Below are 109,897 nucleotides of genomic sequence, written 5' to 3' on the forward strand. Positions count from 1 at the left end.
TGTCGAAAGGGAATGTTCAGTTCCTTAGTAGGGAAGGCAACATCCATTGGAGGCCATCGAATCTTATGAACTTAGTTAAATGAAAGCTGTAAGTATCTTTATGCTCCATCCGCCCTTACCAATGATGCAAAGGTTTCCTTCTCTCTCTATGATCAGATTCTTTCTGAACTGTCAAAGACTTTTGCATCGTGTGCTAGATATATCGCATTACTCCTCTCTTTTTATGATGGGCTATTGTGATGTTGGGAGATTGAGCCGAGTCAATTCGACATGATGACTTGAGAGAACTTGTTTATCCACGATCAGTGTTCGAATCTGTAATCCACCTGATACTTTTGTTTTTTCTGGTAATTCAAGTTAGGAAGGAATCCGACCAAAAAAAAAAAGTAAGGAAGGAAATTGAGGGAAATGAAAAGAAAGGAAAATGGAGAGAGAAATGCGAACCGTAATTGTAATTCCCTTTATCTTGTTCGGGAGAAATTGCCCAAAAAGTCCTAAATTCGTTACACTTTTGTCAATTTAATACGAAACATTTTAATTTTATCAATTGAGTCATAAACCTTCACATTTTGCCAATCGAGTTCATTCAATCAATTTTGATAAAAAAAATCATTGACGTGGACGCCGACCTTCCTAAGTGGCACGGTCAACGCCGACATAGACAACCTTTAATAATACTATAATATTTTTAAAAAAATTTTTTATTAATTTTTTCCTTTTATTTTATTTTCTTTGTCTTCTTCTACAATTTTGGTGGGCAAGGGTCCTCGGGCCCTAGCTTAGTGGCCGGCTATGGTCAGTTGATGACCTCACCGGCCAGAGCTCTAGGGAAAAAAAGAAAAAGAAAATAAAATACTAAAAAATATATAAAAATACTTTTAAAAATTGTCTACATGTAGAATGACTAGCATTTACGTCGGTAATTTTCAGTTAAAATTAAACGATGGATTCGATTGACATAATGTAAAAAGACTTAGGATTCAACTAGCAAAATTAAAAAGTTCATGATTAAATTAGTAAAATTACAATACGTTCAGGACTATTTTTATCTTGTTCGGGTGTAGTAGAGATGATATGGGGAGAAATGAAGTGGCTAATTAACAAGAGCTGCTTTCGCACACGTGCCAGTGCCACCACCATGCATTCATTGCCATGAATCCCGCAGCGCGACAGGATTCAAGGCAACGGTCGAAATGGAGGGCATTCCCGTCAATTCACAGGGCGCGGCGCAAACGACACGCCGTTTAAACTCCCCCGACTCCTCTGTTTCTCATCAATCATCAGCGTCTCCACGAAGTGCCAGTGCTCCTCTCTTTTCCTCTAACGTGGACACGGAAAGTTTCCAGCTGCAGGCACACAGACAAGGCCCTTTTCCACACTCAAGCTCGCACTTTTTGCTTTTCTTTTTTTTTTTGTGTACTTTTTCTCTGTTCTTTCTTCTTTTTTCCCGAAACTTTTGTACATCGAAAGCTTTCACCTTTGGCCTTTATATTCTCTTCCTCCTCTCGCTTCTCTGCCCACGCGTCGTGTTGTGTTTGTGTGTGTGTGTGTGTGTTGTGTTCTTGGCATTGGCAAAGAACTCTGAGAAAGAAGCTCTTTTTCAACCATGGAGGTTCCGCGCTTCCCCACCCTCCTGCTCTTCGTCGTCCTCTCGCGGACGTCTTGCTTCGCGAGTAAGTTTCGTGATCCCAATTCAATCCTGCAACGCAACGCCTGGTAATTTTGCCAAGTTCTTGTCTTGAGATCCGATAAGTCCCAAGTCCCACTCGGTTATTGCAGGATCATAGTATTTGCTTTTGGAGTTCCTGCTTTTTCAGACAAGATTTTTGAGATGCTGCAAAACCACTTTTTTTTTTCTTTTATTCTGTTAACAGATGCCCAGGCACATGTAAAGTGTCAAGATAAGGCCTGCATTGAAAATGAAAATCTCTCTTCATTTAGCCCCGTCAAGGAGTGCTCGTTAATAAGATCCTTTTATTTGTTTTTTAACATCAAGTCGTCAAGTCATGCCGGGTATGTTAAGACTGGTCCAGAAGATCATTATACCGAGTGATGGAGCAGCAGCACCTTGTGCGCTCAATTAGTCTGTCGTGTCATTTAGTCTGCGTATGATGGAGTATTATAGTGAGTTTTCCCGGTCTACCTTAGCTTTCCTTAGGGAATAACATGTGCAGTGAAGAAGGATTAGTCAACAACTCGGTGTGTAATTGAGAAGCTAAAAGGAGGAGAATCACAAGAGTTTTGAGTGATTGTGTTTAATCCGTGATTAGCTAACATGCCATTTGCAACGCAGATTCGCAGTCATTCATTGGAGTCAACTATGGCCAGGTTGCGGATAACCTCCCGCAGCCGTCTGCCACCGCAAAGCTGCTTCAGTCAACGTCCATCGAGAAGGTCCGGTTATATGGAACGGACCCCGCCATAATTAGGGCTCTAGCAAACACAGGTATTGGAATTGTCATCGGCGCGGCAAATGGCGACATTCCTGCTCTGGCAAATGATCCTAACTTTGCAAAGAATTGGGTCAACGCGAACGTGGCTCCCTTCTATCCCTCGAGCAAAATCATCCTCATCACCGTGGGCAATGAGGTAATGACCTCCGGAGACCATAATTTGATGACTCAGCTGTTGCCGGCGATGCAGAACATGCAGAATGCGCTTAATGCCATGTCCCTGGGAGGGAAAATCAAGGTGTCCTCGGTGCATTCCATGGCCGTGCTTAAGTCATCCGAGCCACCATCTTCCGGTAGTTTTGACCCCAGCTTCAGTGATGTGATGAAGGGAATCTTAGGGTTCAACGATGCAACTGGTTCGCCATTCGCTATCAATCCGTATCCCTATTTCGCGTACAGGAGTGATCCTAGGCCTGAGACATTGGCTTTCTGCTTGTTCCAACCAAATGCTGGGAGGCTCGATACCAACACCAAGATTAAGTACACCAATATGTTTGATGCTCAGGTGAGTCGGTAACTCATGCAGACTTCTCATTTATAGTTGTTTGCTTTCAGTTGCTAATTTGAATTGTAGCTGAAGGATGCTTGCCCTCTGCTTGTACTAGAATGGCTATGTTTCCCCAATTGAGTGGATTATGCTGGTGAAACCTAGTTCCAGATAACAAGAACTTCATCTTCAGTTGATGACAGATGAGTACTTGAAATCAGTAGAGTTTCGGCAAGTCGATTTTGGTAGCTAGAAGTCAGCCACTGTTTTTCTATTAACCTATTCAAGTTTCTTCAACGCCATAGTCCATTGAATCTCTGCACTTCCTTAGAAAAACAAGAACAAAGAATGCCGCATCCAACTATGCAAAGATGCAGATTTGATTCCCAGCATGAATTCGCGACGACTTAAGACTTGTTTTTTCATTTGAGTGTGTGATCTTAGAACAATGATATGTGTGACGTGAAGTAGATTAATTCCCACAATCTCCTTGATTTTGTGGTAAGGACAAAAGTTAAATCCTTTAGACCTTGATGCAAAAAAATGGTTGTCTCAGTACAATGAGTCATTCATTACACTTCAAAGATCAAACCAGATACAGGCACTGCGGCTTGTTGATCTTTTAACACTGGATCCGAGTTATATTCCCCTATCTTCTTTAATTATTGATTTTTAGCAATATTCTTGATCTTTGCAGGTGGATGCTGTTCGCTCTGCATTAAACTCGTTTGGGTTCAAAAATGTGGAGATTGTAGTGGCTGAGACCGGTTGGCCATACAAGGGAGACAGCAACGAGGTTGGCCCTAGCATGGAGAATGCGAAGGCCTATAATGGTAATTTGATAGCTCACCTCCGCTCGATGGTTGGAACTCCCTTGATGCCTGGGAAATCAGTAGATACGTATCTGTTTGCCCTGTACGATGAGGATTTGAAGCCTGGACCAGCTTCTGAGCGTGCATTTGGTCTTTTCAAGTCAGATCTTTCCATGAACTACGACGTCGGCCTTTCCAAGAGTAGCCAGGTGAGAATCGATTTGTCCATCTTTGGAACTGTAGTCTCCATGGTTTCCCCTTGATACTGACTTGTGACTAATATTAACGACTTTGGCGACACTGCTTGTTCTTGAGCATCAATTTTTGGGTGGTTTACTGACATACGATCCCCTTGATGAAGACTCCTGCAGCGCCAAAGACACCTGTTGGTCCATCGCCAAAGACACCTGTCGGTCCATCGCCAAAGCCCGAGAAAGCAACTTGGTGCATACCCAAGACTGGGGTGTCGGATGCCCAGTTGCAGGCGAACTTGGATTACGCTTGTGGCCATGGAATTAATTGCCAGCCGATCCAACCTGGCGGGGCTTGCTTTGAGCCAAACACCGTGGCATCACATGCTGCATATGCCATGAATCTTTACTACCAGAACTCTGACCACAGTCCTGGGAACTGCGACTTCTCGCAGACGGCCACATTATCACCCAACAACCCAAGTGAGTACTATCACTTCTAGACAGTTTCTGTTCGTTTGCCTTCCAACTAAAATGGCCCGAAAAGACACTCTTTTTCCTTTCTGTTCTCTGTAATCCTCTATACTTGAAGAAGATCCCATGCGGAAGCAGCATATTCCTCCTAACTGTATATAACTATATACGGGGTTTGATGCTTCACTACATTGTTGGTAGTTATTCACTCATTTCTCCTTCTACTCCTTACTTAGTAATGAAACGGAGTTTTTCATTCACCTTCACCGGCTTTCAAATCATCGGTGATCTCACTTTCACGACCGATCGATCCCTTTCTTACTAGGTTACAATGGCTGTGTCTACCCATGTGGAGCACGCTGAAGGCGGAGGAGGATCATTATTCTTGCAAGTAAAACCAAGAAGAAGTGAACTTGTGGCGGATGCATTAGGGTACTTATCCTATTTGTGCTGTACTTTTACTGCGGTGGCAAAATCCGACAGAAATTCGATCCTACATGGTGTGTCGGACTGTAGCAATTACTCAAGCTCCGATGGCTTATGTTACATGTATAGGAATTCTATTGCGCCAATCAAGTGATCTGTCAAAGTGATCTTTAATGTTTAACTGCAGATATGTTCATTTCTCATAGTCACGGATCGGCTTGTGAGCGAATGTACCGGCCGAAACACTTGCTGATCTCCAGATACACCGGTCTTTTAAGTATTTTATCTGAGAACTTGTACGCCATAACTAACTATAGGGGTGGGTTCTCGCATTAAGTGGCATATGCCCGCCCTATATCAGCAGAACTTTGGACTTCCATCAAAGAGAGATATTGAAGCCGGGATCCGAACGATTGATCTGCCCAACGCAATGGTAATCAGATGATTGCGGCTTCGCACTAGATTTCTTCGGCCCTGCAGTTGCAGCAATCTTTTATGTTCCCCAACACAAGCTGCGATTCACCTGTTTGGAATCAGATTCCTACGGATGAGGAGTTGAGTTAGCTTCTAAAATTCAGCTGCGGTTTCCGAACGAGGAGTTAGCTCCCATATCAGAATTGAACAGAAATTTAACAGGCACATCGGCATTTTCATTTACATTTTTAAATAGAAGGGCAAAAAAAAAAAAAAGGGGGATTAATGCCACGAAAAACCTGAAACCGGTACACCCGTGAAAAATTTACCAAAAACTATTTTTTTTTACTAAACTGGTATATCCGTGACAAATTTACCCTATGTTAGTTTCTGTGAAATTGAGTTAATACCACGAAAAATCCAAAATTGATACACATGTGATTAACAGAGGTTTAAAACCCCCAAACATGTACATTCGGTAACTGCCACATGTCATTCAACTCAGCAATTTAACGATAAAATTTATCGAAAACTAGCGGAGGGCAAATTTATCATAATTATACCAGTTTGGGGTGAATTTGTCGAAGGTGTACCGGTTTAGTGTTTTTGTGGTTAAAAAAATAATTTTTAATAAATTTATTACAGCTATATCAGTTTAGGATTTTTCGTGGTATTAACCAAAAAAAAAATACAAGGACTATTATCGCAGGAAACGAAATTACTTGTTTTAAATAAATAATATCGTTTTATTTTATTAATGATAATGGGCCTAGCGTAGCGAGGCCCGTTTTGAGGTGATTGGTCCGGACTGAGATTAACAGTTATAAGGGACCCGCGCACATCCCTAACTAACTCCAACTGCATACGAATTCCATGAAGTCGAAACAAATCTGAGTTCGAGCACGAAGAAACGCAGAACGATGACGACGAGAGAGAGGGATAGGGATCGCGACCTGCTGATTCCCGTCTCCGCCCTCCCCGAGAATGGCGGCTCCAAGTCCTCCTCCCCGTCGTCCTCGCCTCCCACTGCTGTGCCGCCCCCGCATCATCACTCCGGTCGAGAGGTCCTCTCTCTCTCTCTCTCTCTCTGACATCATCACCACCATAATCATCCTCATCATCATCATCATCGCTGCTCTGTTCTATCTGTTTAGATCGCTAGTGTATGGGTGATTCCTGCGATCTGTTTCCTCTAGTTTTAAGCTGCTCTTTCAATGGGCTCGATGGAGAAAATGTGTGGTTCGTTGGTTCCTTGATTCAGTTTAGCTGACCTCTCTTTGGGGCGCTGGCAATCTTTGGATGAACTCTGATCACAATTTTGATAAGGATTAGGAAGGCTTATGATTACTATCATTATGCAGATTGATGCATTAGGAAAACAAATTTAATTTACATGAGCTGGCCTTTGTGGTATGGAGTTTCAGCTGGTAAGAAAGAGAAAGATGTCGGCTGAAAAATGAAGGCAGATGATTAGATGCAAGACTTGAGACTCTCTCGATTATCTTAAAAATCCACTGCTAGAGTCGGGTTGCTCAGGAAATGCTGTGGCAATACTGATCGTGCGCACATGAAACTTGGGCAAACAAAAATTGATTACCTCCTGTTCAGCTTCTTGGAAAATCTGGTTAAATTTGAGATAATCTGAGGTTTTCTGACATTCTCCAGCGCAGAGGTGGGATGGATATCTGTCAGCGCAATTAACGTGAATATCTGTGAGACGAAAACTATAACTAGAATGAACCATTATACATCATAGCATTCCTCCATCTTATGTGGTTTAGTCTCTATAAGTGGATAATAACTGTGTTTCTGCTTTTTCATAGGCCATTTCCAAAGTTGTCCAGAGCTGGGCTTCCAAAAAGTTTATGACAGGGTGGTATGCCATCTTCCTCCTTTTTCTCCCAATGATACATTGGGAAATTCTCGTCTTCATCCTATTAGATTTGTTGAATCATTTTGTCAAGTTACTAGTGCCTTTCTAAGTTTCTACTACACTTGAAGGTGCATAGTTGTTATATACGATTTTTGAGTCTCTAGCGTGATTATTTGACTAATTTTTACGGAAGTGAGATAGTTCGTCATTGTTTGCAGTGTCATTCTTCTTCCGATGGCCATTACATTTTATGTCACGTGGGGTTTCATTCATTTCGTGGATGGGTTCTTCTCTCCAATCTATAACCATCTAGGGATTAACATCTTTGGTGAGTATAGTTTGAGTGTTTGTCACAGCAATTGCTCTTAAGGTTTAATGCAATTTGTTAGCAGCTGCAGCAAATATGGTTCTATTCTCAAGCTTGAATGTGAAACTGGTATCGTTCTAAATTGTATTTGACCCCTCATAATGCTCTTTATGGCGCATAATTAGGAAGCTACTGTGTAGTGCTCTTCCTGGCAGATTCTCATATTTCTAAGTACTAATATGTCATGCATATTGGATGACTACAGATTGTTACCCTGACAATGGTGAGAGGAGCCTACTTTTGACATTTTTGCATCCTCATTCTAGCAACAATTTCGCATAGGCAATATCTTGCATGTTAAGTGCTTGAAAGGCAAATAGGCCCAATCAATGAGCATTAGAGATAGGTCTGATGCGTTTCATCTGTTCAATACAAAATGGCATTCCTCTTTTTTTCCCTCAATTGTGTGTGAGAACTCATGAAACTTTGCAATAGAGGTAAATCTGCTGGCTCTGACTAGACTAAGCAAATTGGGTTCATGTGTTCCTTTCTACCGTGGCATTTGTATGTCCTAAATTACCCTTTCCTGAATAAGGGCATCTTGTTTAGCTGAAACTTATGAGTCATTACAAGTAAACAACACAAAAGAGGTCTATGTTCTAGGCCTACTAATGCAAGTCTCGAGGCAACATACTGTCAATTTATGCTTAGCATCGCTATTTTGCATGACCTGAATTCAACAGACGGATTTTGAATGCGTTATTAATTCCACCTACTTTACGGGACCATCTGGTCATCTACAGGTCTTGGATTTGTCACCTCCATGACTTTCATTTTCTTGGTTGGGATTTTCATGTCGTCATGGTTAGGAGCCTCTGTTCTCACCCTCGGCGAATGGTTCATTAAGAAAATGCCACTCGTGAGCTATATTTATTCTGCATCAAAGCAAATAAGTGCAGCAATATCACCAGGTATATCTCTGGATATATTGTGCCGACTTAGCTCCTGAGTTCTAAAATGTGTTTCATTGCATCGTCTTACAGATCAAACCTCCAATGCATTCAAAGAAGTGGCTCTAATAAGGCATCCACGTATTGGCGAGTATGCATTTGGTTTTATTACGTCTTCCGTTATTCTCCAAAGAAATGTGGGCGAAGAAGAATTGACCTGCGTTTATGTGCCTTCTAACCACCTCTATATTGGGGATCTCTTTCTAATTAGTTCAAATGATATCATAAGGCCTAACTTATCCGTTCGGGAAGGGATCGGTATGGTCTTCAAACTCAAAGCCAGTGATCCTTGTTAACCAAAATCTAGAATGGTTGCTTGTGTTCTAATCTCCTCGCGTGATGCAGAAATTGTCATCTCTGGAGGCATGTCAATTCCTCAGATATTGACAACGGTGGATGCACAGGTCACTCCGGCAGCAAGAATTGGTCATTTGGCAGCATTGAAAGTATGAAGCAAGTTTAATGGACCACGATGATTTGGCCAGAATAAGCACTGCATTGGTTCTCATTTGCCTTAATGTAAATATGCATCCATTTCCCATTTCCTGGCCGGATGAATTCAACAAACTTATGCGGAGACTACGATTCAGCTTTAATTGGCAACAACCTTACTGCAGGGTAGATCTTAAGTTCTAGCTGTCAGTTTGTGAGGATGAGACTGACCGTGAGAACAGGAATCCTGCAAGTGAAGAAAACTAACTAGCTAAGACCATTTTTGCTCGAACAGCACATTGTAACTTATGGCCAATTGTAAAAAGTACTTTGGTCCTGAAAAGTGATGACTGCTCTGAACCTCTTTTAACAAAGCTCTGGCAAAACATTAAAAAAAAACGGTAATCTGGTTTCGTAATGCATTTAGTTGCAATAAGTTTGACATAAGTTGATTGGTGATGGCGACACCTTTCGTTGATGTTTTCGTTGATGTAATCTGGAAAACAGGAATAAAGCTTAGTTTCCTTTCTGTCTTTCTTTATCTTTTCATGCTTTCATCTTTCTGGATTCCATGGGAGAGGTAGACTCGTCAACCATCATCTGCCGCACATTGGGAGAAATGCTTAATATACAACCGAGGAGGTAAAGAATGGCAGATCCTTGTTTTGAATCTTTTCTGCATACCAATGCTACAGCCGTCCTGTTCATAAAACTGTGCTGTGAGAATGAAGAATGTTCAAAGTGCAGAGGTCCAAAATTTAAGTTGCAAATATTTGAATATTGTCTCATATGGCTCGATAAGCTATTTATATTCATGTTGGATCTCTCTACCCAATAACTTAAACTTTTAAAATGGTTGATAGTGATCTCATCTCCTGTGATAACGGAACAGAAGGTCCGAGTTCAAATCTCCATGTTCGTGTTTATTCTCCTAACACCCAAAACTCGATGGACTTATTTCCCCAAAAACCTGGTGGTGCTTTCATCCTTTTCTTTTAACAGTATCGCCTTTCTAAATCGAAAGACCACAACGTTCCATAATGTTACTGAAGTAGGGCTGAAGAATGTGGGAGGATCTGATTTACGAGTTATCAGGGGATCATCCTGAGCCCAGTTGACTCCAAATCAACGGTTCATCTCGATTATCAGAAGCTGAACTACAAGGGTAGTCAAGATTTAGAAAGGTGATGCTGTTAATTGTCGCATACCATGTTGTTTTAATTGTGCGTGAAGATTGTGAGAAACTAATTCTAAATTTAATCGATCGGTGAAGCTCGCGAAATAGTTGGGTCAAATATGACGGAGTTCGAACTCAGACTAGACCAATTCGCTGGTTAAGCTCATTTAACAAAACAAAGAATTGAATCCAATTCTAGCGCTGCACGAGTTGAATATGATTTCGAGTAAGATCGATCACATAAATATCCCAAATGTTTTTTTTTCTTGTGTGTTACCAGATATCGTAAGACGCCAACACCACAACTTTTTTTTTGTCACCAAAACTCCAAAATTTGTGTTACACCGATATTGGCAAAAGTTTTGTCTATCGGTGGCTCGACAAAATAATAATAATAATAATAATAATTTGGGATATTGGTGTTACGTAAAGAATTTGGACAAAGCATAAAAAAAAGTCCTAAACATATTACATTAATGCCAATTCAGTCTTAGATCCTTTATTAGCACCAATCCACTCTTAAACATTTTGCATTCGTATCAATTGAGTCAATCCGATCAATTTTGATCGAAAATCACCGACGTGAAAGTCGGTTGTCCTACCCGACACCGCTTGTGTCGACGTGAATATTTTTAATGTTATTTTAATAATATTTGATGGTTTAAATATAATTTTAGTATTTTTTTTTCTTTTTTTTTCCCTTCTTTTTTCTTGCATTTCTTTTTTTTTATTGGGGCCGGCAAGGGCCTCGAGCCCTCACCCGGATCCGGCGAGGGCCATGATGCCCTCGCATGGGGCCGATAAGGGACGGCCCGCGACCCCCGCCAGCCGCCAATCAAAAGAAAAAAGAAAGTGCAAGAAAAAGAAGAAAAAAAGAAAAGACAAAAAAAACACATTAAAAAATATTCACGTCCGCGCTAGCCGTGCCACGTAGGACAACCGACATCTACGTCGTTGTCTTTCGATTAAAATTGGCATAAATGCAAAAGATTTAGGACCGAATTAACATCAATGTAATAAGTTTAGAACTTTTTCGACACTTTTCTCGAAAAATATTTAGGATTTTATTATAGTAAATGAAAGGTATTTTTAGCGTGCGGAAACAAATACGAAGTTTTGATGATATGAAAAAAGTTAAACTTTCACACCAGCAACTCTAGATATGTAAATCCTATTTTTTTTTTCTTCATATGGCAGAGGCACCAACATCTTATCTTGTTATATGTCCAATTTATGAATAGTATCTTCAATCGGGATACATCATCGATAAGTCGATTAAAGATATTATGCAAAGCACAATTGATGACACAGGAGCCGAAACTTAGATAATTTACCCCAAACGTGAAATGCTGCTGTATGACTCTACTCAACGATAGCGAGCCAAAGCTAACTTGAAATCTCTCTTCTTCACCGTTTATCCCTTTTTATCAATATATCTTTTTCTTTCCTATTAGCAGGCACTACCCTAGGTATGTTTGACCTTTACGTCCGAGGGATCCTGATGTCCGAATGAAGCGCGCGAGATCAAGCAGTTGAAGGACTTGCTCAGCTTACAACAGACATATATGTGTGTGTGTGTGTGTGTGAGTCAATTTCTGGCTAACGGAAAATTCTTCAATCTGCGAGCGCAGGGAGAGTCTGGTTGGAGGTTGAAACATCTCGTGACCCGCATCTAATGCTCGAGAGATGCCACACGTGTGAAGCCGCACGCCGGTGCCACGTCACGACGCGACGTCCTGCGCAGCGCAGCTTTTCTTTTGCGAAGCTTCCCACTTCTCTCTCTTTCTCTCTTAGTCGGCCTCCACTTTTGCATCTGATTCCTCTTCTCATCCTCGTCGTCGTCGTTCAAATTCATCTTCCAGGTATCAGCGATTCTCCTCTCGCCGCCGTGTTGTTCATCTCATCTCTGTGATGACCGCTCCTCTGTATTTCGCGGATGCATTTTCCGTTCTTGTGCCGCCTCGTTCAATGCGGTTATTGTATTATCTGTCTTGTTCCACCGGACGATCATGTTCTTTTAGTTCACTGAAGATTACTTAATATTATAATGGCTAATCTAGCCCCTCTCTCTTTTTTTGTTTTTTGGGTTTCTTTTGTAATTGAGCCGTCGAATTTCACTGGTACGCTCTCAGATGGTTTTGAGCAGTTTAGATCTTAACGGTTTATGACTGTAACCTCCGCCGATGGTTTCTGGTGCAGCGATTTGGTTTCGAGCGGTACAGTACGTTCGTAATGGCTTCGCCTGCTCTGATCAGCGAAACCCAGCCGTGGAAGGACTTGAAGGTCGCTAGCTTGCTTTCTTAAGTGTTCTGAAGGTGTTTGTTGATATGACGGAACTGTATTTGATGCGTTGTGGACATGTGGTGTCGTGCAGGGCCATGTTGAGGAAGTTAAGAGGACTCATTTGCGAGAATTGATGAGCGACACCGAACGGTGCCGGTCTATGACGGTGTATGCACCTTTGTCGAACCTTTTCTCAGATCGTTATTTGATATTCCTTGAGATGCTGTCCCACTATCATGGGATTAAGTAGCGTGAACCCAGTGTGAGACAATACTATTTTTAAGTAATCGAAGCTTTTCTACAGTGAGTTTGATGATATGCTGTTGGACTACTCACGGCAGCGTGCTACCCCTGACACGATTGACAAGCTCTTCGCATTAGCAGAGGTTCGTAGCTGTTGGGGTGATGGGTATATTCCAAATTAAGTGGGGACTATATGTTCCTGAAACTAAGATATTTATAATATTGTCACTCGAACATGTTTGATTTCTGCAGGCCGCATCTCTCAAGCAGAAGATTGACCGCATGTACAATGGAGAGCATGTAAGTCTTGGCAATTCACTTTCTAGTTAAATGAGATGCTACTACTATGGACAACTAAATTTAAATGCTTTAATTCATTATCATATAATTTTTTAGTTGATTGGTGGAACTGCATTTGAGAGCTTTGGGTTTAATTTTCTTTTGGGGAACTCATTTAAATGAGTCGATATGATTCTCTAGGAGATGGCCTGCTTGGCATTTAGTATTCACTTGTTTAGTCAACAATGAATTTCGTTAGAGTAATTGGCATTTAATTATCAGTTTTCACATGTACTAGGGAGAACAAAATAAATTATAACACAACTATTAGATCATTTTGTTTGTGGTGAATAACATTAAAATAAGTAATTCATGGAGTTGCTGACTTTTTTTTTTTCTTTCTTGACCATTGCAGATCAACAGTACAGAAAATAGATCAGTACTGCATGTAGCTCTGAGAGCTCCACGGGATGCAGTTATATGCAGTGATGGCAAAAATGTTGTCCCTGATGTTTGGAATGTTTTGGACAAGATCAAAGAATTTTCAGAAAGGGTTCGCAGTGGTTCTTGGGTAATGTACAGCTCTGGGTTTTGATTTTTCTTTAGCATTGTTAGATCTTAAGCTAAATGACACTGTATGGTAGGTTGGCGCCACTGGTAAAGTTTTGAAAGATGTAATATCTGTTGGTATTGGTGGAAGCTTCCTTGGTCCTTTGTTTGTGCATACAGCTCTCCAAACAGGTTGGTTGCAATACGGATTATGGATAATGACAGTAGGAGTCCTAAAACTTGTCCCGAGTCGGCCCTTGAGTCTTAAAATTTGTAAGCAAAGTGCATTTCAGTACTTTGGTGACCTCCGTTGTACTTGGACAGACAATCACATGGCGATTCTCATTAATTGTTCTTCTTTCCCACGGATTTGGCACCACATCAGGAAAGAGAAGAAGAAAACCACATAGAGAAAAGAATGGGAGAGAGAAGGGAAAGAGGGGGAGGGGGGGGAGAATGGGTTTGCTTTGCCCAGAGGCCTGCGAGCGTCAACCCCTCCTTCAATGGTCAGGGCTGGCGACCCTCGCTGGGGTGTCTGCAAGGGCTGCTGTTCCTTGCCTGACCGGAGGCGAAGAAAATAGAAAGAGTGAAGACAGAGGGAAATAAAAGGGGTTTACAGAAGGGTGGGCCTTGTACTTTGGCAAGGGGCGGCCACCCTTCCTGACACTGACCCGTGCTGAGGTGTTGGAGAGAAGACCAGCCAAAGGTGAGGTTTGGCTGCCCTTGCTGAAAGCAAGCAACCCTGACCGATACCCCAGTGAGGGGCTTGGCCCTTGCCGATGAAGGAGGGGATGGTGCATATCTCCTCTTCACTTCCCCCTGCAATGATTGATCTCTTAGAAAAAGTTTTGAGTTCTTCTAATATGTTTATTTTGGGTCTTTTCAATGAACAATTCCTGATGCAGCGCTAAGAAAAGATGCCATTTTGTGACTAACATCCACGTAAGATTGAAAAAATTATGAGCCACGTAGGATTTTTGATCCACAAAAAACAGATGGATTTAATGGAAGTCCTGAAATGCATGTTGTGTGCAAAGTTTTAGAATTTAGATGCACGGAAAAGAATGCTTTAGGAATTAAGTGTCTGATCTACGCAAGGTTTAGGACTGTTATTGTCATTATCCCTATTGGTTACTATGAGTTTCTGGTTGTTGTTTGACAATATTAACCATTCTATGACACCAGCCAAAGATTATGCTGATGCTACATTGTAATAATCCGCAGAACCTGAGGCCAGTGAGCATGCAAGAGGTCGCCAGCTGCGCTTGTAAGTATTCATGTTGTGTGCATGCAGATTCACGCATAGTGTTGCACATTCATGGTGTTCTAGAACTTGGGAGTGCATGAATCATGCAGCTGATTGTGAATCTTCTTTTCACTGTTTGCACTTTAAATGCACCTTCAGGTGTAATACAAAAATGTATACATTCAAATACCGATCACTTACATGCGAAAATAAAATGGTGTCTCTTGCAGGCAATCATTGTTTCATTGTAGAATTTGTTCCTGATATCATTGGTTTGTGGCCATATTTCCTCCACATTCAGCTTCGACATTGGAGGATTATTGTTGTAATATAAATGGAATTCATATTACACCAGCCATTCCCTTGAAAATGCTTGGTTTATGGTGATGATGTAAGATGTGCCATATATCAGCTTTGACACATTAAAGCACTCTCATGATCAGCGCAACACAATGGTGTTAGCCAAATGTACCGCTATACGAATGTGCACATATGCTGAGCAAGTGTGGCTTCTACTCCGATGCCATTTTACCTGCTGTATAGATTTTATTGTACTCTCTTTCTGGATAGAATTTTACCATAGTTACAGCATATCGGACCTAATATGTGTTGGAAATTTGATGTAATTATCTTTTCTGGGCAGTCTTGCCAATGTTGACCCTATTGATGCAGCAAGAAACATCTCGGGTTTAGATCCAGAAACTACACTTGGTAATAAAAAATCTATGTATATGCATTTCACTATGGTTTTCTATCCGTTAGGATAACTTGTTCATTAAGAATTTTTCTTTTGATGGTAGTTGTTGTGGTTTCGAAGACCTTTACCACAGCAGAAACCATGCTAAATGCTCGGACTTTGAGAGAGTGGATTTCCGCTGCTTTAGGGTAAGCTCCATATACTACTATTACTCATTCCTAAGGAAGCAATTTCAGGAGAAGTTCTGCCACTCTTGAAGTTTCTTGGCAATGGGTATTTCCTGTTCAGGAATCGAAGCAAAAGAGATACTGTTTCTTCTTTGAAGAACTAAGTTCTTTTGGAACTCTTCTAGGTTGTCATCTGGTTGAATAATTTTCTGTTCTGATAGTCTTCAGTAAAGAGAAACTCTCCCATTTCTTTTTGAAGAACTAAGTTCTTTTGGAACTCTTCTAGGTTGATCTGATTGAATAATTTTCTGTTCTGCTAGTCTTCCGGTTTTTACTGATGAAAAAAACTACTGTAAATAAAAAAACTCTCTCTCTCTCTCTCTCTCAGTATTTACTCAATTAGATTTGCTGTCACAGGCCTTCTGCAGTTGCGAAGCATATGGTGGCCGTCAGTACGAATCTCCCGGTATCAATTCTCTACCATCCCATGCATATAGGTGACATATAGTTTGCCTTCTCTAACTGGCAAATTGTTTTCTCTCTCTGCTCTTTGTATTCACTTTTCCATAAGGTTCATCTGTATGCTTTCCTAACCGAGCTTCTCTTCTTTTCCCATTATTCACATATTCCATCTCTGTGTGAGCATTTCCGTTATGCTTATTTTCCCAGCCGAACACGTGGTGATTTTTCTTTTGTTGTTTCTAAAGTAGCTACCTGCTTTAGTGGACCCCATGGTTCTCTTGGTCTGAGAGCTTCACATGATCTAAAAACTTCACATTGCCAAAACTTGTTACTGTGTTACACCCTTTACTTTCCACAAGTGTTAGGGTTGTTTCCTGCATTTTGAGGGTGACTTCACTTTTGCCTTCATTATGTTCGATGGATTACCTTGACCTCTTTTTCTAGATCAAGACGAATTAATGAGACCTGGAGCATGTTTAAATCATTTCCTCTCTTTCAAGTCTATCTCCAAATACCATTTCATATAAATTCTATACATACTAGAAAATGGTTTTCAATGGCAGTTCTAACAAATACATTGTTAATTGTGGTGGTCACCAAATGACAAGCATTTCATGAATGTCTAATATGCAGCTTGTTGAAAAGTTTGGCATTGATCCTAACAATGCTTTTGCATTCTGGGACTGGGTTGGTGGTCGTTACAGTGGTAAGTATTATTGCCTTTTATATGCTGCATTAGCTACTGCTAGAATTGCTCATGTTTACTGATATTTGACATCTCTCTGTAGTTTGCAGTGCTGTTGGAGTATTGCCCTTATCGCTGCAATATGGCTTCCCGATTGTTGAGAAGTATGACGAGTACTATTATTATGTAGAGTTCTGTAGTGAGTCAGTGATGATTTCTGTTCATGTTCTAATTATTTTGGGCCATCAGGTGTTCTATCAGTAACGAGTGTCTGGATCCCCACACCCAAATATCACCCTAGCATCTTATGATATGTTGAAATATAGGTTGTAGATACGATGACCTTACTCCCTCCTTCCCCAAAATATCATCCCCAAGAAGAGTTAAGAAGCATCAATGCTATCATTCAATAAGGTTAATTTTGTTGAGTATGACTTTTGCGTATTTTAATCTGTGGGCAATTGCAGCAAATTTTTCTGGTTGGTTGAGTTGGTCTTGAATTCTTGCAGTTCTTTCTCTTCTTTATCCAATATTCAGTTTTGATCTATCGCAGATCTCTCTTTGTTGAATTTTCCTACAGCAAGTAGTATCACTTCTCCAATCTTAGCTTGGTGGATCACCTAAATTTAGAAGTTTTAACTTGAGGTTTGAAAGTATCAAGTATCGTCATCGAGTTTGACAGCAGATCAGTCTATCGTTGGACTGTTCTCCTGTCAACTATTTCAGTAATGCTTATTGCTTAAAATATTTCTAATTTGATGATTCGACTTCAAAAATCTGTTCAAGTACTGACATCTCTGTATGTCTCCTTTGAAAATGTGGTTAACGTACTGCCAATGCTTTAAGGTTCTTGAAGGGAGCTCAAAGCATTGATCAGCATTTCTATTCAGCACCATTCGACAAGAACATACCTGTGAGTTCGCTGGCAACATAGACTTCATTTTTCCAATAGAACTTCTTATGGTGTTACAATTGTCAATTGCCTAACTTTATATCCATAATCTAGTGGCCTTCTTCCAAGGTCAACATTGATACTCTCTTACAGACATTTTGACTTGAAATCTGGTGACTTTCTGTTCTTCAGGTGCTTTTAGGTTTGTTGAGCGTATGGAATGTTTCATTTCTAGGATATCCAGCAAGAGTGGGTGTCCTTTCCTCTGCCTAGGATCTTAACTGTTTTCTGGTCGGATGTATAACCATTTCACAGAGTTTCTGATTTTCTGTGCAGGCCATCTTACCATACTCTCAAGCCTTGGAGAAGTTTGCCCCGCACATACAACAGGCATATTTATAAGCCCTTTGCTCATTTATATTTCCCTTGGAGATTGACCTCTGGTAATTTAGATGCCATGTTTCTGTCATAATGTAGGTTAGCATGGAGAGTAATGGCAAGGGGGTGTCAATCGAAGGTGTGCCACTTCCATTTGAGGCCGGTGAAATAGACTTTGGTGAACCAGGAACAAATGGGCAGCATAGTTTTTACCAACTAATTCACCAGGTAACTGATGGTTGATATTATCTCATTGGCATAAGCAATACTGCACTGTAATTAGACTGATATCTGCATTGTGTTTAAAGGAACTCACACTTTTGTCTTTAGTTAATTTTGGTTATGGGCCATATTATCCTCCATTCCATGCCTCTAATTGAGGGTTACAAGTTATGGACATCACGAACATGTAAAGTTCGATATAATGAAATGTGGGCGATGTTCATATTCGTAATCTACCAATCGAAAGATCGGTTATGGGAAGTTTCTTCCCATTGTAATCTCGATGCTTATTTTTTGCTCCGTTTGGTTGGCGGAAAATAAACGATTCAGAAAATATTTTCCTAAAAATGATTGCTTATATCACGTACAAAAATGAATAAACAATAGATATGTTCATCATCCATGAAAATATTTAGTCATGAATTGTTGTAAATAATGAAAAAGTATTTTCAATTGACTAATTATTTCAAGCAATATAAGCAATCATTTTTTAAGAAAATATTTTCCGAATCATTCATTTTCTGCGAAACAAACAGTCTTAAACTGGAAAAGTTTTTCCTCCTTATTAGTCCACTTTTTACTCATTGCAAAACCATTCTTTCTGTAAATTTTTGTCATGGACAGAGTTGATTAGAGCTTCCCTTTTTGGAGCTTGTGAAGGGGGTACCCCTTTTCTCTTGTATCAGTTACCTTACTGGAAAAGTGGAATATGGAATCTTATGTTTGACATTCTGTACGACAATATATTTGACTTTCAGGGTCGTGTTATTCCCTGTGATTTTATTGGAGTCATGAAGAGTCAGCAACCTGTCTACCTGAAAGGTAATAGTGACGATGTTATATGAAGCAACCTGTCTATCCATGTTTGTTTGCACTAACTGGAATGCTCGATTGTTTAGGTGAGGTGGTGAATAACCATGATGAGCTCATGTCCAACTTCTTTGCACAACCAGATGCCCTAGCATATGGGAAGGTGTGTTGTCTCTAGAGTTTTTTGAACATTTTCTGGAGTCATTGTCTCTGCTAGTGGAAGTGAAGTCTAACCACATCTTGGTATGGCGTAGACCCCAGAACAGTTACAAAGGGAGAATGTTCCTCCTCATCTTATCCCTCATAAGGTAAGTTTGTAGAATCTTGTTTTTGAAATCCAGGGTTTGTCTCGATTGTTGTTTCTTCAAATTTTTTTCCTGCAGACTTTCACAGGTGATAGGCCCTCTCTGAGTCTTCTGCTCCCATCCTTGACTGCCTATAGCATCGGACAGGTTTGTACTGCCCTTCTTTTGGGACGTCATTGGCTGGATTGTCTATTGAAGCTTTGTTTGAGCAATGGTTAACACTTCCAGTAACACGAACTAATCCCTCTCTCTCTCACTCTCTCTCTCTCTCTCTCAAATGTACGCCCTCATGTAACTAGCATTAACATTACATATTCCGCAATCCGTTACAGATGAAAGATTCCAATATTTGCATTCTATATGGAATACCATTTTGTTGACTTCTATGACATATGGTTGTTGCCAAGCCAACCTAGAGCCTTTCTATCTGTGACCTGCACTTACATGGCAGTCTCGGATATCTGGTTGCTGTGATCCCTCTAAGGACTCCAGATTTAGAAATAGAATAATTTTTGGCGAAAATATTCTGTTCTACGGTATAAAGTTCAATACTTCTCAGTACTGAGTACCCAAGTTGTTTCCACTTCCTTTGCCAGTTTGTTAAAAAAGAAGAGAAGTCCTTCATACATTTACTTGCGTGCTGACATTTCTTTGAATTGCTTGAAATTTTACTCTATCTTCTCGTAGTTAAGGTAATAACTCAGCACTTCTTTTTTTCTTATTGACGAGAAAGCACACCTTATGTAGGTAGATCTCGGGCCCATGGAATTAATCTACTAACCTCAAAAGATGTGTCTATAGCACTAGCTCTAGACGCTACCGATTATTAGCAAAGTCCCCTAAAAGCAAGTAAAAGATTGTGTGGGATCAACCGACCCTTGTCCTGTCCATGACATAATAGTTTCACAAGACAGAAACGTGCTTTGCTTTGCTAGTTCTCATTTGTATGGACATTTCTGCTATGGAAGTTCTGCGTCTTTCCATTCTTTGCAAATATGTGATTTTACCCGATTTTTCTCATGCATTCCATTCCCTGGTTGTGCTCTTATCCTTACTGAATTGTGGACACCTAATTATCCTGTGGCTAACCTTTAACAAAATGATGGTCTTCCTCAGTTACTGGCGATCTATGAACACAGAGTAGCTGTGCAAGGTTTCGTATGGGGCATCAATTCCTTTGACCAGTGGGGAGTTGAGTTAGGAAAGGTATAGACCAACTAGAGAATATTGCCCTTGTTATTCCTTACTGTCAAAGATGAACTGCTAGAGCCTTCTTTCATTGTCTTTGCAGTCCCTGGCAACTCAAGTGAGGAAGCAACTTAACGCATCCCGTGTGAAAGGAGAACCAGTTGAAGGGTTCAATTACAGTACTACAACAATGCTGACAAGATATCTGGAGGTATAATGAAGCATCAATTGATCTAATTCATACGTCTCCCGTGCTGAATCCGAGCAAATGATGTTGCATTTTGAGAAGTTAGAGGCTGATATACGCTCACCGCACTAACAGTCACTGTTTGTTGCAGGCAACTTCAGATGTACCCTCCGATCCCCCTACCCTGTTGCCACGGATATGACAGCAACCCATCAAAGTCAAATGAGATTTCCGAATGATCTCATCCTCTGGACTTGAGGATCGTGTGTTCACTTGTTATAGACCGACCCTCGTACTTGGAACATTTTTGCTTTCAAGTCATTTTGCCTGTCATAGCGAATAATTTATGACATCTCTAATGACACAATATCATCCATCAGACAGATTGACCGAAATAATCAGGCAAGCAACAGATTTCTGTGTTTTAAGATGGGAGTGCAGCGATCAGTTCTGTTGTGGTCTGTGAACAAGAACATGCACGTTGGAATGGTACTTCCTGAACTGGATCTTGCGCCAGCAATTGACAGAATCCCAATAAAAGATAACCCAATTTCCAAGTTCACAATCCACGTTGACAAGAGTAATTGGCACGAACCAGATCAATGTGCAAGCACAATCGTAGTCACAGCTGCGATGATGCAAGTTCAGTCCATTAGACAGTGTAATGCGATCGTGACCGCTCATCTTTCCTAAGAACGAGAATTGCAGTAAAATGATGAAAAGGTTCACCGCATTATCATCTCCACCACAGTTATTCAGTCACCTGCTTTAAAAAACGTGGCTGAGCACGGAAGCAATTAGCAGATATTTTTTTTGTTTTTTTTTGGTCCAATCAATTCGCAGATATTTACATGCCAACTGTTCGACGAAATTTTCTCAACCAAGATAACGCCCCTACCAGACCTGCGTGCATCCTAGACAGACACAACCTAAAACCCATTGACAATACACATATGGAGAACAAATTTAAAATCCGAAACCAAGCCCACGGCCTCACACCCCAGTCGAACCCAAAACCTCCCTCGCCCCTCAAAGTGGAGTCCAAGTCCTCGACCTCGACAACATCGGCCTCACACCCCAGTCGACCCAAACCCTCCCTCGCCCCTCAAAGTGGAGTCCAAGTCCTCGACCTCGACAACATCAGGAGTCATGATCTTCTCGATGACCAGCTGCGCGATCCTGTCGCCCACATTCACTTCGAAATCCATGTCGGAGTGGTTGAACAGGATCACCCCAACCGGACCTCTGTAGTCCGCATCGATCACGCCAGCACCAACGTCGATTGAATGCTTCCATGCCAAACCAGATCTCGGTGCTGAAGCCCAAAATGTACAACGAATTCGATTCTGCCCTCGTCAATAACCCAAACAAGGTATACCAGAGCATGTTTTAAGGTAAGAAGTTAATGCACGTCACCTATTCGAGCATATGTTCCTTCCGGTATTGCAATGCTCAGATCGGTAGGGACGAGCGCTTTCCCTCTCGCCGGCACTTTCGTCTCAGTCGCGCTGTTTTTCATCCACAGAGGAAGAAACCCACATTCAGGAACTATCGCGATTTCTCAACAAGGACCGAACTCGGAGCTCTAAGGAAATCAAAGATTTTGGGATCACGTTTTCTACCTTGAAAGATCGTAGCCCGCGGAGAGAGGAGACGCTCTCGAAGGCAAGACAGCCTTCTCGGAAAGCTTCTTCACTCTGAGCAGAGAGATCGGCTCCTTGACGGTTCCAACGACGCCACTCTCGTGGAGCTTCGGGATCTTGGGGCATGGCTCTTCAATCTCGGGCATGTTTTCAACCATTTTCAGTCGCTGAACAAGGCAGCGATGGGCACGAAAGGAATTACGCAGTGAAGAGCTTAGGAACGCTGCTGAAGAGGCAGAGACAAACGCTGGGCTTAAATAGAGGCGACGCTCTCCAAGAAGAGATGGCGGGAAAGCTCCCGCGCAAAGTTTCGTGCCGAGCATGGCGCGACCACCACCTGATGCAGGCCCCGACTCGGCCGCATCTATATGTCGTCGTGGGAAGGAGTGAAAACATCTCTAACGAGAATAGTTTTGGGCCTAAAATATGTTCCGATTCAGTCCATGTACGTTTCTCAAAGCTTCCATCGACCAACAACGTACGAACCCGAAGCCCAACCTGAAAAGGCTCGAACACTAAGCCCAGCCCACCACACCTTCTCTAATGTCTCTGACACCACAAAATCCAAAACTTCCATTCATGTGAACCCATCTTCTCGTTCTTCTTCCTCTCCGCAGAGAGCACCTCCCATCTCTGCACTATGCTCTCTGCAACTTTGCGGAGGTACTACCCAACTAGATTGTCGCAATTCGTATACGAAGTTACGATGAGCCATCCAGTTCTCGCATAATCGAGATCGAGCCTCTGCTCGTTCATTTGAGCTTCGCCTCATCGACTTTCGCCCCCCAAGAAATGGCGCTGAAATTCGCTCTTCCGTTTCCCATGTTCGCGCCGCCGTCGCTCAACCCCAACTCTGCTCCCAATTCGAATGCGGCCTCGCACCGGCCGCCGACGGACATCCGCTTCTCTCGGTGGAACAACGCCAACGCCGAGCGGTTCAACGAGCGACGCAGGGCCCAGGAAGAGATCGAGGACGATATCCGCCGCGAGCGCCGCTTCAACTCCGCCACCAGAATTGCCCAGGTTGACGGCCCAGCCACTGGCGGTGACGCTGCCACAACCATTTCCAGCTCCCCGGACATATTCCACTCCAGAGGCACGCCGTCTTCTCCATCGAGCCCTTCGATTCCGGGTAAGAAATCTAAGTACTCCAAGGATCAACACCCGGCTTTTAGGCGGATTTCGCATACCCGAAGAACCCAAGAGAAGAAAACTGACGTTCCTGAGGACCCAATTGATAGGAAAGCCAACGTTGTGTTGAGTGGGGATGGGTTGTCTTATGTTATAGACGGGGCTCCGTTTGAGTTTAAGTATAGTTACACGGAGACGCCGAAGGTGAAGCCATTGAAGCTACGAGAAGCGCCTTATGCGCCTTTCGGGCCCACTACCATGTCGAGGCCATGGACAGGGCGCGCCCCGCTGCCACCGAGCAAAAAGAAGGTGAAGGAATTCGATTCTTTTCGGTTGCCACCACCTGGAAAGAAAGGGGTGAAGCCAGTTCAGTCACCCGGCCCGTTCTTACCAGGCAGGGGGCCGAGGTATGTGAGGACGAGGGAGGAGATATTGGGGGAGCCATTGACGGAGGAAGAGGTGAGGGATTTGGTTAATGGGTGTATTAAGTCCCAGAGGCAGCTGAATATGGGTACGCTTTGCTATATGATTTGCTCTTTGGTCTTTCGCTTGTGTGGTGCTTTTTCAATCTTGTTGAAGATATTCGTTGGTTTAACAGTTATATTTGATTGCAATCTCGCTTGTGCTTCTGGCAGTAGCTCATATTTGCTGGTCTTTCGGTCATATAATGGGCTTGTGCTCAGTGCCCGATGGTGCTTTCATATTGCCTATTCCTTTCTTGCAAACTTTATGTAGTGTTTTAGGTTGTGATCATCAATATACTTAAGATCATGGTTCTTCTTTCCGTGTTTCTCAAGTAACCTTCTGTCCTTAAGGTAGAGAAATGTTCTGGTCTTCTGTCCTTTGAAGGAGGACCTCGTAAATGCTAAATGATCGTATGCATATCATAGATTAGAACCTGGTGTTGTGAGCTTTAGGGTTTGTGGACTAGAAAAGGCAACTCCAAGTGCGACACTTGAGAATTATGTCTGTGACAAACCTTGTTAGATGCTATGTTTTCTTTGAAGGTGTAGCTATTTATGGATGTGTTTGCCCTTTAATGTGTGTCTAGGTAGGGATGGTTTGACTCACAATATGCTGGATAACATTCATGCTCACTGGAAGCGGCGCCGAGTGTGCAAGATAAAATGCAAAGGAGTTTGTACAGTAGACATGGACAATGTGAAACAACAGCTGGAGGTCGCTTCTTCTCTCACTATCACATGTGATCTCGGTCCTCGCTCATTTGTTTTCTTGCATGTTTTTGCTTTTGGAGTTTACTTGTAAATGTTTAAGCAGAGCAGTTAGTCAGTGTGATAGCTGAAGTTTTGTTTCCCCATTAAGAAGTTTTTGGTGATCAGATATACCTTTATTTTGGGAGTCATTCCACTTGCTTTTCTCAATTCTCTGCTATTTATCTTTATCATAGGGGAATACATCTCACTGACGACTCATGGGTCAGAATTGTATGACATGAGGTCCTTAGTGCACTTGTCTGATGTGCACTCTGACATATCTTTCATCAATTTCATGAATGGGCAGGAGCGAACTGGAGGGAAGATCATTTACAGCAAAGGAGGGGTATTATACCTTTTCAGGGGCAGAAACTATAACTACAAAACTCGTCCTCGCTTTCCACTGATGCTGTGGAAACCTGTTACTCCTGTGTATCCAAGGTTGATTAAGAGGGTTCCAGAAGGTCTAACACTGGAAGAAGCTACGGAGATGCGCAGGAAGGGACGGATGTTGATACCAATATGCAAACTTGGTACGCATATTTTATAGCCGTTCTTCTGATAGATCAAAGAAAAAGGTCTCTATTTGCAATACAAGGGCTAGGGCAAGACTTTGATTGAACCTTGTTGGGATTGGTGGGGGAAGAATTTCCTTTGAAAACCATCGGGCTGTTGTTGGCCCTCGTTACAAAAGACTGAATAGAATTTTTTTATGCTCCAGCAAACTAACTATTCAGTTGATACATATGTTTTACAGGTAAAAATGGTGTCTACTATGACCTGGTACGGAATGTTAGAGAGGCATTTGAAGAGTGTGAATTGGTCAGAATAAATTGCCAAGGGATGAATGGCAGTGATTATAGGAAAATTGGTGCGAAACTCAAGGTCTGTGTTATCTCTAGTAGGATATATTCAGTAAATTTATGTATCACTGTGTTGATTTTTAAGATGTGTTGTTCAATATTCCTCACTTCCAGGATCTAGTCCCATGTGTGTTAATCTCATTTGAATATGAGCACATACTTATGTGGAGAGGAAGAGAGTGGAAGTCTTCCTTTCCAACTCCTGAAGGTCATTCCAAGGATAATGCATCTAGTGCTGATCGTGCATGTGAAAAATCTCCTCTTCCAGTAATCTCAAAACAGGATGAAAAACAGGAGGTTCTGGTGAAAACCAGTCCTCTTTTTGTTCAAGAAAATGAGGTATGCGGAGTTGCTGATGCAGATTCAATTTCGAGGGAGTTTGATGGAAATAAAATCACTGTAGGCAGCGAAAGCAGTGAAGCAGATGAATCAGAAGATGCAAAGAGCATCAATGCAGCTGCTGCCAGGCCTGATGTTGTTGCGGAAGAATCTGAAACCACGGTGGAAACTGAGAAACTGCACAATGTTTCAGAAGCTTTGCCTGATCAAATCCAACCAACAAGATCAATGTCACCTTGCACGGAGCAAGTGCTTTTGCTGTTAAAGCAGGCAGTTGAGACCGGCAGTGCACTTATCTTGGATACTAACTCATTGGATGCTGACATTGCTTACCAAAGGGCGGTTGCTCTTGCAAAGACTGCTCCACCTGGCCCCATTTTTAGGCACCGACCTAAGAGAGCTATGTCCAAGAAGATTGTGAAGGAAGAAGGTAGAAATGAACATGCCGAAAGCGTACCTTCGTCTACACTTACAGGGAGGGGAAACAAGCATAGGGATCCAAAAATTCGAAGGAAAAAAGATTTGGATGAACTCTACTTGAATGTACAACCGCATGGAAGCTTGAGGGTTGATGAACTTGCCAAGTTGTTGGCATGAGTTTTGATGATTGTTGACATTTCACGGGGATGCATGCATCAGCTAAAAATTTTGTCAGTATGATTGATGTTAATCTCTGCTGATTCTTTACGCCATTCTCTCATTCCTAAAAAAAAAATTTCCTTTGCTCTTTTCCGTTTCCATTTTTGCTATGTGGATTGAAATGAAACCTACTTTTCCTTCCGTGAGCCCGTAAAAGTGCACATGGTAACACTTCTAAAAGTAAATTTTTGCTTGAGAAATGTTTCTGGAGTAGAAATTCATTTGGTAAAATTTTTTTACTTTTGATTCACTTCTAAAGTTGTTTTTCTCTCAATTTGAGAAGTTAAAAAAAATTACTGCTCAACTCAAGAAGTGTTTCTTGGAATAAAAAAAAAAAAAATCAAGAAGCATTTCTCGCATTACTCTCTTTTCATTACGTTCTCATCATCTTTTCGATCGTGCCTACTTCCACCAACCTTCGCCATTGCCCACTGCTCACCACCGCCGGCCGTCACCCATCGACGACCTCCATTGAGCATTGCCCATTGCCGTCCACGCCCATTGCCAATCTTCGTCGGCCGCAACCACCGTCCCTCACCACCAACTGTCAACCACCACGCCGGCCGCCGCCGTCGAGTCACCATCTTCGATCTTTGAAGTGAAAAATAAATAATAATCTTTTACTTTAAAAAAGTAAATATTATTTTTAATAATAAAAATTATGTTTTAAATAAATTTGGAAAGTTTAAAAATGAAATAGAAGTTTTTGGGCCGTCGACAATAATTTTTCATAAAAAATTATGTTAATAATATTCCAAAAGTAAAAATTTTCAACTATTACCAAATATATTTCTCTGATAAAAAATCAACTTCTGCAATAGAAGTAAGAAAATTAATTTTTAGTCTTCTCTCAAGCAGAAGTATTGTCATGCACGGCCGACTTTCTTGCGTAATTATGTTCACACTCTCAATCATCAAGGAGTTTGGAGGACAGTGCGGCTTAAGAGGAAGAGATTACTCGTTGCTTTGCCAGTGGCGATGGCAATGCATGAAGCAAAAGTGGCAACTCATGAGCATTGACGCCCAATCCTGATTCTCAAAATTTCCTCTTTTTTCTAGTCATAAGGATTAGCTTTACGAGGAGAATATGCGGATCGAAGCATTCCAGTCTGTAGTCGGTATATAAAGAACGAATTCTCATGATTCCAGTGATCTTTGCATGGAACTTTAAGTTGCTTTTAGAACGGAGAGGGAAAGACAACTCAATGCCCTCGGCAAAAACAAAACCATGCACGCAAACCTTCATTACGCTCTGAAGATTGATCTGCTTTTTACTCCGATGGACTAAACATAAGTATCTATTGCATCTGATCTCCGGACGAAACTCATAAGAGAATCGCTCGTACATACATGTAATGTAAACTCAAACCCATATCTTCATGGGCTTTTTAGCAACAGCATAAGCTCATACAAAGCTCGATGTAATTGCCTACCAACTTGAAGAACAGAAGTACAGCACAAGAACACGGGATTCCGATATAGGAGTAGGGTATTCCACGTGGATTATTTGCCTACAAATGACGGATTTTATGTGTGTAATCATCTCCGTCTTCAGTAAAAACCAGAAGCAGCTAACTGGCATTCCAGTGAGGTGCATCGTGCAGAAGAGAGATTCTAACTATAGTATCCTTGCAACATGAGTGCCCTGGCCAGCTTTGAGTATTATCGCAGAAGCCTCTCTTTGGTTGTCGTCATTCTGCACGAGACAAGATGATGGAGAATCAGCTCACTCAGTTTATGAATCAAATTGTAGCAGAAGCAAAAACATCAGGAACATGCATCTTCTTGGAACTGTCCTTCAACTTTTAAGAATAATAAGGCGTTGTTTCAACATTTATCGAGTAACTGTAAATATAATCAGTATAATCGATTAACTTCGTTGTCTAAGAAAGAATAACAAGAAAACATTTTCTGCCTTCCAAAGGGAAAAAAAAAGGACATATGCAGCCAAGGTCAGATTCTTCAGTTTAAGGCCCTAAATCTCGATAATAATCACTACATCTGCACCATAGCATCTCCAAGAAAAAGTACTTGATCCGAAAAATGATACAAACAATGAAAAAGACATGGACATCACATTGACCATTTAGTAGGCCGTATATTATGGACATATACTGATCTTATACTAACAGCAGCTGAGCCAAAGTTCCCAGCATCAAACCAAAACAAAAATTTGCTTGATCTTTTATCAAGGTCCAGATGTGAGGAAGATCTTGCTTCACAGGTAACTCATGCATCAAGTCCTCTTGCTTCTAAGTTCACAAACAAATAGCTGGCAGTCTTACATTTTAAAACTTCAATTATAACAAAAAAAATTGGAGTTACACTTCCAGTAGATGATAAAGGACAACAAGATCATCCAGTTTACTTAGTGTTTTACTCTATTACACTCTTGGGATGATACAAAATACAAAAGCCAAAGAATAAGCCAAAACAGAAAGCCCATTTAAAAGCGTAACCTGTACGCATCAACTAGATCAGATTGGGACGTAAATTTTGCATATTCAGGAGAATGTCAAAGGACAGTGGACTAGTATGAATAGGAAAAAGGATGAGACAGTTGGCATTTCAAAGGTATAACAATTAAAATGCCTGCAAAAACATGAATGTACTGCATTTAGAATGAGCTTCACCCACCTGCAGAGACAAAAAAGTTAGAATTGGTAATTCTAATACGCTCCTGGATCACCTAATGAAGATCATTAGATCTACCGTGCGCTTCTTAATATTCAGGTTTCCATTAAACGCAGACGAGACACGGCTACTATTTGTTTGAAGTTAGAGAAATAACTGCTGAATTCGGACAGAATCATCCAAATTCAAGCATCGATACATCTCAGTTTCCAAACTGTTTGCCAGGTGATGAAAACAGCGGGATCACAGCTTGACGCTTAAGTCATCATAAATCTTTATCAATCAAAACGAGCCCTCAATTCATGTGTCCAGAGAGGGCTCGATGACAAGAACCAAGACCTCGTAAACTCATGACTTCCATCCAATCTCTAAAAGGGTAAGTCAGCGACCAAACTCCCAGAATTACACGAAAGCTGTCCAATTTCTCAGCACTAAAAGTTCTCCAAGCAAAGGAAGCTAGCGACGAAAGCATTACAAAAAAGCTGAGAAGGAGGAGGGTTTTTGAAGGGGGAGGATGAGTTACCACAGAATGAGAATGAGCAGCGAGAGGGTCGGAGGAAGTGAATGAGCGAAGGGACATCTTCGCGATCTCAGAAACGGCGACGTCGCGAACGCCCGGCACATCACTCGTCAAGAACTCATAACCAGCCTGAAAGGCCTCCTGCCAGAACTTGGGCAATCTACTGCTCTTGCTCTGCGTGTACACATCCCACATGTGCCGCACTACCTTCTCTCTCTGCTCCACTTCCTATCGAACCCAAACGAGAATGAAAAACATCAACTTTCCCGACAACACCACACCCCAGAAAACAAGAAATGGAAGGGGAGTGGGGGAGAGAGAGAGAGTACCAAGATGTCGAGATCTTCGTAGGAAGGCGAATCGAGCAAGTCGGAGGAGAATCTGGCGAGGTTGCCGGCCGACCACTTGAGAGTGACGGAGCCGGTGAGCATCGACCAGAACGCGAGCAGGAGGATGGCAGCTAAGACCCAGAACTTGTAGGTACTCTTGCCAAACAACCTGCTCTCTGTGGGTCTCTCCCTCTTCGGCCCTGTCGAGCTCGCGGTCATCACCGCCGTCGTAGTCGTCGTGGGCGAGTGATGTTCGTCGGTGGCCATTGCAGAAGCAGCGAAAGATGGGTCGAGTCAGTCTTTGTGAACCGGAAGAAGCTCAAGAATCAGAGAGAGGGAGAGATAGAAAGAGGTTCTGCTTCTGAGCACCGTAAAAGGGGCCATATAAATGGGGTGGGGGGGAGTGTGGGTGGGTGGCCTGACAATTATTGTGCACAGGTAGAGAGAGAGAGAGAGAGAGAGAGAGATGAGTCTTGTGAAGCGAAAACTTTGACATGCTGTTTTCCTCTTTGCGAACTTGAAGTTGCCAAATTCGTTTGCTTGGGATTTGTTAAAATGCGAGGTTTTTGCGCGAAATCATTAGGTTGGGCCTTCGTAGAAATTAAGGATCATAACATTCGGTGTTTCGGGATTGGTCGGACGCCCGCTCATGCGGTGGTCCGACACCTTACGTTACTTCTTCCCCAAATCGAGGTAAAAAAAAAGCTAAATACTATTGTGGCATTATTTATATGTTTTGAAACAACAGTTTCCTTGATATTTTGAAATTTTGAAGTACGAATTTGAGAAAGCTAAACTTACTTCAAATGTCACCCCCTCACTTAAAATAAATCAATTAACTACTTCTTCGGGGACGTCGGCGGCTCTTATGGGCAGGCAGGCAGGCAGGTAAGGGTTGTCCTGTCTTGTCATATTTAACAACCGCCAAAAGCGGAGGTTGCGCAAATCAAACCACTTAAAATCAATTAAGTGATTCTTTACCGTGAAAGAACACGGACGGTGGTGGGTCCCGCTCGAAATCCGACGTTCCGGGGGATACGATTCGACCCGACACGGGGAGTTAACGTCGACTGAGGTTGACTGTGGACTTTGGTCGCGTCGGTGATTGCGGAGATAAGACCTTGGATTAATAAATTAATAATCCAATGCAGGTGTCTTGTCTTGTCTTCAGATGTGTGTCCCGTGATTTCATTTACGCGTCCCGTTCCAATCCTGAAGACAGTCAACGGTCAACGCGGTTTCTTTAAAAGATCAACGGACCTTCGCATATCACGTATTGCAGCTGTTCCCGCTAAAGAACAATACATACCTGAGGTAATCTCTCTTTACATAACTTTCTATTCCATCTACATTCATTTGCTATGAGAAGAATTCGATCAAAATATAATATTAACAAAAATGATTGAACGTAAAATAGTATATAGGAAATGACATAAATAATTTAAACTAAACAAAGTAGGATAAGAACGGCATGGATTCCGATCCTTGAGGGATGCCAAACAAATTACTCTTAGTATGAACAACCTTCGAAATCATGATGGTTGAATAGTCATAAGCCTACATAGAGAGAGAGAGAGAGAGGAGTCGAGTGAGTTGAGCGGCCAAATTGCATTGGTCGAGGAGGCCGCTTGTACTATCCTTGTTGCCCGAGGCGACACTAATTTATCAAGCTAACGCAAATGAGGGTGATTGGGGTTATAAAATTTTTATTACGTTTTTTTTTTTTGGGCGAGAGAGGTTTAATCGCTAGTTAACTATCAGATGCAAAAAAAAAATAATTTTTGTCTCAAATGTTAAAACGTTGTGCTTTTATGAATAAACGAAAGAAAGCAAAAAAAAAAAAAAAAGGAAATATAAGAATGGGGGTGTTTCTGTATTGATAAAGGATTAAATGGACTCAGAAAGTGGACTACCCGATGCAATCCATTTTCAAAGTTGAAGTAGGTAAGATGGGAAACCGGCCATTTATGAATTTCTACGTCTAACCAAATGCCGATGGATGCATTCTTATGGTAGAGGCGGCTTTTACAGGGGGAAAAGGACACTTTTAATATCAAAAGTTGTGTATGCAGATCACTTTGGTATCAAAAGTTTCAATCGAATTATTTTAATGCCAAGTCGTAGACAAAATGATCACTTTGGTGTCTCCGACGAGAGTTTTTCGGCCAAAATTGCCACGTATCATTAATAATTATTTTTTTAATAAAAATGACATTTAAAAATAATAATAAGTCCACGCAGGTTGCCATGTGGACTTTACACTTTAAAATAAATAAAAAAATCAAAATCAAAATTAAAAATTACCTAAAATTAATTTCTTTTAGAATACAAATTTTATTTAAAATAAAATTAAAAATAGGCTTAAAATTTAACAAAAAACATTAAATTTTTAAAAAAAGGCTACTGGTTTACCAAGCGACGAGGGCTTTCACAAGCCCTCGCCGCTATTGCCCCCACCAACGTCGGCAATGGCCGACAATGGTGAGACATGGGCCGACGAGGGCTTCAACGACCCCCGCTAGCCCCACCCCACCCTTGCCATCTGGTTTTGCAGGTAACCTCCCCCCCCCTCCTTTTTTAAGCTAGATTTTCAATTTATTTTAAATAAATTAATATTTTAATTTTTCCCAATTTTTAGTTTTTTTAAACTAATTAAGTTTGTATTTTTATTTTAAATATTTTATTTCAACTTTTACCTTTTTTTATTGCTAAATGGATCTCACCGAAGTCACGTCAGCTTTACTTATTAATAAAATAAAACCACGTCAAAATTCTGACGGACCAAATCGGACTTGACACTAAAACGATCTTTTTTTTTTTAACTTAACACTTAAGTAATCCGAATAAAATTTTTGAAATTAAAGTGATCTCCGTATACAACTTTTGGCACCAAAAATATCCTTTTTCGCTTGTCTGGCTCTATCTCTTCAACACACAAATGAGTGAAGGGGAGAAAATGATGAAATATAACAGGCTTAGCTTAGTTTAGCTTATGTCTTATGGTACCGGTACAGCCAACACAGAGGAGCAACAAATATGCAAGAAAAGAACACCAGAAAAAGGAAGTGCAGTTAATCATCATGCGAAATTAGATGATATTAAGGGCGATCCATTTCCAAGTGAGTCGATTGCCACCGGAGAGATGAAAGCAGCCAAGCACTTGAAGACTAGAGAGTGAAGTTGAAGCCCTAAATTCTACATTAGGGAAGCAGGTTCCGGGTATGGTTCCAAATTTTGAGAACCGAGTATCGTCTAAAACCAGCCAGTCAAGGTTCCCGAGTTGGACAGGACCAATACTCACCCCTAGCTGGAGAGAATATCAGTCATACAAATTTAGGACGAATCATGCACAATTCTATACGAGATAGTATTTTGCTGTTGAATTGAAATGCAACAGAACTCAACCGTCAAATGGATTTCCATCCGCAAGATTGTTATTTTTTGTTTTTCAATTAACAGTAAAAAGCCCAGGAGGCATGTTTCCTCCTGAAGACCATAGCCTCCACAGATAACTTTTTACTGAGTGAACTTGGATTTGCCATTTTAACGAGACAAACAAAAAATCAAAACGTGTTGTAACTAAAAAGTAACATCTTTCATCCATACGAACTCAACAAAACCTGGGGACACCGCCGAGGACAAGAGTCAAGACTATTGTGCTCAACGAGTCGAGCGAGACATGTGAAACACTCCAGCACGATTGGTTTCAGCCTGCCATGGCCATCATAGAGAAGCAGCAATAGCACCCTGCCAGTCTCTGCACGAGTGTCAATATGTTTGTGCCACGGGTTTGGCAACATATCCTTCAACAGATGAGCATTGACACCACTCGCGTGAACTCAAGGGTATCTGGCCTTCTGCATTTCATGCTTACCCCAATATCCAGAAGCCCCATTCTTGAGCCCACATGGCAAGGAAAGACTTTTGTTTGTTTGCTACTGCTCGAGCATCCTCTGCCATCACCACCAGTTTTAGGGCCTTATATAAATGGTCAATGATCGCCCAACAGAAACTCAATTTCTGTCACTACTACCGAAAAAAGCTGTTTGCAACACTCTTCGGGTTGTTACAAACGCTTCCCTGCTTCTCGCACCATCATCACCACTCCAAGATGTGAATGTGAATAGCCAGCGGTCGCCCAATAGAGATACACATGTTCTGTCACTATCTGTTCTGTCACTTTCCTCAATCAAAGGTTATCACAGGGCTCATTGTCCATTGTTAATATTTTTTCCTTGCATCCAGCACCATCACCAGGGCCTTATGTGAAGGGCCACTGCTCACCCAACATAAGATCACCTTCTCTTCGACTAATCAAAGCTTCTTGCGAATCTTCGGTCACTTTGTGCTTCCCTGGGCCAGTGTGGCAACCCAAGTCAACTAATCTTACCACAACCCCATTTAGCTTAGGTTTCTATTGCCTCGAGCGACACATAGATCACTTCAACATCACAACAAATTTCAACCTGCCATGTTCATTATCAGGAGAGTGGGCAACTAGTTTGTGCACAAGTGACTAAGCCCACTGTCAGTGATCACTTCGAAATTAAGCCTCACACCCTAGACTCCAAGCATGAACATTACTAGACCACTCCCGATGTATCTTCCCTTCAATATCCCTCACAGTTCACCCCAATACTCTAAAGCCCTGATATTGAGTCCACGTAGCTAAAAAAAACCTTATTCCTTCTTGCATCCCCTGTCTCTCTAACCCATGAAACACGACTGCCACAATTTGTCAGAAATCATCTTTCGAGAAACCTCAAACTTAATGATGAGAGACCTGAATTAACAAGTGGACTTCTTCATAACTCCACGGGCAAGCACGCAGGATGAGGAACATTTAAGGAGTGACATTCTTCTGCTCAGAGAGATGCATATCAAATCACGGACAATCATATGTCCAGACATAATTAAAGCAACTTCATCATAGCAAGAAGAAACGATAATGAATCGCTTATGTTGTGTTGTGTCGTGTCTGATTAAATTCACTGATACTTTTTCAGAAAAAAGATTCCATGGGATTGTATATGCATAAAGATCATAAGATTCTGGAGCTCCCAATGAAATTGAGACACAGGAACGGGAAACAAAGAAACTGAATTAATGCTGGAAGGAAGTTCGAAATTATATTCCAAAACCTCAGATATGTTCCACAAGTGGAAGCTGCAGACAATCAACACGGCATCAGTTCAGTCCGCCCGTCTGCTTTTTGTCATCCTCGGTACTATGTGAAAGTCCACATATTTACATGTGTTTTTCCATTTGACAATATTAAGCAGATTGTAAAAATCTAGGAAAGGCCAAAAGACAAAGACTTAGTATGCAATTTTATATTAAACAAATAGTTGAAATTATAAGACAATGAAAACAGGTCTGCCTGACAAAAGATCACATTTCCGCTCGTAAATTTCTCTACTAGTTTTTGATTGCTCTGAAAACTTGGACCAGATGGGAAAAAAACAAAAAGCTTATAAAGAAAGGAAAAATTTTACCACCTGCACAACCAAAGCTAATGAAACAGGGACCAAATAGCAAAATTGAGAAAGGATAGGCATCAGACAATAAGCGAAATAGTAAGCCACATGAAATTTCAGTGCGTATTGTAACTTTTTATCCATCATTTGCCTTCCCATCAATGATATCGGGAAAAGAGAAAGATCACATGAACACCAATGGATGCACAAGCACATTGCTTTCGAATTAAATTAGCCCGGAGTATATAATAGCTCCCTCCCTCTGACCAAACAGAAACAAAAACTCCGACACTGATGACCAAATAGTTGTCTGGTAGATAGCATGGCACGACAAAAGAAAAAGAAAAAATCCACCCTACAACGACACTCATCGCATGAGAACAGACGAGGGACAGCAAGAAAGAGCGAACACCGGTGTCTCAGGTATGTCACGAGGCATCAGACAATAAGCAGAGTAATATAGTCAGCACTGCGCATCAGTGTGTAGGATAAGATTCACGAAAAATCATCACTTGCCACCATGACAGTACATACGACAGAGCACTAAGCAGGCCAAAAACAAAAAAGAAGTAAAACGAATCCTCAAAACCCGAGAGGCTCATGGCACCTAATCTTTGGAGAAGCAACGATCGGAAAAAAAAAAGAGAGAGAGAGTAGAAATCGAGCTTGGATCAAACGAAGCAGAAAGGAGAGAACGAGAGAGTGTCGGTCGGTCCATTTGACACCAAGGCAAAGCCCAAGAAGAAAGCATGCGATGGGCTGGTAAGCCGACCGAACTCGCTCTGCGCAACTCCGTTTTATCCCCTCTTGCCAATTTTTTTTTTTTTTTTTTTAGCGAGAGATCGCCGCAAGAGGAGAGGGTAAAAGGGTTGCAGCTCTGCGTTCGGACGAGACGCAAGCTAATGGAGATTGATGAGGTGATGAGAGTTGAGGCGACCACGTCGGCAACGGCAAACACAGAGAGGACGAAGAAGATATCGGAGAGAGAGAGAGAGAGGGAGGGAGGACGAATGAATCGCGAAGGAGGCGGCGCAGACGGTGAAGAGCGAAACGTTTAGGGAGAGATCGATTGATTTTATAGATGGGGCCGGGGGGAATGGGGGAGTTAGGGTTTTTCCCAAGGGGTTTTCGGCATTTGAGGTTTTTTTTTTTTTTTTCCCAAGTCGGGTCAGAAAATGTGTTGATCCGAGATGTTCAAGTCCGAACCGTTTGCGCGATTATCAAAACTGATCCATTGACACCTCTACATAAAAGGCAATTATGTTTTAAGCATATTGAATTTTCTTTAGAGTTAACATCACGAAAAAATTCAAACCGATACACTTATGACAAATTTACCTCAAACTAAATTTTTTATCACAAAAAAATCCAAATTGATACACATACGATAAATTTTTCCGGAACTAATTTTTGACAGCAAAAAATCTCAAATCGGTACATTTATAACAATTTTACCTTTTGTTAGTTTCCGTTAAATTAAATTAATATCACAAAAAATCTCAAACTAACACACCTATGACAAACGAATGATAAAAACCTCAAATTGGTACACTCATCAATGGCCACGTGTCATCAAACTCATCAATTTGATCAAAAATTTAATGAAAACTAACATAGAGTAAATTTGTCATAAGTTTATCAGCTTGAATTTTTTTGTAGTCAAAAAATTAATTCGAGACAAATTTATTGCATATATATCAATTTGAAAATTTTCATGATATTAACATTCTCTTACAAAAATTATAGGATCTAATTATTGACTACTAGCCTAAAAGAAGCCCGTCATTATCACACGGCAATATATTAAAAATGTGTTCTTTGCTCTCATCTGCATTCCACATGAGAGTAGATGGTCCTCACATCAACAATTATGTCTGTGCTACAGAGGATTGTCTTTGCAAGAGGCACGAGTTTCCGACAATTCATCGAGTAGAGATGAGCTTAAGAAAATGATAATTTTAGATATTAATGGATTCAGATAAAGTTTCTCCCCTTGTTTTTCCAGAGTCTTTTACACACACTTAAACATCTGGGTATCGACCAGGAGAAAAAAAAAAACAGAAAAAAAACTTAAGCATCAGGGCCATTCCGGGTCAAGTACCTGGACGCCCTTAATCCGTCTCATTGGCGTGGATCCATCTCGAGATGGGAGTTTGGACAAATTTCTCAAGACTGTACATTTGCAATTACAATAAATCTGCACTCTCAAATTCTGCAACCTCTTCGACCAAAAAAAAAATTCTGCAACCTCCCAACTTTATTAGTCCCATCAACGGCCTGATCTTTTTAAATGTACAGTTATAATAAATGTTGCTTCACCAGAAATCAGAACTTAGTAGAAGCAATGAAAGCAACGAAACGATATCAAAACTCACTAGTCGTTAAAGCGCGTCATGCCTCCAAAACACCTTATAGCATGATCTATTGTTTGCACAATCTCGTCGAATTAACAGACAGAGGAGGAGAAAATAGTACAAACAGGGGAGCATTCCCATGCGAGGAGTTACAGCAAAAATCAGGGTATGTACAGCTTGGACAAGATCTACTCAACCCTATGAGCATTGTCCAAGTGCACCTCTCTAATCTCTATCCTCTTCGCGAGAATGAGTTGAGGCAACTCGGGCTCTACACCTAGAGGATCCAATTCCTCAAGAAGCACCAGTAAACGTTCTCCTACCGCCCCTGAATTGCAGATGAAGGTAAAGAAGAGAAAAACCAATTACTCCACCGTCGCTTCCTCTTTTTCATTATCTGATGCCAGGAGGGAAGCCATGCTGTCCTCAATGTACTTGACATGACATAGCTCGCCACCAGCTTCGTCAGCAAATGTAATCTTCTTTCTTTCCTTGTGAACCCTATGTTCCATCATAGGATTACAATCCTCAGTTGATCTCTGGAATTTACAATGATATTGTCAACAAATGCAAAAGTGCCATCTATATCCAGCATTTTCCAGCCATAAAAGAAAAGGACAGAATCAAACCATTATTTTGCAAAAACGGTTGCAATCCCTCGACATCATGGAAAGCCACTTCCGTGCGGTTTCTTTCACTTTACTGGCATTTTCAATGGCAGTCTTTACCTGCCAGAGAGACCGGAGTTAATAAATTTTTATGCTAGCAAATTCTCTTTTCTTGAACAAGTCAGATGAGAAATGAATGAAGAAAGAACAATGGGCTCCCAAACAATGCTTCCGTACAAATACTAGAGTGACTAATGTCTTCCTAAGTAGTGGAGAGAGAGAAGTCCATTTAGACTGCAAAATCATGAAGGTCGCTGTAAGGACGAAGCAAACGAACCAAAGGGTAAACCATCATCAAATTGAACTTTAAAAATAGGGTAACCAATGTCATATCAACTCTCAAGCCAACTGAATCGCAGTTTCTCATCTGCAGCTAGGAAGATCAGTAACGGATAAGTGCACAGACTCAGATATAACGGACCATAAAAGTAATTTTGTAGATAGAAAAACATATATGGTAGCCTTCACACAGCATAACAGGTAACTCAAGACAAGCCTCAGAGAACAAATGCATGAACATAATTCTGCTCAATAGATATTCCCAAAACAAAACCTAATCCACATGTTAATAAAAAAATAGAGCAAAAGAATATCCTAAGAGTGCTATAAAGGTACTAAAACTGTAATCTTGATCTGCTCATCAGCATACCTCATATGTTGTATATTTTGTAGTTCCTGTAAGACAGCTATCAGCACACGAGTTCCCTTCCACAATATCTGTCATAACATTCAACTCGGTCATGAGTTTTGTAGCAAGATTGTCAATGTCTTGCATCTGCCGTTGAGAGAATGCAATCGCATTCTGAGAACAGCTCTGAGTGGAGTTTATACGCGGTACGGTGCCAGATAGATTAAAATCTTTGTGACTGCCTTTAGGTGGTGATCCTTTTTTATTGCCTTTTAGTTTCTTATGTTTGGGGTTTGGAGGTAGTTCAGCCCTTCTGACCAGTTTGAACCTTTCAACTCCCACAGACGACCTCTCCATCTGTTTCTGTGAGTACAGTTTTCCCTTATATCCTGCAAATACCATAAGAAATACTAAGTGACAGAGTAAAGAACAGTGAAATGCTACAGCTACCGGGTAATGAAAGCAATTATCACAGCCATGTGTGACAAGGAGCTCAATAAAAGGAAACAAATTCCAAGCTTGGAACTTATGTTCCCATTTAAAGAGTCTAATGAACATGGACCAGCATTTGAAATGGACAACCAGATAAAAAAAAAAAAAAAAGAACCATGCTGAAAATTGTTATTTGTGGGATGAAGGCATTCAGTCATGATAGAACTACAAGATTTATCATAGGATTTCTCATGATGACTGTGGTTACCTTGTGAACAGTCCTGTTTCAAAGATGGCCTAGATAGACCATGAACAGTACTTTTTTTAGAGATCCATATGAGAAACCCTACATTACCCCACATACCATAACAATCATCATTTGACTCTGTTGCACCCATCAATTTACGCAGTCTTTCCTGAGAAGTTGGAGATATGACCTGACAAAACAAGCACTATTTAGAGAAGGAATCAGGACAGATTCACTCTAGTCGCATGACAATATCAGACAAGTACCTTTCTTGCAGAAAACAACCCCCCGCGTGCACAATGTAACTCCAACTGACTAAACTTTTCAAACATTTGCAAGGTTGTAGGATAATCAGCAACATCACAAGGAGGGTCTGCGGTGCAGCTGATTTCTGCATCATCATCACCAGTACATATATGAGATTGTTTCTCCACATCGATAGGAGAATCCGAGCAGACAGCACAACTTGGATTCAGATTTGCATTGCAAGCTGAGTTACAATCACAGACAATGCTTTTCTTAGAAATTCTCTCATGATCATAAAGCATATTCTCTCCAGCATCATCCTGAGACATGCCTACGTCATCTCCACAGGGTTGTTTTGTGGGCTGACTGCTGCGAGAGGACCCATCTGGATCTGGACTGGAACTGCTTAGGTGTAATGTCATAGTGTGTGTCGACAAATAATCTTCGCAGCTGTTGGGATTACAGCAAAAGCCATTCACAGAACTTTGAGAAGGGGCTTCAAGGCTGAGGAAATTTGTATGACATGCTTTGTCTCGTGCCTCTGATTTATGTATATCTGATTCATGATAATTCAACCTCGGTACTTCCAAGTAGCTGACCACTGAAATTGCCACATCAAGGTTGGACGACTCAGATGCCAACGTGGCACGATCCACGTCTTCATATGGCACTTTATTGAGACCACAAATCTCGGATTCTTCGGCGACAGAAATCAAATTATCCTGATAAGACTCATTAGCCAGGTTAGGCACTTCACCGGAAACTGCAACGGAGGAGCTGGATTGTCCACCATTGACAGCTGCTAAGGAATCTCTGGGAGCACCAACTCCAGCTTGTGAGTTTAAATCATAGTCATGGGCCTCATCCTCAACTTTTACAGATATAGGCATTAGTAAATTCCCGTCAGATTGCAGGGTTGGTTGAGGAGATGGGATCTGTTCTGCTCTGACAACTACTTTGGCTCTTTGACATGATGAATCTCTGCACTTTTTAGGGGAAACCTTCTTGCCTTTGAAGTTCTTAATTTTGGCTATCCATTTAATCAAAGGCTCCTCGAGGTCAAGTTCAGCTTCCTCAGAAAGAGAGTGAGAATGAGCCTCCCTTTTAGGAGTGCGAGAATCATCATCAATTGCACTGGAATCTTCACACAAGAATCGTTTCCGTTTCTGCATTTTACATCTCTCTTTAATTTGATTCAACGTCATATTCCGCAGGCAAAAATCATCTAGAAGGCTATTCTTTTCATCAACACGACTGAACTTTGAACAATTTAAGTTGGATTGAGTTGTTTTTCTTCCCACCATGTCAGGATATAATCCTCCTCTGACATCATCATCGTCATCAAAATCTGAGACATCAAGCTCATCTTTTGGCTCAAACTTTCGGAAGTTAATGTGCTCTTTGACATCTCTTGAGCCACATAAATCAGCAACTTTCTTGAATGAAAGTGCTGGTCTTCCATGTGTTACATTTAGGACTTTGGTCACATGGCCATTTTTAATTGCCTGGATAGAATGCAAGTGGATGCAACTTCTCAACTCCATGCCTTGAAAATGACTTAATCCTTTTTCGAGATTCTAGAAAGCTTTCAAGGTCCTGGATTCATGCCAAGCAGCAGTTAGGAACTCAACTGATCATTAAAAGACACATCAATCCTACGGCTGCTAAACATTACTCTTAACATAACAACCAGAAGAGGAAAAGAATTGAAATTGCATTAATGAAATGAAATGCAATCAAAGTTAGAACTGGATCACATGACAATGTCTGCAGAAAAGCATACTCGAGCAACTCCATATTTAAATCACTTTGAATAGCAAAAAAAAAAAAAAAAACCACTTAACCAGACAGAGATAAAGGTAAAGAGGAGATGTGGAAGGACGAATTAGTTAGGAGATCTCTATCCGTACAATTCTTCATGATCTAGGTCCAGTCCAAAACATAATTTAAATTATGTCAGATCAAACTTCTACCTCGCTGTAGTCTGTTGGAATCTGCACTGGTGTCAATTATATTTATTGTAATTCATTGAGCTGGCTGGGCAGGTACAATCAACCCATCAGCCCGTCCGGTGCAAGGATGTTAAGGGTGCTTCTGTTGACCTTAATTCAGTTTTGGTGATTACAAAACTCACCCAAATATGTTGTTGATTATTTGGAATAATATCTGCACTGTTTAAAGTATTCTAGGATTTCGAACAGGTACAAAGACTATCTCAACTCTGAAGAGAAGGGCCGGGTTTCAGGCCAAGTATCGGAAGTTTTATACTCAGACACTTGGCTGCTGAGTTCAAAGTTAATTATTGTCTGCCCAATCCAGTGGGTGTCCGGGCCTTTTTTGGCCATACAAGCGGAAGCCTCGACAATTGAATTACTACCCGTTTAAAATGTGCTAACGTCTATTTGAGCTTGTTTCTATAAATAGGGTTGCACATTGCCTTAAGCATGTAGAGAACACTACATATACTAGCTAAAAACTCTTGCACATACTTTGCAATCAAAACTGTTGAGAAATTAAACCGTATGAGAAATATTTTGTAAAAGAGTTAACCCTATTTGTAATGGAGAGTTGGCTCCACTGTAAATCAACCCTTGTACGAGATTTCAAGTTTAGTGGATTGGACATGACTCCTAAACGATATCGGGGAATGGAGTGGACAACGATTTGGAACAAAAACCACTATAAATCGGTTAAGCGTTTCTCTGTCCCTACTCTGATTCCTAATGAACCCATAGATTCTTCTACCACTAGACCAGATCTTCCACATTTTATTAAAATTATCTGATCTTGAGCAAATGATTTCGGATTTTAGTGCTTGCGTGGCAGATGGAGTCAAAAAGACACAAAAATCCTAACTCTGAAAAGTAAATCTATGACAACTTCCGTCTGTAGAAAGTTCTAATAAACAACTCATCTCAGGTCTATAATTACTTGTCGAGGGACTCCAATTTGTAATCGACAAGCCATTTTGTTATCATTCCAATCCCAGCCTTTTGTACATGTAAGGATGACGATCCATTCCTCCATAACCTTCCATGATGTCTAAAAGATGCAACTTTAACAAGCAGTCTGACATTCTATCAGCAATTTTTAACATTCCATACAAGAGAGTGCAGCCTAGTTCCTATCTGACGAAATTGATGTTTAAATCTCTGTGAAAACAATAATTTCACTGGAGCTACTCAGCTATTTTCACCAGGATTCTCATTTCCTCGAGTCTGATAATCTAAATTCTAAATCAAAGTTCATGAAAGATCTTAAATCCTACAAATTTCCCATGAGATATTAATGTTCTCCACAAAGTGGACAGTAGACACCTAAAAGCGCATAACAAACGATCCCGAGAGAAATCATCATTGTTGACCTGACGACTCAGACATCAAGCGACCGGAGGATCTAATGACACTTTAAAGATAAAAAGAAAAGTGCGCTAATTCATGAGTTCCGGCTCTCGAGACAACAGAGCAGCGAACTCTCAAAATCAATCGTTAATTGAGAGCAAAGCCAAAGTTACAGAGATTTAATACTCGACGGCAACAATGAAGGACCGAGACAACGACAGGACAATGACTCCGCTATTTAACACTGACCGGAGTAGAAGAACGACACGCGGATTCGGAGATCTACCGGGTGGAGAGTCGGGTCCGGGTCTGGAGATGAGACCGTGCCTGATTCGATGCAATCAACGATCAGAATCGAGCATCGCAGATCCGAGCGTGACACGGCTTCCGCCGGAGCGTAGAGAGTAAACGAGGCCGACCCCGAGTCAAAACGGTGAGGAATGGTGCGTCGGAGAGAGCCCGATGGAGAACTTCAGCTTGAGCTCGCTCCTCAAGGATTGGAGAGAGAGGGAGGGAGGGAGGGAGGGGCTGTATGAAGCAAGAAGGCGCCAATTTTGCAGTGGCGGGAGCTGGAGGCTTATTTATCTTTGTGAGGGATGGTGTGGGCTGGGCTTGGGCCTCATGTGTCGGGGATGGGCATGATCCTCGTTCAAGATTTCTTTGAATCTTAGGGGCGCATGACAACACTCCTGCTCCATAAATTATACTCTAATTTTTTTTAATTCCACTTCTGAGTAGAAACTAATTTTTCTACTTCTGAAAAAAATTAATTTTATAGCAGTAGGTGGGAACTCTTCTTAAAGAAGAGACGATCCGGTCTCAATAAAAAAGAAAAGAGCACTTTTACTTCTTTAAGTGGCTCCAAAACCCTCCAAAATGATAAAAATGAAGTTGCGTAATCAAACGAATTTCTGCTCTATAAGTTGTGTTATCAAACGGATTTTTACTCCAGAAGTATTGTGATGCACGTTCTTAATTAATCATCACTTTTCATTAGCTCCAATGCTCGTGGTTTTGTCGTATTTGCCAAGTGAAGGAAGTAGGAGTGACCATGATTCCATGGTAAAATTAGAAACCTAGAATTGAGTGAGCAATTGATCTGCTTATAAATTTTAAGGTATGCATGATAGGCTGCACGTTCTAAAAATTGAGTAACGTGCTCCAACAAGTAAGTTCCAAGTAGGTGGAACCTAAAATATGGAACTTGCAACAAGTTTTTATTTTTTTCTTAGTATATATCTTCACGCTAGATGTCCGATAATAAGTGTGTAATCTTGAATCACCAGTGTGAGCCTCCATTTCCAACGATAACTATGATCGAGACTTTTTTATTGTTAATGTTTCATATTTACTTGCGTGTCCAACTATGAATTGTGATAAGTTGATTGTAGCAATAAATATTCGTCATTAAAAGTAATGATTCTCTTATCCTTCGCCCAATGCTAGTGAGGTCCGACTTTTGTCCGAGTGCAACGATCTTCGTTAATGGCCCGAGGAGGGACGATGGAAAAAAGAAAAAAAATGAAAAAATTTAAATGATGAGAATGTTCTTGATTAGACCTGTATTTAAAATAATGAAGGCAATTTAAATTTTTATTCGAAATAAATTTATTTAAAAAAATATATGTATTTTAGGTCTTCATTTAGAATTTTTCCTAAATTGACCCGTGACGAATTTTCGGCATGCTTTGCTAGTGCTTCCGAAGAGGGTGGCTCGTGGCGCATGGGCGGAGCAGCAAGTGTCACGCGCCGGATGCCTTCCGTGACGTTCACGTCGCGCCCTGCCAATGTCGCCCCCCGCCCACAAAATTAAGCCAAGCCGAGCCGAGCGACCCTCGCACGAGCTTGAAGGGGGCAAATCAATCGCGAAACGCAAACGGAGCGCACCAATCAAGCTGTTCTCGATCATCCATCCCCGTTTTGTCTTCCTCCTCCTCCTCCTCCTCCTCCATAATCGCCCATCGATCGCCCATCGCATACCTTCCTTGCTCAGTTGAGCGGTTGATCTCTCCGATTCCAGGTCCTTCACGCTCGCAGCACCGTGGTTCGACGCCGCGAGAACATGGAGAACTCCGGTGAGTGTCGGCGGTTCGCTTAGTGTTGATTGAGTGGAGCTCTTAGTTCTACGGCTGCGCCGAACCGTTCTGTTTTTCTTTTTTTTAAGTTCTGTTTCCCGTTTTCTCGTTTACGTTGCTCGCGAGCTGTCTGTTATTTTCTCGCCGAGGAATTTTGGAATCAGTGACGAGGAGGTATCTCGAGCTCCAATTGTTTTGATCTCCTTTCCGCTGAGCTGGACAGTTGAGCCGGAATTTCATCGTGGCGGTAAACTGCGTGTTTGAATAACTCCATGTAACTGAACAGGCTGATCGAGGGAAGCGATTTTGTTATCCAACACTGTACAAACTTTGGACAGCCAATTAAAGTGTTTTAGAAAACCATGCTTTCAGTGTCGTCCCAGTTTTCATTGTGCTTACTTGGATTTCGACGTAGATGTTCGAACGAAAAATTGTGGCGTAGGAAGAGTTCATCATTGTTGAGGGCTAGAAATCTTGGGCTCGAAAATGCTAGTTAAGCTGACGCTAGTGTGCCCTTTCCATACCAAATCTGCTAGTCATGCAAACTCAAATATTTCAAGAATGTACTCTGCCTGTGCAAAAAAATGTTGATTTTCTTGGATGCAATTCATGGATCTCGAAGGCTTATGGCAAATAGGATGATATATTCCTTTAACTACAACTCACCACTTTGTGCGGTAAACAATCAACAGGAACAAATTCTGAAGACATTATTGTGCCTCCAGTTGAAGGTGTTGCTGGAGGAGGAACTGCTTATGGATGGAATGATGGTGGCTTTCACGGTTCAAATCTGCTTAAGGAATCAATTAACCCCAGTGAGGTTCCTACAGCAGATTTATTGCATATCTGGTGCATGCCAAGCACAGCAAATGTTGGGCATCAGGAAATGCCTCGACCATTGGAGCCGGTATGCACTACACCGATATCATAATCAGTTGTTTATGAACACACATGCTTTTTATTCTTTAGACTTTTACGTACATTCCTGCGCATTGTGGTTCTTTGACATGCAATCTGGAGCGATGAGATGTTGATGCGGGGCCGCCTGTGTAACTAGTACACAACTAGTGGCATTAGTGTCACATAGGAAATTGGATATTCTATTGCTGCATAAAACATGAAGATATAGGCGTATGCACGCCATAGATGAGAATTTTGCTCTAGCATTAGAGGTCATGGTCTTTGGCGTGCATGGCCAAGACAAAGAGGGACTTTTTTCATCTATTTTGTATGGTATCATACATTTTGGCGGCATGGCTGAGCGGTAAGGCGGGGGACTGCAAATCCTTTTCCCCCCCTTTAATTGTACAAGAATATGTGGAGCTCAGCATGTCTGGAAGCACAGGAGAACTACACAAAGCAAGAAAGAGCAGTCTATCTTCACAGAGAAAGAGAAGGATCTTCGGCAAGGGGTTCCCGCCTTCGCGAGACCTTTTCGTACATAAATAACACCTCCATGCAGGACCTGCGTTCTTATGCTTGTCTTAACATTCCATACTGGGTGTCCTTTTCATTTTGTGAATTTGGGTGCACATGATAAACGTAGAGAGTCCCTGTTAACGTTTGCTAGGTTTTCGTTGCTGTATAATCAATTTCTATGAATTTGTGATGCAATTGCTTTATAATTTGGGCATAAATCAATTCATGATACTGGAATCAGTTATGATTGTCACTGTAGCAGAACTAGTTCTAGAAGGAGTTGAAGGTGTGATGACAATCATGCGGGTTAGTCTTTTTCCTTAATCCGAGGGGATATTTATCCTTAAAGAAATTCAGTGTAAGTTTCCTTCAGGTAGTGGGGTGGAAGGGTCCCTATAAGCTGTTTTTCATCAGCAAAAGTCTACCTTTTCCACGATATGAGATGTATGACAATCTTCTGCCAATGATGTCAAGTTTCTGTGAATTAGTATTGGAAATGGAAGAGCGTCTGTACCCTCCAAACTTGTGAATTTTGGCCTTGGTCTCCTTGGTTCATTCACTAAAAGGAGTTTTGAGAAGCTTCTACCCTTCATCCAAGTTTTACTTGAAATTCATTTGCAGTCTTGACATAGCAAAGTTCACATATATCAATGCGAACAAGGAGCAGAGATTTTTATTTTCATTCAAGTTACAAATACGTTCTAACTTCATAAATGCTCTTTATTTTGCAGTTTAATCTGTTGGCAGCAAGAAATGAGAGAGAAAGTGTTCAAATTGCCATGCGCCCAAAACTTACTTGGGGTGGCTCTGGCATGGCAGGGGTAGTGCAAGTTCAGGGTTGTGACTTATGCTCCAAATCCGGTGATCGGTTAGTTTAGTGATACCATAAGGTTTTTATGCATTTCATGACAGTCTTCCACTCATGTTTGCTGATATTCCATTGACAGGATGGCTCTTGGAAAGTCAGTAACGCTGCGGCGGGTGGTGCCTATATTAGGTGTCCCAGACGCTCTCGTTCCAATTGATCTTCCAACAAGTCAAGTGAGCTTATTTCCGGGGTACTCTCCACATTGAGGTTCCCTAGTACTATGATGTGAAGAATACTGACTCCACACGTCGAAACTGAGATTGATTTACTCTTGTGGCAGTGAAACTACAGCAATTTGGGTATCAATAGATGTTCCGAGCGAACAACCTCCTGGGCAATATGAGGGGGAGATCACAATTACTGCGACAAAGCTAGATAAAGAGTAATAACATACTCCTTTCCCTGTCATTTTTGGTTTATTGCTTTGTGGCATGCTTTAGAAGCTTGTGGTAGGAGATCCTCTTGGTCCTTGTTAAGCTTAATTGATGATGATGGACATCTTAATATTAGTTGAACTAATGGTTGTAGGTATAGTTCCAGATCAGCAGGTCAAGGCTTAACCAGACTGGAGAAGAATCAACTGTACAGGGAACTTAGAAGCTGTCTAGATTCTGTGGAGCAAATAGATGAAAAACCGCTGGAAGAAGTGGTGATTAGTCATAGCCATACATCATCTCTGATTTCAAAAATTATTGGGTTATATTTGGCTGTTGTGACTTTTCATGCATGTATTGTTTTAGGTACAAAGAGTGAAATCAGCAAGTACATCTTTAAGAAGAATTTTATTATCTCCGTCGTTTTGTGAAGATGCATTAGACGATATGATGGATGAAGATGCTGTTTCAAACCTTCCTGTGCGTGTGAAGTTAAATTTGACTGTGTGGGACTTCATTCTTCCTGCAACTCCCTCACTACCTGCAGTTTTTGGTGTATCCTTTGCGTTCGTGGAAGTAATTTTCAAGTTAAAGTACAAATTATAGCAGAGAATTATAGATAAATCAAGAGTAGGACTCTGGCTGCATGAGAATCTAGTTGTGTACTCAGAGGAACCCATGCCAAATGGCAGTCATCACTTTTGGCTGAACAATTTGGATTTTCTTAGAAGTGCAGCAAATTGGCCCTTTGCATTTTGAAGTTTGTTGAAGATTTTCAGTCATCGGTGAAAAATAAATTAATTGAGACTGAAAAGGTAGTAAAAAATTTGGAGAATGTGTTGAGGTGCTGAATTGTGAGTGTTAGCATGCAATTATGTTTTCCAGGCTCTATTAACCTGTCAGTGCTGTCTTAACTCATTTAGGTTAAGAGTTTCTTGTTGAAGAACAAGGAAAAATCACCTATCAAATTTTATTTACTTGGAGATTGATTCGATTAGCTTTCCCTTAACTATGTTGAAGATATCTGATACCGTAATTGAGGATCGGTTTGGTGTCCAACATGGAACAGATGAGTGGTATAATGCGTTGGATCGCCATTTCAAGTGGCTCCTTCAATACAAAATTAGTCCATATTTTTGCAGATGGGGGGATAGCATGCGTGTTTTGACATACACCAGTCCTTGGCCTGGTATATTCATTTAGTGAGCTGAAATTTCGATATAATTTCGCAACTAGTCATTTATCAGCTGGTGTCTACAAGGTTCTAATTTGAATTAATGTGTGCACAATGTATGGTTTATGTTCCTTTGCAGCTGACCATCCAAAATCCGATGAATACTTCTCAGACCCACGATTAGCAGCATATGCTATACCATACTGTCATGCAGTCTCTCGGTATCCTATTATTTACTTGACATGTTCACTGCGATCATGTATATTTGCTTCGACATTATATGCTTACACCACCTTTTTAACATGCAACAGGGGCACTGTATCAGAGGACTATTTGCAGAAGGAAATTGAGATCTTGAGGACAAAGCCCCACTGGAAGAAAGCCTACTTTTACCTATGGGATGAGGTAAGGATGTTTGGAAGTTAGAAGAAATGAGATTGAGTTGGCAATAATACCCATGCAAAGAATGATCAAAGAGAATGGAACTAAATGTCAGTCATGATAACTGACGTTTCATATTATGTAATTCGGTTGCAGCCACTGAATTCAGAACAATATGATTCCATTCGCAGAATGGCCAGTGAAATTCATGCTCAGGCTCCTGATGCTCGTGTATTAACTACTTACTATTGTGGTAAGTGTTTTTCCTCTCTCTTAACGACCATTATAATCATTTTTCTTCTTGCTTTTGTTCTTTCTATGTTTTTCAATATGCTGGCAATTGGTGGTCAAGTCACTTAATAATCTCATGTTGTTACTGACATAAAAAATTGGTTTAAATTTTCTTAGTTTGTATGTGATGCATTATGACATGCAAACACCATCTAATAGGCTGGACATCGATAAAAGACTGGTTGGATAACTTGATTTGTGATTTTAATTATAAAGCATGAGGAAGCTCTCATAATTTAGTTTGAGGACGAGCTAGAAGCATAAGTTGCCTCTTGATTTTTGGCAAACTACTTTGCTGTCATAGTTCACTAGATTGAAACAAACTCTAACAAGGGCTCTAATATCATATTGTAGTCGAAGAAGTAAAAGATAGGAAAATGAACAAATAGGGGTAGAATTGAGTTGAATTGAAGCTGGAACAGAGAAAAACGTTCTAGGGTGTAAAGAACCAATATTGTTTATTGAATGAAGAAATGCTACTGAAAAATGATATAAATGCCTCTTTATACAATAGTTACATACGTTAGACAAAATCAACCCTTGTTCTAACATAATGACTTCTAATCTCGATCATTGAAGCTCATTAAAAGTCACATGGCTGGCACATGGCTGGTTAGTAACCTCATAACAGTATAAAAACATGCTTCTGTATCATTCTCCCTAGGTTTGAGAGAATCAAGCTCGAATGTGAAGACTTCTTTAGTATGGTCTCTGATTCTCTGTATTAATCTTCTTCATCCACCGTTTCACTGAGAACTTTCTAGCATATCATTGTTCCTGGTTAGCATCATTCTTCTCCCATTGGAGAACACTCGACCTCGAGTTTTGAAGTGTTGAATAATGAGATGGAGTGAGTTCCTTCCAATCATCATTAGTATTTGAATCACATCATCGAAAGAATTGAGGATTTTTTCCTTTTCAATTGAACCCTAAAATTATTCTGGAATAACAAAACCTACTTTCCACATGAAGAGTACTCTCTTCAACTTTAAATTGGCTAGCATCTCCTCCACATGCTTGCCCATCCTCTTTTGTGACGTTTGTTGATGCCTCCTGAAGAAACTCTTCAAGACTATAATTTTCATTTTTCGCATTAGTCTTCAATCAATTGCAATTTATCACCCTCTTCAAGGTAAGACATTTCAAATTCTTCTTGATCATTAAAGTCATCCCAAACCACTATTTGCATGACTTCCTCCTCCTACCACTTAAACTGACTCTCTCTCTTCAAATTCAAAATCTTTATGAGAAGGATTGATCTCTTCTTACTTCATAAAACTTCAATGCCTAGAAAATACCTAATAGCTCCCAAGCCTTTAATCTGAAACTGCTGCTGAAGAAAAGACTTTGACTTCAGAAATACCGGTCACGTCACTACCAGGCACAATTATGTCATCCACATATACGACAAGAATGAGCATCCCCGACTCCTTGCAACCAAAAACAGAATGATCAGAATAACACTGGTGGAAAGCACACCTAGACATCACTAAACTGAATTTTTTTGGTCATGCTTTGGAGACTGTTTCAACCCATAAATAGACTTATGCAATCGACATACTTTACTACGATTCTTCCCTTGAGCAACATACCCAGGAGGTTGGTCCATATATACTTCCTTAGACAAATCACCTTAAAAAAAAGCATTCTTCACATCCAATTGATATAATAGCCAATCAAAATCACAATAAGCGAAATGATAACACGAACATAATTGAGACGTGCTATAGGAGAAAATATCTACATTCAAATCTTAGCTTGGTAATGACGGGATATTGTTCCCTGTTTTGAATACCAGTACCATGCCAACTCATGCTCCTTTAGCATTGGAGGCTCCAAAAAAGTACGTAAAAAGGCTAGGATACCATCTGCAATCATCTTATTTTATGGCAAATAGTATTCCCTCATCCGGAACTTTGTATTTCTTGGTGGATACTCATCCAGAGATTGATCAACTAGGCTATCTACTTTAATTTAATCACTAAATTGATATAATGGCCAATCAAAATTCACAACAAGGGAAATAATAACAAGAACAAAATTGAGATGTGCCACAGGAGAAAATGTCTCAAAATAGTCCACCCAATAAGTTGAGTAAAACCTATAGCAATAAGCCGGACCTTAAGATGTCTCGGCGAGCCATCCGGGTCGTACTTAATAGTTTACACCCGGCGACACTTCACCATATCTTTCCCGAGAGAAGGATCAACCAAAGATCACGATTGGTGGGACACCAAGCTTTCATTTCCACATCCATAGCTCTCTTCCACTCAAGGCAAGAAAAGGCCTCTGTGGCAGAAGTAGGATTTGTGTATGTAATAATAGAGCAAAATCATGTAATGGGAAGGAAGATGTGAGAGAGAAACATAACGCTCAATATGATAAGCAAAAGAGGATTTTTGTGTACAAGAACGAGTACCTTTGCGAAGGGCAACGGGAAGATCGTCTGACCGGGAGACGAGGGAGATTGGACAGAGGGCATAGAAGAGCTGGAGACTAGTGGTGCTGTAGACTGCTTTCATTGCTAATACACCTGCAAGGCGCATGTGAGATTTTGTGGGACGTTCTAAAAGCGGAAGCTATTAAATGAAGGCGTTGTTTAATATTTAATTATGAAGACTTTCCCTCATGATTAGTTTGGTCTTTTTGCCTAGTACTAAGTGTGGACATATTTAATTGAGAGACAAATGGGGCCCGAAAAGATTTGAATTCAGGATTTCCTGCTACGATACCATGTCACAAAGTTAATTAGAGAATTTGCAGTAAAAAGCCGAGAGAGAAGAAGCAAGAGAGGAGAAATGGAGAGGAGAAGAAGAGAGGGAGAAACAGATCGTAAAATTTCAACTAGGAGTTCTCTGCTTCTATATTATTGAAACCCTACACCTATCGTTATATTGACTATAAATTATCCTTGACCATAATACCCTATGTATGTTAAAAGAAATAAAACCTAGAAAATAAACCCGTAACAGAAGCGTTACAGATGTTGGCCAATCTCAACCCTTGATCTGACATAATAACTTCTAATCTCGACTACTGGAGCTCATTAATAGTCACATGACTGGCACATGACTGTTTATTAACCCAACCACTGAAAAAGGAGAAGACATAATTAAACTAGAATTATGCTCCTGCATCACTTCAGCAATAATTTTTTATTTTATAGTTGCCTTTATAACTAATAATGTGTATTGTTATTGTCTTTCCCCATACTTCTTAGGGCCAAGCGACACGCCTCTTGCTCCTAATGCCTTTGAGGCTTTTCTGAAGGTTCCGAAGTATCTTCGCCCTCACACTCAAATATATTGTACTAGGTATGTTTTGGTGGATTGTCTAAATGTCACTGTGTAGGAGAGAATAGATGGCTTGTTGATTATAAGTTGTAGTCCTGCTATTCTGGGGCCATCTTATCTTGTGTTCTGTTTCCTGTGACGGTTCTGCCTGGAGAGCTATTTCAGGAACAGTATTGGGAAAATGATATTGAATTTTAATAGGAGCTTTGAAGCTTTAGTGACATTGTCTAGACTTGATGTTTTAGTGATATGATGCTTTTTTACCTTGATATTAATCTGTTTTCAGAGTATCTTGTTTGAAAATTTTGGTATTATACCTGTCCACACAAAGTGAGAGTTACTGCATCTAAGATGGAAGGCTGGCTATATCAAATGCTTCTTTGTGTTCATTAAGTTTTGTGAGCGATTGTTAATGTGTGCACATCATGTCACTTGGAGTAAAACACATCATGCCTATGGAGTTAGATTCCATAGTGCCTTTTGAGTCCCTGGCAATCACTTGAATCTCACCACTAGGCCTGTTTTGGCATTGACTATCATGGCTGGCATTTTGTCAGATTATCTCAGGTGTCAATTTTGCTCATTCTCAAATTAAAATCCATCTTGTCTTTTCTTTCTCATCTCCAAATCTCGAATTTTTACACCGGCCTTGCTTGTCATGGATGTGATGTGATTTTCAGGTGGAATATTGTTCCTTTCTGCTGATAGTGCATGAATGAAAAGTTCTTTGCTTGACATGCTATCCTCTCATATAAACAATATCTTGTTATGCGACAGCTAACAAGAATTTCTTTTATATGCAGTGAGTGGGTGCTGGGCAATCGGGAGGATTTAGCCAAGGATATCATTGCTGAGCTGGAGCCTGAGCACGGTGAGGTAATTGTCTCGACTTCTTACGTGGATGTTGCTTTTTCAATCATATGATTGTGACATTTGATGTCTTTATTATCACATTTAAATTTTACAGAATATATTATTTTTTATGACGTTGAACTTGGACAAGGTGGATTTCACTTGATATCTGTTATTGCTTGAGGTTTAAGTACCTTTACTAAAACCTATGAAGGGTTGGCGATTTTATCCTTTTTTACCTCTTTCTTCCCAAAAACTTTAATCTGTGTGTTCATTATGTTATCACTCTTTGTGAATTCTTACCCTCATATTCCTTGATCTTTCTTAGGGGTCATTGCCATTCGCAAGTTTTCTGTCTCTTTATCCAACTCAAATGATTTGGCAATTCTCTGGAAGCTATGTCTTGATAATCTGTCTTTTATTTGGCGAAGATATTTGAAAACCTTTGTCCTCTGACTACTTTGGTAACTGGTACTGAAGTCTGTCCAGCCTTTTTATATGCTGTTCGTTTAGTTTAAGGGGAGTAGTAGAACACCGGAAGAGAATTTAAAACTTATCATTTCCTTGACTAAATGTTAATAAACAGATAGAAATTGGCATAATTGTTCCTTAGGCATCATATATAGACTGCCACTCTGAAGATGCCTGCAGTTCAGTTTGTTAAGTGTGTAGGAAGTAGAATTTAAGACCTTGATTTATATTTTCCGAGCTTATCATTTTCTAACTAATATGTTATCTAACATATAGCAATTGACATAATTGTTCCTTAGGCATACAGGCAGTGTACTGTTAAGAGCCTTGTGGTTTTACGTACAAGCTATGGCTTGGTTATTTTCTGGAGCATGTCTCAAGTGACTTTTTGGTGAGAAGTCGGTTGGATGATCCTGCCAAGGTAGGATAGGGCTTATTCGCCATGAAATATATGGTGCTTTGACATTATCATGTGAACACTAGGATTCATTACACTTATTCAACGGATTATATTTTGGTTTAATCCCTCGGAGCTCAATTAGGATATTGAGTCGTTGGTGAAAATAACAGAGTCATACTCCTCCCAGATGATGGAAGAAAATGAAATAAAAAGAGAAAGTCAACATTAGTTAATTTGGAGATACACTAACATGGAATAGTAGTTGATAATTCCTAATGCTCCATGTGTTTTGCATAAATTAATTGATGTGGAAAATAATTTTGCTTAAGATGATCGCTTGTATCTCTTACAAACGAAAAATATTTTCATCGTCCACAAAAATATTTACACATAAATTGTTGTTGATGGTGAAAATATTTTTCATTGACTAATTATGTCAAGCGATATATGCGATCAATTTTAGGAAAATGTTTTCCAAATCATTCATTTTCTGTTAAACAAGCACCCTAAATTGCTACTTGTTATTTGCCACGTTTGAATTTCCCTCTCCATTTGGCTTTACCACGGTAAGACGTCAACGATGCTATAAAATTGGAGTTCATGGGCTATGTGAGTGATATTTACACTAGTTTTCTCGTCAATCTAGCTTGGAGGGTCTATCACAATTAATGCAAATTATCAGTGAATGGTGATGCTCTTACTTGCTACTCATCAAGTTTTATCACTTTAGAACACTCATTCATCATAATTGCTAGTGGGGGAACACAATACTTAAAATATGAATAATGTCAAAATGCGTGGAATGGGAGCCATTTCGAGATGTAAATCTTTTCACAGGAATTCCTTGAAGTTTTAAATTTGAATTTCAAGGGTTAGTGTTTTTTTCCCCACTGCTGTAATCAATGGTTCTGCTTATTTGTCGTAGGCTTATTATGGTAATTTGAATGGAAGATCATGGGCATACTGCATCAATAATTTGGTGGACTGGTGAATTTTTTAACAAAGTATAATCCAACTGGGGTCAACTTTCTGACAGTGGCCTCAATTTGGAGTTTTGGACTTTAATAATACAGGGAACAAAATTCTGCATGCACAATTGTTGGAGATGCTCTCTGGTTATTTGATAGTTTGCAAGCCATGGTGTTTTATAGGCCTAATTTCTGTGGATTGATAGTATTAGAGATGTGATACCTTGTAATTTTGAAAAATGGAAGGAAAACTCTGCCTGTCATGTGAACAATATGACTAATTCAACATTTTAATTTCATCTAGTTGGTTTTTTCATTGACTTTTAGTATGATGATGTGCAATTAGGCGTGTTTCATTTCTAGGGAAACTAATTATGAGAAGTCTGAAGAAAAATAGTGAAGTACAAAAATTGATAAATTAGTTTTCTCTCTCCTCTCTTACTTTATTTATTAATTTTTTGTTTCCTCTCTTCCTTTGGATTGTTCTAACGGAATATAGATGGCACTGCTCTTGTTTATTAGCAGAGATGTACTGTTAAAGTTTAACTTTGTGATAATCATCATATTAATTGCTAAAAAAGGTTTTTCCCTTTTTTGTAGGAGTGGTGGACATATGTGTGTATGGGACCATCTGATCCTCATCCCAACTGGCACCTCGGGATGCGGGGGACACAACATCGTGCTGTTATGTGGCGAGTATGGAAGGAAGGTGGTACAGGATTTCTTTATTGGGGTGCCAATTGCTATGAAAAGGCGACAGTTCCCAGTGCTGAGGTAGTTGCTTCATCCGTGGATAATTTGTCGTTCAACTTCAAAATGCCAGCAATATGTTTTCCATGCATAAGTGGACTATTTTGTCATTGAGCAGATAAGATTTAGGCGTGGTCTTCCACCTGGTGATGGTGTTTTATACTACCCCGGCGAAGTTTTTTCATCTTCCCAGGAGCCAGTTGCTTCAATTAGACTTGAGCGCATCCTCAGTGGGTTGCAGGTGAGGCAAAAATACAAGTTCTTAGAGGTGCCATTGGTTTGACCCGCCGCTTGATGGAAAGCACTTTTTCACGTTTTCACCTGTTCTGGTGAAAATTTACATCTTTTCCATTCCTTTGGGCATTTGTGTTGTGTTTGCTATGGTTGTAGTGTTGCTATGGTTGTAGTGTGTGACTGAGGTTGTAGCATGATCCAGAAAGATGCGTGCCATATTTTAGCATGAAACTTGGATCTTTGGTAGGCATGGTGTTGAACTACTTAATATGATGTGTAACTGCATATTCTAAAAGACATCTCTCTGTGCTTTTTAGGACTATGAGTACTTGAAGCTCTATAGTTTGAAATATGGCAGAGATGAAGGGCTGGCTCTCTTGGAGAAGACGGGTCTTTATTTAGGTCCAGAGCGTTACACTCTGGAACACATGCCCATAGACATGATGCGAGGCGAGATCTTCAACACCTGCCGTTCGTGATTGGTTTTGCCTGGTCAAATTTTGTGCTATTTGTGTTTATTCTCTCTCACTGTAAATCTTGGATAATCGAGTGTAAAGGCCCAATGTGCTTATGGCAAAACTCAGTAGGTCACTGGGGCAATCCAGTTTATCTGAGGCATGATAGGGGTACATAGTGATCACTTATAAGACTTGCTTATGGCCGGGTCCACATATAGGTGATATTAGCTGTATTTATGCCCTGGTGCTGAGGCATCATATGTATTTGGATGAAAAGACTGTATAGTTCTTTTAATGCTTGTGGAGACTGCATTTGGGATTGGATGCATCATGTATAACCGGATGCATTAGATGGGCGTCTGGCGGATGCGTTATAGCTCGAGACATCTCCCGGAATCGCTCGGGCAAAACGAATAAGTTATGGAGAAAATGATACTCTTGTTGAAAATCATCTGTTGCTGTTGGTACTAGACATATGCATTTGTTTGAGCTTTTAATTTGGGATCCCGACATTGTATTACAACATGACTGGCAGTTATCGATTACTGAAAACTTGTTATGCTTGATGGCAAGCCGATTGATTCATGTTCTCCTTTTGGCCATCACAGGACTTCTCACTTTTCAGTAGCTCGAAAGTTCCAATGAGCTTCTGAATGTTAATGTGGCCAAGTAGGATAGACAAAGTTAGGGAATGCTCTCGGTTGATGTCGTGCATGTGACCGCAATCTTCACACACCAATGAAGAGGATTGACATGGGATTCACCTGATCTAAAGGTCATGTGGAGAGAACGCAAGATTTGTAAAATCACACATAAAAGAGATGATCATCCTTGTAGTTTTTGCTGGACCTACCCCTAACCTCCTCTTATAAACAAGGCATTGTCATGCTAGCGGTCTCTGTTGTCTTTCGGAACGACGGAGACCGGTTGGCCACGAATTCCTTTCACAAGTTCATTTGCTACCTGTTAGACTTGCGGAGGAATCTAACTGTCTCTTCCATAAGATTTGCTATACCTCAACTAATTCAATAAGAAACAATGCATGATCCACGTGATCTCTCCTGTTGGACTTGTGGTGGAATCTTAATGTCTATTCTATGTAATTTGCTTTACCTTAATTAATTCAATAAGAACAATGCATGATCCACGTGATCTCTCCAAGATAACTTCTTGTTTTGGTGATGCAATTTATGTCAATTCACATTATGTTAATCAATTTATATGTTAATTTAAATTGCGGTTGCTCATCTAGATTTATCAAAAGTTAAAATTAACTCTTTAACTTTCTCGTCAAGTCTAAAGCTTTATTTAAATATTAAAAGATTCTAAAAAGTTATATCTCAATACTCATCCGTATTTATGTATGTAACAAACCGAAATACAAGCCAATTTTTGATTTTCCCCTTTCATTTTCTTTTGTTTAGACCTTACTTGATTGGCCCAATTGTATCATTTGAACCTAACAAGATATGCTAATCGTATCAATCACGTCTCATGAAAAAGATATCCGTGTACTTTTCATGGATAAAAGGATGGGAATGGGGATTAGCACAAATACTCTATATCGTGACTACCATAAAAGTTTCCTACATCAGTCAATTTGAGTCATAAATTTTAACACACAATTGCGAAGGACTAATTCGCAATCTGAACATAAAAAAAAAAAAAACTGCATAAAAGGTAAAACTTATTAAGGTTGCATGCTGAGATAAAGCTTGTAATAAAGATGTTTAAGCTATTACTTTCACACTAATTTAAAGACAATCATGGTACTAGGACATGGAATCCTAGGATGGCACAAAAAATAAAATATTTGGTATTTCTTTTTGTATATTATATGGATAATCCGATCTGCAAGGATCATGATTGGAAATTATTTATATTAAATAATAATACTATTAACTAGTATATTGATGATGTTTCTGATATACTTCTTTTTTATTTAATTTAAAAGAACCAACATGGTGCGTTGATTCACAATTTTCTCGAGAATTTGCTCGATTTCCTTGAGAAAATTTGTGATATTTGTCTTCAAAGAGTAATGGTGCTGTTACTCTCTCATTTTCCTTTTAGGCGTAAACCCCAAAAAACCTTCTCTCATTAAAATTTGTTCTTTTTTTCCATGTCAGTATCATCAGTAGGCCAACCATTTCAATTTTTGTCTTACTACCTCTTTTGTTATTACTCCACTCAACCATCTCAATTTCCTACTCTGCTGCCATGAAATTATCATGCGTAGGTAACACTCACTTCAGCCTAGCATGCACTCAATCCTCTTTCATGGGCAAAACGAGGTTCAAGACTTCAACTCCGAAAGATAAAAGATCTTGAAAACCATTTCCATTTTTTGTCTCGCAAACTCTTTCTGTCATCAATCTGTCGACACAAAAAATAGTTCGCCCGTCGACACATGTGCCCGAGGCACGAGGGAAAGAGTACGGCACATGGGGACTATCATGTAGTAACTAATATACTAGAGGATGTTCGCGTGCTCATCGACGATCGCGTGTATTAATGCCCCGTGTCCAGTCGTCAAAGTACAGCGGTGGAATTGAAATAGTTGCTGATTCCAGCGCCAGCAACAGATTATGCTGCTTGAAATTTGAAATAATCAGGGCCAGATGCACGCCAAAAGTGCAGGATAATCATCGTTTGAACATCCGGCAGTAGAATAATTATTCGACTGTTATGTAAGACCCTATACAACCGCCTGAGGGCCTGATCATGGGATCGTAATTAACAAGAAACGTGGGCATGATCGATAAGGGCAAAAATGAGAAGATTCGTGTTGCTGCAAGCTGTTAGAGGCCCATCGACAGCTATATGACCTTTTATTTTTATATATGGCAGAAATAACCACCCAAGAACATGGTCAAGCAGTTCATGAAGAATGGCAAACATGGAAGCAGTCGATGAAGGCCATTTGAAAATTGCAATCGTCAAGGGCCGATTGAGCAATCCACCATTATAAGTAGTGTTAATACCACGAAAATTTCCAAACTGGTACACCCGTGACAAATTTACTTCAAACTTTTTTTTAATCACGAAAAATCACGAACCGGTACACCCGTGACAAATTTACCCAAAACTATTATTTGATGATCATAAAAAAATCCTAAACTGGTATACATATGACAATTTTACTACAAACTGTTTCTTTTTTATCATAAAAAACCCCAAACTGGTATACCTGGACAAATTTACCTTCCGTTAGTTTCGATTAAATTAGATTAATATCATGAAAAATCCCAAATTGATACACTTGCGACAAATAAAGAGTGAAAGTCCTAAATTGATGCACATTGTGTCATCCAACTTAACAATTTGACGATAAAATTTAAATAAAAACTAACAAAGGTGAATTCATCACAAGTGTACTAGTTTAGGGTAATTTTGTCTGGGATTTTTCGTGAGAAAAAAAATGGTTTGGGATATATTTGTCAAATGTGTATCGGTTTGGAATTTTTCATGATATTAACCCTTAAAAGTATCACCAGGCACCCACTAGAAAAAAAACCTCAACAAGCTAAACAAATTTATTTTTATCTTTACTTCCTGCGTCGTACTTTAATTTTCTTAACTGTAACTTTCAGATTCTCGTCGTCGAGTTAAACTCTGGTAAATATCTTTAGCTTAGACACTTTTCCGTCGAGTCCAACTTCGATAGAGTATCGAAACATTTTCAGGTTTCATCATTGAGTGAAACTCCGTCGAAGTTTGTTCACATTGGTTCACTTGTAATAATTGTACTTTCCAAACCTTTCTGTTGAGTCAAACTTCGGCTTGGTTCATGCTTGTATAATTTTATTGAAGTTTTATCCGTTGATTTCCTAATTTTTGGATCACTTCTATCCAGAATCACTAGAGAATCCTTTCCCTACATTTAAAAGAATTGGAGAACTATTTTGGGTGAAAGATATTTCGTTGAGGGGAGAAATTCCGGCGAAAACTCACATTCACCCATATTATCATAATATAGATTCCAACTAGGGGTGTAATCGACTCGAATCAAGTCGATACAATGCCAAGTATGAGCTCAACTTGATTCACAAAACGATGCTCGAATGTCAACTCAACTTGAGCTCGATCAGGCATTAAACTTTCGTCTTGAACATGACTCACATAGAAGTTGCAAATACTCTCGTTCTACTCGATTATAATAGACTGATATGTAAACTCAAGCTCCAGCTCAAGCTCGAGCTTATCAAACTCAATTAATTGACTTCGCAACATAGGGACACCATGTAATTTAAAGGACTTCCCAGTCTTTTTTTTTTTTTTTTTATAGTAATTATGAAGTAATTCCGGCAGTTAAAAATAGTAACTTGATCAGGATTTATTAGTTTAGGAAGGCTGTTAAGCTTCACGTTAGCAAGCTCGAGTACGACTCGAAATTAGGCGATTCTGTCTTGAGTACATACTGAGATGAGTCCGAGCTATTTGTGAATAACTTAAATTGTTTACACCGTTATCTCCAATTGATCACGCATAAAACAAGCAAGACAATGTATTAAAAACCACAAGCTCTTGTTAGAGGAGTGTTTAACAAGTATTGCATTAAACAACCTTTGTCATTTACAAAACACCATCTTTCTCTTTCTATGAACAATCAATACATTGTAAATGCTAACATTTCTTCATTAAATATGACTAAAAAGTGCCCTGAGAGCACTCATTAACAAGACCGCGATACATTATGTATTTTTTCTCACAAAACCCCGAAATTATTCGGAAAAAGCATAACACCACAGTTTGACCCGACATCTATTTAAGTGTGCTTAGCTTGCTTTACTCCTCCAGACCACGGTTTGCCAAAGTATAATTGTCTTACTCCATTCTTCTAACTTCTTGTAAACTTCTCATTCTCCACTCCCTCCCCCCCGCCAACCATGCTGTGGCTTCTTTTTCCAGTCCTCTTGCTAATCCTCATCCTTCTCTCAAAATTCACCTACTCCAATCTATGGATCCCGCTAAAGCTACAGCGCCACTTCGCAAAGCAAGGCGTCCGGGGCCCTGGGTACCGTCCGGTCCTCGGCAACACAGCGGAGATCAATCGCCTAGCCATGGAGGCTCAGTCGAAGTCCTTGCGCTTTGACCACAGGATCCTCCACAGGGTGGCCCCTTTTTACTACCACTGGTCCCTCAAGTATGGGAAGACTTTCGTCTATTGGTTCGGGTCGAGGCCCAGGTTGGGCATCTCAGATCCGGACATGATTAAGGAGGTCCTGATGAACACGGGCAGGTCATACGACCACATCGGGTTCAACCCGCAGGCCCGATTGCTGTTCGGGCAAGGCCTTATTGGGCTGGTAGGTAAGAAGTGGGCCGTTCACCGACGAATCGCTAACCAGGCCTTCACTATGGAGAGAGTCAGGGTAAGCACTGGAGGTAGCATAATGTCAAATTTTCATAGCAAAATACAATGTCCTTGTGATTTATGAACATGACATCTTAGTGCTGCACAACTCAACGCACTGCACAGTAATACATATTTAGAAAAAATAAACAACTAAATTAAAAAATAGAACATAGCAAGGAAATAAATCAGATTTCGGATTTACCTTGATTGATTGGTGAGACCTAAACCACAGAGAGAGACCACATTCTGCTTGATCGAATGACACAATATAGATTACAACCACACTCAAACCATTCAAACAATCTCAGTATTTCCCAGCTTCCAATCATACATAATAACCACAAAATAGGAAACCCTCATAATTTCCGGTAAAACAATAGTTCAATCTCATAAAAGAATTTACAAATCTCACCACATGATTTATTGGCTTGAACACCAAAAGCTCCTCTTGGATGCAATTCACGAAGAAACCCACTTCTTATGTAGAAAAGTTTGGGATCCCACGTATGAAGTACTTTTTTTTTTAGGAATTCTACTCAAATTAAGAAATCACTCAAAGTAGAAAAACATTTCACTAGAAAACCTACTGAAATTTGGAATCTTACTTGAATTGAATTTCCTTCACAAGTTGAAACTCAAGAAATATTTTCAACAATCTCCACGTTGGTTCAACTTAAGTCAAGTAACAATTGCTTCGTTGGAATCCGAACTTCGTCTCTACTCTTTCCACAACTCGTGATAGGCTTAACTACCATAAAGCCAAGTCATGCTTGAAATTCGCTATGACCGTGGAGCTCATCGGGATACCAACTTTACTTGCACCTTTAACTGCTCCATATGAATTTGCACATGTACCATAGATCAAGCATATGATTTATTCATCACGTAGGTAGTCACAGTAAGTGCATTCCCTTGGGACATTCCTAATCATGCCAGCATTAGAGAGCAATTTGTGGGCTGTCTCTAGTAATATTTTGCTCATCAACTCCACAACTTGTTGTTCATTGGCACTATCGCAATGCATCATTATGTATTCTTTCATGCATACTTCATTTAATAGCTCTTAGCAGAACTCCGTGTCGTCGTTAGTCTACACAAGGTTGATAGCCTTCCCTATTTTATCAAATCACTCAACTACCCGATCTTAGCAACAACATCAAACTTATGCCTTAGCACAAACACCCCAGTCTTCCGTGAGTAATCATTTATAGTTTTTAGCATAAATCTAACACTCTTCTTCAAAGGAACCGTAAAAACTTATGAACATCCAAGTGAATTAACCCTAAAATCTCCATGGTTTTTTGGCAGTCATACTAAATTGCATTTTTTGCCATTTGCTTAAGTCACAACCCGTGCATATGGTAGACATCAAACTCTTTAGGCTTCGCTAGCCAATGTACCTCAAACACATATGGTAGATATCAGACTCTAGAACAGATGCATTCGACTCTACTCGGAGAAATCCGCCCATTTCGCCTTGAAGCTCATGCAGACTACTATACTTAATTCTGCTCATTATCGCCAATGTATCTCGAACGACCTTTATTACTCCACATTCTAAAGTATATCGACACCCAGCTGAATTTTTGACAAAGACATGAAGTTCTTTTGAAATTCTGGAACATAACTCACTTTAGTTTTACGTTCTTTAAATTGCCGTATAGTCCTTGGTATTTTGGCGAAGATCAACTGTTCTTCAATTTGCCAAAGCGCATCCATAATGCAAGGGCAGTGCATTCTAACAATAACCAATTTTGTTAACAAGCAATCTGCAACTCTCTGGTTCCCATAAAAAGGGAAAAAGCACTGATACTCATTCAAAATCTCTGAACTATGAGTGGTTTGCTTCACCATGTTAATTGCTGAACAGACCTTTCATTCTGAGTAGGGGTGGATCCCGGAGATCCTGGCGAGCACCGCCAAGATGCTGGACACATGGGAGGATATACGAGGAGGAAGAGAGGAATTCGAGGTGGAGGTGCTGAAGGAGCTCCATGGACTCTCGGCCGACATCATATCGAGGACTGCTTTTGGAAGCAGCTTCGAAGAGGGCAAGCACATATTCGCCTTGCAGGAGCAGCAGATGCACCTGTACACTCAATCCACCAATAACATTTACATTCCTGGCTTCAGGTCTAATTAAACTTGCTCCATTTCAATCAATAACTAAAATTACTGTACTCATATTCTTATAGTATCTAAGGAATGGAACATATGTTGCATCGTTTCTATTTGTTTGTAGACTTTGCATCAGTAATCTTGATTCTATTTCTAGGAAAAGACACCATCCAATGATGTGTCTTTTCTCTAGCTCTCCATGGAAGATTAGACGATTCGCATGTTTCCATTCAATACACAGGTTCCTACCGACTCAGAAGAATAGGGAGATATGGAGAATAGAGAAGGAAATCCGCCAGTCGGTCCGGAAGCTGATCGAGAGCAACCTGAAATCGAGAGAGAATCTGTCCAATTTTCTGGCTCTCCTAACATCATCCCACGAAGAAGAAAGGCTAGGAGTGGAGGAAGTCATAGACGAATGCAAGACATTTTACTTTGTGGGAAAAGAAACCACCGGCACGCTCCTCGCTTGGGTGCTTCTCCTTCTGGCGAAGCACCAAGAATGGCAGGACAAGGCCCGGGAAGAAGTGATCCGCGTCTGTGGGAAAACAGGGCTTCCGGCTGTGGAAAATCTGAACGAGCTCAAGATTGTAAGTTAGTCACTTTTCCTCACTGCTCAGATTACTACAGATAGAGACCCATTTAGTTTTCTTCATTGGTTGTTTACTGTCTAACAAAGAAAAATCATCGTTTGTCTGATGTGTGTGATGAAGAACTTCTGTGCACATACAAGTAAGAAGTTTGAATTGTCTCACTTACCTATTCAGACGAAATTGTACATGACATGGAAATTATCTTCCAATGTTTGTGCCCTCAAGGTGTATTATACATGGGAGAGTTGGTCCCGATTAGTTATGTAGGTATGCCTTGCGTTGCGGGCTAATTAATTAATCTGGGTCGATTTAATATTCTAAGTTCACCATTTGAACATGCTCATTGCTATCAACTGGCATTTTTCACCACTCCATTCGCCTAATTTTTGAAAGTTTAGTCTGATTGAATAATTAACATCCTTTTTTTTTTTTTTTTTGAGAAAATTTAAACAGGTAACAATGGTATTGAATGAAACACTCAGACTATACCCTCCTGCTGTGATGGCGACGAGGAAAGCCTATAAAGATGTGCAGCTGGGGGACCTTCAGATTCCAGCGGAAACACAGCTCTACTTGGCCTTGGCTACTGTGCATCACGATCCCGAGATATGGGGCGAAGACGCAGAAGAGTTCAACCCAGCGAGATTCGCAAAGCCTCGAAAGCACCTGGCCTCGTTCCTCGGGTTCGGGCTCGGCCCTAGAATCTGTGTTGGCCAGAACCTGGCCATGGTCGAGGCCAAGGTTGTTTTGGCCATGCTGGTCAGGCGATTTGCTTTCAAGGTGTCGCCATCTTATGTTCATGCTCCCAAGGTTTTTGTGGCCTTGCAGCCTCAGCATGGAGCGCAAATCATCTTCAGGAGGACTCATATTTGATTATGTTTCATATTTGTTTTTGGACTTCTCTTTGTAACATGGTCGCATGGTTTGAGGGAAGACAATTTCGTGGTTTTTGGATAAAAGAAAGTTTATTTTGCGTCTGTATCTTGCAAATGATGTGCTGAAATCTGGTAGAGTTGTTCTAAGTCAAGCCCGTTTTTTCAAGTGTGTCTAAATTGTGCACTTATGTGTTGTCTTGTCTTATACCCTCCTCAAGCTTTATGGGATTTTTTTTTAAAGGATATATGTGTGAGTAAGTTGTGTTAGAGAAATCCCACTTTGGAGAAATGATATGGTGTAGAGCAGTTAATATCTTTTAATTGGCTTATAATTCATTAGTTGAAGGATTTGAGTGAAGTGAATTCAATCGAATATGTTGATAGGCTGGTAGATCCGATTAGATATTTTGATAGACTCAAACTTAAGCTCAATACTTGGCTCTCTCTTGTTATAAATATTGTCATGTTTTGCTTAGAAAAGTTAGTCAATAGAAACCATTTTAATTTTCAAATTTTTTTCAGTGAAATAAACGCACCCTCCATGTCAGCTATGACATGCAATGCAAACATCATCTAATAGGTTGGACATCGGTGGAAGGTTGGTTGGATCATTCGACTCGTGGCTTGGATTCTAAAGCATTAGAGGGATATCATAATTTAGTTTACGGACGCGCTAGAAGCATAAGTTGTCCCCTGATTTCTGGCAAATTACTTTGCTGTCATAGTTCATTTGACTGAAACCTTCGTCATTTAGTTAAAACTCAGGAAAATGGAAAAATTGTCAAAAAAATATTAAACCTTTAAAGTTTGTCGATTTAGTTTTAAACTTTTTTACCTTTTATCGATTCAATCCTTTTTTCCCGAAATTGCTAACATAGATGCCGACCATCTTATGTGGTACCGTCGGTACTGATGTTGATAATATTTAGTAATTTTTTTTATTTTTAAATTTTTTTTATTCTTTTTTCTTTTTGGGTTCAGAGGATGGCAAGGGCCGCCGCCTCCTAGGCAAGGGCCACTACTCCCTCGCCCAGCTGGCTTCTGAAGCGAGGAAGAAAAATAAAGGAAAAACATTCGAATTTTTGTTAAGATTGTTACAGGATTATTAAAAATTGTCCACGTTAACGTTGGATGGATTCCACGGTCCATGAAGTAATTGCTAGTCTAGAGGCAAGCATAAGCAGCCAAGAGTCAATCTGAACGAGGTAACCAAGCCAGGCTCCCAACTTCCCGCAAGCTAATTAAACTCTAACCAATGTTGTGTCATCGTAATCTATAACTTTCGAAACAATTTCCAAAGCAAATGTGTTGACATAAAGCACAGCACCTGCATAGAAGTAAGCTAAAAAAACAGCAGTGGTAAACTAATCAGAGCTTGTCGCTGATTCAAGCTAAAGATCTCCTTCGAGCGAAATTTTGGAGTCGCCCCCTCAGTCGACATGAACCAAGTCAAAAACCACACAGCAGAAACCAACTGCCTTAAATGATTAGGGAACCAACCCACGACAGCTCCCACCAGTAGTTTTAACCTAAAGAAAACAGCCTCCAAATTTGAATACGATCCAACAAAAAAAAAATGAAAAAGTAAGTTTGAATATGACGACTACGTAACAACAAGATCCAATGCTCTAATATACATGTGATCAACTTCCACCTACCAGCTTAAACTTTCCTAAACTCTTTATATTCATAGATATCTCTATTCCATTAACTTAACATTTTGAATTGGATTTTCTAACCGTTTTAATGGAGATCCAAATTTAAAGTGAATTTTCCCAGGACACGTCCATTTAATTAAATTGTGGATGGGTTGCGAATGTAGAATGTGACAAAACAGGATAGACTAAGTTTACCTAGTAGAAGATGCTCTTTGTTGCTCTTGTGTGTGTCAGCAAAGAAACCTTCTCTTTTTACAGAAAAAGCAAAAAAAAAAAAAAAAAACTTTACTCTGTTCTCATGTCATTATCATGCGTAGGTCAATCCTTTTTTCATCGATAATGCGAGACTCCAGACTTTAATTCCGGAACATAAGACTTCCTATATATAGAAATGTCCTTTTTTTGGCCAGCAATATAAGATCTTGTTTCGACCAAAAAAATAATAATATAAGATCTTGTTAAAAGAGGTTTCAATTTTTAGGGGTGTAATTGACTTGGCTCGGGTCGTTACATGCTAAACTCGACTCATATTTTGATAACCGAAATTCGAGTTGAGCTCGATCAAATGTCACAACTTAAACTTAAACTTGACTCAAATAAAAATTCAAAAAATACTTGAATTTGACTGGACTATAATAAAGTTGAGCTTAATATTGGCGAACTCAAGCTCGACTCCGTAAGACACTTGAGTAATTTGAGCTCCAATAGAAAATCCGAAAATAGGTGAGTTGATTTCGAGTAATCATGTAGCCAATTGATTATACATAATATGAGCTAGCAATTTGCATTGAAAATCACGGACTTTATTTGAAATTGAGTGTTTAACAAGTGACTAAACAAAGAAATGTTGTCATTTACAAAGCATATATATATCTGTTGTAATGCACAATCAATGTAGATGCAGATATTTTTTTTTATTAGGCTTAAAAAGTGGCCTGCAGGACCCAATATATTATCTATTTTTCGGCTCAAAACCATTAAACTATTTGGCCTCCAAGTTTAACCTTTCCTCTGTTTGAAGATGCACAACTAATCATTATCTTACTCCAATCTATGGATCCCACTAAAGCTACAGCGCCACTTCTCTGAGCAAGGCATCCGGGGCTCCTGCTACCGTCCGATCCTCGGCAACACGGCCAGTATCAAGCGCCTGTTTGCGGAGGCTCAGTCAAAGTCCTTGCCCTTTGACCACAGGATCCTCCGCAGGGCGGCTCCTTTCTCCTACCACTGGTCCCTCAAGTATGGGAAGACTTGTGTTTATTGGTTCGGGCTGAGGCCCAGGTTGGGCATCTCGGATCCATAAATGATCAAGGAGGTCCTGATGAACACGGCAGGTCGTACGAACAGGTCAGGATCAACCCCGCAGGCCAGGTTGTGCTCGGGCAAGGCCTTATTGCGCTGGTGGGCGAGAAGTGGGCCGTTCACAGGCGGATCGTCAACTAGGCCTTCACTATGGAGAGAGTCAAAGTGAGTATAGGAGGCGGTGTGAACTGTTGAATAGTCGTGGCACTACATCCCATGTCATCATTAGACGCGATTGATGAACATAACATCTTAGTCCTGCACAACCTAACACACTGCACAGTAATATGAAAAAAATGAAAGCTTTACAACTAACATACTAACTTTGATGGTTGAAGGTTTTGAAGTAATCAACTATGCCTCTTGTGGTAAAAGAGGTAATGATGCAAATGCAATCTAAAAAGTATATGGTAAATGGCCGTAAGTAAGCAAAGCAGATGCTCTGACTAAAAAAAAAAAAATTAGCAGAAGCTACTTGGATGTTCTTCAAATTGTCGTCCCTTTCTTGGGAATTGGGCGAAGATCAACTGTTCTTTAAATTGCCTAGGAGAGCATCCACACCGTAAGGACCCACGCATTAGTAGCCGCTTGTATTGTAAAAGAATCCCGTGACACTTGCTGGTTCCTGTAAAAAAGAAAAAGCATGAATTTGTATCGAGAATTGCCGCACTGTGAGCGGTATCGTTCACCACGTCAATTGCTGAATAGACTTCACACAATGCATTATCTTTCATTCTGAGTAGGGATGGATTGTTGGAAAATATAATTAAATGGGATAAACAACATAATCAGACTTTGATGCGTGCTAACACTCTCTTTTAAGGGTTTATTTGCTCCACTACATTGCTAATGATTTTTGACAAATATCCTTCAAGATATAACAAAGTCTTAGTAAGAATAACAGATAACAATTTTGATAATTCTTCAGGATCTCTCTAGAGAAACAATTGGACACAATGGCTTTGTATCTTTTGAGAAAATGAAATTAGAAGTTCAAATTCTAAGAATAAATAAAATCTCTTAATATATAATAGTTGAAGGAAGATAGCTTTTCATGTCTTAAAACTGCAATTTAGACACAACTCTTCGTGTCCGAAGAATAGTTTATTCAGACGCACCTCTTCGTGACACACCTATTTATGTACGTAGAACAATTGATTAGAATGCACCTCTTCGTGTATAAAGAACAGTTAATTTCGGACACAACTTATCATCGTCCGAAAACTATCTCGTCTGAAAAATTGCAACTCTTGGATGTAAAATAATTAATTAAAATTCGAGAATAAATTTAATAAAATAACCGCAACTCGTACGTGAACAGTTACAATGTTTCGTTAGGAATTAACAGTTTATTTTTTTATGATAATTTTGAAAAATAAAAAATAAAATGATTAATGATAAGCGGCAATAATTATCTACGATTGTGCAAGCGTGCAAATTGCTAAGTGCGCCTAATAATTGTGCACTCACATGCGGGTATAGTGGGGTCTAGCCCACTTGCTCATTTCTCTATTTTAAAAAACTGTAATAGCCTTCTAACTAATAAAGTAACTTGCACTTTTTTTTCCATCCTATATGGGATTAGAAAAAGGCATTTTCCTCGTTTGTTTTGCAAACAAACTTCAACATCCCAAAGATCGTGGCGAGTATGGTCAAGATGCTGGAGACGTGGGTAGAGGTACAAGGAGGGAGAGGGGAATTCGAGGTTGAGGTGCTGCAAGAGCTCCATAGACTCTTGGCCGACATCATCTCGAGGACTTCTTTTGAGAGTAGCTTTGAAGAGGGCAAGCGCATATTCGCCTTGCGGGAGCAGCAAATTCACCTCTTCTCTCAAGCCACACAAAGCATCTGTAGAACAGAAGGAAAAAAAATGTTCCTTTTGAGGAATTCGGAAGGAGTTTATGTAGAACATAAGGAGATTTATGAGGAATTCAAAGGAAATCAGAAGGAAAAATTTTTCCTGACCTTTTTCTTCCTTTTATATTTATTCAATGACGGTACACAATATATATACACAAAGATGGTATATTCTAATCTATACCCAATATTGAATTCCCTACAAATTAGGGATTACACGGAATAAAATATTAGACTTCCTAAAGTCACAACCTTCTTGTTTAGCTTATCCTACAACTCACGCCAACACTCCCCCTCAAGTTGGTGCATATATGTCTTTAATGCCCAACTTGTCAAGTGAATTGTGGAAGATCCTAGCGGAGACCGCCTAGTATGCATATCGGCTAGTTGTGCTTCAGATTTGACAAACGGGAATCGAACTACCTTGGTATCAAGATTTTGTTTTATGAAGTGTCGATTTACCTCAATGTGCTTAGTACGATCATACTAAACTGGATTATGAGAAATGTCAATAGTTGCTTTATTATCGCAAAACAGATTCATTTCAAACTTCGGAGTAAAGACAATTTCTGTCATCAATCTCCTAATCCAAAGGAGCTCACAGAGCCCTTTACACATTCCCCTGAACTTGGCCTTAGCACTCGATAAAGATACAACTTTCTATTTCTTGCTCCTCCATGTAACTAGATTCCCTCCTACACAAGTAAAGTAGCCTGAAGTTGATTTCCTGTCAGCAACGCTCCCAGCCCAATGTGCATCTGTATAGCTTTCAATATTAAGATAATTATTCTTTGAGAACAAGAGTCATTTTCCCCGAGCAAACTTTAGATAACGAAGAATACGGACTACAACATCCATATGATCTTCACTAGGTGAATGCATAAATTGATTGACTATGCTTATAGCATAATCGGGCCGAGTATGAGATAGATAAAATTAATTTACCCACCAACCTTTGATATCTCTCCTTATCGGTTGGTGCCCGATTTGGGTATCCTCCAAGCTTGTTATTCTGAATAATTGGTATATTCGCCGGTTTACATTCTAGCATCCCCACTTCTGACAATAAATCTAATGCATATTTCCTTTGAGAAAGAAATATACTTTCTTTTGATCTAGCCACTTCAATACCCGGAACATATGTGAGTCCCCCAAGATTTTTCATCTCAAATTCAACTGCTAATCTCTCTTGGAGTTTAGATATCTCTTCTATGACATCCCCTATTATAATCATGTCATCTACATAAATTATTAAAGCTGTTACCTTTCCTTGATGTCATTTTAAGAAAAATGTATGGTTTGTGTCACGTTGAGTGTAGCCATATTTCTTCATAGCTAGGCTAAACCGACCGAACCAAGCGCAAGGTGACTATTTTAATCCATACAATGGGTGTTGTAGTTTACATACAACACTTGGTTGTGAGGGAACATTATATCCAGGAGGAACATCCATATAAATTTCTTCTTTAAGATCACCATGAAGAAATGCATTTTTGATATCAAATTGGTGCAACAACCATTCTAAATTTGTGGCAAGAGATAACAGAACTAGAATCTATTCGGCTTTGCGACCGGAGAGAAAGTTTGCTGACAATCTATTCCATACGTCTGGGTATACCTTTTTGCCACAAGTCTTGCTTTGTATCTCTCAATTGAGCCATCCACCATGTGTTTAATGGAGAAGACCCATTTACACCCAACTACCTTTTTTCCTTTAGGCAATGCCACAAGTTTCCAAGTTTCATTCTTCCGTAGTGCCTCCATTTCCTCTTTCATCGTCCGAGTCCACTTTGGGTCGTCTAAGGCCTCTTGTACTCCACTAGGAATATGGATTGAAGACACATAGTATACAAAAGTCTTAAGAGGTCCAGATAATCTTCGAGTTGATACATAATTTGCAATAGGATGTCTGGATTTCCTTTCCTCCATATCTGGTGAGTATCGATTTGGGGCTTCCCATGATTATGTCCGAAAAGTAGCTCATATCTAATAGAGACAGGTGAATCATCAAGAGAAGAGGGTAGGGCAGGAGAACTTACCTAGAGGATATTATTAGGAGATAGGTCGTGTAATGGAGAGAGAGAGAGGGAGGATTAAACACATGATTTATCTTCCTGTTTATGTACGATTATACCTGAACCTATTCTGATCCTAGTTTAGCTTTTGTCACTTCCTTCCCAATCTGCCTAAGTTGTACGACTTGTCCACTCTCCGTTTTGGTATTTTCAATACCGTCATTAGTTTGCACTAGGATGCTACTCCCCCAATCCCACTAATTCTACCTCTGGACCTATCTTTCCCCCTGAAAGGAAGAATTGGGTGTTGGGTAAAAACTGTCCGACTCCACGAATGTCACATCCATGGTAACATAGGTATGCCTAGTAGCAGGATTATAATATCAATATCCCTTTTGTTGTGTTTCATACCCCAAAAATGTACAACAAACCGTACAGTTATCAAGCTTGGTATGTTGATTTTTATGGAGATGTACAAAGACGACACATCCAAATAATCCCAAGGGAATTACCAAAATTGAGGGTAGAGAAACATGTCGCAAAAGAACCCGTAATGGAGTTTGAAAATTCAACACTTTTGAAGGCATCATATTTAGAAGATGAATTGCTATGGCCATAGCACTATCTCGGTATCTACTCGGGACATTATTACCAATTAATAACGCATGAGCAGTTTTCAAAATATGTCTATTCTTCCGCTCGGCTACCCCATTCTGCTGTGATATCCGTGTAAACGAAGTCTCATGAAGAAGACATTGCTACTCGAAGAAACCTTAAACTTTTGATTAACATATTCCCTACCATTATCAGAGTGCAACATTCAAACCTTAGTTGCAAATTGTGTTTGAACCATAGTAGGGAAATTACAAAACACATTCAACATTTCATCTTTATGTTTCATTACGTATAGCCAAGTCATTCGAGTACAATCATCAACAAAAATCACAAACCAACGAATTCCATAGACAACGGTAATTGGGGAGGGCCCCCAAACATCTGAATGAATCAATGCAAAAGGAAATTCACTTTTATGTAGGCTTATTGGAAAAGAAACACGATGACTTTTAGCCAAAATGCAACTTTCACATTGAAAAACTAAATCCGAATTATTCGGATGACTGAATAATTCAAGAAATAAATGCTTCAAATGATGTTACAACCAAATATGTCTTTTCTTCTTGCTAGATGAGCGCCAAATATGGTTCATCCGACCGATATTGAAGTCGTCCATGTAGTGTAACCCCCCTCTCTTAGTACCACGCCCAATGATTTCCTTTGTTAGAATATCCTAAAAGAGGCAAAAATTAGGGTATATTAGAGCAACACAATTAAGCTCCTTAGTAGCTTGGCATACAGACATCAATTTATTTGATAAAGATGGTACTAGCAAAGTATTAGACAGAGAGAGTGTGGATGAAAGAGCAACGATACCAGCTCCTGTCACAAGATAAGTTTGTCCATTGGCATTGGCAACACTATGTCATCTTGATTGTGAAATTTCAATGAAGTCATTTGGATTGAATGTCATATGATTAGTTGCCCCTGAATAATAATTCAGTCACTGTATTCATCTTGATTATAGCTAAGTAATGCAAAACCATGATTACCTTCATTACTGAGAGTAGTTGAATCACTAGGGGAATTCTACTTGGGAAACCAAAAATAAGTGACGTTCTGTGTTTACCAAGAAAGCTTTCCCTTTTCCGCTACTCTCTTCGGCTTCAACTTGTTTCCGTGCCTTGAGTTCCTTCCACCAATCCGGATACCCATGTAGCTTAAAACACGTTTCACGGGTATGCTTTGAATTTCCACAATGCATATAGCCACTACCTGGCTGTGATTTAACCCTTGAGGTAGTATTGTTCTTTCCATCTCCTGTGGAAAAAGAGGATCTAGTTACCTGGAGCATTGGCATTTGTTGAGGTTCGGTCTTGACTCCTTTGGACGTCATGGCAGCAATATGTACTGTATCTTTGCCCGACATCATCATTGCTTGGCGAACATCTTCCCTATGAACCCTTGCGTAGGCTTGTTCAATCGTGGGAAATGGTGGCATCTAGAGCATATCGGCCCATACATTATCCAGACGATCATCCAACCTATCAAGGAAAAGGTAAACTCTGTCTTCCCGTATAACAGAATTGTACCTTTCTATATCGTTCGAGCGGATCATTGGGGGACGATGGAAATCAATCTCTCTCCACAAGGCTTGAAGACCATTGTAATAAGTAATGGTCCTCCATCTTGTCTCTTTCTAGTAATACGTCTCTTTAAATCATACACTTGAGAAGTATCCATTTCATCAAAAAAAGGTTGTAGTAACCAAATCCCACACCATTTTTGCGGTTGGAAAACGAATAAAATTACCTATCAAGGCGGGATCCATGGAGTTAATCGACCATCCCTTCACTGTTGAGTCCTCGGTTTTCCACTTTCTAAAGGTTGGATCTGTTGATTGGGTTTGAGGAATGTCCTCACCGATGTATCCCAATTTGTCTCTGCCCGAGATGTACATCTCGACAACTTGGGACCAAAGGCCATAGTTGGTGTCATCCACTTAATGGCATTACGGGCTGCAGGAGTTTGAATTTGCGTCTGATTCTGATTCAAAATCTACTACATCTTACTCGCTAAGTCCTCGAGGATAGATGCTGGAGGGGAGCTTTCGCTCTATTTACGGTGGGTCCCCAAATCAATTTCATCTACTATGATTTAGGACAGTATTAGGATCACCGCACCGATACCATGTAGGGCGGAAGGAAAAAATGTTCCTTTTGAGGAATTCATAAGGAACTTTCGGAAGGAGTTTATGTAGAACGGAAGGAGATTTTTGAGGAATTCTGAGGTATTCGGAAGGAAAAATTGTTCCTCTCCTTTTTCTTCCTTTTATATTTATTCAATGACGGTACATGATACATGCAATCACATTCTTAGCTCTTATATGTTTGCATATAGTACTACACATGGAACCTATGTCACATCATTTCTACTAGTTTTGTGGTCTTTGCTGTGAAACAAGCATCTCCTCTCGTGGTTGATAGGTAGTCGACTAGTAATTCGTGATTTTATCTCCGGAAAATGACACGTTCTAATGATTTGTTGAGTTTTGACTTTCAAATTAGAGATAAGGTTCATGTTAGAAATAAGGTTCAAATTAGAGATAATGTTATTTTGGACCATACACTTTATCTTAGATTTTTAGATAGGGCTATAAAAAGGATATGTTGTATATTAGATTGTAACGCTTGCTTTCACTTATGCTTTTTTACTTCTTTCTTCAATTCTTCTTGTGAGATCTTTAGATCTGTGAATTGTTCTCTAGTACTTGATTTTTGAGTTTTGGGGTTTTCACATCGTGTCTCGTGCGTTTTTTTATTGTATTGAGTTTAACTTTGCGATAATCATCATGTTAATTGCTGAAACAAAATGTTTCTCCCTTTTCTCGGGGAGGGGTGGACATATGTGTATATGGGACCATCCGATCCTCATCCCAACCGGCTCCTCGGGATGCGGGGACACAAAATCGCATTGTTATGTGGCGAGTATGGAGGGAAGATGGTACAGAATTTCTTTATTGGGGTGACAATCGGTATGAAAAGTGACAGTTCCTAGTGCTGAGGTAGTAGCTTCATCTATGGATAATATGTCGTTCAACTTCAAAATGCCAGCAATATGTTTTCCATGCGTGAGTGCACTATTTTGCCATTGAGCAGATAAGATTTAGGCGCGGTCTTCCACCTAGTGATGGTGTTTTTGTTGGAGCTGTGTCCCGTTGCTACTGTTGTTTTTCTTGTCGTTTTGGTCTTTTCTATTTTGCAGTCAAGTTTGATTTGTTAGGTAGTTAGTTTGTTAGCTATTTTTTAGGAAGTGGAACAAGTCGGTTTTTTTGCACGTTTGTGTGCGGTTCAAAACAGGTTCCTATTAAGCTTGTACTTGATTGTTTTCAAAAAAGGTTTTTTGGTCTTCTATTCCATCTCTCTCTGTGCAATCAGAAAATTGTTATAGCTGATTATTTATTAGCTTTAACGGTGGTATCAGAGCATTTCGTGGGATCTTAAGGGACTGTGAAGTGAGGGTAAACGTGCCCGCAAACCGTGAAGTGAGGGTAAGCGAGTCCGCAAAGACAAAGGCGATAGAGGCAAGGTCAAGTGGATTCTCCGCAATGGCTACTCCGGTCTTTACTGGGGAAAATTATCAAGCTTGGGCTGTCAAGATGACAGCATTCTTGGAGGGTCATGATCTATGGGAGGCTGTGGAGAATGATTATGAGATTGCTCCACTTCCAAACAATCCGACCTTGAATCAGATAAAGTTCCATAAAGAGAGAACCACAAGGAAGGCCAAGGCAAAGTCTTACCTGTATGCTGCTGTCTCACCCCCTATCTTCACAAGGATCATGAGATGTGATTACGCAAAAGCAATATGGGATTGCTTGAAGGATGAATACGAGGGAGATGAGAAGATAAGAAGCATGAAGGCGCTGAATCTCTTAAGGGAGTTTGAGAGACAGCAGATGAAGGATTCAGAGTCAATGAAGGAATACTACGATAGGCTGATTGAGATAGTTGAAAAGATCAGAGTTTTAGGGACTGACTTGAAGGATGAAAGGTTGGTTCGGAAGATCCTGGTGTCTCTTCCAGAGAAGTTTGAAGCCACCATAGCTTCTCCGGAAAATACAAGAGATTTAGCTAACATAAAGCTTGCAGAATTGTTAAGTGCCTTGCAGGCACGGGAGCAAAGAAGACCGATGAGAAAAGAAGAGCCCTTAGAGGGTGCACTGCAAGCTAAAGTGAAGTTCAATGATGGAGGCAAAGGGAAGAAATGGAATCGGTCCAAAGGAAATGCGGGTGACTCCAAGTTTGCATCGAAAGAAGGAAGTTCTAGTGGGTTTGGCAAATGGAAGAAGAACAAGAAGCCTTGTCAACAACTTGTGGTGGAACTACTCATCGATCCTTTAGATCTTGGAGGAGGCCCGATGCTAAGTGCAGAAGATGTCACAAGATGGGTCACATGGAAGCAATCTGCAAAGAGAACAATCATCAGCAAGCGGGAGAAGCACAGATAGCGGTGAATGAGACCGAGGAAGAACACTTGTGGCTTCCTATTCTGGTTCTCCTGTTGAGAATGATGCATGGCTGGTGGATAGTGGCCGTAGCAATCATATGACCGGCAATTTGAAGCTGTTTAGGAGTATAGACATGTTAGTCGGGTCCAAAGTCAGAATTGGCAATGGACAGTATATCAAAGTGCAAAGGAAGGGTACAATGGCTATTGAAGGAAATCGGGAGGTGAAGGCGATTAGTGATGTTCTCTTTGTGCCAAAAATTGATCGGAATCTGTTGAGTGTTGGCCAATTAGTTGAGAGGGGCTATAAGGTGAAGTTTGAAGGAAAGGAATGTCTTATTGATAATGCAGATAGCAAGGAAGTGCTGAGAATGCCAATGAAGGACAAGTGCTTCCTGTTTAAGCCACAGGAAATGCAACAAATGGCTTTGAAGTGCAAAGAAGAAAATTCAGAGCTATGGCATAAAAGGCTTGGACATGTTCACTGGAAGAACATGTTGTTTATGCAGAGGAATAGCTTGGTAGATGACTTGCCAAGTTTAGAGGAGGAATTTCCACAATGCGGAACTTGTCTTCTTGGCAAGCAAGCCAGATTTCCTTTCAAAGGAGGAGGTTGGAGAGCATGTGAGAAGCTACAATTAGTCTACACGGACTTATGTGGACTTATGTCCGAGTCATCTCTCAATGGTAGCAGGTATTTCATTACTTTCACGGATGACATGACTAGGATGAGTTGGATTTACTTTTTGCAAGCCAAGTCTGAAGTTGTTGATGTGTTTGTGAAGTTCAAAGCCTTAGTTGAGAATCAGAGTGGGAAGAAAATCCAAATGCTCTGGTCTGATAATGGTTTCGAGTATCTTGCTCACAAGTTTTAGTTAAACCGTGAGGAAGCGGGCATTATACAGCGGTTCACTGCCCCCTATTCACCTCAACAGAATGGGGTCGGTGAGAGGAAAAACTGAAGCATTATGGAAATGGCCGGATGTATGATGTAGAAGAAGATGTTACCTAAGAAGTTACGGGCTGAGGCGGCTAATACTGTAGTGTTCTTGTTGAACAGATTACCCACAAAGGCCTTAGAGAGGTCAACACCTTTTGAAGCCTGGTATGGTGCTAAACCTTATGTAAATAATTTAAAATTTTTTGGGTGTTTGTATTATACGCATGTTCCTCGGGTCAAGAGGGACAAACTGGATCAAAGGGCTGAGCCTGGAGTCTTCATTGGATACAGTCTACAATCAAAGGCTTATAGGATTTTTCAGCCTATGACGGGGAAGGTGACTGTGAGTAGAGATGTTGTTTTTCTAGAGGAAGATGAGTGGAATTGGATGGAAGAAAAGAATGCGGGACGGAAGAAACCAGTAGAAAAACAACCCGCAACACTTGTATAGGTTGATGAAGTTGTGAATGGATTGGAAGATACTATGGATGATATGCCAGTAAGAGGCACAAGGTCACTTGCTGAAGTTTATGAAAGAAGCAATGTGGCAATGCTTGAACCAACTAACTTTGTGGAAGCTAAGGAGGATCAGAAGTGGATTCCAGCAATGCGGGAGGAGTTGACAATGATTCGGAAAAACCACACATGGGAGCTTGTTGACGGATCATCCGACAAGAATGTGATTGGGGTTAAGTGGGTGTTCAGAACAAAACTTAATCCTAATGGTTCTGTCAATAAACACAAAGCTAGACTATTTGTGAAAGGTTATGCTCAGATATGGGGAGTAGATTATTCTGAAACTTTTGTGCCTGTTGCAAGACTTGATACAATCAGGCTACTATTAGTCATTGCGGCAGAGAATGGGTGGCCTATATTTCAGCTAGATGTTAAGTCTGCATTTTCGAATGGAGAGCTCGAAGAGGAGATTTTTGTTGAACAACCTGAAGGCTTCGGTGCCAAAGGGCAAGAAGAGAAGGTATACTGATTGAGGAAAACTCTGTATGGACTGCAGCAAGCTCCAAGAGCTTGGAATGGAAAGATAGACAGATATATGCGGGATTTTGGCTTTGTAAGAAGCTTGAGTGAGTTCACTCTTTATGTCAAGAAGGTGAATCACAGCGTTGTAATTCTATCACTCTATGTAGATGATTTGTTGGTGACAAGGAATGATGTGGAACCGATAGAGAGGGTGAAGTAAGGTCTGTTTGAAGCTTTTGAGATGTCGGACTTGGGAAAGATGACTTATTTCCTAGGTCTGGAAATCAAACAAACTTCACATGAGATTTTCATATGCCAAAAGAAATACATGAAGGAAATTTTGAAGAAGTATCGGATGGAAGATTGTAAAATTGTCAGCACTCTTATGGCTGCTAAGGAGAAGCTGCAAAAGAATGATGGAACAGAAGCAGTAGATGCTTCAATGTATAGAAGTTTGATTGGATGTCTCATGTATCTCACAGCAACTAGACCAGATATTCTATTTGCTGTGAGTGTTTTATCCAGGTTCATGAGTGGTCCTAGTCGGTTACATTTGGTCGCTGCAAAAAGGGTCTTGAGATACATCAAAGGAACATTGTTCTTTGGTGTGAAGTTTAGGAAAGGCCAGAAGTTTAAGTTGCGGGGTTTTTCTGATAGTGATTGGGCCGACTTAGTAGATGACATGAAGAGTACATCCGGGTACTGCTTCACTCTTGGTTCCGCTTGTTTCTCCTGGTGTTCCAAAAAGCGGGAGATTGTAGCTCAATCCACTGCAGAGGCTGAGTTTATAGCAGCTACTGTAGCTGCAAATCAAGTTTTGTGGCTGAAGAAGATAATGAAGGATCTGTGGTTGAGTTTTGGTGATTGCATTGAAGTTTATGTGGACAATTAGGCTGCTTCAGCAATATCACAGAATCCAGTTTTCCATGGCAAAACCAAGCATTTTAAGATCAAATTCTTCTTTCTACGTGAAGTGCAACAAAGTGGTGAAGTTAAGTTGGTTTATTGCAGATTAGAAGATCAACTTGCAGACATGTTCACAAAGCCACTTCAGGTTGAAAGATTTGAGCTGTTAAGGGAGAAAATTGGAGTTTGCAGCAGCAACCGATCCAAGGAGGAGTTTGTTGGAGCTGTGTCCCAATGCTGCTGTTGTTTTTCTTGTCGTTTTAGTCTTTTCTATTTTGCAATCAAGTTTGATTTGTTAGGTAGTTAGTTTGTTTGCACATTTGTGTGCAGTTCAAAACAGGTTCCTATTAAGCTTGTACTTGACTGTTTTCAAAAAAGGTTTTTTGGTCTTCTATTCCATCTCTCTCTGTGCAATCAGAAAATTGTTATAGCTGATTATTTATTAGCTTTAACAGTTTTATGCTACCCCGGCGAAGTCTCTTCATCTTCCCAGGAACCAGTTGCTTCAATTAGATTGAGCGCATCCTCAGTGGGTTGCAGGTGAGGCAAAAATACTAGTTCTTAGAGGTGCCATTGGTTTGACCCGTCGCTTGATGGAAAGCACTTTTTCACCTCTTCACATGCTCTGGTGGAAATTTACATCTTTTCCATCCCTTTAGGCATTTTTTATGTGTTTGCTATGGTCGTAGCGTGTGACTGAGGCTGTAGTATGATACAGAAAGATGCGTGCCATATTTTAGCATGAAACTTGGATCTTTGGTAGGCGTGGTCTTGAACTTCTTAATATGATGCGTAACTGCATATTCTAAAAGACATGTCTCTGTGCTTTTTAGGACTGAGTACTTGAAGCTCTATAGTTTGAAATATGGCAGAGATGAAGGGCTGGCTCTCTTGGAGAAAACGGGTCTTTATTTAGGTCCAGAGCGTTACACTCTGGAACACATGCCCATAGACATGATGCGAGGCGAGATCTTCAACACCTGTCGTTCGTGATTGGTTTTGCCTGGTCAAATTTTGTGCTATTTGTGCTTATTCTCTCTAACTGTAATCTTTGATAATCTAGTGTAAAGGCCCAATTTGCTTATGGCAAAACTCAGTAGGTCACTGGGGCAATCTAGTTTATCTGAGGGATGCTGGGGGTACACAGTGATCACTTATAAGACTTGCTTATGGCCGGGTCCACATATAGGTGATATTAGCTGTATTTATGCCCTGGTGCTGAGGCATCATATGTACTTGGATGAAAAGACTGTGTAGTTCTTTTGATGCTTGTGGAGACTGCATTTGGGATTGGACGCATCATGTATTACCGGCTGCATTAGATGGACGTCTGGCAGATGCATTATGGAGAACAAAACAGCTCGAGACATCTCCCGGAGCCGCTCAGGCAAAACGAATACGTTATAGAGCAAATGATAATCTTGTTGAAAATCATCTGTTGCCCTGCCGTCAGTATTAGACATATGCGTTTTTTTGAGCTTGTGATTTGCCATTCCGACATTGTATTACAACATGACTGATAGTTATCGCTTACTGAAAACTTGTTATGCTTGATGGCAAGCCGATTGGTTCATGTTCTCCTTTTGGCCATCCCAGGACTTGTCTCACTTTTCGGTAGCTCGAAAGTTTCAGTGAGCTTCTGAATGTTAATGTGGCCAAGCAGGATAAACAAAGTTAGGGAATGCTCTCGGTTGCTATTGTGCATGAGAGGGTTCACGTGGGATCAACCTAATCTAAAGATCACTGGAGAGGATGCAAGACTTACAAAATCTCACACAGAAGAGATGATCATCCTTGTAGTTTTTCGGAACGAGGGAGACCGGTTGGCCACAAATTTCTTTCACAAGTCCATTTGCAACCTGTTGGACTTGTCGAGGAATCTAAATGTCTATTCTATAAGATTTGCTATACCTTAATTAATTCAATAAGAAACGATACATGATCCACGTGATCTGTCCTGTTGGACTTGTGGAAGAATCTTAATGTCTATTCGATAAGATTTGCTTTACCGTAATTAATTCAATAAGAAACAATGCATGATCCACGTGATCTCTCCAGGATAACTTCTTGTTTTGAACTTGTAAGTGCTCACTATGGGTGTCTTTGATTTGGTGATGAGATTTATGTCAATTCACATTATGTTAATCGATTTATATGTTAATTTAAATTACGGTTGTTCATCTAGATTTATCAAAAGTCAAAACTAACTTTTTAACTTTCTCCTCAAGTCTAAAGCTTTATTTGAATATTAAAATATTCTAAAAAGTTATATCTCAATATTCATATCCATATTTATGTATGTAACAAACCAAAATACAAGCCAATTTTTTTATTTCCCCCTTTCATTTTCTTTTGTTTAGACCTTACATGATTGACCCAATTGGGGATAAGTATGACATAACTGTCATAACTTTCGTATGACACTCACTTGAGTGTCTTAACTTTTTTTTTATAACTTAAGTGACATAACTTCTAAAAAAATGTTCATTTGAGTGTTATAACTTTCAATCGATCACTTAAGTGTCAATTTTTTTAAAAAGATTCACTTAAGTGTAATAAATCCAACATGGCATAGCACTTGTGGTGAATGTATTTAAAAAGTTATGGCATTGAAATGATCAATTGAAAAATTGTATAGCACTCAAATGATCGAAAAAATAGTTATGACACTTAAGTGTGCTCCGTAAATAAGTTATGACACTCAAGTGATCGAAAAAAAAGCTATGGCCCTCAAGTGAGCGACATGCGAAAGTTATGGCACTCATGGAGTCCTTATCCGACCCAATTGTATCATTTGAACATAACAAGACACGCTCATCGTATAAAACGTGTTTCATGGAAAAGATATCTGTGTACTTTTCATGGATAAGACGATGGGAATGGGGATTAGCACAAATACTCCATATCGCGACTACCATAAAAGTTTCCTACATCAGTCGATTTGAGTCATAAATTTTAACCCACGATTGCGAAGGATTAATTCGCAATCTAAACGTAAAAAAAGAAAAAAACTGAATAAAAGGTAAAACTTATTAAGGTTGCATACTGAGATAAAGCTTGTAATAAAGATGTTTAAGCTATTCCTTTCACACTAATTTAAAGACAGTCATGGTACTAGGGCATAGAATCCTAGGTTGGCGCAAAATATCAAATATTTGGAATTTCTTTTTGTATATTATATGAATAATCCAATCTACAAGGATCATGATTGGGAATTATTTATATCAAATAATAATACTATTAACTAATATATTGATAATGTTTCTAATATACGTCTTTTTTATTTGATTTTTTTATATTTAATTTAAAAGAATCCACCTGGTGTGTGGATTCACAATTTTCTCGGAAATTTGCCAGATTTTCTTGAGAAAATTTGTGGTATGTGTCTCCAAAGAATAATGGTGGTGTCACTCTCCCATTTTCCTTTTAGGCGCAAACCCTAAGAAACCTTCTCTTTTTAAAATTTGTTCTTTTTTTCCATGTCTGTATCATGGGTAGGTGAACCACTTCAATTTTGTCTTACTGCCTCTTTTGTTATTACTCCACTCAGCCATTTCAATGTCCTACTCTGCTCCCATGTAATTGTCATGTGTTGGTAACACTCGCTTTCAGCCTAGCATGCACTCAATCCTGTTTCATTGGCAATATGAGGTTCAAGACCTCAATTCCGAAAGACCAAAGATCTTGCAAACCATTTCGATTTTTGTCTCACAACCTCTTTTTGTCATCAATCTGTTGACACAAAAAATAGTTCGCCCGTCGACATACGTAGCGGAGGCACGAGGGAAAGAGTACAGCACCTGGGGACTATCATGTAGTAACTAATATACTGGAGGATGTTCGCGTGCTCATCGATGATCGCGTGTGTTAATGCCACAAGTCTAGTCGTCAAATTACAGCGATAGAATTGAAATAGTTGCTGATTCCGGCGCCAACAACACGTTATGCTGCCAGAAATTTGAAATAATCAGGGGCAGATGCGCGCTAGAAGCGCAGGATAATCATCGTTTGAACATCCAGCAGTAGAATAATTATTCGACAGTTATGTAAGACCCTATACAACAGCCTGAGGGCCTAATCGTGGGATTGTAATTAATAAGGAACGTGGGCATGATCAATAAGGGCAAAAATGAGAAGATTCGGGTTGCTGCAAGCCATTAGAGGGCCATCGACAGTTATATGATCTTTTATTTTTATATATGGCAGAAATAACCACCCAAGAACATGTTCGAGCAATTCATGAAGCATAGCAAACATGGAAGCAGTCAACGAAGACCATTTGAAAATTACAATCGTCAAGGGGCAGTTGAGCAATCCACCATTATAGATACCACCAAGCACCCGCTGGAAAAAGAAAACCCCAACAAGCTAAACAAATTTATCTTTATCTTTACTTCCCACGTTGTACTTTAATTTCCTTAGCTGTAACTTTTATATTTTTGTTGTCGAGTCAAACTCTGGTAAGTAACTTTATCTTAGACACTTTTCCCTCAAGTCAAACTTCGATATAGTGTGGAAGCGTTTTCAAATTTCGTCATTGAGTCAAACTCCATAGAAGTTTGTTCACGTTGGTTCGCTTGTAAAAATTGTACTTTTTGAACCTTTCTGTTGTGTCAAACTCCGGCTTGGTTCACTCTTGTATAATTTTATTGAATTTTTCATCCGTTGATTTTCTAATTTTTGGATCACTCGTATCCGGAATCACCAGAAAATCCTTTTCCTACATTTAAAAAAATCGAAGAACTACTTTGGGTGAAGGTAATTCGTCACGGGAGAAATTTCAGGGAAAACACACTCTCACTCATATTATCATAATATAGATTTCAACTAGGGGTGTAATTGACTCGAATCAAGTCAATACAATGCCAAGTGTGAGCTCAACTTGATTCGAACTGTGCTCGAGCCTCGACCCAACTCGTGCTTAAACGGGCATTAAACTTTCATATCAAACTTGACTCAAATAGAAGTTGAAAATACTCTCGTTCTACTCGATTATACTAGAGTGATATGTAAACTCGAGTTCATATTATCATAATATAGATTCCAACTAGGGGTGTAATTGACTTGAATTAAGTCGATACAATGCCAAGTATGAGCTCAACTCGATTCGCAAAATTGTGCTCGAGCCTCAACCCAACTCATGCTTAAACGGGCATTAAACTTTCATATCAAACTTGACTCAAATAGAAGTTGAAAATACTCTTGTTCTACTCGATTATACTAGAGTGATATGTAAACTCGAGCTCCAGCTCAAGCTCGAGCTTATCAAGCTCAATCAGTTAACTTCGCAACATTGGTACACCATGTAATTTAAAGGACTTCCCAGTCCTTTTTTTTTATATAGTAATTATGGAGTAATTCCGAAAGTTAACTTGATCAGGATTTATTAGTTTAGGAAGGCTGTCAAGCTTCATGTTAGCGAGCTCGAGCACGACTCAGAATTAGGCGAGTCGATCTTGAGTACTTGTTGAGTTGAGTCTGAGCTGATTGCAAATAAGTTGACTTGGTTACACCCTTATCTCCAATTGATCATTCATAAAACAAGCAAGACAATGTATTAAAAACCACAAGCTCTTGTTATAGGAGTGTTTAACAAGTACCGCATTAAACAACCTTTGTCATTTACAAAACACCATCTTTCTCTTTCTGTGAACAATCAATACATTGTAAATGCTAACATTTCTTCATTAAATATGACTAAAAAGTACCCTGAAAGCTCTCGTTAATAAGACCGCGGTATATTATGTATTTTTTCTCGCAAAACCCCGAAAATATTTGGAAAAAGCATAACACCACAGTTTGATCCAACATCTATTTAAGTGTGCCTAGCTTGCTTTACTCCTCCAGACCACGGTTGCCAAAGTATAATTACCTTACTCCATTCTTCTAACTTTTGAACTTCTCATTCTCCACTCCCTCCCCCCTGCAACCATGCTATGGCTTCTTGTTCCAGTCCTCTTGCTAATCCTCATCCTCACAAAATTCACCTACTCCAATCTATGGATCCCGCTAAAGCTACAGCGCCACTTTGCGAAGCAAGGCGTCTGGGGCCCTGGCTACCGTTCGATCCTCGGCAACACGGCGGAGATCAATCGCCTAGCCATGGAGGCTCAGTCGAAGTCCATGCCCTTTGACCACAGGATCCTCCACAAGGTGGCCCCTTTCTACTACCACTGGTCCCTCAAGTATGGGAAGACTTTTGTTTATTGGTTCGGATCGAGGCCCAGGTTGGGCATCTCGGATCCGGACATGATTAAGGAGGTCCTAATGAACACGGGCAGGTCATACAAACAGATCGGGTTCAACCCGCAGGCCCAATTGCTCTTTGGGCAAGGCCTTCCTGGGGTGGAAGGTGAGGAGTGGGCCGTTCACCGGCGGATCGCTAACCAGGCCTTCACTATGGAGAGAGCCAAGGTGAGTACTGGAGGTAGCATAATTTATCAAATTTTCATAGCAACATACAATGTCCTTGTGATTTATGAACATGACATCTTAGTCATGCACAATTCAAGACACTGCACAGTAATACACATTTCAAAAAAACAAACAACTGAACTATAAAGTAGAACATAGCAAGGGAATAAATCGGATTTCGGATTTACCGTGTTTGATTGGCGAGACCTAATCCACAAAGAGAGGACCACATTCCACAATAGATCGAATGACACAATAGAGATTGCAACCACACTCAAACCATTCAAACAATCTCCATATTTCCCAGCTTCCAATCACACTTAATAACCACACAATAGGTAACCCTCATAATTTCTGACAAAACAATTGTTCAATCTCATAAAAGAATTTACAAATCTCATCACATGATTTATTGGCTTGAATACCAAAAGCTCCTCTTGGATGCAAGTCATGAAGAAACCCACTTCTTATGTAGAAAAGTTTGTGATCCCACGTATGAAGTTTTTTCTAAGAAGTCTACTCAAATTAAGAAACAACTAAAACTAGAAAAGCATTTCACTAGGAAGCCTACTCAAATTTGGAATCTTACTTGAATTGAATTTCCTTCACGAGTTCAAACTCAAGAAATATTCTCAACAATCTCCGCGTTGACTCGACTTGAGTCAAGTAACAATCGCGTCGTTGGGATCTGAACTTCACCGCTACTCTTTCCACAACTTGTGATAGGTTTAACCGCCACAAAGCCAAGCCATGCTTGAAATTCTCCATGACTGTGGAGCCCATCAGGATACCAACTTTACTTTCACCTTTAACCGCTCCATATGAATTTGCACAAGTACCATAGATCAAGCAACATCCTCATTGTATCCATATCCGTGACGTGATCGAACACACATCTTGTTAAATTCAGCAACTACATGGTGTGTTTCTCCGACAATCATACTAAATTGCATTGTGTGCCATTTGCTTAAGTCACAACTCGTGCATATGGTAGATATCAGACTCTAGGACATATGCATTTGACTCTACTCGGCGAAATCTACCACCGATTCCCGTTGAAGTTCATGCAGACCACCATACTTAATTCCTCTCATTATCACCAAGGTGTCTCGAACGACCTTTATTACTCCACATTCTGAAGTATGTCGACACCCAGCTGAATTTATGGCACACAAAGAAATCAAGTTCTTTTGAAATTCTGGAACATACCACACTTTAGTTTTATGTTCTTTAAATTGCCGTATAGTTCTTGGTATTTTGGCGAAGATCAACTGTTCTTCAAATTGCCAAAGCGCATCCAAAATGTAAGGGCAGTGCGTTCTAACTGTAACCAGTTTTGTTAACAAGCAACCTGTAAGACTCGCTGGTTCCCACAAAAAAGGAAAAAGCACAGATACTCATTCAAAATATCTGAACTGTGACTGGTTTGCTTCACCACTTTTATCGCTGAACAGATCTTTCATTCTAAGTAGGGGTGGATCTTGGAGATCGTGGCGAGCACCACCAAGATGCTGGACACATGGGAGGACATACGAGGAGGAAGAGAGGAATTCGAGGTGGAGGTGCTGAAGGAGCTCCATGGGCTCTCGGCCGACATCATATCGAGGACAGCTTTCGGAAGCAGCTTTGAAGAGGGCAAGCACATATTCGCCTTGCAGGAGCAGCAGTTGCAACTCTACCTTCAAGCCTTCAAGAACATTTACATTCCTGGCTTCAGGTATGATTAAACTTGGTCCATTTCAATCAATAAACTAAAATTACCGTAATCATATTCTTATCGTATCTAAGGAATGGAACATGAGTTGCATCGTTTCTATTTGTTTGTAGACTTTACATCAGTAATTCTTGATTCTATATATTTCTAGGAAGTGTCTTTTCTCTTGCACTCCATGGAAGATTAGACGATTCGCGTGTTTTCATTCAATACACAGGTTTCTACCAACTCAGAAAAATAGGGAGAGATGGAGAATAGAGAAGGAAATCCGCCACTTGGTCCGGAAGCTGATCAAGAATAACCTGAAATCGAGAGAGAATCTGTCCAATTTTCTCGCTCTCCTAACATCATCCCACGGAGGAGAAAGGCTAGGAGTGGAGGAAGTCATAGACGAATGCAAGACATTTTACTTTGCGGGAAAAGAAACCACTGGCGCGCTCCTCACTTGGGCACTTCTCCTTTTGGCGAAGCACCAGGAATGGCAGGACAAGGCCCGGGAAGAAGTGATCCGCGTCTGTGGGAAAACAGGGCTTCCGGCTGCAGAAAATCTGAACGAGCTCAAGATTGTAAGTTAATCACTTTCCCTCACTGCTCAGATTACTACAGATAGAGACCCGTTTAGTTTTCTTCATTGTTTGTTTACCGTCTAATAAATAAAAATCATCGTTTGTCTGATGTGTGTGATGAAGAACTTCTATGTACATACAAGTAAGAAGTTTGAATTGTCTCACTTACCTATTAAGACGAAATTGTGCAAGACATGGAGACTATCTTCCAATGTTTGTGCCCTCAGGGTTAATTATACATGGGAGGCTCGGTCCCAGTTAGTTATAGAGTATACCTTGCGCTGCGGGCTAATTATTTAATCGGGGTCGATCTAATGTTCTAAGTTCACTATTTGAACGGGCTTATTGCTATCAACTGGCATTTTTCACCACTCCAATTACCTAATTTTTGAAAGTTTAGTCTGATTGAAAAATTAATATCCTTTTTTTTGAGAAAATTTAAACAGGTAACGATGGTATTGAATGAAACAATTAGATTGTACCCTCCTGCTGCGTCGGTGACGAGGAAAACCTGTAAAGATGTGCAGCTAGGGGACCTTCAGATTCCAGCGGAAACACAGATCTACTTGGCCTTCAGTGCCGTGCATCACGACCCTGAGATATGGGGCGAAGACGCAGAAGAGTTCAACCCGATGAGGTTCGCAAAGCCCCGAAAACACCTGGCCTCGTTCCTCGGTTTTGGGCTCGGCCCCAGAATCTGTGTTGGCCAGAACTTGGCCATGGTTGAGGTAAAGGTTGTTCTGGCCATGCTGGTCAGGCGATTTGCTTTCGAGGTGTCGCCATCTTATGTTCATGCTCCTATAGTTTTTGTGGCCTTGGAGCCTCAGTATGGAGCGCAACTCATCTTCAGGAGGACTCATATTTGATTCTGTTTCATATTTGTTTTTGGACTTCTCTTTGTGACATGGTCGCATGGTATGAGGGAAGACAATTTCGTGGTTTTTGGATAAAAGAAAGTTTATTTTGTGTCTCTGTAAATGATGTGCTGAAATCTGGTAGAGTCGTTCTAAGTCAAGCATGTATTTTCAAGTGTGTCTAAGTTGTGCACTTATATGGTGTCTTGTCTTATCCCCTCCTCAAGCTCTATGGGATCTTTTTCATTTTTTCTGTATAGATGCACGTGTGAGTGAGTTGTGTTAGAAAAATTTCACTTCATAAAACACAATATGATGGAGAGTAGTTAATATATCCTAATTGGCTTATAATTCATTAGTTGAAGTTTTTGAGTGAAGGTGAATCCAATTGGATATGTTGATAGGCTGGTAGGTCCAATTAGATATCTTGATAGACTCAGACTTAAAGCTCAATACTTAGCTCCCTCTTGTCGTAAATGTTGTCATGTTCTGCTTGGAAAAGTTAGTCAACAGAAACTGCTTTAATTTTTAGAACCAAACGCACCCTCCATGTCAGTTATAAACGGTTACAGCCCACTGAATTCAGGACAATATGATTCCAATCGCAGAATGGCAGGTGAAATTCATGCTCAGGTTCCTGAAGCTCGTGGGTTAGGCACTTACTGTTGCAGCAAGTGTTTTTTCTTTCTCTTAACACTCATTATAATGCACTTTGCTTCTTGCTTTCATTTATTTTTGTCTTTTGTTTTTCTCGATGCATGCAGTTGGAGGTGAAATCACTTAATAATCTCATGTTCTTACTGACATCGATAATCAGTTTGGATTTTCTTAGTTTGCATATGCTGCATTTATGACATGCAGTGCAAACATCATCTAATAGGTTGGACATCGGTGGAAGGTTGGTTGGATCATTCGACTCGTGGTTTGGATTCTAAAGCATTAGAGGGATATCATAATTTAGTTTAAGGAGGCGCTAGAAGCATAAGTTGCCTCTTGATTTATGGCAATTACTTTGCCGTCATAGTTCATTTGATTGAAACCTTCATCATTGTCACTAGGGGGGTCAACGGTGCGGTTCGGTTCGGTTTTTTGAAACAACCGAACCGAACCGAACAATTATGGTGAACGGATAAACTGAACCGAATTGCAACCCGAACCAAATAGGCATTGAACCGAACCGAACCGACTTTTCAGTTCGGTATGGTTCTGTTTTTCGATTTTCTTAATAAACGGCAATGAAAAATATGTTTTTCTTTTATACATATGCTCATGCAAAGCGCGTGCCATGTGAGTGGAGCTCCGAAGCCGGCATCACCGGCCTACCACGGAGCCGCCGCCACAAGCTCTCTGCGATGCCGACCCTCTTCCTCCCAAGGCGCTGCGTGCACCTCACGAGCCCGAACTAGATCCCTCCCCCTTGCTCTTCCGGACGCCGCACCCCTTCAAGCTCAACGCAATGTCGCTGCACAAAGCCATTTCCATTCCCTCTCCGCAAAAAACCAAACCGGAGTCAGTCAAACTCACAAGACACCCATGAATGGAAACCACCATCCGAGGACGAATTTGTCGTGAGGTTGAAGGAGCAAAGCAAAGACGAACTTGGTCGGATTCAACATTCCTAACTCGATCAATTCGAGTAAGATCAATTCCTTCAAGTGTAGGTAAAAAACAGAGCGTATTGAGCGGAGGTCCGAGAACGCCCGCGAGGCCGGACCGGAGGTGCAAGCAGAGGACGCGGAGTCAATTTACGGGGACCCAGAGAGGGCCGTCGGGTTGAGCCCATGTTGTAGGGCTACGGCAAGCGGGTGGCGATGGTGATGCTGTTGCCATGTCCGCATTTTCATGTGTAGTGGGTTCTGGTGTTCGCTCGAGGTAGAAGCACCTCATACTTGGTATTACCGAGTTTGGTTAACCGAATACCAAGCCAAACCGAGCCGAAGTATCCCGAACCGAAAAAAAGAATTATTTTTGTTTCATTATGTGAACCAGAAAATTGAACCGAACCAAAATGCATGTAATTTTCGGTTCGGTTCGATTCGATTAATGGTTTAGTTCGATTTTTCGGTTCGATTTTAACACCCCTAATTGTCACGACCTATCCCTTCCCCTCCCTAGGATCATTTAGGTTTAGAGATATTACCTATCGGTTTAGGCTCAGATTCTCCCAAATCTTATATGATGCCCTAGAAATTCACCGTTTGTAAAGTACTTGAATTCGATAAAAGGATGAATATTGGATTTCAATTGGTGTAATATTTTGGATCGTAAGGACGTAAGTGATAATTTTTGGACGTTTCTCGGAAAACCAATCAGATTAGATTAGGTTCCGATAATCTTAGTCGCCGCGAATTAGGATCAAAATCCTTGCAATTGAGCCTAATCCCGACCTAGCCTAGTCGTGAAAAGACCAAAACTACTCTCTGTCAGTCAAACCAAAAATTCGTTTAGTCTCGAATTATTGAATTCCCTCCTTGTCCTTCAATAATTCACTAAGAGACAAGAAAAATTCAAAAGTGACATGACCCTTCACTATTCATAATGTCACATCTCCACCCACCAATCGCCATCATCTTCTCTCTCCGCTCCCTTCTCACCCCCCATGCTCTCTCTCTCTCTCGCTCTCTCTCTCTCTCTCTCTCTCTCTCTCTCTGCCGCGCGTGACACCTCCTCCTTCTTCCGGTTCAGCCCAACACCGACGCCGGACTAGCCACCGTCGTGCTCTGTCCCCGCCGGTGGTCGTCCCCCTCGCTTGCAAGCTGGCGACCTCCAGCCACCACTTACCCTCGTCGCTGCCCAAGAAACCCACCGCCATGTTGCTACCTCGACTAGCCCCCACGACCTCGGAGAGCCCGTTGGTCTCCGCCCGCTACGAGTCGGCTAGAGTTGCTCGCCCTCCGCCGTGATGCCACGCCGTCAAGCCCGAGCCGACCCAAGTCCGCGAACCGCCACTAGCCACTGTCCCGAGCTCCGGCCTCCACCCGGCCGGGCCCGGTCGCTGAACCTCCAGCCGCTACCGCTAGCCACCGGATCCGACCCGAAAATGTTGAGGTGACCCCGAAACCCGACTCGAACAAGACCCTGCCCAACCCGAATAGTACCCGCCACTCGAGACTCGACCCGAAAAGTGCCCGACCCATCTTCAACCGCCTATTTTTGGTGATTTAAACCCCTAAATCCCAATTAGGACGCTAATTGTACTTATTGGTAGTTAATTAGCGTAGTTAGTAATTTAGGGTGTTTAAGTAGTTTAATTGTAGTTGGATTAGATAGAAATTGGGTTTAAGATAAATGGCCACAATTATTTAAGGTAGTCGGATTGGTTAGGTCATCTGTGACTAATTGGTGATTGGATTGGACTGATTGTTTGGGCGGTGATTACCAGTGTTTGATCGCGAGCAAACGATAGGTCAGAACCGAGCATATGATCGTTAATTGGATGAAATTGGATTAATAATTACTGTTGGGATTATTATTTGTGTTTGATTCATCCATGGTAATTGAATGTTTGATTGAAGGCTTGGTGTTGATTGTTGGTTATTGCGTGAGCGATTATGGGTGTCAGGTACCCTATATTAGATATAAAGTCTTGTGGATAATATTGTGCATTCATATGACCACGTGTAGAATTAAATTGCATGTTTAGCATGAAAATGATATTGAGTCGAGTCTTTGAGCACGTCCGTATGAGTATCCGACTAAAAGTAAAAGATAAAAATTGGTTAGTTATCGAATGTGCTTGAGTGGTCATATAATGAGGTTAAACCGTGCCAATCGTACGGGAACCCGAAATGTTCGTAACGAGCCGGTCGTACGGAACCACACGACTTGTCGGATGCACATCAATTCATGCCCGTGCCGGTCGTACGGATCACACGAATTGTCAATTCCGATCACAGCTTGTGACGGACCGATGCTCCTTTTTGGAATACTTGCATGTTATGTCGTGCTAGTCGCACCGAATACATAGTTTTCGGTTGCCGTCACCGGAAGTAAGGGACGATACCTAGTCCCGCTAGTAGACACTACCGGTCGTAGTGTTGGGGCCATACCAATCGTGCGTGCCGACCACGCCCGCTACGTGGATCACCGGTTAATAAATGGACTTCGTGTGGTGTCCTACGCACGCAAATTGATATGATGCCATGCTAGTTGTTTGTCGGATGTGACTGTTGAGTTGAGTCGAGCATTGCATTATGCATGGCTGAAAACCGGTAAGTTTGCATGTGGTTGACCTATATATATATGATGCTTTTGTGGTTACCTGGTAGGATTTTCTGAACAAATCAATGCTCTAGCCGGGTTTAGGTATTAATTCACCGAGATTATTCTCACCCTATCGTTTAATCTTTCGGGTTTCAAGTGATCGAGCCCGTGGACGTTAAGGCAAGGGCCGTTGTAGGATTTTGGGAGTAGATGAGGGTTAACCTTACCCGACCTGTATATCTTTCCGAGAGTCTTAGAGGACCGCCCCGAAGCATGGGGTTGTATAGGTTGGCCGATAGCTCTGTAAGGTTAAGGATCATCTATTCGGGTTATGAGTCGATATATCTTTTGGCTGAATGACTGTTGTGTCGGTTTCCTGCTTTACTATCCCAAGTTGTTTGTTGATCGGAGAGTTCACGTTTTCGCATGCGCCGTAAGTGAGTAAGTCGATAGTGTACCTGGGACGCTATCCTTTATGATCCGTGGCGAATTGGTAGGGATGTCACGAACTCGAGAGTCGAGGCTTGATATCTTACCTCGCGTGGTGTTGGATTTCATTTATTTATTTATTTATCATTTGACATTCTAAACCATTAAGAGCCGCCACTAGCCTTTAGGGTCGATTAGAAACCAGTCGAGATACGGGAGTATTATCTCAATTTCTACGCAAACCAGAGTATTTAGGTTCGGGGACTTATTTATGCTAATTATCTAATTAGCACCCTTTCGATACCTAACCAATTGATATTTCTAAAGTGACTATGCATTTTGTTCATTACTCGAAACTCAAACATATCTAACCATAGCTAGATGACTAGGCATGATGTTTTTTTCATTTTCATGTAATTATCTATTTAGTTCTTAGGCTAACGTAAAAAAAAAAAATGCAATTTTAGCAGAAAAGAATCCTCAAGCAATTTTAACGAGACACAAAGCGATAACCAAACAGTCAAATATTTGAAACGGCTATTTACCGACGAAAAATAAACACGTGGACCAATTGAAACGGATTGCAAACTCGAATAATCGAACATAAAACATGATTGGATACATAACGAACTAGATTGGAATGGACATCGGTCACCTTGCATTGTGAAACAACGACTAAAAAAATAATTTAGGATGAAACACAAATGAAATGAATGATTGCTTGGTTCTTTCGAATTTTTTTTTACTTTTCTTTTTTGTGTCCCTTTCATTTATATATATAACATGTTTCTAATTCTAAGTTATTTTTCCTAAAAATTTAAGCTTCTTATTAAAAGAATGCGAAACAGGAATATCAAAACCAAGGTCAGGTGTGAATCATTAAAAAGCAACATTAGACTATACAAAATGGGTTCCCTTTTTTTTTAGGCATTTACTCAAACATTTTCTACAGCACAAATCGTTTAAAACTATCTTACGGAGTGCTTTTCATGGCTGCATATGTCGAACCTCGGGAAGCGCAAACAGCAAACTCAAATACGGACGCAAACTGCTATATACACAGAATGATTCGAGCTAGGTGGCCGCAGCTAGATGAAATGAAATCACGGTAAAAATCCACCCCCGTCGTGGTGAGTTTGACATGTTTTAAGAGCACGGGGATTACACCCAGGCAAGTGCACAGGTTCATTGACTTAATTCAAGTCGGAAAAATCTTTCACGTGTGTGTCACGAGGAAAAGTGCTCCATCCAAACGAAACTAGATAGCATTTAGTTTCCAGCGCATCGATCGGTTCAGGGGATGATTATCCACACATGTAGAAAAGGCATTGCGAAGCAGGATATATGGGAGACTCCTACTGATAGACCGCGTGACTTCTAATCAGCACACTTTGCAGCAGCAAAAGCCACAAATAACCAAAAATCAAACCATGACCAAGAGAAACAACACAATACATGGTCTTAACATGGCATGAACGGATTCTACATTACTTGAACTACAATGTCAATTGATTTTGAGTTCGCCGAACCGAGGAAACCAAGGGTCTCAGCCCGGCGAACCTGAGTAATTGAAAAAGAAAGACCAAACTCCATGGCAGATAACTTACCTATTGAAAGTTGGAATGACAGCAAACAGTGATGAACTCGGTGTCAAAAACAGAGGGAGCCTTCCTTGTCCTCAGGTATGTTCAGACCTCACTCATTCTCATCTTTTTTACTATCCTCTCTGTTTTTTTGTTCTTTCCCTTATTTTTCCGAGCGAGAGCGATGAGAGAACCCACAACAACCCCCCCACCCGCGCTCTTCACGTTCTGTCTCCTGCTTTGTTTTATATCCTCTTCCAGTTAACAGCGTTTTTTTTTGTTCTTATCCCTTCTGGAATCAGTCTCCCCTGCACCGCAAAAGCCAACGCCCTCCAAATCCTTTGCTCCTGTGTCTCTTTGGCCGAAATACCCTGCTGCTCGTTCTCTGCAGATTCATCCTGAACAGCTGCCCAAAACTAGCCTCTAAGGGTGCGCATGCTAACACTTTTAGAAGTGAATTTCTGCTCCAAAAGTACTTCTGGAGCAAAAATTCATTTGGTAATGTAACTTCTGAAGTAAAAATTCGTTTGGTAAAAATTTTTACTTCTGAAAGAAATTTCCGCTTTTGAAGTGAATTTCCACTTCCGAAGTTATTTTTCCCTCAATTTTAGAAGTTAAAAAAAATAATTTCTCCAACTTAAGAAGTACTTTTGACTCACCCTCTTTTTATTCTGCCCTCACCCTCTTTTCTAGCATACCACATCCGCCAACCTCCGCCGGCCGCCGCCCATCGCCAACCTCCATCGACCGTTGCCCACGACCACCGCCAACCACCGACCATTGCCTGCCCCCACTCACCTCGGACCTTCGCCGGCCGCCACCTGCCGACCTTCCCCGGTAGCCAACCACCACCGACCTTCGCCGGCCACCGCCCATCGCCGCGTGTGACCGCCGACCTTCGCCGCCGCCACCGCCAATTGTCAACCATCGCCCATTGCCAACCTTTGTCGATTGCGATCACCGCTAACCACTAATCTTTGCCGGCCTTGATCGCCCATCGACCACCTCACCGGCCGCCGCCACCAACTCGCCGTCTCTGACAGTCAAAATAAAAAATAAATAATATTTTAATAATAAAAATTATTTTTAAAGAAATTAAAAGTTCAAACATGAAGTAGAAATTTTTCGGCCGTCGATAATGATTTTTCATTGAATATTTTGTGTTAATAATGTTTCAGAAGTAGAAATTTTCAATAGTTACCAAATGAATTTCTACGATCAAAAATAACTTCTAGAGTATAAATAGAAAAATTAACTTCTGCTTTTGAGAAGAAGTAAAAAAATTAACTTCTGACTAGAAATTGATTTCTGAAGTAGAAGTGTCACCATGCGCGCCCTAAGAGTCACCCACATCAGCTCCAGCTTGCTACTTGCGTTTGATCATCATTCTCCTGCTCCAAGTCCCATCCGCCTCTCTCGATAGCCAATCTTTTAGCTCGCAGCTTCTTGGGAACAAGCTGAACTCCCTGCAACTTGCCTTTGCAACTTGCTTCTTATCCTCTACTGCAATTATTTCTGCTATAACATTATCCTCCGCTGCAAATATTTCTGCTGTAGATATTAGTCTCTGCTGCAAATTCCTTTTGTAGCTATCTTACTTCTCTCTCTGGCGGTGGGCTTGTCTCCTTCTGCATTCGTCTCACTCGGTGAACCCAAGCAGAAATTAAAAAAGAAAAAAAGAAGAAGAAAGTAAAAGGACAGGAGCAAGCGATCATAAGCAAAAGAAAAACGAGAGGAAAGCCTATGCTGGGGCCGTCTATGCGGGTCTGGTTTGACCTGGCACCGATCCGACGTTCTTGTTTTCTCGTAAAAATGACCTCAATGAAACACGTGTGTGTATATATATAAGAAACAGAAGAGAGAAAGAGAAAAACGTAGCTGCATATTTTGGCCTATTCTATTTTACGGAAAAAAAAAATAAAGTACGAGGCCGACAAAATTATGTGTCAACGATCATTTAGTTAAAACTCAGAAAAATGAGAAAATTGTCAAAAAAGTCTTAAATCTTTTAAGTTTGTTGATTCAGTTTTTAAACCTTTTTATCATTTACTGATTCAGTTCTTTTCGCCAGAAATCGCTGACGTAGACGTCGCCCGTCCAACGTGGTACCGTCGGCGTTGACGTGGATAATATTTAATAATTTTGTCACTTTTTTAAATTTTTTAATCCTTTTGGGTTTAGAAGGCGACAAGGGTCGGCCCTTGGGCGAGGACCGTGACGTCCTCACCCCGCCGGCCTCTAAAGTGAGAAATAAAAATAAAGGAAAAAAATATAAAAAAATCAAAATTTTTGTTAAGATTGTTACAGAATTATTAAAAATTGTCCACGTTAGCGCCAGCAGTGCCACGTAGAGCGACCATCATCCACGTCGGTGATTTGTGACCAATAGGAGTGAATTGACAAAATGTGAAATGGTTCATAACTTAATCTGAAAATTTAAAAGGAGTAGGATGTTGGCAAAAATGTGAAAAATTTAGGACTTTTTTGACAATTTTTCTCAAGAAAATAATAGCCAAAAGTGTCACAACTTTCATGTGGCGCTCACTTTGGTACCATAATTTTTCAATTTGTCATTTAGGTACCACAACTTTTAAAAAATGATCATTAAATGTTGTCAATAATTTCCCTTTTCGAAAATCTGACATGGCATTAATTTAATATAAATCGTCCAACGTGGCTCGCGGGGAAATGAAGTCAGCAAAAGTGTGTTGAAACGATGTTATTTTGGCCCTTTTTTCCCTAAATTAATTTGAAGATGAAACCCTAACTTGAATGTGTCTACTCATTATGCTTGACCTTAAGCTGATTGGTTTATGTTCTTCTTTCGTACATCATGAAACTTGCCACGCTTCTCACTAGATCGAAGGTTTCAATAAAAATATCTCACATTGCTTGACAATGGGGTTCTATATACTATTTACATGCATGCAATCTTTTTTCATCTATCACATTAAGTTTTTGAGTTGGACTTTTTAAAATAGTATCAGAGCCAAGTTCTACCCCTTCCGAGAGAATCCAATGCTCTAATAGACATGTGGTCAAATTCCACATCTCTACTCCATTAACTTAAGCTTTTGAATTAAACTTTCTAATCGTTTTAATGAACATCTAAATTTAAAGTGAATTTTCCCGAGATACATCTATTCAATTAAATTCTAGATGTACTGCGAATGTAGAATGTGACAAAACAGGATAGACTAAGTTCACTTATTAGAAGATGCTCTTTGTTGCTCTCGTGTATGTTAGCAAAGAAACCTTCTCTTTTTACAGAAAAAAAAAAAATTTACTCCGTTCCCATGTCATTATCATGCGTAGTTCAATCCTTTTATCAATCGATAATGCGAGACTCAAGACTGTAATTCCGGAACATAATACTTCCTATATATAGAAATGTCCTTTTCTTTTTGGCCAGCATTATAAGATCTTGTTAAAAAAAGGTTTTAATTTTTAGGGGTGTAATCGACTTGAATCGGGTCATTACATCCTAAATTCGACTCGTATATTGATAACCAAAACTTGAGTTGGGCTCGATCAAATGTCGCAATTTAAACTCCAACTTGACTCAACTAAAAATCCAAAAAATATTTGAATTTGACTGGACTGTAACAAAGTCGAGCTTAATATTGGCGAACTCAAGCTCAACTCCGTAAGACACACGAGTAATTTGAGCTCCACTATATAACCCAAAAATAGGTGAGTTGATTTCGAGTACTCATCTAGCCAATTGATTAGACATTGCTTGTTCTATATTTCGTCTCAAAACCATGAAACTATTTGGCCTCCAAGTTTAACCTTTCCTCTGCTTGAAGATGCACAACTAAACATTATCTTAATCCTTATTCTTCAACTCCTCCTTTGTTGGAAATTAAACCAAATTAATGAATGCTAGACTATTGATCGACTTCCAACGTATCGACTTAATGTCAATTCAATGAATGTGGTGTCGATTGTGAATGAATGGTGGACTTCCAAGATGCATGCACGAATCAAGACTTGTTTTTTTAGAATTATTATTATTTGAGTCTTTCAAGAGTCTGTTCTTATTCCAATGTGTAATAAATGCTATGTATGTACATGCATCTGTTCATGTAACTAGAGTATATCAAGAGTCGTGTTTCAAACCTATAAATAGATGTGTCTTATAACCATTTTAGCATGGGTGAATCGATTGTGAATACAGAATATTGAAAAGCCATCTTCGGTCTCCTCCGCCTCTGTAAGTAAAGTTGAGTTGTGAGTGTTTGCTGAGAGCCTACATTCGATTATCCCATCAAATTGGTATCGGAACTTACGGTTCATGATCATGGCCTCAACAAGTAATTAGCTTCCTTTTCAATATCCAAGCCTCACCAAAGAAAACTATGGTAAATGGGCTTCTAAAATGAAAGCCATACTCGGTGCCCATGGTGTATGGGATCTTGTCAATACCGGCTATGATGAGCCGGATGAAGAAGTGGTGTTGAATCGGACTCAAAGGAATACTTTGGAGAAGACTTGAACGAAAGATCAACTCACGTTATCGATCATCTATCAAGCCTTAGATGATTCTATGTTCGAGAAAGTCTCGAATGCTACTACGTCTAAGGAGGCATGGGAGATCCTTCAAACCACACACCAAGGTGTGGAGAAAGTGAAGAAGATTCGCTTTCAAACTTTGAGAGGTGAGTTCGAGGTAATCCGTATGAAAGAATCTGAGTCAATTTCTAATTATTTCACAAGAACTTTAGCGATTGTGAATCATATGAAAAGGAATGGCGAAGACATTCCTGATGTTCATGTTGTTGAAAAAATTCTGCAGTCTTTAGATAAGAAATTTAACCACATTGTTGTCGCTATCAAGTAGTCTAAAGATCTCGATACCATGATGATCAATGAACTTCTGGGATCTTTGCAAGCTCATGAAGAAAAACTCAAAAGAAACAAATCTGAGCTAGTAGAGGAAGTACTCCAAACTCGGTTGACTATCCGAGATGACAAAAGCCAAGGAAGAGACCCTATGGAAACTCGATGGGTCAATCAAGATCCCGATCGAGGTCGCGGTCGAGGCCGTTTCCAAGGAAGAGGCCATGGACGAAGCGGTAGAGATGTCACCCGAAGCAATGGGTGTTACCGGAATCAAAGAAGTGCTCGTGGAAGAGGAAGGAACACAAATGGCCGGTATGATAAATCAAAAATTCGATGTTATAATTGTAATAAAGTTGGTCATTATGCTTCTAAGTGTTGGCGAAAAGAAAGTACTGATGCGGACGAAAAGGAGAACTGGGTGAATGATGCAGATCAAGTTCTTTTATTGGCATTTAAAGAAAATGCAGATGAGAAGAATGATGCGTGGTACTTAGACACTAGAGCAAGCAACCACATGTGTGGCCGAAAGGAGATGTTTGCCTAATTGAATGAGACGGTCAAAGGAAAAGTCTCATTCGATGATAATTCCTATATTCTTATCAAAGGGAAAGGTACGATTCTGATTCATCTAAAGGATGGGGTACGTCAATTTATTTCTAACGTGTATTATGCAACAAAATGTCAAACAATATTTTGAGCCTGGGACAGCTTCTAGAGAAAGGCTACACTGTCCACATGAAAAATCTTAGCCTTGTTTTGAGAGATTGCAATAATAAATTAATTGCGAATGTGAAGATGTTGAAGAACATGATGTTCACTCTCAACATAAAAAAATGAAATGTCTAGATGCCTTCAAGCATGTGTAGATGATCCTTCATGGTTGTGGCACTTGAGGTTCGGACATCTCAACTTCGGTGGTCTCAAGTTGTTATCTCACAAGAAGATGGTGTATGGTTTATCAAATGTTGATCGTCTCGATCAATTATGTGAAGGGTGTGTAATCGGTAAGTAGTCTCGAACAAGCTTTCCGAAGGAATCAACTTACTGAACAAAGTAAGTTGATCGAAATTTGAGTTGACCCGACTTGAGTCGGGTCATTACATGCTAAGCTCGACTCGACTCGACTCGAATCGTATGTCGCTAATCGAAATTTGAGTTGACCTCGATCACCTATCACTACTCAAACTCGATTTGACTCAAATAAAAATTCAAAATACTCAAATTTGAGTGGACTATAAGAGAGGCGAGCTTAATATTAGCGAACTCAAGCTCGATCTAGTAAGATACTCGAGTAGCTTGAGCTCCACCAGAAAACTCGAAAATAGGCGGGTCGATTTTCAGTACAAGCCAGCCACTTGCATTGAAAATCTTAAGCTTTCTTGAAACGAGTGTTTAACGAGTGATTAAACAAAGAAATTTTGTCCATTACAAAGCATGTATTTCTGTTGTAATGCACAATCAATGTAAATGCAGGTATTACTTTATTAGGTTTAAAAAGCGGCCTGCAGGACCCAATATATTATCTATATTTCGTCTGAAAACCATGAAATTATTTGGAAAAGCATGACACCAAGTTTGAACTTTCCGCTGTTTGAAGATGCACAACTAATCGTTATCTCACGACTTCCTCAGTCTCCGCTCTCTCTCTCTCTCTCTCTCGATCTCGATCTCGATCGACTATGCTATCGCTTCTTGTTCCAGTCCTCTTGCTAATCCTCATCCTCCTCTCAAAATTCACATACTCCTATCTATGGATCCCACTAAAGCTACAGCGCCACTTCACGGAGCAAGGCCTCCGGGGCCCCGGCTACCGTCTGATCCTCGGCAACACGGCGGAGATCAAGCGCCTGTTCGCAGAGGCTCAGTCGAAGTCCATGCCCTTTGACCACAGGATCCTCCGCAGGGCGGCTCCTTTCTACCACCACTGGTCCGTCGAGTATGGGAAGACTTTTGTTTACTGGTTCGGCTCGAGGCCGAGGTTGGGCAATCTCAGATCCGGACATGATCAAGGAGGTCCTGATGAACACGGGCGGGTCGTACGGAAGGATCGGGTTCAACCCGCAGGCCAGGGTGCTGTTCGGGCAAGGCCTTGTTGGGCTGGTGGGCGAGAAGTGGGCCGTTCACCGGCGGATCGCCAACCAAGCCTTCACTATGGAGAGAGTCAAGGTGAGTGATGGAGGCTGTGTAAATTGTCCAACTGTCATGCCATTACATATCATGTCATCATTGGACGCGATTTAGGAACATAACATCTTAGCCCTGCACAATACATAACACTGCACAGTAATATGAACAAAAACGAAAGCTTTAAAACTAACATTCTAACTTTGACGGTTGAAGTTTTTGAAAAAAGCCATTATGCCTTTTGGGGTAAAAGAGGTAATGATGCAAACGCAATCTAAAAAAATTTGTTGTAAACGGCTGTAAGCAAGCAAAACAGAAGCTCTGACAAAGAAAAAGAAGAAGAAGAAGAAAACAAAACAGGAGCAACTTGTATGTTCCTCAAATTGTCGTACCGTTCTTGGCAATTGGGCGAAGACCAACTGGTCGTTAAATTGCCTAGGAGAGCATCCACACCGTAAGGACCCATGCATTCTAACGGTAACCGGTTGTATTATAAAAGAATTTGTAACACTTGCTGCTTCCCATAAAAAAGAAAAGGGACAAATTTGCATTGAAAATCATCGCACTGTGAGTGGTTTTGTCCACCACGTCGATCGCTAAACGGACTTCACACAATGCCTTTTTGTTCATTCTGAGTAGGGTTGGATCCTGGAGATCGTGGCGAGTACGGCCAATATGCTGGAGATGTGGGAGGAGGTACGAGGAGGAAGAGAGGAATTCGAGGTGGAGGTGCTGAAGGAGCTCCACGGACTCTCGGCAGACATCATCTCAAGGACTGCTTTTGGAAGCAGCTTCGAAGAGGGCAAGCGCATATTCGCCTTGCAGGAGCAGCAGATGCACCTCTTCTCTCAAGCCATCCGAAGCATCTACATTCCTGGCTTTAGGTCTAATGAACTTGCTCCATTTCAATCAGTTACAATGCTACTGTAGTCACATTCTTAGTTCTTATATATTTGCATATGGTATCCAAAAATGGAACCTATGTCACATCATTTCTGCTAGTTTGTAGACTTTGCAGTGAAACAAGCGTTGCCTCTCATGGTTGATAGTTAGTTGATCAGTAATTCGTGATTTTCGGAAAAAGACACGACCTCATGATGTGTCTTTCCTTAACCACAAATCCTTACTTCTCTGCTTTTAGAGCTTGTCCTGGTCAATCTCTCTTGCTCTGCTTGGAATCTTCATATCCATGGAAGATCAGACAATCACATGTTTCATTCAAAACACAGGTTCCTGCCAACTCAAAAGAATAGGGAGAGATGGAGACTGGAGAAGGAAACACGGGACTCGATCCGGAAGCTGATCCAGAACAACTCAAAATCAAGAGAGAATTCGTCCAATCTCCTGGCTCTCCTAACATCCTCGTACGAAGAAGAGAGATTAGGAGTGGAGGAAGTCATAGACGAATGTAAGACTTTTTACTTTGCGGGAAAAGAAACGACTGGCACACTCCTCACTTGGGCGCTTCTCCTTCTGGCGAAGCACCAGGAGTGGCAGGACAAGGCCCGGGAAGAAGTGATCCGTGTTTGCGGGAAAACCGGGCTTCCAGCTGCAGAGAATCTGAACGAGCTCAAGATCGTAAGTTATTCCTCACTAGTCACATTACTACAAATAGAGTGAAATCGTCGGTTGGGCTAGCTTCTCAAATGAAAAGAATTTAAGGTTTGAAACTCCATCATCGAATCCCCAGGACATTACGAGGATGAGATGGTGGTAACTTGATAGTCTAATGTGTGAGATGAACAACTCCTGCACATATGCAAGTGAGATGCTTAAGTTCTCACTTACCTATTAAGAAGAAATTGGGCATGAGTCATGACATTATCATGCCCATTATATTAAGACTACGCCGCAGTTAATTATAAATAAACTGCCTAGATGGCTCATTCTATAAGCAGGATCACTCTAATGCTTTAAATGCACTATATGAACAGTCTCACAGCTATCACTTGACATTCTGCTCGCTATATTTCCTTAACGAGCTATTTCACCACTCTATCGGCCTAGTTTTTGAAAGTTTAGTCTGATTCAGAAATCCACATTTTGGGGATAGTAAAACTTACATATTCCCTCTGTCCTGTTTTGAGAAAATTTGTACAGGTAACAGTGGTATTGAATGAAACACTCCGACTGTACCCTCCTGTTGTGATGATAATGAGGAAAACCTGTAAAGATGTGAAGCTAGGAGACCTTCAAATTCCGGCAGAGACACAGCTCTACTTGGCCACAACTGCTGTACATCACGACCCTGAGATATGGGGCGAAGACGCGGATGAGTTCAACCCGGCAAGATTCACAAAGGCCAGAAAGCACCTGGCCTCGTTCGTCCCATTCGGGCTTGGCCCCAGAATCTGTGTGGGCCAGACCTTGGCCATGGCTGAGGCCAAGGTTGCTCTGGCCATGGTGGTCAAGCGATTTGCTTTCGAGGTGTCGCCGTCTTACGTTCATGCTCCCATGCTTTTTGTGACCTTGCAGCCTCAGTATGGAGCACAGATCATCTTCAGGAGGACTAATGTTTGATTCTTGTTCTTGTCCTTCCTTTTTGTTTCTGGGACTTCTGTTTGCAACATAGTCACATAGAATAAGGGAGGACAGTCCTTCCAGTCTTTGGATAAAAGGCACTTTGTTTTCTGTCTGTATTATAAAGTAAACATGTGACATCTTGAACTTAACTTAAAGCCCGCTTTGATCCATCTCATATCGAAAACACATTAAAACTTTGAAATTTCAAAGCAAAGCTTATAGTTACGTTAAAAGGCATCTTCGTGAGTTCATTTTTAGTTTTATATATATATATCGCTCTCTCCCTATTGGGTGCATAGTTCGATTAATTCTCTTCGGCTCCGGTGACTCGCCACCTTCCTCTTTGGACCGAGTCGTAAAAAAAAAAAAAAAAAAAAATACTCAAGACCTAATCAGAGTACATTACATGAATTGACAATTGACCAACTAATGTTGCAGATCAGCCTTAACGCACCTAAAGATAAAGCAATGCCGAGTTTGAAAGTGCAAAGTCAAACAAGCCACGTCATCAGCCTATAGAGCTAGAACTAGATTGCTGACCCCCGACTATAGCCACCTTCTTAAGATTCGTCCCTCTCATTTCAAGCTCACGCCAAGTCTCGGAGAGAGAGAGAGAGAGAGAGAGAGGAGGGAAGGGAAGGACCAAGGTCGCCACGATTCGATTTCGCCTCTCTGTATGAACCCAATTTCGAGCTTCACGTAATCCGCAGTTGCGGAATCTCATGCTGTGAAGAGAAGCTGAATCGTTGTCTGGTCTGAGCGCGCGAACCCCACAGCCCCGAGGGAGGTCAACTATGGCGGTTCGCAGGGACGGGTCGCTGATGCGGGACAAAGGTCAACCGTCTCGCGGATCTCGAATCGCCGCGGCCATCGCCGTCGGGGTTCTGCTCGGCTGCGTGCTCGCTTTCTTGTATCCTCACGGGCTCTTCGGCGCCGCTTCTCGCGCCCGAATCGCTTCGATATCGGATCTCCAGGTAGGGATTCATTTCGGCATGAACAATGCATTCTCGCTCGCTCTTTTGCAGTGTCTATTCGTTTTGGATTTGGAACGTAGGCATGTGGTTTTCTTTGAAAATGCTGCGGATTGGCGGAGTTCACTTGTTTTGCTTCGTGTGGTTGACTCTGGGTTTGGGACTTGCTATCGTCGGTGTGGTTATGCGTTCCTTCTTTCTATCGAAGGATTGGTTATGCTCATGATTGCTTCTGGAGTGTAGTTGCTTGATTTAAGTGAAACGAAGCTAAATTATTTAAGTTAGCGTCTCCCGAGTTGTCACATGGGTCGGCGTCGCATTAAGTTGAAATGCTCTGCAATTTTTCTTCCTTTGGAAGAATTGTAATGACAAATGGCTAATATCACGCATTTATTCCACAGCATCCTTCAATTGATTTTGCAACTGATTCTCCAAGCATCAATTATATCGATAGAGAGAAGTCACTGCTTTGAAAATTGCAAACTAGTTCCCAAAGGATGATAATGAATTCTTGTATATATTTGTTCTAATTGATGTTCCATGATTCTAGTTGGTCATCCTCAATCCTTCTCATATACATTGCTCAATGGATTCAAGTGCGTCTTATTGTGCGATGTGCTTGCCCTCAGTGATTTGGTCAAATTGTTTCAACCCACAGATCAACCTTTGCCTTCGTGCACGATTTTATTATTTTTTATCTATCATGTGATTATAGGGACTTCTTTTGCTTCCTTCTCACAGTTCAGAAAATTGTTCTTTTGGGCAGTCTGGGTCATCCTCAGGTGAATTGCCGGAGAGGTTCAACTTGATGAAATCTGACATTGCGTCGTTATCTGAGAAGAATGTGGCACTCAAGAACCAGATCAGGGTATTGAATGAGAGGCTCAGATCAGCAGAACAAGGAAAAGATCATGCACATAATCAGTTCTCAGCATTGGGCGATCAGCACAAAGCCGGACCATTTGGAACAGTCAAGGGCTTGAGGACCAATCCAACTGTCATGCCTGATGAATCGGTGAATCCCAGATTAGCCAAGCTGTTGGATGAAGTTGCCATAGGAAAAGAGCTTATCGTGGCGCTTGCTAATTCCAATGTGAGAGAAATGTTGGAGGTCTGGTTCACCAGCATTAAAAGAGTTGGTATACCTAACTACCTAGTTGTAGCGTTAGACGATGAGATTGAAAATTTCTGCAAGGTAAATGATGTTCCCGTGTACAAGAGGGACCCCGATCAAGACATTGATGCAGTTGGGAAGAGTGGAGGCAACCATGCTGTCTCTGGTTTGAAATTCCGTATTCTGAGGGAGTTTCTGCAGCTGGGTTACAGTGTCTTGCTCTCAGATGTCGATATTGTCTACTTACAAAATCCTTTTGATTATCTTTATCGGGATTCTGATGTTGAATCCATGAGTGACGGTCACAATAACTATACAGCTTACGGATATAATGATGTTTTCGATGAACCTGCCATGGGTTGGGCTCGATATGCACATACTATGAGAATATGGGTTTACAACTCTGGTTTCTTCTACATGAGACCCACCATTCCTTCAATTGAGCTTTTGGACCGTGTGGCAGGTAGGCTTTCCAGGGAGAATGCATGGGACCAAGCAGTTTTCAACGAGGAGCTCTTTTTCCCGTCGCATCCTGGGTATGATGGTCTTCATGCTGCAAAAAGAACTATGGACTTCTACCTTTTCATGAACAGTAAGGTGCTCTTTAAGATGGTGAGAAAAAATGCCAAACTGAGTAAGTTGAAGCCCGTCATTGTCCATGTTAATTATCACCCTGATAAACTTCCTCGAATGAAAGCAATTGTTGAGTTCTACACCAATGGTAAGAAGGATGCACTGCAACCTTTCCCCGATGGTTCTGAATGGTAGGAAGACAAGGGGATCTGGTCCTTGTCTAACTTCCAAACTCGACTCGGCTTTCCTGTTCCTAGCTTTTGATATACTGGATAAATGTGGGTGATCCGATGCCCTTTCTAAAGCAACGTGAAATGTCTCTGTAACTTTATCCATTTTGTTTCAATGAATTCGTTTCAAAGTAGCCGTATGACTTTCATTCTCAATTTATTTGAGTCGCAGAGTGTCTGCTCAAAAGACTTTCCAAGACACTCTCTCAAGAATGTTTATCTATGCCTGAATCCCTCCTCTGTATTTGTAATGTTAATGGCAGTTCATTTTGGAACTCTGATTCTGCCTGTCCAGATGCAAGGCTTCAAGCATGGCTAGATCATTTCGTGCATTGAATGTTATCTGGCGAACCTGTACATTTTTGTGGGCTGAAGGTGGGTCTTTTTGTCTGGTCTAATGGTAAGCAGACAGTTGGGCCTGAACTACCGCTTCAATCAGAAATTTTTGTTTACGGCAGTAGGAAGTTACTCTTTGCGTCCGTGAATTCATAGCCACACTGGTATAATATGTGATGGAGATCGATATTGCTCGGCGGAGAACCAGTATCAGGATTGAGGACCAACTTGAGAGAGTTTTGACTTCTTTCTGTTAGATATAGTTAACTAATATCTTCTAACATGTGAGGTGGCGACTCTGTCTATTTTTGTTAAAACAATATCATGTTGCCCACGCACCGCACCAGATGGTCCACTACTAATACTTAAAGCAGAACATACTTACCGGTCC

At 40.6% G+C, this 109,897-nt stretch overlaps 12 protein-coding genes and 2 non-coding genes across 21 annotated transcripts; 9 read left to right on the forward strand and 5 right to left on the reverse strand.

The window, feature by feature from the left end:
- The first annotated feature begins 1,286 nt into the window (after positions 1-1,286).
- LOC115751616 (glucan endo-1,3-beta-glucosidase 7) lies at positions 1,287-5,136 on the forward strand. Of its 2 annotated transcripts, none has more exons than XM_030689551.2 (5): positions 1,287-1,673; positions 2,294-2,958; positions 3,638-3,961; positions 4,108-4,426; positions 4,743-5,136. In XM_030689551.2, the coding sequence occupies exons 1-5, from the start codon at positions 1,607-1,609 to the stop codon at positions 4,778-4,780; spliced, it is 1,413 nt and encodes a 470-aa protein (XP_030545411.1). In that variant the 5' UTR covers positions 1,287-1,606; the 3' UTR covers positions 4,781-5,136. The 2 variants fall into 2 exon arrangements, with proteins under 2 accessions (XP_030545411.1, XP_030545412.1); XM_030689552.2 differs by having other exon boundaries at positions 4,114-4,426.
- Positions 5,137-6,102: 966 nt separating this feature from the next.
- Positions 6,103-9,323, forward strand: LOC115751620 (protein LIKE COV 3-like). Its single transcript, XM_030689562.2, has 6 exons — positions 6,103-6,321; positions 7,081-7,133; positions 7,349-7,458; positions 8,241-8,408; positions 8,481-8,705; positions 8,793-9,323. Exons 1-6 carry the CDS (start codon positions 6,178-6,180, stop codon positions 8,897-8,899), a joined length of 807 nt encoding a protein of 268 aa, XP_030545422.1. The 5' UTR covers positions 6,103-6,177; the 3' UTR covers positions 8,900-9,323.
- Positions 9,324-11,800: 2,477 nt separating this feature from the next.
- LOC115751624 (glucose-6-phosphate isomerase, cytosolic) lies at positions 11,801-21,172 on the forward strand. Of its 3 annotated transcripts, XM_048274814.1 has the most exons (25): positions 11,801-11,819; positions 12,254-12,339; positions 12,431-12,507; positions 12,644-12,725; positions 12,835-12,882; positions 13,277-13,432; positions 13,506-13,602; positions 14,635-14,677; positions 15,300-15,367; positions 15,457-15,541; positions 15,938-15,986; positions 16,616-16,688; positions 16,771-16,831; positions 17,514-17,580; positions 17,752-17,808; positions 17,896-17,949; positions 18,037-18,165; positions 18,918-18,981; positions 19,059-19,132; positions 19,224-19,277; positions 19,353-19,421; positions 20,391-20,480; positions 20,566-20,673; positions 20,801-20,891; positions 20,960-21,172. In XM_048274814.1, the coding sequence occupies exons 2-24, from the start codon at positions 12,289-12,291 to the stop codon at positions 20,849-20,851; spliced, it is 1,707 nt and encodes a 568-aa protein (XP_048130771.1). In that variant the 5' UTR covers positions 11,801-11,819; positions 12,254-12,288; the 3' UTR covers positions 20,852-20,891; positions 20,960-21,172. The 3 variants fall into 3 exon arrangements, with proteins under 3 accessions (XP_048130771.1, XP_048130770.1, XP_030545425.1); XM_048274813.1 differs by having other exon boundaries at positions 20,801-21,172; XM_030689565.2 differs by having other exon boundaries at positions 11,805-11,918; positions 12,256-12,339; positions 20,801-21,172.
- A 547-nt stretch (positions 21,173-21,719) lies between these two features.
- Positions 21,720-22,450, reverse strand: LOC115751632 (deoxyuridine 5'-triphosphate nucleotidohydrolase). The gene is made up of 3 exons (XM_030689575.2): positions 22,272-22,450; positions 22,066-22,157; positions 21,720-21,964 (listed from the first exon to the last, which is right to left on the reverse strand). The coding sequence occupies exons 1-3, from the start codon at positions 22,448-22,450 to the stop codon at positions 21,720-21,722; spliced, it is 516 nt and encodes a 171-aa protein (XP_030545435.2).
- Positions 22,451-22,866: 416 nt separating this feature from the next.
- LOC115751631 (CRS2-associated factor 1, chloroplastic) lies at positions 22,867-26,524 on the forward strand. The gene is made up of 5 exons (XM_030689573.2): positions 22,867-23,934; positions 24,475-24,602; positions 24,945-25,170; positions 25,395-25,522; positions 25,615-26,524. Exons 1-5 carry the CDS (start codon positions 23,085-23,087, stop codon positions 26,434-26,436), a joined length of 2,154 nt encoding a protein of 717 aa, XP_030545433.1. The 5' UTR covers positions 22,867-23,084; the 3' UTR covers positions 26,437-26,524.
- Positions 26,525-27,719: 1,195 nt separating this feature from the next.
- On the reverse strand, positions 27,720-30,311 carry LOC115751642. The gene is made up of 3 exons (XM_030689586.2): positions 29,962-30,311; positions 29,636-29,860; positions 27,720-28,174 (listed from the first exon to the last, which is right to left on the reverse strand). The coding sequence occupies exons 1-3, from the start codon at positions 30,226-30,228 to the stop codon at positions 28,097-28,099; spliced, it is 570 nt and encodes a 189-aa protein (XP_030545446.1). The 5' UTR covers positions 30,229-30,311; the 3' UTR covers positions 27,720-28,096.
- A 5,200-nt stretch (positions 30,312-35,511) lies between these two features.
- On the reverse strand, positions 35,512-35,593 carry LOC115751662. Its single transcript, XR_004016662.1, has one exon. It is a non-coding gene; the product is annotated as a small nucleolar RNA R16 (small nucleolar RNA).
- A 276-nt stretch (positions 35,594-35,869) lies between these two features.
- LOC115751663 lies at positions 35,870-35,958 on the reverse strand. The gene has a single exon (XR_004016663.1). It is a non-coding gene; the product is annotated as a small nucleolar RNA R16 (small nucleolar RNA).
- Positions 35,959-37,783: 1,825 nt separating this feature from the next.
- LOC115751646 lies at positions 37,784-43,886 on the reverse strand. 2 transcript variants are annotated; one of them, XM_030689595.2, is made up of 6 exons: positions 43,604-43,886; positions 40,034-41,609; positions 39,885-39,957; positions 39,110-39,477; positions 38,422-38,520; positions 37,784-38,331 (listed from the first exon to the last, which is right to left on the reverse strand). In XM_030689595.2, the coding sequence occupies exons 2-6, from the start codon at positions 41,555-41,557 to the stop codon at positions 38,158-38,160; spliced, it is 2,238 nt and encodes a 745-aa protein (XP_030545455.1). In that variant the 5' UTR covers positions 41,558-41,609; positions 43,604-43,886; the 3' UTR covers positions 37,784-38,157. The 2 variants fall into 2 exon arrangements, with proteins under 2 accessions (XP_030545455.1, XP_030545457.1); XM_030689597.2 differs by having other exon boundaries at positions 43,600-43,886.
- Positions 43,887-45,067: 1,181 nt separating this feature from the next.
- Positions 45,068-82,671, forward strand: LOC115751586. 4 transcript variants are annotated; one of them, XM_030689511.2, is made up of 17 exons: positions 45,068-45,429; positions 46,122-46,336; positions 47,580-47,716; positions 47,796-47,906; positions 47,997-48,098; positions 48,245-48,365; positions 48,457-48,645; positions 49,111-49,279; positions 49,404-49,485; positions 49,576-49,669; positions 49,802-49,898; positions 53,157-53,250; positions 54,033-54,105; positions 56,521-56,694; positions 76,853-76,889; positions 81,483-81,567; positions 81,861-82,671. In XM_030689511.2, exons 1-17 carry the CDS (start codon positions 45,417-45,419, stop codon positions 82,018-82,020), a joined length of 1,953 nt encoding a protein of 650 aa, XP_030545371.2. In that variant the 5' UTR covers positions 45,068-45,416; the 3' UTR covers positions 82,021-82,671. The 4 variants fall into 4 exon arrangements, with proteins under 4 accessions (XP_030545371.2, XP_030545372.1, XP_030545370.1 ...); XM_030689510.2 differs by lacking the exons at positions 76,853-76,889; positions 81,483-81,567; positions 81,861-82,671 and adding exons at positions 56,789-56,911; positions 57,222-57,690 and having other exon boundaries at positions 45,077-45,429; positions 48,251-48,365; XM_030689508.2 differs by lacking the exons at positions 76,853-76,889; positions 81,483-81,567; positions 81,861-82,671 and adding exons at positions 56,789-56,911; positions 57,222-57,690 and having other exon boundaries at positions 45,079-45,429.
- On the forward strand, positions 62,152-66,414 carry LOC115751587 (cytochrome P450 734A1-like). Its single transcript, XM_030689513.2, has 4 exons — positions 62,152-62,737; positions 64,610-64,854; positions 65,081-65,429; positions 65,886-66,414. Exons 1-4 carry the CDS (start codon positions 62,252-62,254, stop codon positions 66,303-66,305), a joined length of 1,500 nt encoding a protein of 499 aa, XP_030545373.1. The 5' UTR covers positions 62,152-62,251; the 3' UTR covers positions 66,306-66,414.
- Positions 82,672-86,903: 4,232 nt separating the features above from the next.
- Positions 86,904-90,697, forward strand: LOC115751590 (cytochrome P450 734A1-like). Its single transcript, XM_030689515.2, has 4 exons — positions 86,904-87,441; positions 88,914-89,158; positions 89,373-89,721; positions 90,168-90,697. The coding sequence occupies exons 1-4, from the start codon at positions 86,959-86,961 to the stop codon at positions 90,585-90,587; spliced, it is 1,497 nt and encodes a 498-aa protein (XP_030545375.1). The 5' UTR covers positions 86,904-86,958; the 3' UTR covers positions 90,588-90,697.
- Positions 90,698-103,263: 12,566 nt separating this feature from the next.
- On the forward strand, positions 103,264-106,371 carry LOC115751589 (cytochrome P450 734A1-like). The gene is given in 5 exon segments (XM_030689514.2): positions 103,264-103,617; positions 103,619-103,801; positions 104,399-104,643; positions 104,989-105,337; positions 105,860-106,371. Coding segments are annotated over 5 exon segments (1,500 nt in total). The 5' UTR covers positions 103,264-103,314; the 3' UTR covers positions 106,280-106,371.
- A 459-nt stretch (positions 106,372-106,830) lies between these two features.
- LOC115751633 (arabinosyltransferase RRA3) lies at positions 106,831-109,451 on the forward strand. Its single transcript, XM_030689576.2, has 2 exons — positions 106,831-107,256; positions 108,020-109,451. Exons 1-2 carry the CDS (start codon positions 107,077-107,079, stop codon positions 109,133-109,135), a joined length of 1,296 nt encoding a protein of 431 aa, XP_030545436.1. The 5' UTR covers positions 106,831-107,076; the 3' UTR covers positions 109,136-109,451.
- The last annotated feature ends 446 nt before the right edge of the window (positions 109,452-109,897 follow it).

Source organism: Rhodamnia argentea, chromosome 2 (assembly GCF_020921035.1).
Source record: "Rhodamnia argentea isolate NSW1041297 chromosome 2, ASM2092103v1, whole genome shotgun sequence".
Classification (NCBI taxonomy): domain Eukaryota; kingdom Viridiplantae; phylum Streptophyta; class Magnoliopsida; order Myrtales; family Myrtaceae; genus Rhodamnia; species Rhodamnia argentea.

Bases quoted from the DNA above. Each gene is read 5' to 3' on its own strand.
- LOC115751642 (XM_030689586.2), bottom strand. From the start codon at position 30,228: ATGGCCACCGACGAACATCACTCGCCCACGACGACTACGACGGCGGTG. The intron at 29,861-29,961 runs GTACTCTCTCTC...TGGGTTCGATAG, and splicing joins ACGAAGATCTCGACATCTTG to GAAGTGGAGCAGAGAGAGAA. The intron at 28,175-29,635 runs GTAACTCATCCT...TGTCTCGTGCAG, and splicing joins CTGCTCATTCTCATTCTGTG to AATGACGACAACCAAAGAGA.
- LOC115751620 (XM_030689562.2), top strand. From the start codon at position 6,178: ATGACGACGAGAGAGAGGGATAGGGATCGCGACCTGCTGATTCCCGTC. The intron at 7,459-8,240 runs GTGAGTATAGTT...GGTCATCTACAG, and splicing joins TCTAGGGATTAACATCTTTG to GTCTTGGATTTGTCACCTCC. The intron at 8,409-8,480 runs GTATATCTCTGG...ATCGTCTTACAG, and splicing joins AAGTGCAGCAATATCACCAG to ATCAAACCTCCAATGCATTC.
- LOC115751616 (XM_030689551.2), top strand. From the start codon at position 1,607: ATGGAGGTTCCGCGCTTCCCCACCCTCCTGCTCTTCGTCGTCCTCTCG. The intron at 3,962-4,107 runs GTGAGAATCGAT...ACGATCCCCTTG, and splicing joins GCCTTTCCAAGAGTAGCCAG to ATGAAGACTCCTGCAGCGCC. The intron at 4,427-4,742 runs GTGAGTACTATC...CTTTCTTACTAG, and splicing joins ATTATCACCCAACAACCCAA to GTTACAATGGCTGTGTCTAC.
- LOC115751586 (XM_030689508.2), top strand. The intron at 48,099-48,244 runs GTAATAACATAC...TAATGGTTGTAG, and splicing joins GCGACAAAGCTAGATAAAGA to GTATAGTTCCAGATCAGCAG. The intron at 49,280-49,403 runs GTATATTCATTT...GTTCCTTTGCAG, and splicing joins ATACACCAGTCCTTGGCCTG to CTGACCATCCAAAATCCGAT.
- LOC115751624 (XM_048274813.1), top strand. From the start codon at position 12,289: ATGGCTTCGCCTGCTCTGATCAGCGAAACCCAGCCGTGGAAGGACTTG. The intron at 12,508-12,643 runs GTATGCACCTTT...GCTTTTCTACAG, and splicing joins CGGTGCCGGTCTATGACGGT to TGAGTTTGATGATATGCTGT. The intron at 20,674-20,800 runs GTATAATGAAGC...TGTTTGTTGCAG, and splicing joins TGCTGACAAGATATCTGGAG to GCAACTTCAGATGTACCCTC.
- LOC115751587 (XM_030689513.2), top strand. From the start codon at position 62,252: ATGCTGTGGCTTCTTTTTCCAGTCCTCTTGCTAATCCTCATCCTTCTC. The intron at 62,738-64,609 runs GTAAGCACTGGA...CATTCTGAGTAG, and splicing joins TCACTATGGAGAGAGTCAGG to GGGTGGATCCCGGAGATCCT. The intron at 64,855-65,080 runs GTCTAATTAAAC...TTCAATACACAG, and splicing joins ATTTACATTCCTGGCTTCAG to GTTCCTACCGACTCAGAAGA.
- LOC115751590 (XM_030689515.2), top strand. From the start codon at position 86,959: ATGCTATGGCTTCTTGTTCCAGTCCTCTTGCTAATCCTCATCCTCACA. The intron at 87,442-88,913 runs GTGAGTACTGGA...CATTCTAAGTAG, and splicing joins TCACTATGGAGAGAGCCAAG to GGGTGGATCTTGGAGATCGT. The intron at 89,159-89,372 runs GTATGATTAAAC...TTCAATACACAG, and splicing joins ATTTACATTCCTGGCTTCAG to GTTTCTACCAACTCAGAAAA.
- LOC115751633 (XM_030689576.2), top strand. From the start codon at position 107,077: ATGGCGGTTCGCAGGGACGGGTCGCTGATGCGGGACAAAGGTCAACCG. The intron at 107,257-108,019 runs GTAGGGATTCAT...TCTTTTGGGCAG, and splicing joins CTTCGATATCGGATCTCCAG to TCTGGGTCATCCTCAGGTGA.
- LOC115751646 (XM_030689595.2), bottom strand. From the start codon at position 41,557: ATGGAGTTGAGAAGTTGCATCCACTTGCATTCTATCCAGGCAATTAAA. The intron at 39,958-40,033 runs GTACTTGTCTGA...TTGTTTTGTCAG, and splicing joins GGTTGTTTTCTGCAAGAAAG to GTCATATCTCCAACTTCTCA. The intron at 39,478-39,884 runs GTATGTGGGGTA...TGGTATTTGCAG, and splicing joins GTCAAATGATGATTGTTATG to GATATAAGGGAAAACTGTAC.
- LOC115751632 (XM_030689575.2), bottom strand. From the start codon at position 22,450: ATGGTTGAAAACATGCCCGAGATTGAAGAGCCATGCCCCAAGATCCCG. The intron at 22,158-22,271 runs GTAGAAAACGTG...GATGAAAAACAG, and splicing joins GCGGGCTACGATCTTTCAAG to CGCGACTGAGACGAAAGTGC. The intron at 21,965-22,065 runs GTGACGTGCATT...TTTGGGCTTCAG, and splicing joins AGGAACATATGCTCGAATAG to CACCGAGATCTGGTTTGGCA.
- LOC115751631 (XM_030689573.2), top strand. From the start codon at position 23,085: ATGGCGCTGAAATTCGCTCTTCCGTTTCCCATGTTCGCGCCGCCGTCG. The intron at 24,603-24,944 runs GTCGCTTCTTCT...ATGAATGGGCAG, and splicing joins ATGTGAAACAACAGCTGGAG to GAGCGAACTGGAGGGAAGAT. The intron at 25,523-25,614 runs GTCTGTGTTATC...CCTCACTTCCAG, and splicing joins AAATTGGTGCGAAACTCAAG to GATCTAGTCCCATGTGTGTT.